Raw genomic sequence first — 144,179 nt, forward strand, 5'->3', positions numbered from 1 at the left:
ACCGAAATAAACTTCTCACATTATTTCATTCATTTATTTTATGGTTTTGTTTTCCCATAACAATATGTCATAAATGGACCACCTGAACCTGACCACTTGATGGGACACATGGCACAGAAACACCCTAACTGAAACACACAGTGGTAAAATAGCAGTAATGGCATTTTCAAAATGGAATACTTACATGCATACACTAACTTAGACATGTGTTAGCATATTAAAGTCCCAACCTATTTAACATTATGAGGGAAAAATATCCATTATCCTCTATATAATGTGGATATTCAAACTTGAGACAGGAAACTGTAATAGTGGTAATTACATATTAATATGGCATTTCTGGGTTTCCTCCCATAAGATGAAATTAGTCTATAGGCTACAACACTGCGCTTCAATCACATTTAACTTCACTGATGCACAGTCTGAGCCTCGGCTCAGGCTTTTACATTTTTCTTCATTTACATCGCCTGAAGGGCAGACATTATATTACTCCCGGGAGAAGATGCTATGATGAAAATGGACTGTCAGGCACATTAGCCGATATATAGCTCACGCAGGACTAATTTAAACACGGAGCGTAACTCAAGCCTTTATTTCATCCAGCTATTGTATGGCCTATTTTATTTTTCCCTGATTATTTCAATGATTGTTTGATTTCAACCGGAGGATTTTTATAGTCACACATAGAAATCAGAATTATGTCAAGCCTGAATTGACAGGGAAAGGTGGTAGAGAAAACCCCACATCATATATCTACAGTCTCTCATAGTCCTGAGCCATAATCCACTTCAGTCTCATTAATGATAAATTGTCTTTAAAGTATTGGCCTATATTAAGAGTGAGAATTTCTCAGAGCCTGATCCAAGCACACGTGTAGTACCAAGATTAATTTGCACAATAATTGATTCATTATTCTCTGCTACATGAGTAATGGTTACTATACCTAAATGAATAGAAAAGGTGTCTCCAATAATCTGATTTACATATTGGTAACAAAAGTGTGTTTCCATAAGCATAAAGCACCTAGCAGGAATCCACAAACCACCTCACATGCAGAAACGAACACATTCAAATCTGCAGTTGTGATGGCAGTGGAAGCAGAAGATAGCGGATATCTGCTCCGGGGCTGGGAAGACTGACTGAGTAACGGCGGTCTCGCCAGAGATCATGCTATCATCATTTCCTTTGATGTGCAGCCATAAAACATTTGGCAATGCTTCCTGTAAATGCAACTGTGAGTTGGAAGCTGTGTCTCGCATTAATAAAGTTTAAAAAAATGACAAAAAAAAACAATTTTTTTTCTACTTTACCTGCATCATAGACAACTTGGCATCATGACACAGAAGTCTAAAAGGGACTCATTTGACTTCTACAACTCATCTGCATGAAAAAGACAACTTCCTATATATGTTTGTAAGCAAACAGATCATAATGGAGACCAAGATTTTGACTGACTTGACTTTTTTTTTTGCCTAGTCATTGTTATAGAAACCCTTTTTTTTTTTTAGAACCAAGCAGTGCTGAAGGACAATAATTTAATGGCTTTTTTTTTTGTTGTTTTAACAAAGACTAATCACTTCAATTAGCAAGAAAATGCATTTTGTGTTATAGAGATTCACAAAATAATATCTCTAATTTCATAATAAATACTTTAATTTGTGATCTGGTGATACACTGATGCTTGACAAACAAAAGTGTAATTGGAAGAATAAAATGTGCTCTAAACAAGTGAAATTACAAAGAGAGTAATTGTGAATATTTTAATGGGTGCAAGCATACAGTAATGTGTGCATTCTTGCATGCTTATTCATTTACGTGTGGGCCAGTTTGCATGGATGCATAACTGAGTTTAATCTATTTTTTCAGTGCACAGAACTCAGGATGGAGAAAACAGTGGACTTTCTGCCTCAACCTGTACTACACCAGATGTCTACAGTGTCATGTGAATGCAAAAGAATGGGTCCACAGCGGTTAATAGGAAGATACCGAGAATTAAAAAGATGCAACATCTCAGCCAAAAGCAGCATGTTTACGGTCCACTAATTGAACGAAGGCTGCTGTTTGGAGGAAGAAAGCACAGGAGGGCATATGTCAAGATGACAGGTTTATTGATATGCTTAATGCATCACCTACAAGCACACACCTACACTCACAAAGACACACATCATTCATTTTGCTGGGATTCATTGTGAGTTAATATTAGCTCATTATATTTTACAATACATTGTGGACAAAGGGAAAAAATAGGACACAGACAAAACCATTTTTCAGTGTGCAGACATACTAAACTGAATGACTGTGTCTTAGCTGAAAGCAGTCTACCTTAACAATGCCTCATTTCATACGTAGAAGAAAGTCCTGGGAGGATAAATGATTTATTTAGAGCTGATTAGTGGCTGTTTATTATTTTGAAACAAAGAGAAGTGTCCTTGTGGAAGGACAACAGTAAATTCCTATTAGGGCTTTCCTTTTGGAGTGGCTATCTACAGCTGTTTTGGCCAACAGATGTTCAAATAGAATTTCATTGATCCACTGAGTAAAACAAGGCTTTGGATGAGGATAGTCCAATAATGAGTCTAAGGCAGGATCTGCGACACTGTAAAAAGGAGGGAAAAATGGTGGTGGTTTTTGTGATGTGAATACTAATGCATTGACAGTTCAGGCAGTCGTGGCAAATGCACATTGCAGGTCAAAGTTAATGCTGCATTAGGCTAATTGCTGTGTAAAGAAAAAGACCCCTCCACTCCTCTCTTTAAGCAGTAATAGGATCACCACGAGTCTGTGGGAGGAGGCTTGTTTAGCCCATGCACACATGCCATGTTACATGTCTCCTTGTAGGCATTTAGTTTTTGCTCAGTGTGGGAGAAGAATGGAAGCGTGTGAATTACCCTCACTGTGGTTTGATAAGAGGTTTCTCATATTTTTTGCATTACATTTGACAGCTAAGACAATCCAAAGTACAACTGATTTGTTTCCCTGATGGGTGAATAGATAAACGAGATTATTGAGTGAAGCTGTTCTCCTGCCACGTTGCCTGTTGTCTGCTCAAGACGGCGGGGTTATTTAGACACGGTGAATCGGTTCATGATGCCTTGTGTTTTCTCTGCTGCTGAATTTCTTGAGAGGAGAAGAAATATAGATTCTCTCTGATCATGGAGGTCTCAGGGGACCAAACACAAAAGGGTCTTCATTTATATATATATATCTATATATCTATATATCTATATATATATAGATATATATATATATTAGGGGAGCAACGATACTCGCATCGATATTGAACCGTTCGATACAGTGCTTTCGGTTCCGTACGCATATGTATCGACCAATACAGAATTTGTAATTTATTTTATCAACTTTCCTTCTGACGATGCTGTCTGTATTGAACGCTCAGTGAATCTGCATTCGACTACTCCGCCTAGGCTGCACTGTCAAGCGCAGATCCACTGAGAGCTCAACACAGACAGCATCGTCAGAAGGAAGAGCACAGGGCAAGCTAGCGAGACAGAAGTTAAGCTCTCCTTGCAACATGGCAAATTGAACCTCCCCCACCCTCATTCAGATCTGGCGTTTGGAATTATTTTGGTTTTCATATCTAGCCCCACACACAGGGGGACCAGGGGTAGCTCGTTAACGGAGATTTGCCGTGTTGTGGCGTTAACGTCATTTCAACGAGATTAACGCTGACAGCACTAGTGGGAACACAACGAATATGACTGCACGTTTACGCCGACATTATCCTAGTGCAAAGACAAGTGGAAGCAGACAAAAACAACAAGCATGTATGCTACTAACTTTACCCGAGTCATTTAGACAGTCGTTAGCACATGATTCTCCTTATGGGCACCTGATATGTTTAATATTGTGGCGAGCTCAGACAAGGTGGAGACGGAGGTGTTGTTTGGTTCCCGTGAGCTAGCCAGGGAGCACAGCCGTTTATTGACATCTGCAGAAGAACACTGCCGCTAGCTAACTGCTCAGCACGGCAACCGCACAGCAACAACAACAGCAACACACAGGGCGCCCTCTGACCCCGGAAGGACACACCGTCGCAGCGAGAGGGCGTCACCCGTCACTATGGCAACATAAACAAAACATAACTGTACAAACAGAACCCCGAACAGCCCTGACCCGCTACAATATGCTGCTGGGAATATAGCCCAGAAGAAGCGTATAGTATAGCTTTTATTTGGGAAAGAGACATTTCTCTGTAATAAACTCTCTTTTCCAAAGATGAGTGATTCCTCAATCAGATACAGGGCTCGCAAAATCGCTAGCCCGACGTCCCTGGGCTAGCGATTTTTCCAGTCGGGCTACCAAAATCTATCTCTGCCCTGCCCGTCGGGCTATTGTAGGAAGTAAAATATATGTCAATGCTTTTGCATTCTTTCGGAAATGTAGCTGGCTAATTATGTCATTGGCATCGATGAGCCACTGTCAATATATGACATATTGCTAATGGAAACATATTGCCTCAGTCTTGTATCACAGGTGCACATCATGGCATTGCTAATTACACACAAGCATATTCTGTTCTTATATGTAGTGGGGGTTTAATGTATTATGTATTAATTTGTAATGTTCTAAGTTTACATGTTTCATCACTGTCTGTTTTCTCAAGCATATAGGGTCAGAGGTGGCAGCGAGTGAAAGGGATGATTTACAAGACAACAGTGAGACATGCTATGATTTACAGTTTGGAGGCAGTGACAGGAAAAAGAGCTGGAGATGGCAGAGCTGATGATGTTAAGATTTTACTGTGAGTTACCAGGATGGCCAGGATTAGAAATGAGAGGGACTCCTCAGTTTTAGGTTTGGAGACAAAGTCAGCGAGGTAAGCCTGACAGCCTGGACACGTGCTGTAGAGTGATAGTGGATATATTGGACAAAGCATGAAGATGAAGCTGCCAGGAAGGAAGAAAAGGGGCAGACCACAGAGAAGATTCATGGATGTAATGAAAAAAGGTTGGTGTGACAGCAGAAGATGCTGGAGATAGGGGGAGATGGAGGTTGTTTATCAGCTGGGGTAACCCATTAAAAGACTGGCCAGAGGAAAAATAAAAAGAAGATAGTTTCACATTTATCATCTTGCTTTTCAATGAAATAACATTTTGGAAAGTATCAGATAAACCTTTCACATTTCATTTTGTGTCAGAATGTCTTTTACTCTACATTAAGGCCATAGTTCTCACAGTACTCTTACCAAAAGCAGTAAGATTTTGATAAAATTATAAAACCATTTGGTGTTTAAGTATTACAGTTTTTCTTGATAAATTTGGTGTAATTCTTATATCACAAACATCATTCTCACCACTCTTAAGGCACTGCTCAAGACAAGCATTTTTTCCAACACAGATTTACTTGTGCAAAAGACACTAAAACAATAAAAACCTTTTCGCACATATGTAAAAACATGGAAAGTCAGTCACTGAGTTCAACTTGGTGATCAACAAATAAAAACCCTTGCATGAGGAAACACAGTAATGCACTGGAAGAGGTTTACTTGCAACAAATAGAAATACAAACTTTTAATCTTGTTTCACAACTGCTCATCCAAATTTCCGTTTCAAGCACATCCCAAGGATGCCCTACTGGACTGAGATCTGGATACTGTGGAGTCAATCTTTTAATGTCTAATTTTGGGGAGTCAGTGCCAAATTGTGCCTTGGTTTCCTGTTCTTAGCTGACAGCTGTGGCCCCCAGTGTGGTCTTCTGTTGCTGTAGCCCACCTGCTTTTTACAGACAGATGTGTTGTGCTTTCAGAGATGCTCTTCTGCATAGCTTGTTTGTAATTAGTAATTTTTTGAGTTACTGTTGTTCTCCTATCATCTCAAAGCAATCTGGCTATTCTCGTCTGACATCAACAAGGTATTTTCACCCTGAGAACTGCTGCTCACTAGGTATTTTTCCCGTTTCAGACCATTCCATGTAAACCCTGGAGATGGTTGTGCAGTAAAATCTCAGTACATCAACAATGTCTGAAATACTCACACCAGCCCGTCTAACATCCACAACCATGCCACTTTCAATCATCTTTCATCCTTATTCTGATGCTTGGGTTGAACTTCAGCAGCCTGTCCTGACCATGTCTACATGCTGAAATGCACTGAGTTGCTGCTGATGTGAAAGGCTGATTAGATATCTGGATTACTGTGAAGAAGGGGAGAGGGAGGTCTGGGCTTCTCTGCTTAGGCTGCTGCCCCTGTGACCCGGCCCCAGATAAAGTGGATGAAGATGGATGGATGGATGGATGGATGGATGGATGGATCACTGTGAAGTGTAGGGGAAAAGGGGTACCTAATAAAGTGGTTGCTGAATGTATGTAGCATGACTTTACTGGACTATACCTTAGTTGGTTCTATGTTCTCAGACTGTGTCTATTTTCTTTGTCTGTTTTCTGATGCATAATGTTTCACGAGTATCATTTTGCTTTTTTCCATTTCATCAGTTTTTTGAAGTTTCAAAAAAATCCTTCACATTTCATTTTGTTTGTGAAAAAATGTAACTCTACATTATAGTTTTTCTCAATCAATTTGGCTCAGTTCTCACAGTAGAAAAGTCATTCTCACCACTCTTAATGCATTCTCGAAACAGATTTTTCATAACACACACTCACCTGAGCAAAACACAATCCAACAATCAAAACCTTTTTCACTATGGAGTACCACAAGAGCCACGTGCATCAAAATAAAGAATTCTGTGCTTAAATAATGAATTGTAGAATAAATTCTGCATTTGTAAATTCATTTTTGAATTCCAATTTAATAAACTGCATTTCAAGAATCTTTTTCCATTTGCACGTTAATAAATTTCATTTCAAAATCCATTTCCCTTTCCTGTTCGCTCAGGGATTAGTTGCTGGATTAGCTGCTGGATTAGCTCTTCGATTAACAACTTCCTTGCCGCTATTCAAATTAGCCACACCGTGGGATGTAAGGAGCTCTCTGATTGGTTGGACAGATACAGGCTGTCTGCCTGGATTTTTCTAGCTCATAGCTTCGCCCTGCTAAGAAGCGTGTGTGCTTGTACAAAGGCCGTTCAGCCTCAGGGTTTACACTCGGCTCGACACGGATATGTGAAGAATGAAGGGACCCTGCAGCGAAACGGAGAGCGCAACCTCTGACTGAGTGCCTGTTTTCACAGTCTGACCACCTGTTGAAGGTAACGTGCTAACATGGCTAACGCTAGCATCACCGCACGTAGCCCCGTTATTTTAAGGTGTCTTAGTTTATGAAAATTTTCGTCAGTCCAGATGTTACCACATTACTCTGTGGTACTTGGAGTTAAAACAACTGAGGCAGGCTCATTAAAATAACAGCTATCAGTTCTCTCATTCCTTATATCAATACTGGAGATCACACTACTGGTTTCAGTTCATTTAATATGTGAGTGCACAGATTCATTCTCAACTGGACATAAACGATGATCAAAGGTTGTATATGTGATGAAGTCAAATCCCAGCCTCTAACACAGTGCGCTGAATCTTAGCTTTGAATGTCCAGTATATTCTAATCAGTGCAATTTAAGCATTCACTGAACCTACAGTATCTACACCTGTGTGGTAAAGACACAGATAATGAAATTTAATTATTAATACAATATACATCACGAGAAACAAAAGCTGAAATTGATTCAGTTTAGTACTTTTCTCTGTATGCTCTGTGATTATAAAGGCCTTAAACTCTGTGATATATATATATATATATATATATATATATATACATACATACATACATACATACATACATACATACATACATACATACAGTGGGGCAAAAAAAGTATTTAGTCAGCCACCGATTGTGCAAGTTCCCCCACTTAAAATGATGACAGAGGTCAGTAATTTGCACCAGAGGTACACTTCAACTGTGAGAGACAGAATGTGAAAAAAAAATCCATGAATTCACATGGTAGGATTTGTAAAGAATTTATCCGTAAATTAGGGTGGAAAATAAGTATTTGGTCACCTCAAACAAGGAAAATCTCTGGCTCTCACAGACCTGTAACGTCTTCTGTAAGAAGCTTTTCTGTCCCCCACTCGTTACCTGTATGAATGGCACCTGTTTGAACTCATCATCTGTATAAAAGACACCTGTCCACAGCCTCAAACAGTCAGACTCCAAACTCCGCCATGGCCAAGACCAAAGAGCTTTCGAAGGACACCAGGAAAAGTATTGTAGACCTGCACCAGACTGGGAAGAGTGAATCTACAATAGGCAAGCAGCTTGGTGTGAAAAAATCAACTGTGGGAGCAATCATCAGAAAATGGAAGACATACAAGACCACTGATAATCTCCCTCGATCTGGGGCTCCACGCAAGATCTCATCCCGTGGGGTCAAAATGATCATGAGAACGGTGAGCAAAGATCCCAGAACCACACGGGGGGACCTGGTGAATGACCTGCAGAGAGCTGGGACCAAAGTAACAAAGGTCACCATCAGTAACACACTACAACGGCAGGGAATCAAATCCCGCAGTGCCAGACGTGTTCCGCTGCTGAAGCCAGTGCATGTCCAGGCCCGTCTGAAGTTTGCCAGAGAGCACATGGATGATACAGCAGAGGATTGGGAGAATGTCATGTGGTCAGATGAAACCAAAGTAGAACTTTTTGGTATAAACTCAACTCGTCGTGTTTGGAGGAAGAAGAATACTGAGTTGCATCCCAAGAACACCATACCTACTGTGAAGCATGGGGGTGGAAACATCATGCTATGGGGCTGTTTTTCTGCCAAGGGGACAGGACGACTGATCCGTGTTAAGGACAGAATGAATGGGGCCATGTATCGTGAGATTTTGAGCCAAAACCTCCTTCCATCAGTGAGAACTTTGAAGATGAAACGAGGCTGGGTCTTCCAACATGACAATGATCCAAAACACACCGCCCGGGCAACAAAGGAGTGGCTCCGTAAGAAGCATTTGAAAGTCCTGGAGTGGCCTAGCCAGTCTCCAGACCTCAACCCCATAGAAAATCTGTGGCGGGAGTTGAAAGTCCGTGTTGCTCGGCGACAGCCCCAAAACATCACTGCTCTCGAGAAGATCTGCATGGAGGAATGGGCCAAAATACCAGCTACTGTGTGTGCAAACCTGCTAAAGACCTATAGTAAACGTTTGACCTCTGTTATTGCCAACAAAGGTTATGTTACAAAGTATTGAGTTGTATTTTTGTTATTGACCAAATACTTATTTTCCACCCTGATGTACGAATAAATTCTTTACAAATCCTACCATGTGGATTCATGGATTTTTTTTTTTTTCACATTCTGTCTCTCACAGTTGAAGTGTACCTCTGGTGCAAATTACTGACCTCTGTCATCATTTTAGGTGGGGGAACTTGCACAATCGGTGGCTGACTAAATACTTTTTTGCCCCACTGTATGTATGTGTGTGTATATGTGTGTGTATATATATATATATATATATATATATATATATATATATATTAGAGCTGGGCGATATATCGAGTTTTTAAAACATATCGATATATTTTTATACGAGATATAAGATGTGACAATATCCTTTATATCGATATAGTCTATGTTACGTTATAATTATAGTTGTGGAGCCGCAAGTTTGCCTCTCTTTCGTCCACTTTTGTCTCTACGCAACGTTACTCCGCCTCGCCTTCACTGAAGACAACTCCCCCTCCTCCCCCATCGCTTCACGTGCAGGCAGCGACAAGACAGACACGGCAAATCTCCGTTAACGAGTTACTGCGCATCGCCCCATGCGTGGGGCTGGACGGCGTCAACGTGCTAACGAGCTAACCGCGCTAACGAGCTAACAGCGCTAACAGCGCTAACCCTAAAATCCTTTCATTCTCTCAAAAGTTGATAGCGCGCCTTATGTATGAATTCTGGTTGTGCTTGATGGCCGCGAACCGATTTTATGTGGTACACGGCGCTCAGCAATCTGTCAAAATGTTTGAGTACGACTTTGGTCAGCTACGGAGCTGCACCGCTTGATAGGTTGTCGGCGCATTACGGCTGCCGAGGAGCTTCGCGGAGTGATACGTACTGTGCATCAACGTAATATTACCGTATTGTGTGTGTATAAGGACCATAAATGGCACCTGTAAGAGACGTGGTTATGAAGCGGATTTCAAACTCCAGGCTGTCAGTCACACAGCAAAACTTGGGAACAGAGCAGCTGTGAAATCTGTCTTTGTTATTACGCTCAGCGTCTTTTAGTTTATATTTTGACTGCACAATTGTGAGTTCTTTGTTTAGCACAAAAACAACCTTGTTTTCTTTTATTTATGGAGCATGATTATTTAATGAATGCTCATAATTTAATTTTGAGTAATTTTTCATGTACATCTGTGCTGTATGTTAATAAAAGTGCCTGTGTGACATCTGGGACACAGCTTTGACTAAGAACTCTCTTTTTGTTCTTACTTTATGGCTTAAAAAAAAAATATCGAGATATGAATTTTGGGTCATATCGCCCAGCCCTAATATATATATATATATATATATATATATATATATATATATATATATATATATATATATATATTGTAGAGGCTAAGCCTACGCTTGAAGCCACTGAGGTGGTCGTTAACGGGGATGACGCGATGTCACTGGTATGCATGAATTAAGTTCACAGTCCGATAAATCCAGCAGTATGTATCTTGTCCTTTTTGGTCTTTATTCCGTATCGACATAGCATAACAGCACAACGGTCACAAACTGTTTGCCTTCTCAATGACACACCTGACGCCGATTACGTGCGTCTACCTTAAATACCTTTACATTACATAATCAAAACACAAAAAGGTGACCTCTAGTGACCACATAAGGTATTAACCCAAGAATGGCTCCTACATATATATGTATATATGTGTGTGTGTGTGTGTGTGTGTGTGTGTGTGTGTGTGTATATATATATATATATAACTCCAAGCCCATAGCACAAGTTACCATCAAGTGCGGGATCTACCAAGGAGATGCTCTGTCCCCACTGCTGTTCTGCATAGGCCTGAACCCCCTCAGTGAGATCATTAACAAGACTGGCTACGGATACCGACTACGGAACGGAGCAGTTGTCAGCCACCTCCTGTACATGGATGACATCAAGCTGTATGCCAAGAGTGAACGAGACATCGATTCACTGATCCACACTACCAGGCTATACAGCAATGACATTGGAATGTCGTTCGGACTGGAGAAGTGTAGTCGGATGGTAACAAAGAGAGGGAAGGTAGTCAGAACTGAGGGGATTGAACTACCAGAAGGCAACATTGCAGACATAGAGGACAGTTACAAGTACCTGGGGATCCCGCAGGCAAATGGGAACCATGAAGAGGCCGCTAGAAAGGCTGCAACCACCAAGTACCTGCAGAGGGTCAGGCAAGTCCTGAGGAGTCAGCTGAATGGTAAGAACAAGATCCGGGCCATCAACACATACGCCCTGCCCGTGATCAGGTACCCTGCTGGGGTAATAGGCTGGCCAAAGGAGGAGATAGAAGCCACTGAGATAAAGACAAGAAAGCTCCTGACCATGCATGGAGGGTTTCACCCCAAGTCCAGCACCCTGAGGCTGTACGCTAAGCGGAAGGAAGGGGGCCGGGGACTGGTGAGTGTCAGCACCACAGTCCAGGATGAGACAAGGAACATCCAAGAATACATTGGGAAGATGGCCCCAACTGACCGAGTGCTCAGTGAATACCTCAGGCAGCAGAAACCCAAGAAAGAGGAGGGAGACGAGGAACCATCATGGAAGGACAGGCCCCTGCACGGTATGTACCACCGGCAGATAGAGGAGGTGGCTGATATCCAGAAATCCTACCAGTGGCTGGACAAAGCTGGACTGAAAGACAGCACAGAGGCACTAATCATGGCAGCACAAGAACAAGCTCTGAGTACAAGATCCATAGAGGCTGGGGTCTATCACACCAGGCAAGACCCCAGGTGCAGGCTGTGTAAAGATGCCCCAGAGACAATCCAGCACATAACAGCAGGGTGCAAGATGCTAGCAGGCAAGGCATACATGGAACGCCATAACCAAGTGGCCGGCATAGTGTACAGGAACATCTGTGCCGAGTATAACCTGGAAGTCCCGAGGTCAAAATGGGAGATGCCCCCAAGGGTGGTGGAGAATGACCGAGCTAAGATCCTGTGGGACTTCCAGATACAGACGGACAAAATGGTGGTGGCTAACCAACCGGACATAGTGGTGGTAGACAAACAGAAGAAGACGGCCGTAGTGATCGATGTAGCGGTTCCGAATGACAGCAATATCAGGAAGAAGGAACACGAGAAGCTGGAGAAATACCAAGGGCTCAGAGAAGAGCTCGAGAGGATGTGGAGGGTGAAGGTAACGGTGGTCCCCGTGGTAATCGGAGCACTAGGTGCGGTGACTCCCAAGCTAGGCGAGTGGCTCCAGCAGATCCCGGGAATAACATCGGAGATCTCTGTCCAGAAGAGCGCAGTCCTGGGAACAGCTAAGATACTGCGCAGGACCCTCAAGCTCCCAGGCCTCTGGTAGAGGACCCGAGCTTGAAGGATAAACCGCCCGCAGGGGCGTGCTGGGTGTTTTTTTTTTTTTACACACATGCATATATATATATATATATATATATATATATTTCAGGTGTGTGTGTCTGAGGCCCCAAAGCTGCCTAAGAGCTGTAACACCATCAACGGCTGCAGTATGGAACAGATGTGGGTGTGTCCTCATCTCCCAGAGGAGTCCAAATCGTCATCAAACAGCCCTACAGTCACAAAAACGTGAAAATATAAACAACCAGACTATCAGCAGAGATTTAACTACTTTAAGACCTCTGTGAAAATCATTTACAGTATATATATATATCACAGAGTTTAAGGCCTTTATAATCACAGAGCATACAGAGAAAAGTACTAAACTGAATCAATTTCAGCTTTTGTTTCTCGTGATGTATATTGTATTAATAATTAAATTTCATTATCTGTGTCTTTACCACACAGGTGTAGATACTGTAGGTTCAGTGAATGCTTAAATTGCACTGATTAGAATATACTGGACATTCAAAGCTAAGATTCAGCGCACTGTGTTAGAGGCTGGGATTTGACTTCATCACATATACAACCTTTGATCATCGTTTATGTCCAGTTGAGAATGAATCTGTGCACTCACATATTAAATGAACTGAAACCAGTAGTGTGATCTCCAGTCTTGATATAAGGAATGAGAGAACTGATAGCTGTTATTTTAATGGGCCTGCCTCAGTTGTTTTAACTCCAAGTACCACAGAGTAATGTGGTAACATCTGGACTGACGAGTTTACTGTCAGCATTTTAATCGCTAGTTTAAAGGCTATAGGTTGCAGCCATTGCTCTAACACTGTATGGCCTCAGTGCTGGTTCTAATAGTCTGAGCTGCTTCCAGCTTTATGTGTGAAGAGCACAGCAGCTTACAAAACACGTAGCTAGCTCATACAGCTGCGACATAAAATTTTCATAAACTAAGATCACCTTAAAATAACGGGGCTACGTGCGGTGATGCTAGCGTTAGCCATGTTAGCACGTTACCTTCAACAGGTGGTCAGACTGTGAAAACAGGCACTCAGTCAGAGGTTGCGCTCTCCGTTTCGCTGCAGGGTCTAGTGATGGGACGTTCTGTATCGAGGCTTCGGAGCGTGTGTCGAGTAATGGAGGGGGCGTTTCCGCGAAGCGCGTATCGAGGCTTGCTTCATTTATGGGAGGAGCTGAAAATGATGACGTCCGAAGCCTCGCTGCCCGGCTGTACCACGTGACTGGTTCATGAAGTGGTTCGAACTTTGCCGCGAGATATGACAGCGATATAAACCCCTCAGACTTCATTCAAAAATGTGGGTGTTTGATGGAGAGTTGCGGTTAGTGAGAGTTTGGAGACCGTATGGAGGTTTATGAGAGTGAGGAAAGTCAGGAGAGAATGGAGCCAGCTACGAAGAGGAGGATGTCCTCCCCTGTGTGGGAACATTTTGATCTTATTCCTCCCAACAAGGTATGTAAATTTCTACAGAAGATGTATTTTCATGATACTGATGGTGCAATACAATTTATGTTGAGCTGTCTTGACTTTTGTACAAGGTGAAGTGTTTGCTATGTGCCAGGGAGCTGGGATATAACAGCAACACCTCATCCATGCTTAGGCACTACAGAGCTTTGCATGAGAATAAGGGGGACACTGATCGTGGAGCAAGACCAGGTGAGCCATCAAATGCAATGATAATATAGGATGCAGTAATGTTACTAAATGATATAACAATATTATACAACTGTTATAAGTTACGTGTGTGATATTTATATTTGTGTATTTGTGCTTTGTCTTTATTGTCTTTCCTCAGGAGAACAATCTCAAATAGATGAAGACCTGGTCAGCATGGTGATTGAGGACTCCCAGCCATTTAGCATTGTGGAGGACAAAGGATTCAAAAGATTTGTTAAATCATTAAATCCTAGCTATGTTCTCCCCACTAAAAAGGTCATAAAAGCAGTGAAAATTTAGTTTTTACAGAATAAAATGTGAACCGGCAGGACTGAGGCTCAAAGCCTCAGTGTGTAGCTGTCCATACCTCAACGTTACAAAAGCACAACCACTGTCCACACCCCAACCACACCTCACCTCACAGTAAATGATCATTTCCATTTCAAGCATTTCCAAATAATCATTTTCCATACTGCCACTATAAATATACACAGTATACTGCCATCACTACAATATACATGTTTTACACACTCCTTTTGTTGTTGACATTTACAGGCTGTGTGCAAAATGCCACACTCTTCAAATTCATGCCAGCTATTATTTTTACGTCCAGTAGGTGTCCTGCTAGAGCAAATGAAGCTTCATGAAGCTTCGCGTTGGGGTGAACCAATTGGATGAAAAGCTTCAGTGCTTCATGGGGCTTCATCTGTCCATCACTAGCAGGGTCCCTTCATTCTTCACATATCCGCGTGTGTTGTGTTGGGCTCTTGAATAAAACTCCCCGCTCAAGCGATAACGTGGAGCAACAACCATCTTTTATTTTAGCTTACTCTCGTCTGATTACATGCCATCATTTCCTGACTAAAGGGTAAGTACTGCCGCCTAGTGGCGCATGATGTACATCAATATAGATTACACCACATCCCCCTTACTAAAGTTAGGCTGGTACATTCTTTTGCTCTTCAAACAAAACATAACTGCATAATTTTTTTTTCAATACAGACATACCCCAACATTTCAGGAAACATAAACTCGGTATTTTCATAAACACTTTCTTTTCTCTTGTAACAGATGTCCAACCATTTTCCCTTTTAAACATGCTACTCTCAAAACCACAACTTAGCATTTGAAATACAACTTTTCCCTTTTCAAACAATTAGCTTCACAGATCAAGTCTTTTCGGTTTAATCACTTCCCTACCAGACCGGGTTCTAACCACACCTGGTGTATGGGGTGCGCTTGGCTCAGAAACAGTCTCTGTAGGAGTGGACAGGATCTGTTTTGCTTCGGTTTGAGTCTCTGTTTGCGGGATCGGCACAAGATGACTGTGGTTCCTTCTGATTTTCCCTTGGGGTCCACTGATGATGTACGATCGTGGAGTTGGGTGGACTGATGTCACTGTGCCCTGTGCTTTTGCATCCGTGATCCAGACTGGTTGCCCTGGCAACAATTTATCCAGTTCTCTTGTTCTATGTCTTTTGTTAAAACATTCGGTTTGTCTCAGCCGTTTCTCTCTCTCTGAACAACAAACCTGCTGAAAATCAGGCAGACGGGGCTGTAAGGTTTCAGGAAGCATTGGCAAGGTAGTACGAAGCCTGCGCCCCATGAGAAGTTGAGCCGGGCTGTAGCCATTCGCCAGTGCTGTTGTTCTGTATGCCAGCAATGCCTTGTATGGATCGCTAGCTTTTTTGAAGAGATTCTTGATGGTCTGGACGCCCCTCTCTGCCTCACCGTTGCTCTGCGGGTACCTGGGACTACTGGTGGCATGCTCAAAACAGTAGTCCTTTGCAAAGTCTCTCATTTCTTGACATGCAAATTGTGGGCCATTATCGGTAATCAGTGCTTCAGGTATTCCATGGCGTGCAAATATTGACTTTAAATGCACAATCACATTGGCTGAACGAGTTGGGCTGAGTTGAGCAATCTCGACATATCTCGAGAAATAATCTACTACCAACAGATAGTTTTTGTCTTTTAGTGTGAACAAATCAGCTCCTAAATTCTGCCATGGCCTCTCAGGTAAACGTGTGGGCATAAGAGGTTCCCTCACATTAACTCTCTCCTGTATGCACAGCCTGCACTTAAGGACAAGTTCACTGATCTGATTACTCAAGCCTGGCCACCACACTGCTTGTCGCGCACGTTCTCTACACTTAACTACCCCTTGGTGTCCCTCGTGTATTTTGTCCAAAACTGCATTTCGCATGTTTGCAGGTATGACCAACCTTGTGCCTCGCAGTAGTAGTCCATTGTGTACACTCAAAACTGCTCTTTCAGACCAGTAGTGTTTTACCACTCCCTGCAGCTGGTTCCTGTCCGGCCAGCCCTCTGCACAGAACTTCATGACTTGGGAACAGACGCTGTCAGACTGTAGCTGCTCACGGAGATCTGTAAGGTATTTGCTGCTAGTAGGAAGGCCCTGCAGCACTGCGTCAACGTAAATATCGGTGTCCTCCATAAGATCATTGTCTCTGGGAATCACGCTGCCTGCCAGCAGTAACCGTGACAGCGTGTCGGCTGTGGTGAGGCTTTTGCCTGGAATGTGCCTTATAGTGTAAGAATACCTCATTAGGCGCATGCGGAATCTCTGTATCCGCGGTGGAAGCAAATCCAGGGCTTGTCCTCCAAGTAGGCTCACAAGTGGCTTATGGTCGGTCTCAAGCTCAAAGTGTAGCCCTAGAATAAAGTCACTGAATCTTTCACAGGCCCAGGTGAGCGCCAGCGCTTCTTTTTCCAGCTGAGCATAGCGCTGCTCTGTGGCTGTCAATGATCGCGAGGCATACGCGACAGGTGACCACACGTCATTGTCTTTCTGTAGTAAGACTGCCCCCAACCCGTATGAAGAGGCATCTGCTGAGATCTTTTTGGGGTTTGTTTGGGTTGTAAAGCTGTAGTACTGGTGCAGATGACAGTTCTTGTTTTAAACTGTTAAACGCGTTTTGTTGCTCATGCCCCCAGTACCACATGTTTTTAGTTGAAAGCAAGTCTCTCAGTGGTTTGTCTTTTTCGGAGAGGTTTGGGATGAATTTCCCCAGCTGATTCACCATTCCTAAGAAGCTCCTAAGCTCACTCATGGAGCTTGGCTCTTTCATATTCTGCACTGCGCTAGTTTTGTCAGGGTCAGGACTCATGCCTTCAGATGACACAATGAATCCTAAGAATTTCACTGCTCTTTTGCCAAACTCACATTTTGACATGTTCAGGGTGACGCCCGCCTTCTCTGCACGGTCGAGGACAGCGTGAAGTCTCATGTCGTGCTCCTCTCTCGTGGATCCCCAGACCAGGATGTCGTCCATGTGGCACACGAGTCCCGTGAGGCCGGCTGTCACTTCCGTCACCATCATGTTTTGGAAATGCTCCGGTGCACTGGAAATACCAAATGGCAAACGATTGAAATGGTACCTACCAAATGGCGTAATAAATGTGGTGAGGAGAGCAGATTCTTTGGACAGCGGTATTTGCCAAAAGCCCATGTTAGCATCGAGCTTGAAGAAATACTGCGCACCTGTGAGCATGCCTAGCGTTTGGTCTACAGAGGGAAGGATATATCTTTCACAACACACTGACTCATTTAAAGGTGTCATGTCCACACAGATGCGGACTTTCTCTTTGTCCTTTTTGGGGGCTACGACCATGCCGCAACACCAGTCTGTGGGCTCTTCCACACAACTGATTACTCCCAACTGTTCCATCCTCTGCAGCTCTGTTTTGACTTTGCCCAGTAGTGGCAGCGGAACACGCCTTGGCACTTTCAGTGAATAAGGTTTAGCGTCGGGCTTCAGCTTAATCGTGTATGGTTTTTGAACAAGCCCGAGCCCATCACATAGTTTCGGGTACGCTTTCTTCACTGTCTCAAGGTCAACATTGTCCATTCGGGCAATTAGTTTCAGTCTCACAGAAGCTGTCCTGCTTAAGAGAGCTACACGCAGATTTCTGACTACATAGATTGTCTCTGTAGTGCTCCTGTCACTGTAGGAAATGTCCTCCTTTGTGGACCCAAGTACGGTCAGTGCTGCACCTCCTGGTCCATACAGTGGCTTTTCAGCTTTTTGCAAATGCTCATTTGGCTGCTTAATGTCTTTGAATGTCTCCTCTGAGATAGCTGTGACATCTGCCCCCGAGTCTAATTTAAATGTCATGCTTTTGCCTCTCACGCAGATTTTAGCAAGCCACGGGTCTTCTCCTGAATCCAGTTCTCCTAGGAAAAGTTCATCTGCACTGTCTGCCACCTCATGCACAGCTGTAGACCTACAAACTCTCCCGTAGGGTCCACGTTTCCCACAGTTGTGGCATTCTGCATTTTTAGCTGGGCACTGTGCTGCTGGGTGCATCTGTGCTTTTCCACATTTAGAACATGTTTTATTCTCTTGTTTTGTTATTCGTGGTTTTTGTGGCTTGAACTGCTTTTGCTCTCTGCTTCCGAATTTATTTGGCTGTGATTTCCTGACATGCACGGCATCCACGGCTGTTTTGCCAGTGCTGCTTTCACCTCTTAGGTCAGTTTGCTGTCTTTTTATTTCCTCAGATTGTCTCGCCATTGTGATAGCTTTGGTTAGGGTCAAATCTTTGTTGAGCTGCATTCTCTCTGACAGTGATGAATCTTTAAGACCCACAACGAGTCTATCCCTTAAAAGTTCATCGTGAAGTTCACCATATTCACAGTTTTCAGCGAGAGCATATAGAGCTGTTATGAAGGAGTCAACTGTTTCTGCTGGCTGTTGTACTCGCTTATTAAACTTTGCTCTTTCATAAATCACATTCTTTCTGGGGACAAAATGTCTATCAAATGCGTTTCTGACCGCATCGTACTGCTGGCGCTGCCCGTCTGTTAGGTCAAGTCCCCTTAGCACGTCGTCAGCCTCGTCTCCCATGCAGTAAACTAATGTGTTCACTTGGTTAGCATCTGTTGAACCGTTCAGATTACTTGCCATTCTAAAATGCTCGAAACGTCTGATCCACTTCTCCCATTCTTGGGGCTTTGCGAAGTCGAACGGTTCCGGTGGCTTGATGATGAAAGTAGCCGCTGGTGGAGCTGCCATAACCGGGCCAGTTGCCGCCGGTAGAGCTGCTGCTTGCTCCGTCGTGTTTGTCGCTAGCCGTTCGCCAAGCTGACGTTTTTTTCAATTTTCTCAGTTCACCGCTTAGAGCGAGTGCACTTCTGACACCATGTTGTGTTGGGCTCTTGAATAAAACTCCCCGCTCAAGCGATAACGTGGAGCAACAACCATCTTTTATTTTAGCTTACTCTCGTCTGATTACATGCCATCATTTCCTGACTAAAGGGTAAGTACTGCCGCCTAGTGGCACATGATGTACATCAATATAGATTACACCACAGCGTGGAGCCGAGTGTAAATCCTGAGGCTGAACGGCCTTTGTACAAGCACACACGCTTCTTAGCAGGGCGAAGCTATGAGCTAGAAAAATCCAGGCAGACAGCCTGTATCTGTCCAACCAATCAGAGAGCTCCTTACTTTCCTCGATGTGGCTAATTTGAATAGCCGCAAGGAAGTTGTTAATCGAAGAGCTAATCCAGCAGCTAATCCCTGAGCGAACAGGAAAGGGAAATGGATTTTTGAAATGCAGTTTATTAAATTGGAATTCAAAAATGAATTTACAAATGCAGAATTTATTCTACAATTCATTATTTAAGCACAGACTTCTTTATTTCGATGCGCATGGCTCTTGTGGTCCTCCATATTTCACATGTACCAAAATACTTCAATACTTCAACTCCCTGATGAATGAAAAACAGATTCACCACCTTTTAAAGTCATCAAAGTGTTTAGTTTTTTTCTCAAAACCTTACTGCCTTTGGAAAAAGTCTTAAAAATGTAGGCTGAATGAGAAGTGAACATTTTTCAGGCATAAAAATGAAATGTGAAGGATTTTTAACTAAATGAAATTTGAGAAAAGCAAAATAAAACCACCATAAAAGACAAAGAAAATAGATACAGTCTGTGAACATAGAACCAACTAAGGTATAGTCCAGTAAAGTCACAGTACAAACATTCAGCACCCACTTTATTAGGTATTAGGCACAGTAATCCAGATATCTAATCAGCCTTTCACATCAGCAGCAACTCAGTGCATTTCAGCATGTAGACATGGTCAGGACAGGCTGCTGAAGTTCAACCCAAGCATCAGAATAAGGATGAAAGATGATCGAATGTGGCATGGTTGTTGATGTCAGATGGGCTGGTGTGGGTATTTCAGACATTGTTGATGTACTGGGATTTTCCTCCACAACCATCTCCAGGGTTTACATGGAATTATCTAAAATGAGAAAACATTCAGTGACCAGCAATTCTTAGGGTGAAAATACCTTGTTGATGTCAGAAGAGAATGGGCAGATTACTTTGAGCTGATAGAAAGGGAGAAGTAACTTACATAACCACTCATTACAAACAAGTTATGCAGAAGAGCATCTCAGAAAGCGCAACAGCAACAGAAGACTGTGCTAGGTGCAACACCTGTCAGCTAAGAACGGGAAACTGAGGCTACATTTTGCACTGATTCCCCAAAATTAGACAATAAAAGATTGAAAAACACTGAACTCCAGTGGCCTCCACAGTCATCAGATCTTAGTCCAGTAAAACAGCTTAGAGGAAGGAGAAATTTGGATGAGCAGCTGACAAATCTTCTGCAGCTGTGCAATGCTATCATCTAAACATGGAGCAAAATTTCTAAGCACATTGATGAATCTATGTCACAAAGACTTGAAGTATTTCTGAAGGCAAATGACGCTCCACCTTGAGGCTTGCAAGGTGTAACTAATAAAGTAGCAAGTGAGTATATGTATAGTATATGCTTGTGTGTAATTAACAGCGCCATGACATCAACCTGTGACACAAGAGTATGTATTTCTATTTTTTTCCAATTAACCTTTTCTGAGAACATATGTTTATATTAGCTTTCAGCTGAAGATGAGGTTCCTGTAGGTCTGTCACTGTCAGTGAAAAAAGTAAAATGTTTGAAGTAAGTAATTTGAAGTAATTTGAAAATACTCTCCAACAATGCTGCAGAGTGTTAAGGAAAGTGAGAGACACAATAGCAGTGTACAGTGTAGACAGAGACCAAATAGAAAGGCTAATGTGAGTGAGGAAATGTGTTAATTAAGAGTTAGTGAAAATGAAGTTCCTGATGTGAGAACTGCACCAAAGCGATGGAGAAAAACTGTAATTAGTAAAAATCTGTACACAGTACCTTAAAAATCATTGTATTTAACCCATGGACACATTACTGGCATCATTGACATTCAGCCACAAGGATGACATTATTGATTTGCTTCATATACAGTATTTAACGTAAACATAAGACAAACAAGAATAAAGCTCTTCTGTAAGACTTCAAAGACCTTTGCAGTGGTGTGGAATGAGGTCATGACCCCCACGTGGTCAGCAGAGTCAATTCAAACAGCAGAGTTCAAGAAGGTCATTAAAGAGACAGCAACATGGTTACACTGTGCACATTTGCATGGGTGTGGCTACTGTGAAGGAGGTTGTGGCATCTGAATTGTGTTCCATCCCTTCCTCCTTCTGCACATGAGCAAATGTATACGTGCATACATGTATTGCATGTGGAGCAGGCGAAAAGAGGTAGTGATCAGGGAGTGGTAAAGGGAATATATCTCTCAAATGTGTCTGTCATCTTTTGGTCCACATCCGGAATAAATCTAGAAAGGGGACGCAACACTTTCAAAGGAGGCCTCTCCTCAATATGCACACAGAATTGCCAAATACTCTCCCAAGTCTTTGATTAGGAAAGCAGCTCAGGGCCACAACTTAACACTATAAAGTGGATTCCTCTCTATCATCTGCACTCATCTCAGTGGAGTAAATAGCTTCCTATGGGAATTCATTAGATTGCTTTCACTTTCACCAGAAAAAAAAGCATCCCCCCTTTCAGATCACATTAAGTGTAGAGAGAAGACGACTCTTCTGTTTTACTGATATCCAATCTCTTTGAATCTTTTCTGTTTCTGAGCCATTTAGATGCACCCAAGGTTTATCCGGTCTTCCCTTGGCTGCCCTTCTCTATCCATTTTACTGTTGTATTTGGCACTATTATTCTTCACTGCCAACTCAGGGACAGCCGCTCACCATGACACCAGCTTTGGTGAGGCTGATGCCACACTCCACTATCAATAGCTTCTCTGTGCTTCTTGAGGAAGGGCTCTCTTTCTCCCTCTCTCTTTGAAGGGAGCTCTAACACAAGTCCAAGACACTCCTTTTTCATCAGCAGCTGCAATCTGGTTGTTAGCAGTACAAGCATACTGCTTGCTGCTGTTGTTTATGTTGTTGGAAAGCTCTGTCTGCTTTTCAAAAAGTGCATTTTTAAATGGCATGCGTGGATGTGTTTGCGTTTAGATTTTGCTAGTTTTGCACTGTCCGAAGCAAAAGAACCCAAAGAAAACAAATGGCATGGAGTTAGGGTTGATAATGCTGGTACAGCATTATCAGAGAAATATTAATGGTTTCATATATCAGTTATACTGAATATTGTATTATAAAATAAATGGAGGCAAACACTCTCTTAGTCACCATCACTCTAACCTTTCACTGATACTGCTTATCTCACTAAAAATGCTTTAACAAAACTCTCAGCTTGTGCTCCTGCTGCCGACTGAAGAATGAATTATAAAAAGTAATGAATGACTACAAACAATAACACTTTTCATGCCCCTTTGCTGTTGTTCTCTTCTTTATCTGCACTGAGATACCTCTACTCCCTCCCCCGCAAGAGTTACTCATACTTTAGCTGCTGTGTTGCTGTCACCTGAGACCCTGTGGTTCTTAGCAAGTTTGTCTCTCTTGATCTCTGTTGGACCCGTTCTATTCATTATTCAGCACACAGACCACCCTCTGAATTGAAGATGCAAGGGTTCAACTGCTCAATTTTTTTTACATGACAAAATGTCCTTACAGGCATAGAGAACACACTTCTAAATTAAGCTCTGACTCTGTGAATGTGAGGGAGTGAATGCAAATGTGTGTGTGTGCATGTGTGTGTATGTGTGTATTAACATTATGTATACAGTAAATCCGTGCATGTGTGTGTTGGCGTGTCTGGCAGGCTCACTCCCAATCAGCATGTATTTTGGTGAAGCCCTGATGGACCAGCTAGTCCTTTGTTCCTTGTTGTTCACCCTTTGATGATCCAGTGCAGTGCCTGAGCTTTAGGGAGGGCCCCCATCTTCTTCCGCAGACTGATGGAGTCTTTCAGGGACATATCTCTCGACTGTTCTACACACACACAAAAAGCACTGGTGCAGAGCAATCTGCATGTATCTGAATGCCAGCAGAATCAATTAGTCGGATATGCTGTGAGATTATATTGACAAAGACACGTTCACAACTTTCTCCCATATTCTCCGCTTTGAAGTGAAGCTCGGTTGTTTGACGGGCAAATAGCAGCTGACGTGGATGTCTACAGGGGGATGGCTGTTTTTAGGTTTTGCTGCCAGAGGATCTCTCCACATTTCTGCTTCTTGGTTTGTGGTTTGAGACCTTCTGCTCACATAGATGGTAGCAAAAACACGTACTTAAAATTTCTTCTGTTCTTTCCACTCAATGCAGAGGACCAGTTTTTGCACGCACACAGACACACAAATAAACTAAATGAAACACTTCATTCATCAGCGTACTATTGTGAAGGCAAATAAAGATCCATAATGTCTTCTCTGATTTGAGTGGCTCTAATGTAGTGATTTGCACATTTGCCTAACAAGCAAAAGATCTGGTTTGGTTCTAGACACAGATCCCTTGGGAGGAGTGCGGACAGTGATAGATTTACTGATGGTTAGAAGAAGTGTGCTAATAATGGCAGGGAAAGAACGAACGGATGAAAAATAACATATCTATTGTAAAGTCTTTCAGCACTTCTTCACTCTATATTTGAACTACATTTAAACGTTTAACAAAATTGGTATGAGGAAACATGTTTAATATAACAGGTAATATCAATATTGGAGCAGTCCCAAAACAATCAGATTAAATTTAGGCAAAGAAAGTTACAGTGACAATGTGGCTGCATAATTTTCTTTAGATAACATTTGTGTTGGTAGCTATAGTAAAAAGTGAGCAAAACTCACTGACTATACTGCCCCGCTGATGCTGTTTTCATTTTGACCGTTCTTCTTCCTCCTGTCGGACCCTTAGTGAAACCACAATGCTGCAGTATATGATAACCAGGCTTTCTGTAATGGGTCATTTTATCCGATTGCTGTCCCAGTGTGCAGAACTTGGAAACTTTAGGTTGAGGAAACTAGAAGGTTTCAAGCAAACATCAGAGAAAACTTCTATATTATTATTATTATTATTATTATTATTATTATTATTATTATTATTATTATTATTATTATTATTATTATGACAATAACAATATAGTTGGAAGACGAAAGTTTTTCTGGACATTTTTAAGAAAAAGGGGGTGGGGGGTTCTGTGTTATGTGAATCTCTATCGTCGCTCGTGATTTAACAAAAAAGAGGCGTGGATGTGTTTGTGCGTGGGGTGAGAGAGAAAGAGAGAGAGGGAGTGAGAGAGAGAGCGGCGTCTGTGTCCTATAACAGCTGGTGTCGGGGCGTAATGACCTTTTGTCTCCAGCCGGTCAGGTACAGAGGGAGGGGGGGCGGAGATACTGAAGGAGCAGTTTCATAGCGGACTGGTCCCGGCATCCCGGAGACCAAATGGCCGTGAACCGACAGAGAGGAAGAGTGTGATCTAGGTTTTTCTTTTCTCCCAGTACTAACAGCAGTAAGAGCTGTCTCCATGCTCACATAGGTTAGAAGGGGCAGGAAGCGCTCTTCATCTCTCACGCTCAGTAGCCTACATTTTATCCGTCTGGCAGAAGAATGAGAGAGTCCTGTTGACACCACGGAGAGATACACGCTGAGACCGACTATGGCTGTGGACGGTAAGAGCGCCTACTATTCCCTTTACTAGAGCATCTTACCCATATCCACAGTGGGTATTCATACGGGGCATGAGCTGGTCTCTAACTGTGACTTTATAAGCTACTTTGGGGTTTTCTTTGACACCATATCACATTTGCACCACATCTATTGTTTTTTATAGAACATTTATGATGCTATTTTTGGTAAAGGGAAATAAAAATGCCTTTAAGTAGCAGGAAATGTTTCTATGGAGATTATTTTATATATGTTTTCTTTATTGTGGAATAGCCTCTAGATTTCAACTATCCTCAGGAAAAATAAATGAATAAGTAAATCTGCAAAGTTGTTTCTGACAGGATTTCAGGTAAGAACTTTTCAAAATAAATGTGGATTTAGTCTTCTCTGTCATGTTAAATTTACCTTTGAGAAAAAAGACTTTTAAACTTGCATGTAGTCAAAAATACCCAGCTGTAACGTCCAGTTAAGTAGCCAAAGTCTTTGTTTTACAGGAAAGAAGACTGTATTGGAGGTTCAGTGTTACCCATGGTTTCTTTGTACTTGATTGTATTTGTCCAGCGTCTGGCTCACCTGAATACATTACCAGCTGAAGAATAACAATGATGCTGTATTCTTTGTTATTCATGCTTTTGTTTTGCTGTTACACAAGTATGAAATATGACTTCATCAGTCATGTAAGCACAATAACCCACCCCCATCCTTTCAAAGCACCACCAACCCCACCCCTCACAAAACAGAATTTGTTGCTTTTAGATCTGGATTGAAAGGATGGCATACACTACAAAGAATGGCAATCCATAGCTCTCTCTTTTCTTTTAAATCTGCTGATTGATCTGATGACTGTTCTTCATTCATTAATTACTGTTTGTTTTATGAAAAGCTAGAAAAGAAACTGATAGTAAACTACAAAAGCCGTTTAGCAGCTTTGTTTTGCTTGGAAATATGACTGAAATTTAGATTTTGCGTATCAAAGTGATGTCTTTAAAAACCAAAATTCCCCTGAAAACATGTTGAAATAAATCCTACCCATTTTTTCCTTTTGTTTTTGTTATGAGGTCACATTTTACGCAGCCTCAGCTCAAAACAAATTTCTCTTTGCAGAGCTCTGATTGTCTTCCCCCCCCCACCCAGCCCACTTACCCTAGCTTCAGGGGACCAAACGAATTAGACATTAATATACTGTGCAAAAAAAGCTCTTCGGTGTTTTTTTGAATTGTTTGTACCCTTGTTTTTTGTCCTGCCACTTTCTCTTTCCCGCGCTTGGGTGGTTGGTGTTAGCTCCAGGCTAACTAACTTAAGTGAAGCCTAATCAGAGCCTCTCTTTGCTCAAGGGCAATAATGTGTGTGAGAGCGTTGGTGTAGTGCCAAGTGGGGTTTCCATCTGTCCTCTGTCTACTGAAGCAGGTTAGCTCTTCATTAGCATGATTGCAAGGTGGAGGCTCAGTCAGATATGCATACGTGCATACTGACACATTGGACAATCCATAATTAATCCATAGTTTACTTAAGCATCATTAATTTACTCAGAGCCTTGGGCGCTGATGCCACCCTGACACTGCTGTGCCACTTAAACTTTAATGAATATGGGTCCAAAAAGACTGTATCACTGCTTGAAGACATGCATGGGGATGACTATACAGCTAGGAAACGATATCAGACTTACTAACATCTGCAATAAGTTATAGGGCACGGATACTTATTTAAGAAGATTTTGTCTCTTATTTAAAACTTTTAGAAAGAAAGTTTAAGAGTCTATTTGAGGAATTTAGATAATTGTTAACCGAGTTTACATCCAATTTGTGAACTGTGATTACTTTCAGTTGGGTACGTACAGAACCAAAGCGACACTGACTGATAATGCATTGCATTGATTTTCATATGCCAGGAGACTTTAGTGTTATTGTGAGGTAGGCTCTCGGCAACCGGCCTGTGACACTATCATTTACAAGAGCTGATCTGCATTTTAAATGGTATAATAGACATTTTGCCTCATCTTCATGTAAATTGCTGAGGGAATTACATTTTTCTCCTTGCTGCCTGCTGCACAGCAAGTCAAGCTATATAATTATATTCCCCTCTACGTTAGGCAATTCCGATTGGATGAAATTCATCAGATATTTGCTTAAATCATCCAGGACATCTGGCTCTGTTGTCATATCTGAGATAAGCAGCCATACAAATGATCCAAGTGGGCCACTGTGCCGTCCAGTGCTCATTGTTTAGGATGAGCAGGATTTTTTTTTCTCCAGAGGAGAGGACAGCAGGCTTCATCCCATGTTCACATTAGCGATAGACATGGGGGCAACCCAGTGTGTGTCCTCCAAAAGGCAAGCCTGGCCAAGCCCAGCAGCAGCATATCCAAAGATTTTGGGCCAGGATAGAGCATTCCAGCATGGTTTCCATCCATCCATAATACAGCGAGACATAAGCACACACACTCAGACATACAAAAAAAAAAAGCCAAAAGCCATGCCCACACCACCAACCTGACAGGCCCACACAGAGACAAGCGCACAGCTGGATCTGAATCTATAAACAACACATTTATTTGTGTCTCTCTCTGGGCATGTTGGTAGAAAGCCTGTCAAAGAAGGGTCGATAGTGGCTGTTTGCCATGGTTCATGATGGACACCTACTGTAGGATGGGGGCTTAAACATGAGGAATGTTTGTACTGTAATTTTCTTCTAAAAGACAGACATGCTGCAGCATTATTTTCTTTTAATTACTCTGAAAATGTAGTTCTACCATAAAATAATTCATAAAAATGAACAACTATGGCCTAGTTACACGCTCCTTGAATAATCTATTGTGTTGTCCTTCCTCCAAATGATGGTTAACCCTTTCTTCAAAAGCCCCAAAGCACAAATAAGTAGCGTTTCTTCAGATCAGGTCACACCATTGTGTGCTCATTTGGTTTTAAATGAACTGCCCCTTTCCACTGAGAAGCCAAATATGCACACATGCTTTGGTCAATGCATCCATTTGTGTTTGTATGTGTGAACATGTTGATGAAGCATAAGGGAAGCTAACACCCCTCTGAGTGAGGCGCTGTGGCAGGAGGAGTGTTAGCTGTAAACAGACAAACTTTGTTGTTTTCCTGGTGTGTGCTATATCGCCTGCTAGAGAGTGCATCCATTTGGTGCTGGAGCCAAATGTGTTTGGGGCCTCTGTAGTTGGGTAATATGGTAATGGTGTGCTAACCCTCTCAGCTACAGTGGCATGGAGGGGTTATACAGCAATTTCATGTGTTTATGCTTGTCAGGGAGCGTGCAAGCTGTTAACCTCTTTGCTGTGTCCATCATCATCCCGTGCTTCCTCACAGCAGGAGGGTGTGCCACTCAATATAATGCATGGAGAATCCTCTTTAACACACGCATGCACACACACTCATGCACTCCAGTCATCCATCATCAGCTCTCTGATCCACTGCTGCCCTGCAGCTGCACCTGGTATGAGCATGTGCATTTTAGACTCGCAGAGAGAGGAATAAAGGCTAAATTGACAGAGGGATAGAGGAAACAGGGGGGATGTGTTTGTGCAATCTTGTACAGTAACTGGAATTCCAAGACCACATTAACAAGAGCCCTGAGAAGTTTCCATAAGCTGTTTTATCAGCTGAAGGATATATTATTGTTATTAGTTTCTTCATAGCTTTGGCTACCATTTTTTTCAAGTGATGATATTCTTGTAGCTCACTCAAGAGAATACTGAAATGATTATGTCTGTACATAGTAATGTATGTTTATAATAGAAAGGTTGGGCCATAATTTTGTAGTTTGTCCTTTTCCCACCTTTTTCATATATTGTAGCTAAATCGACTGGATAATATGAAGGAAATAATTATCTCATGAAACATTTGAAATGTTATTTTAAAAGAAAAGTATGATATATGATATGACATCATCATGCTATATGAGAAAAATGAGAAAGTGACCTTTTCATGAGAAAATATTGATATGAGAGTACCAATGAAGCATTTATTATTAGAAAAATATGAGATGTGTATTCAGTCTTAATTTTATTTATTTTTGTCTATAAAGGAAACCTGTAATATCTTTGCATTACTTAAATTTTAACTTTGTTTTTTAAACCAATTCAGCTGCTGATAATTTGATTAGAGATTGTAGTATGTTATTCGAGAAGCCTCAAGTGTCATCCACTATTACGCTCTCCAAAATAATGAGATATTTTTGTACAAAATAATTTTAATTCCTCAATAAGCTTCTTACCCCCTTTTTATATGTTCTTGTTCATAATGATATTTCTGCCTTTCTGGGTCTCATCACTGGTGAGAATAACTTTTGGGCAAAACCACAGACTTTGGTTTTGACTTACTCAGGTAGACTGTGGTGTTTAAATGATGCTCAGTTGGTACTAAGGGGCCCAAAGATTGCCAAGAAAATATTAAATATCCCCCACTCCATTACACCAATGATACAAGGCAGGATGGAATCATCTTTTCATGGTGTATGCACAAAATTTTGACCCTGCCATCCAAATATTGTAGCAGTAATCAAGACTCATCAGACCAGGAAACGTTTTTTATTTCAATTTTCTGTTCTCCAATTGTAGTGAGCCTGTGTGAACTGTACTTTCCTGTTCTTAGCTGACAAACAAGGCATCCAGTATGGTCTTCTGCTGGAATCTGCTGCAGTCTGTTCATTCTCCTTTCTGACACTGATTTGGCCTTTTCACTCAAAGAACTGCTGCTCACTAAATATATTTTCCCTTTTATGGACTTTTCTTTGTAAGCTTTAAAGATGTCTACACAGGAAAATCGCAGTATATCAGCAGTTTCTGAAGCACTTACTAAAAACCTTGATACTGAAAACATGTTTCTTTCCCATTCATTTGAAACTATGCCTAAATGCATTGAGTTGCAGCCACATGATTGTTGATGAGATATTTGTGTTAAAGAGCAGTTGAAGAAGTATACCCAATAAAGTATTAGGCGAGCTCTTGTACTTGTTACGTTAGTAAAGTTTTAGGTAAGTGAACTTCTCTTGGCTTACTGTTTTATAAAAAAAATGTTCAAAGCCCTAAGCCGAGCCAGGGATATATATATGTATTATCATTCAGATGATTTCCCAACATGGCTGCAGGTTGGTAAGACTTCCTTCAAGATGAACTCTGGTAAAACTAGAGAAACATGACTTAAGTTGCACAACTCACTTGGTAATTCAGGGTGAAGCCAGTCGTATTAGTAACACAATATGAAGTTTAGATCAAACTCAGGTATCCATTAGAGCAGGGGTGTCAAACTCAAATACACAGTGGGCCAAAATTCAAAACTGGAACAAAGTCGTGGGCTAACGTTAATATTTATTGAAATATATTTATTCCTCCAGATATAAGAATGAATCTTTTCTTATGGACTCAAACAGGTTTTGCTGAAAAACTGAATATGGAACAAGCAAAGCTTAATACTAAACAATATATATATATTAGCTGTATAATACCAGTAGACAAGCTCTGATAGTAATTTGGTATGGCTTCGCGGGCCAAATGTAATTAGGCTGCGGGCCAAATTTGGCCCGCGGGCCAGAGTTTGACACCTATGCATTAGAGTGTTGCTGTTGGTGGAAAACATTTTCTGAGATAATGATGTAACGGGTTTTTTTGTGGCTCCGTGAGACCAACCGCCAACTGCTTTAACCTCTGACCCGATGTGTAGGACTTAGATGGACTCAGTACGGTTCAGCGGATAAACATTTCTGCTTTAATCCTGCAGGCCTTTCGCAGATTGATGAATGAGTAAAAGAGGAGAAGCCTGTTTCGGGGTAAATAAGTCGCGGATTAACAAGAGCACAGTGCGGTGGATTTCTGAAAGATTCTGTTCTGAGGCGTCACACCTCAACTGTTTTCATTGAGTCTGCCCTGTGCCCTCATTGATACCAATGCCATGCCTGTAATACTCTGCCAGATGACAAGGCCTCACCTTTCCCAAATTCTTGTCCTGGCTCCAACTTTTCTCCCGCCTCTCCCCCCTCACTGCTTCCTTTCTCTATCCTCTTGCTGAATTAAAGTGCGCACAGGCCCATATCCAATTTCTGTATTTTAATTAGCCTTCTGCACACAGAGAAGGATCAAGGGAGAGGAACTGAAAGGGTGTAGGGACAGAAGAAAAAGAGAGATGTAATTTTTCTGAAGGATTGCACTAATTAGCTTTAATTTCATACAGTGGTTGTATCCCCCATGCATCACTCTGTTGTTACTTACAGACTTAACTCACTGTATTTTCCCTCACTCGCATACTTGATCAATTTAATTACTGAATTTTGGCTGTTGTGATAAAGCATCTGTGTAGTTTTATTTTTGACCATTATTGCGGTAGTTCAGTTGTAATGACTCGCATTATTGTTTATTTCTGCTCTCCATCATTACCATCGGTCCCCAGAAAATGAGATGGCAGCAAACGGGAGGCCATGTTCCACTAATATCTTTGTGTCCTCAGCCTCATCCTTGGCCAGATGTCTTTCAGTCTGCAGTTTCAAGGAGAGCAGTCAACCCCTTTCCCTCAGTCGCTAACTCTCCCATTAGAGTCTGCTAAACAAACAGCCTAATTAAGTGTGGCCTTGTGTGATAGGGTATGCTTGGAGCTTTTTACTCTTTTTTTTTAATAGGTTGGCCTGCTCCTCCTACCAAATGCTGGGGGTCAGTGAAGCTTGTGGAGCAGATTGCCCATTACACCAAATGGCTAATGGCTCCAGCTACACCCTAACAATGCATACCTCCTTGCATAGTCAGGAGCACAAGTCACATCCATTCATCCACTCGAAAAACAATTACATTACTCCTAATAATAACCTAGGAGCGTGTGGCAGGGTCCGTCTGCATGTGAGATGTGTCTTCTACATCGGTTTACGTGTATATATTAAGCCACTGAAGTGTGCTTGCGTGACTTTGAAATTGAACAAGTTTAAATCTCGTTCCTCCCGCACCTCTTCCAAAAATAGAAATCAATTTTGTGTTCCGTCTTCCCCTCTTATCAGTCACTTAGCTGTTCCCTCGCTTTCTCTGCTCCAGCCTATAAATCACGCTTTTTAATTGCTCTACCTCCATACGGCCAACCTTATGTTGCGCTCCTTTTTCCTTCTGTCCATATTCCACTCTTTCCCTTCCTGCTCTGTTCCCTGATGTGTATGATTACAAAGTTCCTTTGAATATACAGCAACTGGCAGGGTCTATAGCCTCCTCTGGCTGTCACGGTGCTGTTCGAATAGGCCCTCAATTTACCATGTCAATAGGCAGCCAAGTGTCAGCCGAGGTGGAGAGGAAGAGTTGTTTAAATGCAGCTCAACGCACAGTGACTCTCTTTAAGCCAAGCAGTATGCTCTCTAGTTAGCTGCATTTACCCCCACACATTTATACAGTGTTTTATTTCCTAATTTTATATGTTCTCAATATATCTTTCTCAAATGCACTTAATTTCCACTTCCTTTTCATCATCTTTAAAGAGATTTTTGGAAACATTCCTGTCTGGCTCTTCTCTCTTCCCTATGGTACCTCTCTGAAGTTACATTAAAAAGAAGCCCCTCCCCAGCCACGTCAGTTCGACAATTCTTTGCATGTTCATTGAACATGTGACATTTTCACTTCACAAACTTTTTTTTTTGTATTTCCTTTTTTCACTCCCATGCTTACCAAACCCAAGGGAAGCTCTGGCTGATGAAAAAGCCATATGGCGCTATCGAAAAGTGCCTCAGACCATGGAAAATACACATTACAGTGATTTATAACATGCTCGAAATGCACTGATAAATGTGAGTAGTTTAATATGACATTCAGGTTCCCGTTTGTGTGTACATGTGATCCGATTTTCTGCAATTAAGTCACAAATAAGAACTGACTTTAACGTCCAAGCCCAGGAGATGTCTGGAGGCTGAAAAGAAGAAATTCTGTAATTTTAGCTTGAATGTAACCCACTTTTCCTCATGTGGCCCTTCTTGACTTCTTAAGTGATTCATTCTCAAAAAGAGATTGGGGCTATTATGTCAAAGGCAATCTCTCATACGGCACATAAAGATCATGTGTTGAAAAAAAATGTTTCTATCTGCGCTTGATTCTGAAACAAAATCTTCTTAGATTCTTACCTGTCTTATATTATTTCCACTTCTAGCCCTGGTTCTCTATTAATTTGTGGTCGTTTTGATCCTTTACTTTGATCGCTGACATCACATGGTGGAAACACTGGGCTTTAGCGTGGCACTCTTTGTGTACAATACTACGCTTTTAAGTGATTGCACCCTTTTGACCTGATTTAGTTGAATCCACTGAGACATGCGGCTGTTGCAACTTATCCTTAGATTAGGATGGATGTGTCTCGTAAGAGTTATAGATAGAGGCTGCTGAAAGTGATTGCCTAAGTGCTGTATTGGTCATAATGGCTGTTAGAGCAAAAGACAAAAATCCTGTAGCTATATATAAATTTTTTTTTAAGCACATAGAACAATCTAAGACTTTTGCAGTTCTTTACAGTTGCTTAAGGGAATAAACAGCAATCAGTTTGTCAGAGTCCAATTATATCTCCCTCAAAACATTTCCTCTCATTCCACTTCATGTGCTTTTGTCCTCCGGTTGTAGTCTTATGCTTTTATAGAATTTTGCTCCAGAAATAGCTGTTATATCAAACTAGGAATGACAGACGTTAAAATGGAACCAGGACCAAACTATTGTCGTGGGAGGCAGCCGAGGTTACGGCGCTGTCAGTCAGAGTTAGTGGGGGCGGGCTCTAAGCTGTCATCCCAGTGTGTCGGTCTCGCCCTACATATCAGGTCACTGGTGCTCTGCAGGCTTTGGATCTCGGTAGAAGCAGACACACACAGAGATGCACATACACTACTTTTAGGGATATAGCTATGTGGGGTATTGTATATACAGTATTTTTTTCTTCCTTCCACTTGTGTGTGCACAGCACGTTTGCGCTGATGGGCCGAGTCACCGAGTCTGGAACAATGCTGGAAATAAAAACTGACACAAGTCAGGAATAATTCTTGTAAGAAAGTCCCTGCCTTCAGTGGATTTTCGAAATGGATGACGAGATGAAACAGATCTGACCAACAGATTTGACCAAAAAAAAAAAAAAACTGATTTAAATTTCTCTGCAATGACTGAGAGAAGAGAAAAGCACAGCCAGTAAATGTAGGGATATCATGTGAGATGGGTTTGAGGTGCACTAATTTGACAGAAAGTGATGTAATTAAGGTCTGTATAATAAAACTCTTCTCTCCCAGCCTGTCTCATCTAAAGTGAAAATGGTAGACAATCAGCCAGTGCATTAACATCAATAGATGTGATGGCACAGAGATAGGGCTGTGTGTGTATGTCTGGGAGATATAACGCAAAAGAAGCAAAATGGGTCACTCACGCTTGTGCCATTAATGCCCCAATGTTAGTGTGATGTATCTGTGGAACAACTAGTGTTTATTTGTGTGTGTGTGTGTGTGTGTGTGTGTGTGTGTGTGTGTGTGTGTGTGTGTGTGTGTGTGTGTGTGTGTGTGTGTGTGTGTGTGTGTGTGTGTGTGTGTGTGTGTGTGCATTCGTATAAGTGTCTGGCTGTGACATCTGAGTAGCTGGGTAATAATATGGAAATGGTTCAGTAAAGTACAAGAGAGCGTAGCGCTGGTTTGGCACTGCAGTTTTGGAACGCAATTACTGAAACTACTGAGACTGTAGTTTCAGTAATTGTAACACTTCTGACCAAGAAGCACTGGTGTTGGCGCTTAACAAGCATACACGCACACACGGGGGTGATTAATTGGCTGGTTTCTGAGAGGAGCCCAGAGCAGTTTCTGCTTCTCTATGAAACATCTGGCATCATTAGAAGCCAACATTAGGGAGTTATCAATAGAGAGCTGATAGTGTTTGAAAACCTGTTATTTATGGAGCTTTGTGGTGCATTAGCCACGGAAATGGGCACAAAGACAACTTACCAAGCTCGAAAAAGATATTTGTTTGAGTAAATGCTTTAAAAAAATAGCCTGAAGTGTCTAATTAGTGTAACAACATGTGTTAGTGCACCTCAATTTGACCTCTTACCGGAAGCTTTACTCTTAGTTCTAACCAATGCCCTTTCCCTCTCTCTGGAATTCAACATGTGTCCTTCTCACTTGGATTCACTTCATCTAGGCGGCTCTCCCATTTCTTTTTTTGTCTCTTGTTCCCACCTTTGATGCACTGATTTAATATTTGGGTTTGCTACCTGTCCAATTCAAGCCCAAAAATCTAGATAGGATATCTGTGACTATGAGGCAATCCACTGGCACGATCTATTCAATTCAGTTCTATGTTATTGTGCGTTTGCTTTGCCACTGAGCTGCAGCTAGCGGCAAAGCTAAGGTAGAATGGAGCTAATGACAGACAGAGAGCAGTTTGGAGGCACATCACGAAGCTACAACAATATATTTGAACTCAGCCACAGCCAAGATATCAGCATCAGACTGGACCAGGAAAAAGCTGGATCTACTTTTGTAGACACCATCAAGTCTTAGTCTAGAAAACTTTTTTTTCTTTTTGTTTTTTTGTAATTTTTTTGTAATGCTATTCTTTTTTTCTTTTTTTTTTTCATTTTAAAGTGCCTGCTCTTATAAACACTAGGCATAATTGCAACCATAGATGGATATACACTCTTAGAGAAAACAGCCATGGTTATAAAAGTGCAAAAATATCTGTGTTAGATTGCAGAGGCAAAGCAGGAGACAAACAGGAGAGACATTTTCTCTCGGTGCCGAGATGGATCAATGAACTCATCACACACTAGGACAGCTGACTGTCAGCACACAATATCCTCAACATATTTCCATTTGTTTTGCAATTTTCGAGTAGGGCCATGCTTTAGCACTATATTTTTGAATAGACGTGAGGGGTAATTTGACCTGCATATGCCTATCCACTCGATGTCATCCTCAGTCATGCTGGTTACCATGATTGTTGCAGATTCACTAAATTACTTTGAACTGAATAATTAAACTGAGCTTGCACTTCAGTAACTCACAGGCGATGTGGGTGTTTTCCATTATCACACTGTATAAATTAGTGTAACTTATAGCTGAAGTGGAATTCAGCTTAAGGGGCACAATGACTTTATTGGATGGAGCTTAAGTTTACATGACACTCATGTAACAAAAATTCTTCAGGACTATTTTTGTTTTAATCTTTTATATTTATAGCTTATAGAAACAAAAAAAACAAGTTTCTCACAATATAAATTCTGAGTTTGAATAAATTATTGTTCAAATAGTATAAATACCTTGTGTCTCTTGGTTTAGCTCAGTATGTGTAATCACAGTCATGGGAAGACAGTTGATTTGATGGTGTTGGAATTAAATAATTTTCTAGATGATAATCATGACAGTCAAAAGGAGGGTAAGACACAGAAGATCATTGCTTCGAGAACTCAGGGAAGTTTCACAAGGAGCGGTCTGATGCTGGTGTCAGAACATCAAAGGCCACCATACACTGACATCTTTGGAATAGAGGCAACGGCTTAAGCATTTTTAATGTCAAACTACACCCAAATGAACGACAATATCTTACCTGCGCTAAGGAGTAAAAGAACTCGATTGTTGGTCGCTGGTCCTCTTTACAGATAAAAGTAAATTTTGTGTTACAATTGAAAATCAAAGTCATAGAGAGACACAGAAGTCAAGGGTTTTGATGTAGTGTGTGTACGTGCTGCAATGTGATGGTGTTGCTGCAGGACTACGGTGTTTTATCAAGTCCAGAGAAACATAGCTGTCTGCCTGGAGATTTTAGAGCACTTCATGGTTCCATGTGCTGGCAAGTTTTATGGTGATGCTGACTTCCTTTTCCAGCAGGTGTTAGCGCCTGCCCTCAGTGCCAAAACCAAATTGTTTGTTGATCGTGTGTGGTTGATTGGTTGGCCAACTCGTTTGAACTGAACACCAGTGAGAATTTACTGTATGGGGTATTGTGAAGAGGAAGAGGAGACCAGCACACCTGATCAAACAGATGAGCTTGTCAGAGCTAGATATTTCTAAACAGTCAGTTCTTTATTGACGGAAATATTCAAGTAAAATGAGTTGCTCTATTGGAGGTAAGATGGCGCCGGTGAGGTCGGCTGCCGTCACGACTGCTCCGACCACTTTTTCTTTGTCTTTGTTTTTTAAGTTAGTTTTCAGCGTTTCTAAATCGGCAAAATCACCACCATTGGGTACATTAGGTATGACAGTGACACTCTTGTTTCTATTGGTTTACAATGTACTCACAATTCGAAGTTTTTAACTCCGGATCCGAGCTGGCCGAGTGAGATCTTGAGGGAGAACAAAGGGAAGCGGCGGCGGCCTAGAGGGAAGCGAGCCGGCGTCAGGAACAGGCTGAGAGCTCGTGCACACCGCACACCTCTGCCTAGCATCCTGCTCGCCAACGTCCAGTCACTGGAGAACAAGCTTGACGACCTCAGGGCCAGGGTAAAGTTCCAGAGAGACATTCGGGACTGCAATCTCCTCTGCTTCACCGAGACATGGCTGAACCCAGCGGTGCCGGACCACGCCATCCAGCCGGCCGAGTTCTTCTCGGTTCACCGCATGGACAGGACACGGGACTCGGGGAAGTCAAGGGGAGGCGGCGTGTGTTTAATGGTGAACAACAACTGGTGCAACAGTGCGAACGTTGTTCCTCTCACACGCTCCTGCACACCAAATCTGGAACTACTGTCCATCATGTGTCGTCCTTTTTATCTACCTCGGGAATTTACATCGGTCATTATAAGTGCCGTTTATATTCCATCACAAGCGGACACGGTCACCGCCTTATGCGAGCTGCATGAGGCACTCACACAGCACCAGACACAACACCGGGACGCTGCGCTTATTGTGACGGGGGACTTTAATAGCGCCAACCTCAAACGCGCAGCGCCGAACTTTTGTCAACACATCTCCTGCCCCACCAGAGGTGAAAGGACACTGGACCACTGCTACACTACGGTCAAGGACGGCTACAAGGCACAATCCCGCCCTCCTTTTGGCAAATCTGATCACGCCGCCATCTTCCTCATCCCAAAATACAAACAAAGGCTGAAACAGGAAGTTCCGGTTCAGAGGAAGGTCGCGCGCTGGACGGATCAATCGGTGGCCGTGTTACAGGACGCACTCGATGACGCAGACTGGGGCATGTTCAGAAACAGCTCCGATGATGATGTCAACGTGTTTACGGAAGCGGTTGTGGGATTCATCGGGAAACTAGCGGATGATACCGTGGAGACAAAGACTATCACAACGTTTCCCAACCAGAAGCCGTGGGTGGATAAAACCATCCGCGACGCTCTGAGATCCCGCACCGCTGACTACAACACGGGACTCATGACGGGGGACATGGACCCGTACAAAGCCGCGTCATATAACGTGCGGAGGGCGGTGAAAGAGGCGAAGCAGCGCTACGGGAGGAAACTAGAGTCACAACTCCAACAGAGTGACTCTAGGAGCCTGTGGCGGGGACTAAGGACAATAACGGACTATAAAGCACCAACAACCGGTATGACGAACGCGGCCGTGACTCTGGCAGACGAGCTGAACACTTTCTATGCTCGCTTCGAGGCTGCAGCTAAGGACTCCAACAATGCTAGTGTTAGCGGCGCTAACGGCTGCAGACAGGAAGATACTGCCAGCACCGGAAACGTGCTCGTCATCGCCAAGCATGAAGTAAGGAGAGCCTTCAAGAGAGTGAACACCAGGAAAGCAGCAGGACCAGACGGCATCCCAGGTCGTATCCTCAGAGACTGCGCATACCAGCTAGCTCCTGTGTTCACTGAGATATTCAACATCTCTCTATCTCAGTCGGTGATCCCCACATGCTTCAAAGAGTCCATCATTGTTCCTGTCCCGAAGAAACCCCACCCTGCTTCTCTCAATGACTATCGCCCTGTAGCCCTCACCTCAGTAGTGATGAAGTGCTTTGAACGCCTGGTCAGAGACTTCATCATTTCTTCACTACCAGACACACTGGACCCACTACAGTTTGCTTACCGTCCAAATCGTTCCACAGACGATGCCATCTCTCATCTCCTCCACACATCACTCACTCACTTGAACACTAGAAGGGGGAATTATGTTAAAATGCTCTTCATAGACTACAGCTCTGCATTTAACACCATAATTCCCTCCACACTCACCACCAAGCTGGAGCATCTGGGACTCAGCTCATCTATGTGTCAGTGGATCTCCAACTTCCTAACTGGCAGACCACAGGCAGTAAGGATGGGCGGACATGTCTCAGCCTCCACCACTCTCAGCACTGGCGCCCCCCAGGGGTGTGTTCTGAGCCCCCTGCTGTACTCTTTGTACACATATGACTGTGTGGCCACTACCAGCTCCACCACCATCATCAAGTTTGCTGACGACACCGTCGTGGTGGGCCTGATCTCTGATAACAACGAGACGGCCTACCTGAAGGAGATTAGGAATCTGGAGAACTGGTGCCAGAGGAACAACCTCCTTCTAAACGTCAGTAAGACAAAGGAGCTGATAGTGGACTTCAGCACTAAGCAGGAGAGGAACTACCAGACCCCCGTCATCAACGAGTGCCCAGTGGAGAGAGTGGACAGCTTCAAATACCTCGGAGTTCACATCACGCAGGACCTGTCATGGTCCTGTCACATCAACACCGTGGTGAAAAAGGCCCGTCAGCGTCTCTACCACCTCAGACGCTTGAGAGACTTCCAACTGCCCTCCAAGGTGCTCAGGAACTTTTACTCCTGCACCATAGAGAGCATCCTGACGGGAAACATCTTAACCTGGTTCGGGAACTGCACCATGCAGGACAGACGAGCTCTACAGAGGGTTGTGCGGTCAGCTGAGCGCACCATCCGCTCCGAGCTCCCTGACCTGCACTCAATCTACAGCAGGCGGTGCCGGACCAAGGCCAGGAAGATCGTGAAGGACCTCAGCCATCCCAGCAACAGACTGTTCTCTCTGTTGAAGTCAGGAAAGCGATTCCGCTCCCTGAAGACCAACACAGAGAGACTGAGGAGGAGCTTCTTCCCGCAGGCGATACGGTCTCTCAATCACACCACCACACAGTACTGACCCACACATACAGTTCTTACACACACTGGACATTCTGGACATTGTTTCACTTCATTACTTAAATCACGCTGCTGTTATTGTGTATATATTTATTTATATTTCTTCATACATTGTTATATAGTTCTATATTGTGTATTTTGTTGTACAGTTATTTTATTTTCAACTTTAATTTATATATTTTATCTTATTCTCCCAGTTAAATTTACCCTTCATTCTAATTTGTGTTGTACAGTTATTTCATTTTTAACCTTAATTTATATTTTATTCCTTCCTAGTTAAATTTACCCTTTTTAATTTTTCATATTTATTTCCTATCTTATTCATAGCCTTTTTTGTTTTCTTTAGGTCACGAGCAGTTGTCCAAGCATTTCACTACATATACTGTGTATGACTGTGTACGTGACAAATAAAATTTGAATTTGAAATTTGAATTTGGTGATTTCCATTAGTGTGATTGAAGTACTCTGGTAATATTCATATTTACCTTTCTATCTCACTTTTACATGACGCTAATTTAAAGCCACTGAAGCTATACAGCACAAGGTTTTAATCTGGTTAGTTTGTTTCAATACATGACAACTGTATGCAATAATTCAAATGATGGTGCACAATTTGGTTTGCTTTTGTCAGGATACTATGGGTATATGTTTGAGTTGCCTGGCTGCTGCTCCAGTCCTTCCTGGTTTAAGTAAAAGAGGAAGCTGAGGGCAGAGCTGGTTTAAGTGCAGAGGCCAACAAATGGACTTAACCATCTGGTGACCACACAGGAGAATGGGGTGTCCTCTTGCAATGTGTTTAGCTATTGTGTCTGTGGTTTTTCCCTTTGATGTTTAAAATGGTTTATTCAGTTACTATATAAGTTGCTAAGTATTTTTTGAGTAGAATTTTGTTTTCTTGTTTTCTTTGTTTGACATCTTTTATGGGCCCACTTAGTCCTTAAAATAGTTTGTTTCCATTACTGTAAATTTTTGTAGTAACGTCTTTTTTGGGGTATAATAAAACCCATTTTTTGAAGATTACACCTGTGCCTGTACATTCTTGGCTGATTGGTCCCTTATTTATTAGTTATATGCCATAATCAACAATTTCTTTTTTAAAAAAGAGAGAATATTTCACTTGATATGTTACTTCACTTGAATACAGAATAATTTACTGTTTTGAATGAAATTACAAAAACAGAATACATTTTTCATGATATTCTACCTCTTTGAGATGCACTAGTATGAGCTCAATGTTATAAGTGAAACAAACCAAAGGAAAATGCATCAAAAGAACCGTGCATAGTGCAGGTTGTGTAGGCAGGCAAAGGCACCCTCATCTATGGGGCAGGTGAAATGAAAAGAATACTGAATTCTAGGCAGATGTTGTGCATTACGGCCTGTACTTGGCTTGACACTGAGGCAATTCTGCAACACTAACAACACAGAGCACGACAGCAGAGAATTTGGTTTCTTCTCAAGATATTATTACTATTGTAGCTGTGGATTTCAGCCCATTCAATTACACTGCCTCTCTATGAAATGCAATATAAATATTATCCATGTGCTTCTGTTTCTCAGTTTCAGGGAGGGTGACGGTAAATGAGGATTTTCAGCACAGGCTTGAACCTTGACAGTTTTATTTCCTCCACCAATGCATATGTGATAATTGCAGTTTGAGTGTGTGTGTGTGTGTGTGTATGTGTGTGTGTGTATGTGTGTGTTTATTTGTCAGCAAGACTACATAGAACCACTAATCCAAATGCCATAAAACAGGGACTGTTTATTATGCGTTATAATACACAGTCTGAAAATTGAAGTGCAACTCCACGACTTTGCTTTTATTTTGACATTTTGGTTTTGGACCTTTTAGAGCTGCTAGTAGGAGATGGAGAGAGACATTTCCATCTACTGCCAATCTCTAGACATGACACTGATGTCAATTCATTCCTAGAAAGGAAACTAAGAGAATGCATGCAATTTCAAACTGCTGAATAATGCCCATAAGAAGAAGGGAAGGCAAGAAATGAAATAGGTACAAAGTGTGTGTTTTGGAGTAAAGGATTAAGAGGAGAGAAAGTAGAAAGGTACCCTGGGGATCTTTGGCCCCGACAAGAAACTCCTGCTGAGACTTTATTAGATTTGGTGTGTGTATTTTTCTGCATGTGTACATAGAGGTGGTGCAGAGATTAGATTCCTTTCCCCTTTTTTATTCCAAACTACCCGCTATGTATCAGCTGCTGCGGAAGCTATTTGAGTGAGCAAGAACGTGTGTGTGTGTGTGTGTGTGTGTGTGTGTGTGTGTGTGTGTGCGCGTGCGTGTGCGCGTGCGTGTGCGCGTGCGTGTGTGCGTGTGTGTGTGTAGAAGAGCAGTAATTGGCATGTCCACCTGACTGAAAGGCCTGGGCGAAGTGGCAGTGCCGGAGTGGAGCTGATAACATGGCAATTAGGCTGCGAGAGACAGACCCCCAATCAGCTCAACATGGTACAGAGACTTACAGAGACAGGTGGGACTACAAGGACCGACAGAGACCAGAGAATGGGCGAGTGCCCCCAGGTGTGAGCTAATTTGTCATGCTGCTATACTGAAATCAAGCAAGCTCCGCGAGGGCTTCTGCCAAGCTATCCGTACAGGATGGCGCAGGCAGACAGCTCACGTTCACGCAGAAGACACCTGCTGCGGCTGCTGACGAAAACCTTGGTTTTGTTGCGTCTTTTTAAAACTCAAATGGCACACTTTAAAAGGATGAAGAAAGCGGGCAAAGGTTTACATGCTCTGTGTCTCACAACTAATGCACAGATAAAAAAAGAGGAGAGTAATTTCATGGCTGTGTCTGATTGTTTTTGCCAGTGGTTGGTTGGTTCGTTCGTTCGTTCGTTCGTTCGTTCGTTCGTTCGTTCGTTCTTTCTTTCTTTCTTTCTTTCTTTCTTTCTTTCTTTCTTTCTTTCTTTCTTTCTTTCTTTCTTTCTTTCTTTCTTTCTTTCTTTCTTTCTTTCTTTCTTTCTTTCTTTCTTTCTTTCTTTCTTTCTTCTCCTCTCCTCTCCTCTCCTCTCCTCTCCTCTCCTCTCCTCTCCTCTCCTCTCCTCTCCTCTCCTCTCCTCTCCTCTCCTCTCCTCTCCTCTCCTCTCCTCTCCTCCCGGAAAGATTAGAAGAAGCCTCCTGGATCGCATCACATGAGCATTGCAACAAACTTTTAAAACTTCAAAGCGCTGAGTTATATTTCAGTTGGCAGACAGAAGTGTTAACACTATCACCGCCTCTATTGCTGAGTTTCTAATCATTCATGCTGCTTGCAAACTAACTCCCTGTCTGGAGCCTTCAGTCTCGACCCATCTATCTCAGCTCCAGATTCATTGGCACATTTTCCTTTTCGCCTCACTGTGCTCTTTTGTCTTTCTCTGTTTACCTCTTAGCTTCTGCAGAGCATTAGCTTTTATCTCTTTTTTCCCCCCCACACCAGCTCTCCACTCTTTTGATAAGCCTACTCCCCCCTCCTCTTTATCATCTTTTATCCCCTCATCCTGGCGTTTTTGTATGGATTCAGGGATGGTGTAGAGCAGATTATCAACTAATGCTCACAATGGTCATTTATTCACCTCTTTGTTTGCAAATCCTCTGGTGTTCAATAACCTTTGTGTTTATTTATGCAGAATAGTGTGTGTGTGTGTGTGAGTGGGTGTGTGTGTGTACATTGTGTGTTATTGAATGGTTATTATGGCCATGCTATGCTCCGATGTTTCCTCTCTAATATGTGGCGAAGGCTTCATGAGTGCTGACATACATAAGCAAAAGCGGGGTTTGTGTGACAGTAAAGCTTTAAGGACACTCAATAACATATTGAGTACTGAACCCAGACCGCAGTGTGAGTGCACTGCATTGATTTACAGACCACATGACAATCACAAATAAGTGCGGCTCATACTCACCACTGTAGGCCACTGTGTGTGTGTTTATGAGTGGCAGCTTGTGCACAGACTCCCTTGCATCACTCCAGGAGCTTTTAACCCTTGTGGATGATCACCACCTCCATATGGAGTTATCGTGTAATAGTATGAAGAGAGGATTTCTCTATGATCAGCAGACAAAGTTTAGCAAATTCCTGCCGGACAGCCTTTCAGGCTATCACTGAAGGTATGTGTGAACTGGGAACTACTACCATACTGCATTTTGCTTTTTCAAATTGCTTCTTTAATTTCAATTTAGAGGAAAAAACAAAACAATAATAACGAGAAAACCTATTAGTCTCATTGCTTGAACCACTTTAGAGTTCATTAGCACGCCATCTGGCTTATAGCTCTTGGTTCCAGTGATAGGCTTAAACTGCTCTTTAAATGAAAAGATAATATTTTGACATTGAGATGAATGCTGCTATTGTTTTGCGATAACCTGTTAAATGACTAATTTCCTGCTGGCTTTATCGAGGACATGGTTGTAAGTTGAGGAGGAAATTGAGTTTTTCAGAGCTTTGATATTTTGCACCCAAGCATCCATTAATCCACTCACTGAGGATGTTTTGCCACTCAGGGGAACAGCTGTAAACAAACACCGCATGTTTAAGAAGCCAATTTTGTTCTTAGCAGAGACGTTATGTCATTTCATTTCCATCATTATTTTGGATTATTTCCTGTGGCGTAGAGGAGGACGGCACGTTTGACAAACGGTCTCTCTCTGAAACATCTGAAAAAGTGAATTCTAAACATGGAATTAAATCAGCAAAGTGCACAATTCTGGATGGACAGTTCTGCATGTTTGAGTTATAATATTATAACATCTGCCTGGGGATACCACTGCCACTGTCACGAGTATTTGAAAATGTATACCACGCTTTGCTCGGTCTGAGCACCTCAAGTAAATTTTCATGCCTTGTCTAATTTCCCTTGATTAATTTCTAAGTCCTAATGAGGCTAATTTGATTACATTTGTCAAAGCTTTTCACACATTGTGAATGATAGTAGTTGTGAATAGGCAGATTGATCTGTGTTACCTCTGTAGTTCTTGTTAAATAATATTTTACAAACATGTACATAAACACTGATACTGGTTGCCGTGTGACACTTGAGGCTTTAATGGAAAATCACTGATTCATTGTAATGATTACTCTATGGATTCATTATGTAAGTGGATGCCTACTGCAGACTGCCAAAGTGTCATACAGTAAACGGTACATATATGTAGGCCGTATAGGTGAAGTAGTACTAGATCTACAATGTCTTTACTTTCAGTATTTGAAACATTCACATGGTAATGTGATTTCAGTTGCTGGGTAGTGTCCTCACATGCCAGCCAGGTCTCTGTCAGCCAGTTCTGACCAATCCACACTCACACAAGCTTGATGATGTATGAATGCTGTATACTATTAATATCACACCCTTTTGTTACTTGCCATCTGGCATTTGGTGCAAGGCGGTTAATGTACACTGAGTTTTTCACTGAAAATGGCTAATGACTCAGAGGATAATTTTCTGTAGTTAATTACTACAACCAACCCGCTTGCTACAGTCTTACTGTAGTTGCCTTTATGTTAGGATCTTTTCCATTTTATAATGTAAAGGGAACTACATATGGTCAAAGTTTGAAATAAAGAGGTCAGGCCAGGATTCAGACTGTTTCTTATTCTTGGGTTAAGTTTATTTTTCAACTCTTGGATTTGTATGATGTCAGAGAGAGTGGATATGCTGTGGGGCCACAGCATGATGATGAGCCACAGGTTTGCAGAAAGGTCAGTATCAGATAAATGAGGATTATTTTTAAAGTGTGAACGATCCAAAGCTACTGCACCACGGCGGAGTCAAGGGTAAAAATACGGGGCTTAAAATGAGACCCATACAACAAGCCCTCTTACCTCAACGACATAATACGTCATAATGTACTCTAGGGCTGCCACAAACGATTATTTTGATAGTCGACTAGTCACCGATTATTTTTGCGATTAGTCGACTAATCAGATCATCATCCATTGGACGTAAAACGTACAGCATATTGCACCAGCAGCATCTGCTCATATATAACTATCATTAGCTTACAGCTTTAAGTGTTTAAGGTATGTGCTAACTAAAAATAAAGACAAGATGATAGTTTATTAAATTTTAATGAATTTTACAGATTGTTTCGGTGAAGTTTAATAAACTCCTTGCTATCTAAAATATAACAGGACACCGGAGTAAATTCTCGAGCATCTCACACTTCTGATAATCAGCTGTCTGCTTGACGTTTATTCAGCTGTGTAAAAACTATAACTTTAATCTCAGCCAAACCGATTTACTCAGGAACAAATAAAATACAAAAAAAAGCCAAACAATAACATGTTTAAGTTATCTAAGTGACTTATGTATGTTTAACCTGAGTAGCGAAAGAAGGCGGTGGGTTTGAAAACGATTTGCCGGGAGTCCGGTGTTCTCACGGGCTCTAGTGAGCCTAGCTAGCTATCGAGCTAGTGGGTAACAGACGTCTCCGAAAACGTCGGCGCGCTTTTGAAAATATGTGGCATCTTGATAAACTGAGCAAATATTTGAGGTTTACACAGCTACGTTTATTTTGTGACCCAGAAAAGAATAATAAGAGTAATTTTAAAACTAACTAGCTGCCGCCGTTGTTGGAAATTGAGCTGGGCTGCGCTATGAATTCTGGGACGCAGCTTCTTCTTCTTCAGGGTTTAACGGCAGCTGGCATCCATGCAGTGCTGCCCTCTTCTGTTTCAGTCCGTTATTACACTCTTAAATCCTACTACTCATTCCTGCGTCTTTTGTGATCTTACAAAGCTTCAAACGACGCGTCGACTATTAAATCAGTCGTCGACGATTTTGATAGTCGACGTAATCGTGACTAGTCGACTAATCGTGGCAGCCCTAATGTACTCTCAAAGCAATAATAAAGGTGTGTTTACAGAAACAACACATGAGTGTTTGCACATTTGAAGGTGGAGGCGGTGATGATGGCACAGCAAAGATTTTTAACCAGAAACAATTAAGAGACCTGAGTTTGCAACAATGTGAAAACAGTAAAAGAATTAAAGATTCAAAATAGGCAGTTTGATGATTTTAACTACATTTCTTTATACACAGAAAACAAATTCATACACATTTGTGTTGAGTGTTGAGCTAGTTTTGACGTTATGCAGCATCCTTGTTTTCAGGCTGCTGTTTTTTGCTCCTTTCATCACTTTGCAATGAAACACACGGGTACCAGAATAGTTATGCATTGCCAAAGTCAAGTTTTAAGTTTCATTTCAGGGTGTAGTTACTATAAAATTGTTTATAACAAAGCATCTTGTCTGTTCCCTGGTTTGCTCAGCCCTGGTCACAACTCAAATTCTATTATTCAAGCTCATCTCCTCCCCCTTGTCCTTCCTCATCCTCCCTCTGCCTCTGACATTCACTCTGGATTATTGATTGTCAGTGAGATCTAATCTGTCCTCCCATGTCATCATACAGGAGCTTGGCTGTGAAGGGGAGAAAACAATAGACATGCATGACCTCCACAAACTCATCTTCTTAGCAGTTCACACCTTCATTCTTCGCCCCCCCCTTCATTTCCTGGTGCAATTAATTTTAATGCTCTTCTCTAAAGCTTCATTTTCCATCTATTCTCTTTCATTTGTAAATTGCCATTTCGCCTAGTTCCCTGACGTTCTATTTCTCCCTATACTCTGGGTTACTTTTCGTCATCCACTTAAGAGAGCATGACCGTGTCAGACCCTTATATCCTGTCTCCTCTTCCTAGTAGTCCTTCGTTTTCTTCCTCTTGTGTGAAACATGTAGGAAGTTCCTTTGAACAGGAGTGGATATGACAGCCAGTGACCTCGATTGGAGGAGTTAGGTGGTCTGTGTCTGTGCCTGTTTTATCTAAAGTGATCTGTAATTGTATGTTCTCTGAAACAGTGATGGATAATCAATAGTTCTGTCTGTCTCTGTGAGAGTGTGGTGGTGGCTAGAGTTAGAGAATAAAAGTCATTTTGTCCTTAATGCGGGACCATTACAGAGCTTTTTTTTTCTCTCTCACACCACTGCTTGCAAAGAGGAGACCAAGGTTGGCCTGGCATTTCCTATACCAGCTTTTGTTATTCTCTGTTAGGTGCTCTCAGGGTAGTGCAAGCTCTCACTGGCAAAATCATAACAGAAATGGCAACTCCAGCTGCGTTCTTAGCTGCACTGTGCACTGTAAGCCATAACTGCCCTGCAGTTTGAATCCAGAATCCAGCCTCATATATACAGCCTCTCTGCAGCTTGACTCAGATCCTCTGGCTTAAACAAATACAGACAGGGGATTGTACAGATGTGTGAATATATGAGTATGCATCCTGGCATTGTGAGGCCCATTAATGTATGTATGTGTGAGTATGCTGGCATTTACTAACACCCACAATCAGACACACAGATTAAGTTGGCATTTCTCTCGTCTGTGCCCTGATCAGAGTTGATGACGGGACTTGGAGCCTGTGTCGTGGATGTCCATTGTTTACTACCAATTCTCTGTTTGTGTGTTCCCCTGACACTGATCGCTTGTGAAAAGTAAACCTCAGCCCTAGCCTCTGTGACAATGTCTCGTGTCACAGCGGATAATAGACTGCAGTGCATCATGGGAAAAACCCTGGGGTCCTGGGTTTTAGATTTATTTTTAAAGCTGCGACCAGATTCTTCTTCTCCCCCCCCCTCCTGCTCGTTCAAATGAAGTAATTTCATGGCTCATTCCTGGGGTTAAAACTGGGTCTGGTGGAATGGATGAGATGTAAATAGCCCCATGCTTTACCTCTAACATGCTATAGGACCAGCAAATTGGGATCATCGGTAAACGTGTTGGCAGCATTGGTCTGCTGAATGCTGTATTTAGGAGTCCAAGTTTAATGTGTTATACAGGCATGAAATCACTGTGTGATAGAGTTTCACCCGCTTGAAGATTACAGAGAAATGAGGGTAACTGTGATTTTTTTTCCTTTCCTCTTTTATATAAAACTTGGACTGCAAATAGAAATTTTATCTTAGAGTTGACTAAAAGGTGTTTGGTGGGGAGGTACTCGATGCCAATATCATGCTGCTCAAATACACCGTGGCACCGTCTCTGTGATGCCTGAAATAAGGTGGATAACCGGATCACTTGCCTCATCCTCCATGCATAAGGATGAAGCAAACACATATTCAGATGCATCCTAAAGTTGAAGCCAAGGTTATGCAGAAATCAAACTTCAACAAAAAGCCTACACAGCAAAAGAGTCCACATGGACTCATTTAGATGCTCTTTTTTTAGAGTCAAATGAGCAATGTTCGGTGACGCCATGTTAATCTACTGAGGGATTTGGCTTGGAACGACCTTCCTGGGTGCTGTACCTAACAGCTTAATTACCTTTTCAAAAGGAAATACCTCTGAGAGTTAGCAGCCACTCTCACAGCAGATATGCTGCTCCGTCAAGAGGAGGTGATATGAGGTTACACTTCACTGGGCTGAGTCATATTGACCTACCTGTCCTCTACACACACACATACACAACAGACGCACACACCTGTCCGACACTTTGCCCTTGATTTTGGCACCTTCACTATACACATACCTTTTTTCTCAGTATGTGAAGCTGGAGGTACAGACTTAAATTACACTCCATCACTGTATATCTTCTTTTTCAGCTACCCACAAGACACATATCTTGCTTTTGTCTTTCCATTCTGCCTCCCACCATCCACCCTCCATCATTAGTTGTCTTCTCAACACTCCCTCGGCTGGAAGTGAAAAAAAGTCACCAGCAAGGGCAGCGAGAGATAATGCAACACTAGATAGTGACAAATAGGACAGTGGAGATAGTGCGGTTGTCGAGTCAGATCAAATTCAAGCTGAGACAGACAAGTAAAGGTGACTGATAACACCTTTTTTTTTAATGGTAAGGGTGGTAATCACCCCAGATCATAAAGATCTGAAGGGCTTTAACACAGATAGATGATAGTGCACGTGCATGGTCTTAAAGCTTTGCGTCCCTAAAAGCAAGCAGTAGAGGGATATGGTGCAATGTCATTTCAAAAGCGATGTCAGTTGAAAGGTATGGATATTTAATCATCTTTGCCTCATCTTAAATTCTCTGCAGTATCCTGTCCCAGGAGGGAGAGCCTACAAAGTCCATTAAACCACAGAATGAGCAGTTTGTCTTCATTTGTACGTAACGGAAGTGGTGAGGCCTGGCAATGTGGCAAAGGTGGGATTTCAGTGGCAGAGGGAAGTCACGATCCTGTTAAAAGTGATGTCTGCTACATCTTATACCTTGAAAGCTTGCTCTTTAACAGCTTGTAAAATTAAGTTGTTCTGTGGTCTATTAATGTGTCTCCCTGCCTTCTTCTGGAGCTCTTTCACCTTTATAAAGTTTGATCGGTTTGCATGAATCTGATGCTAATTTGCAGCTTGGCTCTCCCGCCTCACTTTGTTTTCTGTCTTGCTCTTGCTTGTGCACTTTCTCTTGCCTCTTTTTGTGAGATTGGCAGGTCTTTAGGGTTGTGAGGCACTTAGCTTCCCATGTTTCTTCCTCCTGTCTCCTCCCCCTGACTGGCAGTAATTACATCAGGTTTGGGCCTGGTTTTTCCTGACAACCCCAAAGAGCTGACAACCAGAAAGCTGAAAGAGAGTGAGTGAGAAAAAGAAAGATGGGAAACAAGGAAGATACTGCTTAAGAAGACACAAAAGTGGCAGCATACAGAAATGGGGAAAGCAGGAGTGAAGTGCAAGACAAGAGTGCAGAGGGAGAAAACCGTACACGAAGGGAGAGAAGCAGAAAAGGCTACACATCAGTGATTCCTGACAGGTCTTTCTTCTTCTTTTTCATCTCTACCCCCTTTTGTTAGTCTTCCCATCATGGCTGTGTGAATTCTGTATTCACCACTGCTCACTTCGACCGACGTGTAGGATGAAAAAAAAGTGTCCCCTCCCGACTCGGAGCTGCAACCAGCTGTTTCCCACCATTTTCAGCTGTCATACAGCAGGTCTCAGCAGGCCTTTATTTAATTCTAATATGGAAATGGAAAGATTATAATCCTTTGTTAGTTAATGAACTTTCTTTCTTTCTTTCTTTCTTTCTTTCTTTCAAGATGACCAAGTGTCAAAAGTCCCTTAAAGACAGAAAAAAATGTAGAAAATTGGTAGACTGATAGATGAACACATCAGAAAGATCAGATTCAGCCCAGTTCAGTTTCTCCCTTCTCTCTTTGGACGAATGAGGAAAAGAATTTAAGAAATCATTCACAGAAGATGGCATTTTTGTTGTTGTTCCCTCAAAGCATGTGCTTTTGTTCTTCTTTTGTAAAGAGACTTTCAGATCAATAAGTAATGAATACAACATTTATTATTCCACATTTCACTTTTACTTCTATCATCAGCAAGTCTGTCTCCATCTCACTAACGGTTTTCACATAGTCAGATAAAACTTGTGGTTTGAAGTAGAAGTGTTTGTCCACCACTACTGTCTCCAGTTGAATAGCCATCACCAGTTGTGTCTGTATCTGGAAGTCCCACAAGACCCTAGCTTGGTCATTCTTAACAACCCTATGGGTGTGTGCCATTTTGACCTTTTGTGGACTTGCAGGCCATACTCAGCACAGATGTTCCTGTATACTATGTCAGTCGCTTGATTGTGTTCCATGTATGCCCTGCCTCCTAGCATCTTGCACCTTGCTGTTATGTGCTGGATTGTCTCAGGGACATTTTTATACAGCCTGCACCTGGGGTTGTGTTTGGTGCCTCTATCGAGCTTGTGCTTAGAGCTCATACTTGTGCTGCAGCCACTTCTTCTATCTGCCGGTGGTATGTACAGTGCAGGGACCTGTCTTTCCATAATGGGTCCTGATGTTGCTCCTATTCTTTCTCATGGTATGTACTAAGCATGTGATCACTTGTGGCCATCTTTCTAATGTAGTCATGGATGTTCGTTGTCTCATCCTGGATAGTGGATCTGACACACGCTAGTCCTCGGCCTCCATCCTTCCACTTAGTTTATAGTTACAGATTGCTGCATTTGTGGTGAAACTCTTGATGTAGGTGGCTTCTATCACCTCCTTTGGCCAGCTGATTATCCCAGCAGGGTATCTGGTGAGTGGTAGGATGTAGGTATTGATTGCCCAGATCTTGTCCTTCCCATTCAGCTGATTCTTCAGGACTTGCCTTATTCCCTGCAGGTATTTGGTGGTTGCAGCAAAGATGTGGTCTCTTTTCAAGTGCTTCACATTTGTCTGTGGGATTCTCAGGTACTTGTATCTGTCCTTGATGTCTGCAGTGTTGCCTTTTGGTAGTGCATTCCCCTCAGTTCAGACTACTTTCCCTCTCTTAGTTACGATCCAGCTACACTTCTCCAGTCTAAATGGCATTTTGATGTCGTTGATCCTAGTCCTAGAATTTATATCGTTTTTAACTTATAACATACATGATGTTATCCATGTAGAGGAGGTGGTTAATGTTTACTCCATTCTGTATTCGGTACCTGTAGCCAGTCTGGCTGATGATCTGGCTAAGGGTGTTTTTTAGGCCGTTTGCCAAACAGCAGTCGTGACAGAGCATCCTGGTATATCCCACATTTGATGGTGACTTGTTCAAAAGACCATGTTGATCTTGTATAGTTATAGACATTTTAGGATCCATGTGAGCCATTGAGTCATTGGCTTTCTTCTAGTCTATCCAGGCATCAAATTCTGACTCCACCACCCAAATGTTGCAGCAGAAATTGAGAGTCACCTGACCAGACAAAATTATTCCATTGTTATTCAATTTTGGTGAGCGTGTGTGAATTATAGCCTTTCCTTTTCTTAGCTGACAGTCTACAGGTATGTGTCCATTCCTATCTGCTTCAAAGTTTGACATATGCATTCTCTGATGCTCTTCTGGATACCCTGGTAGTAACAAGTGGTTATTTGAGTTACTGTTGCCTAGCTATCAGCTCAGTCTGACCATTCTCCCCTGACCTCTGGCATCAACAAGGCATTTTCACTCAGAGAACTGCAGCTCACTGGATATCTTCTCTTTTTATGACCAGTCATTGGAAACTCTAGAGATGGTAAAGATGGGGGGGAAATCCCAGTAGCTCAGCAGTTTGTTAAATGCTCAGACCAGACATCTGTTACAAACAGTTATGTCACGTTAAAAGTCCCTTAAATCACCTTTTCTTCCCCATTCTGACACTGCCTAAATGCACCGAGCTGCAACCATGTTAGTGTCTGATTTGATGTTTGCATTCATGAGAACTTGAATAAGTGTACCACAAAATGGAAATTAAACAAATCTTACTCGACTGGCAAAGAGCTTGCAGTCAAAACGTAAATATTATTTCATTTTTGTTTGAACCAAAATAATCAAGAATGAGTGTATAAATGATTTACAGAATATCAGTGGTTGCATGTAAACAAGGTTTCTCATTTACCACTAATAAGCAGGTTTCTTATCTATCACTTTTTTTTTTAATTACCGCAAAATGACTATGTTAACCAGTTAATTGTCATCAGTTCTCTTTCTGTTTACACACCCTCTTGACCTTTTTACCCCTCTACTGCCTCCTGCCGCCTAGCCTCTTATTATTTGCATTACATCACATTAAATCAATGCTTAGGTAAACTGAGCAATGACTGCATGTCTACGCTTTGAAATAAATCCATGGCTACAGATGACTAACCGCAGTAAAATAGCTCATTCAACTTGATGTGAACTGTAGAAGATGCCCTTTGGCCTTCACAGAACTATACTCTGACCCCGCACTGACAACTTGTCTGCTTCAGTGTCTCATAGCAAGCATTTAGTCTTGACAGGGAACGGGGGTAAAGATAGAAAAAGAAAAAAAATAAAATATTCATGAAGTAGGATTTAAATAATCAAGGACTAATCTGAAAGAGAGACACAGTTCCAGAAATCATGCGGTGCCTCTGTGAATATGCACTCAGCATAATTGGAGATCACACTGTAGTTGCACTGCTGCCCACCACCATCACCAAAACAGCCATCTGTTTGTAGCTGTTATAGAATCAGAACACACAGCATGTAATCTGGGGTGAATGCTTCCTGTTAAGCTCCTAGAGGATTATCAATCATTTATTTTTGTTAGGTTTGGATGTTCTTGTTTCTTAGTCCATGGACCTTATGAAAACCCCTTTCGTAAAGAAAATACAAAGTGAGTGCTTATCAGTAGCTATTATTTCTCCTCTGCTTGTTTCCTTCTGTTTCATTTGCTGGTTCTTCTTCTTTGCTCTCTTGTCAGCGGCGTCCAGCTTCAGTTTTTGCCGTGCCTCCCTGGAGCACACGGTGTCTGCTGAGGAGCTGAGTTACCAGCTGCCGCGTCACGCCGGAGGCAGCAACCTGACCTGGCACGACGGCCGTGGCCAGAAGACAGCACACACACGCACCGTCAAACTACTGCAGCAGCCCGGCACAGAGGGCATCCAGGTATGAAGATGTCCACACACACAAACCAAAGGCAATGCGGAGGAGTGTTTTCAGTGCATGTGAATAACTCTGAAGGGTTTTTGCTTATATTTTTATTTTTATTTTTCAGAATTAAAAAGGCCAGTGGGCAATTTAGCATCTTAGAAAAACAAATTTAAGATCCCTCCCCCTCTATGTCAACACACTTTGCAGTACCCTTAGGGTCAGCGCAGTCAGTCAGTTACAGTTTACTCTTGTCAGTTCATTTTAATGACATTTTTATACAGAAATTTAAAGTTTCTCTTTCTTTGGATATAAAATAGCAATTCCTCAGTCACACATGCCTTGAGACAGGTTAGCGACCGGCAGTCACTGTTCACAAAGAAATGCCCAAGTGGTTGCTGTAGGTAACTGGTTGACACTTGTGATTGTTTGCAAAAAGAGTGCTGTACTGAAAACCTTCTTGCGATTGATTTGCTCACAGTTGTATATAGTTTGAATGAAATACTGCAAATACTCCCCATTTTACTGTGAGCGACTGAAGCACGAGAAAGTGCGACACTCTCTGGAAATAGGGAATGTTTGCTTTCAAAGCAAAAGTTGTACCCTACCACTGCAACCAACACATTTCAAGTGAAACCTTTATTTCCAGACTGCATCAGAGTTTTCAGTCATTCATCAGTGCTTGATGAGTAGTTTGCTGGTATTTGCAGCCAAGTTTATGTCTGCCATGCAAGCTACAGGCGACCCTAGCAACCTGCTAGCAATCAAAGCAATTGCAAGGATGTTTTGATGTAGCACCAAATACCCCTGTGCACTCAATTTTGCGACGGCTAACCACTCGTAACCACTCGCCAATCTGTCACAGAATACACTTGCATGCAGGTCTCTGAAAGGCTTGCATGAAGAGGGATTTGACAATCAAATTCACAGCAACTGCCACCAACCACTCGAACCACTGGTCATGAGGAAAAATGTGTATTCTCCAACCAGTGGTTGCTACATGATCGCTAACCAGCCTCTAGACCTGTGTGATTGAAGCATTTAAACATAAAGCATTCTTACTACTTACTATGCCAACTGTGGTCCATTTTTGCTGTAAATAATGTTACATGTCACTTGCATGGTGTTATATTACATTACATTATAATGAAATGCTTTAGTAAAATTATTTGGAAAAAATACATTTTCTTTGAGTATAATTTTGTTGTAACTTGGAAGTAAATAATATGTCACAAAAATGTATGTAATTTCAAAACAGTGTCTAAGCTCATGCAGAAGAGTGTGGTGCAGCGAACCTATCCACACAACGTATCATACAGCAAGATAAAGGAATGTGCACAAGCAACGGGAGCTTCACCTAAAGCGATCTAGTCTGGTGGGAAAGAGGAAGACTAATTGTTTAATTTACATAATGTTGGCTCGCCTCATCTTAGACTGTGGTGGATACCATCAGAGAAAAACTTATATAATTCAGGAGTGGCGTGAGAACTGCCTTCTGATGTAACTATTCTTGTACAGTCCAAGCAAGCACATACTGCACAGGAAATAAACTCCCAGGAGCATGCAATTTATAGTGACCTAAATGTCTCAGATCATGTTTTTTTTTTTTTTTCAGGCCCCCCTTTTTTTATGCTCAGCAAAGCTTTAGCGGAACTGACTGGTATAAAAACTACATATTGAAGTTGTTTCACTGCTGATTGATGGATGCAGAATGTGTGTCTGGCGGCTCTTAGCAGTATCATTTAAGCACAGCAACCGGAGCATCGTTTTCTTTCACACATCACTTTGTGCAAAATGAAATCCCATCTGTCCAGCACCAGAGACAGTCTAAACAAAGAGAGAGAAAAAAAAATCTATTTTAAGGCTTTCTGTCTGTGTTTACCCAAAACCAGCACATGACACAACAGCTCCTGTCCTTTCTCCTACTCCTCAAATGAAAGAGACCAGATAGGCTAGCGGAGGACATTTGCTCTGTCTCACCACTGGTTTGAAGAAAATTTGCAACCTTGAGGCCTTAAGATGTACATGTGCACGACAAAATGTGTTCAATAATTCATAAAACAGTGCCCACTCAGCTATAACGGCTATAAAAGGCCTAATGAAAGACGAGTGGGAAGCTGTTTCCATGTGATTACACAGACACCGGATAATTAAACCTCCTCTATACCATGAGAAGCAAGGCTTATCATTTCCTTGTGGCAACAAGCCTCTTAATGCATTATTCAACAAATGGGAGAGCCGTCCAGCTCTGTCTGATACGTGTGCGTGTGAGAATGAGTGCCTGCGCATTCAGAAAGTGTTTCAGAGTCCATTCGTACATCTATACATTTAAGCACTGGTGTATATTGGTGCGTTTTTACTGTCGATTGTTTTCTATGTATCCAGTTCTCTCAGGATGATTAGATTATGCTCCATTACACTGGTTGTGCACACATCAGCTGTAATGAGGAAGCCAGTTAAGTGAAACACAGCTTGTCTTCTGTATAAGGTGGGACCTGGGGAATTTCTTGATCTGTTTAACAAAGCTTATATAACACATTGTGCACTGCTATCCAAACACTCAGTCAGTGGAGACAGAAAATAGTGACAGCAGAGTGGGAGGACAGAAATCTTTGATATTTATTGGTGTTCATGCATGCACAAAAGGGGCCATTATTACAAAAGATGCCCTCAGCATTAAAATATTTTCAATGCAAAAACTATATCAAAAATGTAATTTTTTTTACCACGGTGCACTATATTCCAGTTTTTTTAATTTTATTAAAATGAAAGCAAAGGAAAGACACCAAGAAATGATTATTAAAAAGGTTGCAACGGGTAGACAATTGCACTGAAAACAGCTCAATTTATATTGTAAACAAGTTAGATATTGTCTGCACACAGTAGCAGCTGGCTCAACAGGAGTCAGCAAAAGCATATGTTGAAACAGAGGTTATATACTCCTTTGCCTTATTAAGTTTAGGCTTACAGAGATCTGTCTTCTGACTAGATTTTCCAAATAATTAGTTATTGCGTAGTTGACGTACCTTCTGTGCCATCCCTGAATTGGCTGTTTAGATAGACAGATGGGGTGAAGGGAGGGGTTTGTGGGTGGCTCATTTTGCCGTCTGACTCACAGCTTGTGGGTGAACCTTTAGATGAGACTGGGGAATAGGTGGAATAAAATGAATGCAATCTAGGAAGGTATAGAAGCCACTGTGTCTCCTTTCTCTAAAGCAGGACCAAGTGAGTTACTGGAAATGAGGCTTTTATTCACGCTATGCTAGGTGGGCAAATAAAAAAAACCCACTTAGTGAAAATTTTTACCACTATCCTTATTGAAGACAGTTTCTGACCTGAGCTGATACAAAAGAGTATATTCCCTATTCTCACATATATAATAGTGTTCACTTTTGCGCCAATAGCACCAATGTATGTTGTTTCATATGTTTCTGTATTACGTACTCACTTCTATCATGTATGAACATGTATGAGATTGCTTAGATTATCGTGGTCTGCTGTAATAAATTAAGGCACACGCAAACTACTTGTACAATGTGCATCATAGGCTCCTTTCAAAGTGCTAGGTTTTTAGACAGGATAATGGCATGGTTCTACAGATTCCACAGTTGGTCTGTCAGTCAGTTCACAGCTTGATCCAGATGAATTTCATGAAACTTTTTTCAGACATTCATGGTCTAAGGGTATGAATCCTGATGAGGTTTGTGAAATATCGAAATTCTGGCGAACCACATCTGTACTTTCTTTTCAATGGTAATTAGTTCATGTCAGTGTAGTAACATAGTAAGCCAGGATGAAAGACATGGCAATCAATTTGCCACCCTATCACCAGCATGTTAGTATTTTCATTGAGAGTTTCATCCATCTATTGAGTCCACTAAAGCTCATCTCTTCCTATATGGAAACACTGTGGCATTCCCAAGCCAACAAAGAAACATGTTATGGGCGTGCCAGAGGATCTCCTCCCAGTTGGACATGATTAAAACAAGCTCACCTGGGAGGTGGGCAGAAAGCATTTTGGACAGATGCCCGAACCTAAATTGGCTTCCTTCAGTGTGAAGGAGAATCATCTCTGCTCTGTGCACCTTCTGATCACCTGCTCTACCGGCAAAGGATACGTTAGACACTCTTAAGTGGAACCTAGTCTCTGCTGCTTGTAATTGCAGTCTTATACTTTCGGTCACTAGCCACAGCATGTGGCTATGGATGAGGGCAGGGATGTAGCTCAGCCAGTAAACCAGACCACATTGTGAGTTTCCCAATGTAAAGCATAACTTTGGAGCCCGTCGGGTGCACTGGCGTAGTGCTGATGGTGAAGGCTAGTGGTTCACACCGAAACACACAGAGATAAGTACGAGTGGCTTTGCATCGAGGCAGAAATACTGTAGACTGCATTGTCCTTGTCCTGCCACTCGGTGATGTGTTGCCCTGCCTAAGACACATGTTTGACTCATGCTAAATAGAAAGCTTTGTGAAAATCCCATCTGGCTCTTTGTCCACCCACTGAGAGACTGTTCATATTTGCATGAGTGCAAGCCATTTACGCACTCAGTGTCCTGAGGACAACCAAAGGCAGTTTCACAAAGCTGACAGAGGTTGACAGTTCGCACACTCACACAAAGTTACTTGCACAGGAACAATCAAGTAGACACTCACAAAAGCTTCTGAAACATTTTCAGAATCACAGTGACACACTCAAACACACAAATGCAAAGGGCTAGATATAGCAGTGGGAGACACAGGGGTGCTAAATGATGCAACAGAAACTGCTCTGGAAAAGGGATGGGGTTCACTGTTACTAGAAGAATGAAAGATAAGAAGTGTGAAGAGACATGAAGGAATCAGGGAAAGGATCTGTCAGGGTCTTTCGGATTGGAAAGAGAGGATAAATATGCAATTATATGATGACATTACAGCAACTTTTAGATTTGTACAGTAAATGGAAGAGAAACAGAGCTGTTCGGTCAGAGGGGAGAGCATACAGGACACGGGTTGAGTGTTTGCTGTCCTGTGATGAGATAAAGATACGGTAGGAAATGCTGCAGAGCAGAGAGGGGCAGCAGGTGATATATTTATAGTATGCATGTCATGTACAGATTATACAGTACATGACATGCATCCTATAAAACATCGATTCACTCATTCACTTACACCCACCTCCAGAGTTTTACTGCTAATTGGCGTAACGTCATTGATCAATCTCAGGCAGGGTCTGGCTGCGCAGAGACACAGGCAGTGATCGGAAGAGAGGCGTTATCGGTCACAAAGAGTGATTTTTAAGGATTCCCCACGCTCCCTTGACTTTAAGCTAATCCCCCGATTCGGCTTCACAGAGAGGCAGGGCATGCACGTACGCGCACAGATACTTGCAAGTCCACGCGCACCAAAACCCAGGCACTAATATGGACAAAAAGTAGCTCAGTGCACAGAAGTCAAAGCAGAAAAAAGATAGAAGGGAGTGAACATGTGAGAAGGAGGGGGAAGGGAGGGTGGATAAAATTTGTGAGAAGCTAGTAGAAGTGGGGAGATCAGAGACATGATAGAACAAAGTACGCTGGGAGAACAAATGCTGTGCGAGGATACAAACAGAAGGATCAATAGAGAAGTGGAGAGAGAAAGTCAGAGTATGGGTGGGTAAGAAAAAATTATGCAAAAAATGATGAACAGATAGAGACAGAACTTGTGTTGCTGAATAAATTAATGCACCTAATAGCATACTCAGTTATTAGAATTTATTATGTGCCCTTGTGGCAGTTTCTGAAAGATGAAGTCATAAAAATAAATTATAGATTAAAAGAACAGTAGTACATTTTAGGCTACTAACACAGTTACATTAAAAGGCTGATACAACTTGAAAAAAAGGTGAACATATCCCATATTTGAATGAACAACATTTCTTTGAAACAATGGCTGTTTGTTAAAAGCAATGTTCTGAAACAAGTGATGCATTAAATTTACACTTTGTTTCATAATTCAAGCAAATCTTAAAGAACAGATTAGTTATATGGAAGAAACTGAGGACACTCTTATATTTGTTATACTTTCAAATTCATAAAATTTAAATCAGATTCCAGGTGCCAATGATTAGAGATTCTTTGGGGAGTCATCATATCAAGATGTAAACAGAATTCCTATGAGTCCGGTAAGGAATATTCAAATTATTCAGTAGTTATTTGAGATTAACATACAAGACTTCAAACAACTATCCAAGATTGGTCACCCTGGAAACTTTGTCCCGAGAGCAAAACTTGTCCAATTTTCTTAGCAAGATCTGAGCCTGATTAGCGCTGTTTCCTCACAGGAAGAAGGTTCTGGTGTTAATCTACCAGCAGGCTTGGCTCCTCCCCTACACTGAGTCTGTGCAGAGTCTGCATGCTTTCCCTGTGCATTCTCTCCGGGTATCCCAGCCTCCTCCCACAGTCCAAACATATGCTTGTTAGACTAATTGGTGATTTTAAATTGGCCGTAGGTGTGAATGCTTTTCTGTCTCCCCGTGTTCGCCCTGTCCAACTTGCACCCCCTGCATGACAGCCAGGATAAGCTCCAGTCCCACTGCAATCCTGATTTGGATAAGTGGAGGAAAAGGTATAAATCTGCCACTAGACATAGCTTTTGTTGTCAAAGTACAGGTGTCTAACAAAGAGACAGCACAAATTTAATCTGCATGGACACTGTGCCAGGAAAAAGCTTGTGTGTTAAAAAAAACATTAGAGCAACACTACAGTTTAACAATAAACATGTTCACCAAAGACTTGCTCAAACAGAAGCAATGGAGGGTTATGTAAGGATTTAGTGAAAAAAGGGCAAAGTCTAAATCTCAATGATATGTTATAGAGGGATTTTAAATGCACAGTACATGCAAGATATCTGAAGTAGTTTTGCATGAAAGAATGGTCGGAAGTTTAAATAAATGTCATGGACAAGTAGCCGTCTGTGCAGTTCTTAGTTTTTCCTCAGAGGGAAACCACATGTATTAATATCTTTTTTAATGGATGAGGTGTATCAAAAATCCATTTTTTCTGGGTGCTGTAAAAAAGAGAACCAAATGTGTCCAAAAAAGTCCAGAGACAACTGTTTTACTTTTTCACATCTATGGTCTGTAGCTACACATCTGTTTGCTGCGTTTACCACACTTAGGGATTTAAATACTCTTCTTGCTAACTGCAGTGTATGATTGCATTTACAGTATACTATTTTCCGCCTTTCTGTCTCTTTCTTCCTCCTCTCCATCCTGAATTTCTCCTTACACTTGCGCTCTATATACAGTCTCCACTTTGCATATGCCTCCTCGCCAACTCCAGCTCCCTTTCCCCCCCCCCTCCTCTTCTGTATGTAACAAATGAGGGACCTCCTCCAGCTGGACAGAAGTAGGTCTCGGGAGGAGGAGGGAGGTCGTAAAAGGGGGGAACGGCGACGAGAGAGAACTGGCCAGAGGAGATACAGTCTGGATGGCCAACAAACAGAGCGAGAAGAGCAAGGGAGGAAAAGGAGAGCAAGCAGGGATGATGGGAGCGATCATTCCATTTCCCTTCTGTCTGGCTCCTTGATAATGAAGGCCATTACTCATAAGCATTTCACTCTCCTGGCTCACTGTCTTCTCTTTCTTTTCATCATTTTATTTTCCTCTTTGTTCACCCTCTCCATCTGCCTTTGCATCTATGCCTTTCGCTGTCAGTTTCAGTACTTATAATGAACAGTTAAATAAATGTCAACAAATGTGAGTCATAAAATATTCAATAACTAATTATTACAGCCGAGGCATTTATAAGCAAACAGAGACCTGTATCCGTTTCCCAGATTTGTTATTGTGCAAAACGATCCTTCATTGCATCTTAAGGGCTTATGATTTCATCTCTAATATGCCAGCACTCCTGTGGCTTAGCTAATCATTATTACAGATGGTGGGGTCATCCTTTCTGGGAACGTGGATATTCTAGTTATTAAAATGTATATTATCATATTTAATAAATATGAACTCATCAAGATTTTTGCTGTTGAAATGAAAATGGGGTAATAAGCTGTTAGAATCAGAAACCACAGTGCTATTTGTATTACCTTCACCCATTTTAGCATCTCTTTATTCATGTAGTACTCTTTATGTAGGCTACGTTAAAGCCCTGTTAGTAAAGAACAGTGCTGCATTTTGAAATTTGATCCAGAATTCATGTGGCTGTGGCATCTGTAGTCCAAGAGTTAAGTAAGTTGTCTATTAATAAGAAGGGTGGTGGTTCCATTCTCCTCCTGTCCCAAAGCATCCTCAAGAAAGACACTGAAACTAGAGTGTGAGTGTTTGAATGATAGGTTAAAAGAGCTCACCATAGAAAAAAGGCACTTGTGTGAATGGGTGAACGAGTCTTCTTCTACTAAGAAAGCACTTTGAGTGTTGCATAAAGACTGGAATAAGGGAAATAACGGAAATTTCAACCAGTCTACAGTTATATTACTTTAATGTCACTAATAAACGTGTAAAATGGTACATATCTTTGGTCTTTACTGAGTTTATTTGTTATGCTGTGTCTTTACAATGCACAACATCTAAGAAAAAAGGGGAATAGGAGTTAACAATTTTTTGAACTTGTAACAAGTGGCTTTTGAACTTCCCTCAAAAATCAAACCCCTCGCTTGTTGTGAAGACTATTAGCCCTCCAGGTCACGTGATTATGATTATGTCCTTTTTTCATCCTGAGAGAGCAAATCGTAGACCGCTGACTTAATCTTGGCAAAAAATCTATTGGTCTTGTTAAATTCACAGAAGTGATTGATAGTCCAAGCGTTCACATCCCCCAGCGACTTCGGTATTTACTCAACTATGTCAACACGAGGATAGTAAAAAATGATAGACTAATTCTGCAGGGATTTCAGCTGCAGCTTTTACTCTCTTTTGGCAACACTCAATCATCTACAAGAGTGGCCATTTCTACATGTCTCCTAACTTTATCTCAATTAATGATTGGGTCAGAGTTGTAAATTTAGGTTATTAAAATGGCTTTGGCGCTCCACTGAGTCAGAGTTGAAGTATGTGTGTGATTAGGAAACCACCAAACACATTGGAGCGGAGAAATTGAGTTGTTTTCAATTAAGGCCTACAAAGCAGAACGCACTTCGCTAGTGGACCAGCCAGAAGTTGATAGGCCTCGTTGGTGTTTAAATTGATTGAAGGAAATCTCATTACAGCGGCTGGCAAAGATGTAAATTTAGTTAGTTGTGAACAAACTCATGTCTGTCACCTTTTTTGTGCGTGAAGGCATTCTGTGAGTTGCTCTTCGTATCATTAATAAGAAAGGGGTGGGGAAAACATTAGATATGAAGCTACAAGAGCAAGCGAGTGTAAGTTGCATTTGTGCATGTGACATTTCAGCATACATAATCCCATTTAATACGGTCAGTTATGGAGTGGAACATTTGGCAGCACTTCTGTGTTTTTCTGTTGAAAATCAGCCAGAGCTTTTGTCATAGAGTTGGCTCAGACAGAGCATGAATAAATGGATTAGATATGAGAGTAAGTCAGACAACAGAGAGAGAGTTGATGGGACGAGGAAACGGTTGGGGTTTTTTTGCTTGTGAGAACTGGCTGTGGCTTTATTAATGTTCCTATTAATTCCCCGCACATGGCATTGACCTATGGGGGGGAAAAAAAAAAAAATATATATATATATATATATATATTAAAAAACACCCAGCACGCCCCTGCGGGCGGTTTATCCTTCAAGCTCGGGTCCTCTACCAGAGGCCTGGGAGCTTGAGGGTCCTGCGCAGTATCTTAGCTGTTCCCAGGACTGCGCTCTTCTGGACAGAGATCTCCGATGTTGTTCCCGGGATCTGCTGGAGCCACTCGCCTATCTTGGGAGTCACCGCACCTAGTGCTCCGATTACCACGGGGACCACCGTTACCTTCACCCTCCACATCCTCTCGAGCTCTTCTCTGAGCCCTTGGTATTTCTCCAGCTTCTCGTGTTCCTTCTTCCTGATATTGCTGTCATTCGGAACCGCTACATCGATCACTACGGCCGTCTTCTTCTGTTTGTCTACCACCACTATGTCCGGTTGGTTAGCCACCACCATTTTGTCCGTCTGTATCTGGAAGTCCCACAGGATCTTAGCTCGGTCATTCTCCACCACCCTTGGGGGCATCTCCCATTTTGACCTCGGGACTTCCAGGTTATACTCGTCACAGATGTTCCTGTACACTATGCCGGCCACTTGGTTATGGCGTTCCATGTATGCCTTGCCTGCTAGCATCTTGCACCCTGCTGTTATGTGCTGGATTGTCTCTGGGGCATCTTTACACAGCCTGCACCTAGGGTCTTGCCTGGTGTGATAGACCCCAGCCTCTATGGATCTTGTGCTCAGAGCTTGTTCTTGTGCTGCCATGATTAGTGCCTCTGTGCTGTCTTTCAGTCCAGCTTTGTCCAGCCACTGGTAGGATTTCTGGATATCAGCCACCTCCTCTATCTGCCGGTGGTACATACCGTGCAGGGCTCTGTCCTTCCATGATGGTTCCTCGTCTCCCTCCTCTTTTATTTATATATATATATATATATGCGCGCTGGGTGTTTTTATAAAAACAAAACACCCAGCACGCCCCTGCGGGCGGTTTATCCTTCAAGCTCGGGTCCTCTACCAGAGGCCTGGGAGCTTGAGGGTCCTGCGCAGTATCTTAGCTGTTCCCAGGACTGCGCTCTTCTGGACAGAGATCTCCGATGTTATTCCCAGGATCTGCTGGAGCCACTCGCCTAGCTTGGGAGTCACCGCACCTAGTGCTCCGATTACCACGGGGACCACTGTTACCTTCACCCTCCACATCCTCTCGAGCTCTTCTCTGAGCCCTTGGTATTTCTCCAGCTTCTCGTGTTCCTTCTTCCTGATATTGCTGTCATTCGGAACCGCTACATCGATCACTACGGCCGTCTTCTTCTGTTTGTCTACCACCACTATGTCCGGTTGGTTAGCCACCACCATTTTGTCCGTCTGTATCTGGAAGTCCCACAGGATCTTAGCTTGGTCATTCTCCACCACCCTTGGGGGCATCTCCCATTTTGACCTCGGGACTTCCAGGTTATACTCGGCACAGATGTTCCTGTACACTATGCCGGCCACTTGGTTATGGCGTTCCATGTATGCCTTGCCTGCTAGCATCTTGCACCCTGCTGTTATGTGCTGGATTGTCTCTGGGGCATCTTTACACAGCCTGCACCTGGGGTCTTGCCTGGTGTGATAGACCCCAGCCTCTATGGATCTTGTGCTCAGAGCTTGTTCTTGTGCTGCCATGATTAGTGCCTCTGTGTTGTCTTTCAGTCCAGCTTTGTCCAGCCACTGGTAGGATTTCTGGATATCAGCCACCTCCTCTATCTGCCGGTGGTACATACCGTGCAGGGGCCTGTCCTTCCATGATGGTTCCTCGTCTCCCTCCTCTTTCTTGGGTTTCTGCTGCCTGAGGTATTCATTGAGCACTCGGTCAGTTGGGGCCATCTTCCCGATGTATTCTTGGATGTTCGTTGTCTCATCCTGGACTGTGGTGCTGACACTCACCAGTCCCCGGCCCCCTTCCTTCCGCTTAGCGTACAGCCTCAGGGTGCTGGACTTGGGGTGAAACCCTCCATGCATGGTAAGGAGCTTTCTTGTCTTTATGTCAGTGGCTTCTATCTCCTCCTTTGGCCAGCCTGTTACCCCAGCAGGGTACCTGATCACGGGCAGGGCGTACGTGTTGATGGCCCGGATCTTGTTCTTACCATTCAGCTGACTCCTCAGGACTTGCCTGACCCTCTGCAGGTACTTGGTGGTTGCAGCTTTTCTAGCGGCCTCTTCATGCTTCCCATTCGCCTGCGGGATCCCCAGGTACTTGTAACTGTCCTCTATGTCTGCAATGTTGCCTTCTGGTAGTTCAATCCACTCAGTTCTGACTACCTTCCCTCTCTTTGTTACCATCCGACTACACTTCTCCAGTCCGAACGACATTCCAATGTCATTGCTGTATAGCCTGGTAGTGTGTAGCCAGACCTGAATGAGAGTGGGGGAGGTTCAATTTGCCATGTTGCAACGAGCTTAGCTTCTGTCTTGCTAGCTTGTGTTGCGCTCGGTGGATCTGAGCTCCACAGTGCAGTCTAGGCGGAGTAGTCGAACGCAGATCCACTGAGCTCTCAACACAGACAGCATCGTCAGAAGAAAAGTTGATAAAATAAATTTTAAAAAATTGTATTGTTCGATATTGTCTCTCACTGTCGTTCTCTAAACCTAAAAGACAATTATGGATTTGATCAACTGGTCTCTGAGTGCTATTGACACCCTTTTCTCAACGAGAAGTCGGGGCTCGGGAGAGCCTGAGTGCCCTGGAGGGACTTTCCCTGCCGGTTACACGATGGACGGGTGGCAGAACTGGAGGACCGTGTGCCTGGCGGGACTGTCGATCGAGGACGCTGAAGATATCTACCTATTCGGAACCATGATAACAGGGTTCATGCTGATCGGCGTTGGCCTAGCCCTGCTTTATCAGAGAAATAAGAGAGCGGAACCGGCTGTTCAAACCCCCACATGGCTGCCCGCTGGATTCGAAGCGCCGGGACGAGGTGCGACCTCTCACAACGAACGTAATATGGTCAACACCTTGGAGACGCTTACTGCTGCTGTGAAGGCTCAAAACAACGCCATTGAGCGTATGAGGGGAAACATCAGAGAGAGGCCTGCTCAAAATGACACCCTTGAGCGACAGCTGGAAAACATCGCGGAACGGATCACTGCAGTTGTGAAGTCTCAGAATCAAAAGACTGACAACACCTTGGAACTGAAGTTTGATACCATCATGGGGAGGCTCGCGGCTCTCCAACGCGAAGTTGAGGGACCAGTCTCAGAGTGCTAAAATTCGAGCTGCTCACAAAACAGAAATCAACAATATTCAACATTCGGACACCACGGCGCCAGCTGCAGGCCCAAGGCTGGAGCCCACCAAAACAACTCCCTGATAACGACTGTGTGATGACTATTCTTACCGTCCCATGAAGGCCACCTGGGTTGGCTGGCAGACTGTTTACTTAGCCTGATAGTGCGAAGGACACTGTCTCCGCTGAACTCTGGACACACACACACACACACTTACACTGACAAGCACTCACTCATCCCCCTCCCTTTCCAACGCCTTCGATGCTTGTGCCCTACCAGGGAAGATAGCAGTCAACTGGACCAGCGCAGATGCTGCAGGACCGGATGCGCTGTCTACGCCGGCTCTCTCATACCCTTTACCCGCCCCTGTTGCTTGTCTTGTGTTTCTATGGTGTATTGATAGTCATGTGCTTTTGTGCTGAGGTGTTTTTTCTGTTATCAAACTGTTCTCCCACCAGGAGCTCAGTCTGAGTGGAGTTTTTTTTCTCCTCCTCTTACCTCATGTAGTGTATTTTCGTTGTTTTTTCCTATCAGCCTACCTTTCTGACATGTCTCCCCAATGTGATGCTTGTGTAAAGTTGGTCAGAAGGTTCCTTTGTGAGTGCGCATGCGCCATTAGCGTGCTGCCTGCTGTAACCCCTAATTTCCCTCGGGATGAATAAAGTATTCTGATTTCTGATTTCTGACATATGCATACCAAACCGAAAGCACTGTATCAAACGGTTCAATATCGATACGAGTATCGTTGCACCCCTAATATAAATATATATATATATATATATATATATATATATATATATATATATATATATATATATATATATATATATATATATATATATATATATATACACATACACACACATACACTTTCTGGCAACTACAAGGATCATAGGAAGGTGTGTGAAGAAGAGGAAAAAAATAGAGAATGAAACAAAACGAGACATGCTTTCATGTAACTGAAAGACGACATTGACAGAATCATATTAATGCTGCGCTGACTGTATAATGAAGCACCGCTGTCAGGGAAAATTACCTTTGGAAAAAGATCCTACCAGTCACAAAAAGACACATCAACACCCATAGAAAATGTGGAATGTAATTACTCTCTCAATATGTGTTGCTGACAGATGGTTAAAATGCCACAAATGTACAAAATTAGAATAATAAAATCTGTTTGAAGCTATGTGCCAACAGAACATTTAGATGGATGGATGGATATATTTATTGATTTCACAAAGGGAATTATTAAATATCTAAATTTCAGTCACAAGGTGATGAAGTTTATTTATCCAGAAGAGCATCTGCTTACCCTTCTATGCCTGCAAGCTTTTAAACTGCTGATTTTTCTTTTGCCATTTGCACTCATGTGGACTTGATTTGTTTCGTACAATACAAAGTCATAACCCTGCTAAATTTTAAATGAGCTGCATTTTTTTTGTCTTGCATGAGAGAAGTATCACTGCAGGCTAAATAATAATGTATGGACACTTAATAAGCTTCTTTCCATTACATGATGTTATTTGCACTCGCTGGGTGGTTTACTACCAGAACTGATTTTGTAGCAGTCGTTGGCATTAGAATGCATCATCCCAGCTGAGTTCACATTAATGAGAAAATCGTGCATGCTGCATATTTAAGTAAGCTAGAGCAATTACAGAGTGTTTATTTGAAAAAGCAATAAAAAAAACAATGTTTTAAATTGCATAATATAGTAACTCAACAAATTAAAGTGCAAACATACAGGGAGTGCAGAATTACTAGGCAAATGAGTATTTTGTCCACATCATCCTCTTCATGCATGTTGTCTTACTCCAAGCTGTATAGGCTCGAAAGCCTACTACCAATTAAGCATATTAGGTGATGTGCATCTCTGTAATGAGAAGGGGTGTGGTCTAATGACATCAACACCCTATATCAGGTGTGCATAATTATTAGGCAACGTCCTTTTCTTTGGCAAAATGGGTCAAAAGAAAAGTCAAAAATAGTGAGCTATCTTGCAGAGGGATGCAGCAGTCTCAAAATTGCAAAGCTTCTGAAGCGTGATCATCGAACAATCAAGCGTTTCATTCAAAATAGTCAACAGGGTCGCAAGAAGCGTGTGGAAAAACCAAGGCGCAAAATAACTGCCCATGAACTGAGAAAAGTCAAGCGTGCAGCTGCCAAGATGCCACTTGCCACCAGTTTGGCCATATTTCAGAGCTGCAACATCACTGGAGTGCCCAAAAGCACAAGGTGTGCAATACTCAGAGACATGGCCAAGGTAAGAAAGGCTGAAAGACGACCACCACTGAACAAGACACACAAGCTGAAACGTCAAGACTGGGCCAAGAAATATCTCAAGACTGGTTTTTCTAAGGTTTTATGGACTGATGAAATGAGAGTGAGTCTTGATGGGCCAGATGGATGGGCCCGTGGCTGGATTGGTAAAGGGCAGAGAGCTCCAGTCCGACTCAGACGCCAGCAAGGTGGAGGTGGAGTACTGGTTTGGGCTGGTATCATCAAAGATGAGCTTGTGGGGCCTTTTCGGGTTGAGGATGGAGTCAAGCTCAACTCCCAGTCCTACTGCCAGTTTCTGGAAGACACCTTCTTCAAGCAGTGGTACAGGAAGAAGTCTGCATCCTTCAAGAAAAACATGATCTTCATGCAGGACAATGCTCCATCACACGCGTCCAAGTACTCCACAGCGTGGCTGGCAAGAAAGGGTATAAAAGAAGAAAAACTAATGACATGGCCACCTTGTTCACCTGATCTGAACCCCATTGAGAACCTGTGGTCCATCATCAAATGTGAGATTTACAAGGAGGGAAAACAGTACACCTCTCTGAACAGTGTCTGGGAGGCTGTGGTTGCTGCTGCACGCAATGTTGATGGTGAACAGATCAAAACACTGACAGAATCCATGGATGGCAGGCTTTTGAGTGTCCTTGCGAAGAAAGGTGGCTATATTGGTCGCTGATTTGTTTTTCTTTTGTTTTTGAATGTCAGAAATGTATATTTGTGAATGTGGAGATGTTATATTGGTTTCACTGGTAAAAATAAATAATTGAAATGGGTATATATTTGTTTTTTGTTAAGTTGCCTAATAATTATGCACAGTAATAGTCACCTGCACACACAGATATCCCCCTAAAATAGCTAAAACTAAAAACAAACTAAAAACTACTTCCAAAAACATTCAGCTTTGATATTAATGAGTTTTTTGGGTTCATTGAGAACATGGTTGTTGTTCAATAATAAAATTGTTCAATAATAAAATTATTCCTCAAAAATACAACTTGCCTAATAATTCTGCACTCCCTGTAGACTCACTGGTGTCGTCTTACTGTCTGCTCACATACATGTGCGAAAGTGTGAAGCCACAGCTGGTTTTTAAAAAATGGAAAATTGGTGCAGCAATTTACATATAAACATGGGAAATACAGCACATTTTTGTAAAATTCAACTGAGCTGTGTTTTAGAGATGGCTGTAGATACTCATTGTTAAATCTGATATCATTCATACAATATGAACTACAAACTAGAGATTTTGATTCATCACACTATAAGCTATTGTCACTGATTTTTGTGTAATTTCACATACCCCAGCCTTTTCTCCCTGTTTCCCTTCCCTTCACTCTTCCACTGAGACTGAGGCTTCAGTGAAGAGTAGATGGATCAGCTGAAGGGCCAGATGTGTCCTGTGTCAGATCTTTAAAGGATTGTTTTCCTATTTCTTAAGGACATGACTGTCAGATACTGCTCATCTGCTGTAGTTTTTTTTATGCCTGCCGCTTATTCTTTTGTTCTCCAGTTGTTCAGTTTTAAGGAAACACTGCACATCATGTAGATTCATAGATTCAACAAAAGAAATAGAAACTAATTTTATGTTTTTGTGGCATACTGCAAGTAGGAACGTGATTTATAATTGGTTCCATTGTTAGCTGTCTGGTTTCTATATACATAACACTGGTCCATCCCTGGATTTTGTTGTGTTTTTGTGCTTAAATGATTCATAGGTTAGTGTTAAGTGTCATGCTGAAGAGTGATGTAGTGAGGACCTAAAGGCAAAGGTGGAAAGAGAGAGAGCACAAACAAAAAGCAAACTGTTTAAGTAGACTGGTAAGTCCATACCAATCTGAAACAAAAAAAAATAAAACAAACACCCGACATAAATAGAAATTATGAGGAAAAAATTGCCAAACACAAGATGTAAGATTCACAAAATAAATACCAAATCACAGGCATAAAAACCTCATGTTCATGGCAGCTTAACATACAAACACAAATAACATTCCTCTAAAAATGGTCAAGCGCAAGGACTTGACTGAAAATGGGTGAAAAAGCAGCCAATCTACATAGGCAAAGTTTGAAAAAGCTTCAGAAATCCTGAGAACTACTTCTCAAAACCAGCAAAGTATAAAGAAATCCAAGACTTTTGCACACTATTGTACAATATGCACATTGACAAACTGCTTCCTGTGTGTGTTCTTCAGTTACGTCCAGGTGAAGCGTTCACTGTGTACCACACCAGTCCTACACTGTCCAGTCTGTCCAAACCAGTGGTGCTGTGGACTCAGCAGGATGTCTGCAAGTGGCTTAAAAAACACTGTCCACACAACTACCTGACCTATGTAGAGGCCTTCTCCCACCACGCCATCACAGGTACAGTGCACAACATGTGAATATGTAGCATCAGTTGTTACAGAACTTTATGTATGCTGACTGGGATTGTTGTCTTTTATTTGCAGATAACGTCAATCACTATCCCTGCTAATAGTGTAAAGTGCACAAGATCTAGTCTTCTAGAGGGTGCTGTTTGTGTTAAACTTCTCATTGACCTCTGTTCCGTTCAATAAGCATAGTAGTGATGCTCATTTGGACTAAGGCATTGCAAACCAGAGCCATAAAAGGCTTAGTAAATCTCACACAAAGTTTTATTTTTAGGTTTGTGGTTCCACAGCTTAGCTTTCTCAACTGGAAACAGGTTTACACCCAAATCTCTGCAAAGGAGATTTAAAAGGCATACATGTGAGGTAACGAAAGGAGTGCAGCCTATTTTTGCAGAAGAAAGGCAAATCTGTGGAAAAAGTGCTGTGTTATCGTGTTTGAGTTCAAACAACACGCTCTCACACATTTATTTGTTAGTACTCCCACACAAATGCATGCGAGTGCTTAGATACACAAACCAAGGTAGTAACAGACATATGAGCATGTACGTGTTGACACATCCTCGTCCTTGACAGACCAGACGGTAGAGCAGTTTCTTTTTCAGAGTCTCATAGAGAACAGATTGCTGGTCTATGCTGCAGGGTCAGCCACCACTCACTTACATTTATACACACACACACACACACACACACACACACACACACACACACACACACACACACACACACACACACACACACACACACACACACACACACACAGTGCATTGCATACACAGGCTTCAGGGTTAACAATGCTGCCACCATCATAGCTGCCGTAGCTCTGATCTGATCATTTCTATTTATGTATTCTCTAACAGAGACCGTGAGATAGAGGCTTCAGCTCAATTATCCCTGTGTATTCACTTCAAGATGTCCAGCTGGATTTTATTTTGGCTCTGTTATTAGCTGATGTATTTTTCTTGTGCAAATGAGAGTTGAATATGTGTTTGTGTTGTGGATGCATTCGGTCAGCATAAAAAATAACCTCAGAAAAGACTACATACAAATTCTTTGCCTTTTTTGAAGGATGCTGATTCTCATCAGCAGCCATGAAATGGATTCTGTGTTTGTAAAGGAAAATATTTCTCTGAGCTGCTCTCAACCACTGGAAAAAAGCTATACCTGAGAAAAATCAGTGTAGCTTTCATAGTTTCTCCTGCAGTTTGAGTTGTTGTGCATTTATCAGCACGTTTAATCTGTTTCTACTGTTTCTAGCAATAGTGAGTACACAGTATTTTGTCAGTTTTCTATATAATCTATATTCTGTAGACTACATGTGCAATTTGATTACCACGTAGTAATGAGAGTCAAACTTACGATCCCATTAATGAACAGTTTCAGGAACAGTTTGAATTGAGTACTAGAGCAGTTACAGGACAACAATAAATGCTAAAATGTGCTATAGATGTGTAAATAAGCTAATGCTAGCACTAGCTAGCTTGAATAGCTTTTTTGGAGAAAATAGTGGTTAGAGACCTCAGCAGAATCCAAATTATTGTGATGGTGTGCAATAAACTTTAAATATTTTTGCCTTTGAAACTGCTGTTTCAAAGGCAGGGACCAAGTCTGCAACTGCTGGCAGTCAACTGACATCTTCAAAGCAGATTTAGTGCATCAAGACAGCAATAAAACGGTATTAAGATGGAATCAGTCTGCTATCAGTTTACAGTTAAAGTTGGAAATTGCATGCAATCTGTTTGTGATAATGCTTTGATTAGCTGTGATAAATGACCAAAAACTGTGGTGTCTATTACAGAAATTCACATTAATTGCTTAGTCTGGCCAGAACCTCCCATATATAAAACAGAAAATAAAGACTTTCCCCCACAAATAGTGATATAGTTGCTACAGTACAGCAATTTAGCTGCAAAATAACATAGGCAACTTTGCTTTCATGTATGAATAACACCCGTCAACTATTGAGGTAAGTCTCCTATTGCAAAGAGAAGCATCGCAAACAAGTTGCACTTATAGGAGCAGGCTCTGATTGATTGCAATGTGTTGGTAAATTAGACAACAATTATTTGCAAAGCTTTGCCAATCTGTGTGGGAGTGATTATAGTTAGTCTGAGCCAGACTTTTGTTTGGAGTTTGCCTCTCTCCAGGTGACCTCTGCAATCACCTTGCAATTGAAAGTGGTCGCCCAGAGCCTGAGGGTGTTCCATGTTAAAATATAGGTGCGTGGTGGGGTACTTCCAATCAATTGTCGAATGCAAAAAGTATCAATTTTCATGGTCACAAGGAGGCTGTAGTCATATTTTTTACTCTAGTGTGCCTGAGCCATTAATAATGTGGACATGTAGATACCAAAAATGCTGAACAGTAGCCTACGTGTGAATGTTAAACAAGCCCTTGATGCACAGAATAGCCACACTCTAGAGCACACACTACTTAATTATCTGATTTACTCTTAATGGGAGTATAATTTGCAACGTGAATACTATTCTACATTCAATTAGAATAAAAACTCCAATCTGAAAACATAAACTTTGCAAAATATTTATCAAGATCATAAATCAAATGAGAAGTGGAGTCATTTTCTCAAAGTTTTCCGTACAGCAATTTTGCAGCTATTGGAGTCAGCCCCTGCAGGACAGTAGAAATACTACACGTTTAAGTAATGTCCTTCATGACTTAAATGGCTTCATCAAGCGGCAACTATACTATACTGCATGCTGCACTGCAAGTTAGAACTATGCTACCGTTCATATTAGACTAAAATAACCTCAACTCTTTTGCAAAATGAGAGGAAAACAGGGCAAATAAAACTCAAACAAGCAAAGTGTGAAAGCAAGCAAATTTCTTACTTAATGCTTTTAGAGTTGATCATGTTACATGATGTCTGTTTAAGTCAAGGATCTGAATACTTCCTCCATCAGACAGCTGTTGTTTGCAGAAGTAAATAATAGATGTGATTACACTCGATTCTAGCAGATGTGCATGTGAGTTAGTGGCAGAAAACCATTTTTGCATTGCATTAAAAAGTTGATGTGATAGATGAGATGAGTCAGACTGAGGAACAGATGAGTCACACATTCAGACCAGTTCTTTCAGTTTTGTGCACTGTCTCCTCAACATTTTGATAAGTATTTCGTAAGTACTGTACAATAGGCCAAGAGGTGTGAAGCTGATAAATTGGCACTTGCTATCCAAATCTCATGTACTGTTACTTTCTCATAACATGGCTGTATACTTCACAGACTGAAGTTTGAACACACAGAAAGCTAGACCACCTCTATATGAGGTTTTAACTAGATTGCCCCTGAAGTTGCTCCTATATTTATTTCTTATGTTAATATTCTTAGTATAATATTTTATACCAAGTATGATTAACAGATATATTCAATAGATTAGTAATATAGACAGACCACAAAGTATGTAGCCAATAAAGCAAAAGTTAAATAGTTTAAATTGTTGGTCAGTTTGATCACAGATTTAAACTAAAGGTTGCCCTTTTATAAGGAAGTCCCCCCCCCCCCCCCCCCCCCCATGCACACACACCTTGGATTGCTTTTCAGACTGTTTTAAGAGTCATTATTGTTCCAGCCAAGGCAGAACTGCTTCCCATTTGCCCAGAGGCATTGTTAATAAGCAATTTATTTTGAAGCCAAATTGAGAGAGGCGATCTCTATTGAAACAGCTTTTGTTTTTGTGTCTCTTTTCTGCCTTTGACAGCATACTTTCCCTATCTGCAGGCAATTATTAGGAGCTGTATTAAGTCTGTCTGAGGGGAATTGATTTGAGCTCCATTCATCTGCTTTGTCTCATTTGTACACATGCACACACAGACATTCACAGAGCAAGGGCAGTAGTTTTTTTTTTTCTAGGACACACTGGTCCTGCTTTTGGCAAGCGCACATGAGAGGGCTTTTGTGGGGATTGGGTAAAGAGGCCGACGAATGTGTACGAGCAGACAGAAGAGTGTGTGTGTGTGTGTGTGTGTGTGTGTGTGTGTGTGTGTGTGTGTGTGTGTGTGTGTGTAAAAGAAAGAAATACTGATATACCACACAAAATAAATGGAAAATTATTGTTGTATCCTCGAGGTAGTTGTGCTCATACAAATTGGGTAATTCGACTCTGCGTGCTCGAAACAGGGAGCACCTGGACTCGGAGGAGAAGCAAATAATCTCCCTTTAAACAAAAAGTGCATAGACACACATGCACAGCAAACACACACGATCCATTCAACCATTATAAAAGCTAACTGGTTTGTCATGGCCTTTCCTCCAAGGGAGAGCAGCCATACCCACAGAAGAGGGAACTATTGTCTATATTGTTGGAGCCCATCTGGTAGTAAGGAAAAGACAGGCTGACAGTTCTGTCCTCATTTGGCTTGGCTAGTTCCATTGAGAGCAGTATATCGTATATCAGAGAGCTGGGAAGTGTACAAAACACACATTGCTGCTATCTTATATTATATTCAGCTGTCTGTTATATAAAGTATCAATTGGCTTTAAAAGAGCATTTTTGCTGAGATAGTTCCTCACTGTTTTGCATTGTTCTAGTCTGAAATTGTATTTCAGTTTACCTCAAGAGGAAACATACCACACTCACACACACATACGTCCATAGTAGAGTATAAAAATAAGACTGGAACCAAAAGAGTAGCAGCTTTTATTTGTGAGAGTGTACTAAACGGCAAATGAGTCAGCTGAGTCATGCAGCCAAAAACATGGAAATCTGTCAAGATGCCCATGCTACACGAGCTGATGGAAACAAAAGGTTTCCTTTAGCTAAATATAGAGCTGTTGGACTCATTTGGAAAAATTACACAATCCCAGATCAGTGCTTTTATACTGGTTTTAGGTTAGATGAAGGGTTTTTGCTGTATAACTTATCTGAATTGCTGTGATTAAGATGTTAAAGAAGAATATGGTTTGGGGCATGTTACATTTTTCTTAACAGATGGTTTTAGAGGCACTCAGGCCGGGCCTGGGTCACAACAGACCTATTTCAGTGTAATGTAGCACACCATCAAATCTCTTCTCCAACATAGAGTCTGTGTTATAAAATATGACTACAGAGTCCTTTAAGGGTATTTATATTTTATGGGCTAAGAAAAAAGACAGAGGGCATGTGGGTCTAATTCTCTATCCATTTTCCCTCTTTTGATTTTATTTGCTTTTATTGTGTTCCCTTCTTTCTCCTCTGCTTTTGCACTCGTCCTACAGATTTGCTCACTGATTACTGTGGGTACATAAAGGAAAAAATTGAGGCTCAGTGTAAGTGTGACAGCAAAAGAAACAGAAAGGAAATGTGAAAGGTGTTTACAAGCTATGAAATACACACTGGTTGTACATGCAATATATAACCTGTGTGACTTTTCTTCTCCAGAACATACTTATGATGCAGGTATAGAAAAATGAAAAAAACAAAGGTACAGAAGATATGTGCAGGGCAATGAAATGGAAATGAATAGAGTGATATAGAGAGCTGCATGAGTAATGAGTCAAATTATGATTTGGGCGTCGTACAGAGCTGCTGCAGGTATGATGGATTCCTCTTCTTTCTGCGCCTGCGAAGGACGTAGCTCTCCTACTCTCAGTAAGCTCTCTGTGTGCTGCACCTCCACACATACAAGTGTTTGATATTGTGTCTGTGTTCATGGGAGTGCGGCTTGGTTGTAAAAGCTGTTTACTGTGGGTAATGGTATGTTAAATGTGAGTGTCCCCAGGGTTAACTGCCAAACTGTAGTAAAACTTAACCATAGAAAGAGTCTGCCTGTGTGAGCCAGCCTTTTTACTGTTAGCCACCAGGTGGCTGAAGTGCTGACCAGGAAAAGAAAAAACATTTCTAATTTATGTACATAAGAATGTGCATTTCATTTGCCTTTTCTTTTTTGAGATTGGGAGAAAATTCACATTGGAAACATGTGGAACCCACAGATTTCTATCAAATGTATATTTTTCTTATTTTATTTATGTCAGCGACAACACTGCAACATTTAATAGATGCTTTATAACACTCACACACACAAAGAGATGGGTCCTGATATGTTCTTGCAGCTACACTACTGTTACATTTTATCAAATGTAAATGTAGTAGTTAAATGTGTCAGTATTTTCCCATAGGGTTATATGAAACAATATTTCATTTACAAGGGCTAAATCAAAATTTTAAGCTGATAACACTGAAATATCTATTTTATGGCTACTTTCTGAATTAGTGGAGAAAACTATCCTGACGTTTCCCTTCTGTTCCTTGCAGGACGGGCATTGCTGCGTTTAAATGGGGAGAAGTTGGAGAGGATGGGCATTGTCCAGGAGACACTAAGGCAGGAGGTCCTCCAACAGGTCCTCCAGCTGCAGGTCAGAGAAGAGGTCCGCAACCTGCAGCTCCTTAGTAGAAGTAAGATCTCAAGATTTTGTGAGCGAATAACCACGCTGCTGTGCACTTCTGTTTTGTGCCTGTAATTGTGTGCTGGTGTATTGATGTGAGAGAGGGAACAATAACAAGAGACAGGGGAAGAGCAGTTGGGCTTGGTTAAATTGGGAGGTGGCAGCGTGAGACCATTGATGCCTGCTGTGACATACGTGGAGTTGGGCATTCAAGTGCAATTGTTTGTGGCTGTGTGGTTTTATTGAAGGGAGCCCTTGATTTGCTGCACTGCCTCTGAATGGTGACTTCGGTAAATTCTTTTATTTTCCAGCCATCAATAAACTTGCTCAGGCAGGCACTGCTGACCTGGATTCAGACGTTGATGTGGTTTGTGTCTTAAAAGGAGTGTTTTTCTTTTTATCTGCTGCGGTGATTGTTTTCTGTGCGCATTGAGGACTGGGTGGCATCAAAGGGAAACACGTGCACAGGCTCCTTTCTCTGTATGAGCACGATTATATGGTTATTTAAAGCTTCCAACATTTTCAGTACATTTTATATTCCAACTTTAGCAGAATTACCTCATCCAATAGGCCAAATGTAATGATGATAAGTGCCATAGTTTTTCTTGGTGTAAGAGTTTGTATTCAAAGCCGAATGCGGGGCACCTTCACTCAGTTTAAACACTATAATCTTCAAGATCATGACCTATATCAAGAAGCAGCAACATCCTAGCTGAGCACATACCTTGAATAAAAGGGATTCTGCAACATTTAAGGGGAATTGCAAGAAGCTTACAGCCTTAGTCGTTTCTAGATTGTTCAAGCTTAAAACAAAAAATGTCTCGAGGTTTCAGATTATCCTGAAGAACAAAGCTTTTTCTGCAAAATTCAAGAAAAAAAAATGCCCAGTCTCCCTTAACATGAGTGTTTTTGTCTAAAATTGATTATTTTGTTAAATCAGGCTGAGCAGTGAAGTTGTTTTTGTCATCAAGTGATCATCATCAACTGATGGCACAAGGGCTCTTATAATCACCAGTTAGATACAAACAAGTAAATGAAACACTCCTTGTACTTTGACAAGCTCTCCACTTTCAGTATCTGATCATGCATGCTGCTGAAGTTACTGTTTGGTTTTCTGCATATTCCTACTTGCTGCAGACCACTTTGGGGTAAGTGTGGGGAAAATATGTTTATGTGAATTTTAATTTTTCAGTGGCCCATACATAAAGCTGTGTACAGAGCCAGAGAGACGGAAGAGCTACACATCTGGGGCTACAGCACGAAGCTGTACAAAAATCCTGCATGGTTGTGCACTGTTGTCAAGGCATGGACAAGTTTGCCAGTTAAACATCTACAACAAACTAACAACAATAAAGATAAATCATCTTCAGTTTGAGATATAGGGAAGCAGTGAAGAGAGTTTATGTGGTTTAAAATATTATCATGTGATAGTTTGAATTTACATTCAGTAATGAAAACACTGGAGTTGTAGTTCTCTATTAATAAAAATGAATTCTTTAGAGCTTAGAAGCAAAGGTTGTGCCTGAAAGAGCAATAATGTAGATATATTCGGGGTGAGAGGTTGGGGTTGCAGAAAATGTTTGAGAGTTGCTGAATTAAGAATTGTAATTGGTATAAAACCCCTACAGTAATTAATGAATAACAAGAAACAGCACACAGGACTGAATTGGGTGACTACTAAAGACTAAATTCTAATTTGTTTCAGTAAAAGGCGCTGCACTTTCTTTGAAGTGGTAATTATACAAAATCAGTCTCAGGTTAGCACTCAGTACTGTTTGACACGGATGGACCACTCCCTCTCATCTTTTTGCCTCATTCACTTCACTTACAGATAAAGAATGTAAAAGTGCATTTGATGGCATGCGTGCCAACCAAGCATGCTGTATTAAATTAAGCTGAATTAAACTGAGACATGTGATGCAACTTACTGGTAGGCAGAATTGCTTTTGGAAACTTCTATTAACTGGAAAATGCATTGCAATGCAAATGTAATTTCCCAGTTCAGCAGCCTCTGACTTTAAGCTATAAGGCCAAGCTAATTTGGTGCACTCATAAAACACCTGAGTTTCACAGGGTTGCAGGGTATTCAAAGGTGATAAAGGCAGGTCGAGGTGTGAACCCTTGGAAGAAGCGATAATGGGGATGTTTCAGTGGCTGAAATGAAATGAGAAGTGTTATGAGGTGGTGTGATGTGATGAGGTGCTGATGAGGTGCTCATCTCAGGAAAAGGTGAAGGTCTGGACTGAAACTGGTTTAGTGTAAGATAACAATCTTGTCATTTTCTAAAAAACAAGTTAATGTTGCAATCAACTTCATGTAACCAGTGTCAAAGTCATCCACAATTTTATTGTCAGAACTTCTCAGAAGTAGAGGAGGAAGAGACACAGCTGTTTTCTAGCCTAAAGTCAAACGTCGCAGTTTATTGTCAGTGCCTCAGCCAACTTGTATCTTAACCATTCCAGTAACATGGCTGTAGAAATAAGACACCAATGGCTGTCACTTACCTGACCATTTTCATCCAAACCACTGATCCCACTGCTTTTGTATGATTTTGGTGTGCCTGTAGCTCAGGTGGTAGAGCATGTCACCTACAAATCAGAAGACTGGTCATTCAATCGCGGGGCTGCTCCAGTCTGCATGCCAAAAATCCTCGGGCAAGACACTAACCAGGTTGCTCTCCAATGCATCCATCAGAGTGTGAATGTTAGACACAAAGTGCTTGTATGAATGAGTGTGACTAGGTGAATGAGGCATGTTGTTTAAAGCATTTTGAGTGTTCAGGTAGAGTAGAGAGGCACTACATAAGAACCAGTCCATTTACCATTTGCCATAAAGCTTCATAGAGACATTTATGGCCCGCAGATTATCCTCTTATTTCCAAAAGTTCCAAAACTCTTCCTTTATCCCTACCAAAAAATATATATATTTCAATTTTTTAGTAAAATATATTTCTGATGGAATTAAGTTTCTGTGGATCAGTCACCAGGTGGGGCTGGGTTAAGACGGAAAAAATATGCTGATGTGAGGAGAAAAGGGAATGAGGCTGACGTTTTGGCTTGTGAGTCAGATGTGGAGAAGGATGCTGATGGTGAAACGGAAGATAGAGAGAAAGAAAGAAAGAAGCAGACTCACTCAGTGGTTAATGCATATTAGGATTTAGACTTGTTCATCTTTGCTCACTCCACACACACTTCTAACTATTCTCCCTGAATGATTCGCCCAATACACTTTCAATTCTGGGGTGATTTAGCAGAGCCGTCATACCAGCTGTCAGGTCTGATTCATCTCCAGTGGATTTACCAAAAATTAAATATTGATCTCACAATAACTTTAAAAAAAAAGGGGGGGTGAAAATACAGATGCAGCAGTAAAGCTGAATCTGATGGGAGCTTGTCTCTGATCTGAGCCGCGATAGCACACTTTAACGCAACCCTTACAAGGCCCTCACATTATTGATGTCAGGATTGTAGAAGGCTCTGTTCAGTAATTCTTAAGCTTTTACAAGCAGTGCAGACTTTCTCTGTCTCTCTCCAATTCATTAAAAAAGCTGAAACAGAGCTGTGATACAAAATTAAAGGGACAAATTATAGAAAAGAGCACCTAAACACCTGGAGGGTATGATTTGAATATGGAGAGGTGAAAAAGACAAGACTAGTGTGCCATAAAAAGGAGGACAGAGAGCTGAGACTGGAGGTGAAGTGTTTAACAGAGAAAAATACTGGAACTGAAATAAACAGATCACAGAGATAAAGAAATGAGACAGGTGAAGAGGTTAATAAAGGGACATTGATACTTGATCTGATTTCACTTTTATTCTCTGACTACGGGGCCCTACTTTTCTGCTTCTTGTTAATCTGCGTAAAGCAGGCTCAGTTGCTTAAAGCAATGTAATAACATTTCACACTCAGCCAAGAATGAGATTACTTTGGCTGCAAATTATGGTTGAAAATGCTCTTCTGCATGCGATACCCAGTGAAAAACAAAACTCTTGTCTGTGGATAAAAGGGAAGTTTGTCTGTTATTTGATGTCCATAAAAATTGTGGAAAGATTTTTTTTAAGATGTTCCCCATCTGTAAATTTTGATTATTAAATTAAAACATTTCATGATATTTCCATGCCCTGAGAAAATAGCAAAATAAAACTGGAGGTGCAGAAATGTAAAAATAGACTAAAACACTAGATGGGATGGTTGGAGGGGGATGTTTTGGCCTCCACTGCACCAGCTGCGAATGTTCATTTTTAAGATGTCTTTCACAAGTCACCCAACTTCATGAAAGCCCGTGACTAAACTGCTACTCTGCCCTTTAAAGGTTGGCTGTGGTGACTTCGATGATTAGGTATTTTTGGTTTCTGTAATAGCAGCCCTTCCTGTGAGCCTCGGAAGAACACATAATCTCTTAAAGTCCTCACAAGCCTTTTCTTTCCTCCCTAAACTCCTGATATTCACTTCTAAAGACTTTGCTAGATTTTTCTCATTGGCTTCTTTTTTCTTTCCTTCTACCATATAAAACATGAATGGAAACAACATAAATAAAACTGATGTTTTAGAAAACACACAGTTCATTTTCAGTCATTGCTGCAGATCCATGTAATGGATCTTGTCTTACTTACTGACCACTCAAAGCACTTTACAACTCACCTGCCTCACAGCCATAATCGATTAAGAATCACCAATTAACCTATAATTCGGGTCTTTTGATTCTAGGCTGAAGGCGGTGTACCTTGAAGAAATCTATCCTAATCAGAGAGAAAGCAAGAAAAGTCCACAAAGAAAGGCCCAAGCAGGGCAAGAGATTCAAACTAGGAACCTTAAGCAGCCTATCACTGTGCTTTAAAAATACATAACTTGTTTGGGACACTAAAAAGCCCAAGGTAAACTCTTAAGGCATACATATATATTCATGTTTGCGGGGGCAGCAGCCTAAGCAAAGAGGCCCAGACCTCCCTCTCCCCAGCCACCTCCTCCAGCTTATCCGGGGGAATACCAAGGCGTTCCCAGGCCAGCCGAGAGATATAATCTCTCCAGCGTGTCCTGGGTCTGCCCCGGGGCCTCCTCCTGGTGGGACATGCCTGGAACACCTCACCCAGGAGGCGCCCAGGGGGCATCCTTGTCAGATGCCCGAACCACCTCAGCTGGCTCCTTTCGATGTGGAGCAGCAGCTGCTCTACTCTGAGCCCCTCCCGGATGGCCGAACTTCTCACCCCATCTCTAAGGGAGAGGCCAGCCACCCTTCGGAGGAAGCTCATTTCTGCCGCTTGTATCCGCGATCTCGTTCTTTCGGTCACTACCCACAGCTCGTGGCCATAGGTGAGGGTAGGGACGTAGATCGACCAGTAAATTGAGAGCTTCGCTTTTACACTCAGCTCCCTCTTCACCACGACGGACCGGTGCAGCGTCCGCATTACTGCAGCTGCAGCCCCAATCCGTCTGTCGATCTCCGGCTCCCTTCTCCCATCACTCGCGAACAAGACCCCGAGATACTTGAACTCCTCCACTTGGGGCAGGAACTCATCCCCGACCCGGAGTGGGCACTCCACCCTTTTCCGGCTGAGAAAAAAAGAACCCTACATTAATTGGCATGTTTTCAGTTATTCTTTTGATATATGGGCATTTTTGATAACATGACATGAAATTTTTTGCTTTGCAATAGCTCATTTTGCCTCCTTCACCTAATAAGATGTGTTCATGCAGTCCAAGAGTCTTGTTGCTTCTGGTTCCCCTCCAGTGCTCTTTTGAAATTGGCCAAGTTTCTCTCAGAGGGGATGTTTGGTTTCCAAGTGCCTCTTTGCCTTATTTGGCACCATGTTCATATTAGACGACTTCTCCTGACAGATGACACGCTGAGGCTGAGGGCTGCTGACATCCGCGGTCTAGCAGAAGTCATAAGAAAGGGGGATTTTAAGATCATTCCTGATAGCTTCTTCTCCCTGTTTTCAGGGGGTCTGTGGTCACATTGTTGGTAGATGTGTTTGGTTCATGCAAGAAAATGATTCATGTTCCCCTATCTGAAATCTTGTTACGCTCTTTGCTAAACCAGGGTTTAATGTGTTACGCTATGATAATTCCTACCCTCCAGAAACAACATGAAATGACTTAGTTCAGTTTCACAGAAACCTCTTAAAAAACAGGGAATAGAATTTGCATCTGAATTGGAAAAAGGGGGCCTACAGCTATCAGATATTGGATATGTTTTATTTCGTTTTATGGCATGTAAATAATAGTCAAGTAATTGTCAGTGATGAGTAATGATCAGTCAAATGAACAATAAGGGAATTGATAGTAATCTTTTGCATATAAAATACCAATCATCTATCTAACCCATCCAACCATACAGAGGCTGATTCCAGTGAGATAAATGTGTTCTGATAGTCAGGGTCCATTTCATGGTTAAAAACAAAGTCCAGCTCACAATGATGTGACTCTTGGAGCATAACCCACCTCACTCCTTTACATATTGTTTAATATTAGACTGAAAAACTTTTGGAATTCACTGTTATAAACTTTTTATCCACTTTTTAAGTCTGCAGACAGTAAGCGTTTGAAATGCAAAACATTTGAAAGAATGTAGATTTACATCCCAGCATCAAAGCTAAATGCAAATTTATACATGAGCGCATCCGTCCTGGCAGTACTATGCAGCATACAATACTGCTCTTCATGTATACAACCCTGCTACTGTTGGTAATGGTGCGGTGCCTTATCTTTTTTTGTGTGTGTGGATCTTTTATTTGTACTTTTACACACTACATTTCAAGTGTTCTCGGTAGAATTGGTTGCTTTACTTTAGTCAGCAAGTGAAAGGTAAGGTTGATGTCTTTCAAAGCCCAGAGCCACAGCTCTCTTAGGGCAACGTAAACCATGCAGGGGTTGTAACATCTTGAATGCTTTGGGAGAGAGGATTCACATCAGAGCCCAGTGGGAGATCCACCTTCCCTCTTCCTCTTAGCCACTGGTTGCGAATAATATCTTTATAACATACTGTCAGAACCCCCCCCCCCCCCCCACCTTCTTCTTCAACATATCAATTTTTCATCAGTCATTCTGTGCATTTGTATGCAGCCATCTGCCATATTTTAGACTCTTTCCAGTAATTATCTAAAACTGATGAAGTTGCAATTAACCTCTACAAAACACCAGACACCACCCACCCCCAAATGCAAAAAGAAACCCTGTCAATAGCACTTTGGCTGCCTTACAAGACTGCCTTGGTAACCTTTTTGCTCTGAATCGATTCTGTGTGTTGCCCATCCTTGCACAGCTTTACTCGGAGCTCCCTATGGTGCCCGCCAGCTGAATTAGAATATGAATGAAACTCTGAGTGTGACAGACAGAGAAGAAGGAGGAACATGTCATTTCTCCTCAGAACAAATTTTGCTCAGTTGCGTTTCACCCCCATCCCTCCCGTCTTCCCACCCACCTCCCCTCCTCTGCTTCATCTAGGCTCTGACGACTCCATAGGGAGCTCATTTAAAAGAATTTCTATCACAGAAACTGTTTTCTCTTTGTCTGTGCAAGCCTCAAGTCATATCAGCGCCTCTCTGTCCTGTCTGCTTTTCCATTCTGTCCCTCTGTTGTTTCCTGGTCGAGGTTTACTACGGTTCTACGTTACATCTGTCTGTGTTGGCTACAAATCTACAGACAGGTATTGTCTCTTCCTTGGCAATCAGAAAAGGAGGGCTTGGAGCTGAAATGCCAACAGTCTGGGAAAGAAGTCTGCCGTTCTGCTGACACTGGTGTCATTTTAGGATGCAACAAACTGGCTAGTTGTCAGGGAAACCACCTGGTTGAATCTGTTGTTTGAAAAGACCCAAGAATAGATAATTAGAGAAAAAAAAAAGGTTTGCTAATTAAATCCCTTTTTTGTAAAGCTTTGTAGCCTTTTCTACCTCCAATTATTAATAATTTATTCATCTCCATTTTATTGTCTTTTTCACTACTTAGTACCATTATTCTACTTCTTAGTCAGTCTGCCAGTGCTTGTCCAAATGACTGTTTGTTTTGGAGACTGTTGCTCTGTGACTGAGTGCAGAGTATTACATCAACAGAGATTAATCACAAAAGTTTCACACTAGTGTAAATGTGGTTGTATATTGTACTCGGAACAACAAGCATGAATTTTATTCTGTTGTTTGGTGGTTGTCTTTTTCCCCCACTTCTTTAGTTGAACCTATGAAAAATGCAAACAACAACACAGTTTGATAGCCATGAAATAGTAGTTTTACACCAACATGGTGATTCCCAAAGAGGTATTAGTCAAGTTTAGAGCATGCTGTATCTCTATACGTTGTGCAGTCCCCCCCCAAGAAAAAAAAAAAAACCTGAGGAGACTGAACCAGGCCTGAAGACTATCCACTGCCGATGAATAGTATCTTGGGGGGGGGAAATCTGACACAGGATTATAGAGATGTGTCTGGTCCTTCCATTTATCCATCTACAGTTCACCAAAACCACAATGAAAGGTTGCTGACAATAAGGCATCCTTACTGAGACAAATGCTTGGATATTAGAGAGACTCTTAGATACATCTGTGCTCTCAGGACAGCACAGACTTGCACTGAGTGCATACAGAACAAGCATACCAAGAGAGAAATGTGTATTAACTATTTACTGAGGTCACAAAGGAGTATGATGTAAGAACAAACTAGTGCTGCACTTTCAACCTCTTTTGCATGTGAATCCTATTTATGTATTCCCCTCTCTTCTCTCCCCTCTCTGCAGCCTCCTTTGGAAATTTCTCTTAGCTCATCCCTGGATCCATTTAGTGGCCCTTTCCCTCATCCCTTGTCACAATACGTCTCTAGGAGCCATGGAAGAGCTGCTGTCTTCAAATATGTGAGCGGAGAATCAACGAGTGAAAGGGGAGAGGACGAGCCTATAGACTACATGCCAACCAGTCTGGAGGATTCTCATTCAACACGGCCAATCGGGTTTACAGACACTGAGACAGAGACAAAAACCCCGCTCTAGGCAGGGTTACCCCCTGTAACATACGATAAGATGATAAGATGAAAAGATGAAAGATTAACAATCTTTGTGATGATGTTTGCCTGGCGCGGGCATATCTTCGGTCATAGCAAATCTCCTTTTGGTTTCCTTTCTCAGCTGGAATGCACTGATTGAGTCATTTCAGCAGTAGCTATTGAAATTATATGTATTTGACATAAGTAGCGGTTATTGAATGAATTATTTTTTGACATGGTTTCACTTAGTTTGTAATAAGCATTTGGCCCAGTGGCAAAGGAAATGTGGATGTAACCATAGATTTATAGGCAGAGCTACAATTTAGACAATGGAACCTTACATTTAATCTTTATCTCCCTGTAAAGTAACAACCATGAGCGTATTCAAAGGTAATTAGAGCTTTTGTTAAAAGCATTTGACTAATGCCAGTTTAATCAACCCCTCACCCACGTGTCACACTGCATTTTCCTCTCAGGACATCGGTGTCAGAATTTGCAGGCTTGGAAGATGAACATTAACACTTCAGGCTGAATGTCATTCCCACAATAAAATTTTTGTATTGTGACTAATCTGCAGTATTTCAGTGAGAATTTAGAAATATATATTATAGGGTGTGAGCATTGTAGAGTAACATACACTTTAATGTGTGTATACTGTAACAGTTCTTTGGTCTTTTATTAATGAAATGGATCCAAGGGGCTCACAGAGTTAATGAGATTATAATTGCTTGATAAAGCAATAATGCTAGTGCTAAAAGGTGAAGAAGATGCACATCTGTAGAGATGGGATGCACCGTGTGAGTGTCTGCTGACGGAAATAAACACCTTGCCCTCTACAGTGGCAGTACTTGCAAGCCTTGTAGTTTCAGTCCTTTGTCTGTGATCATGTATACTGTATGTCACCTCTTACACACAGATACAACAAGAAGGATGGGTCTCCGTTTGTGTTCCATCTTGTTTCTCTCCCTGATGTGACGCTGTACTGTCAAATGGTCAGAAAACAAGATACGGTTGAGATTCCCACTGTGAACGAAACCAGCACCGTTGATGTCCTTCTAGGCAACAGCAGACAGCGACGATGACAATGATGCTCAAGACGGATGACTAAATCAGTGAAATGAAACGTTAAAAAAAAAAAAAAACACAACTTCCAAAACATCTGCACCAACCATCTTCCAACTGTCCTTTTACAAGGACGCTTTGAGTAATGTGAGATATCGACTGTTAAATGGGAAGAAAACACACTTTTATTTTTAGATGAAAAAATGTACTGTAAATACTGGTTTACATTGACTGATGATTTATGACCTGCAAAAGGAGAAAATGTTTCTCTGTTTTACAGATTCAACAGTGGAATGGAAAATGATGAAAGCTGTCATCATGTTTTTTGAATAAACTAACTGAGATGAATTGTTAGTTGAGTTTTTAATCAGCAGCCTTTGAAATGCATGTATTTGACAGTAAAATAACATTGGGGGGGCACAACAAATGACGCTAAAAAGAGGAGACAAGACAAAGGAAGGCATAAAAGAAAGAATGGAAAAGAAACAAAATAAAACAAGCCCCAGAACATAATCACACTTCAGCCTGATATACACCGCCAAAACCTATGAATCAGCCCTTTATTTAGTCAGTCTTACAATATAACATCCAATATTTTTCCAAGATAGAGAGATATTTTAAGTTATTTAAGTTAAAATAATTTTCAAAACTACAATTGGTTCCTCTACCCTTCTTGAAACACAGCGTCTGATTGGAAACAGATTTTTGGCAAGCAGTGCTCCCATTATCAAAATGGCTACAGAGCCAAACGATAGATTGTCCTCTCTGTTTCGACAAATCAACCCGAGTCTCTCTTGGAAAGGAAATTGGTTTGGATATTTTGAAATAAATACACCAGACACATCCAAAAATAAATGCAACGCAGTTCCATTTTTAGTTTTGAAGCTGTTAGAAAGGTTGTTTTGATAGTCAAATAATGTTTAAGACTTCTAAAAAAATGAATATGTAGCTCAAACTGTGAAATAACATTTTTATTTTCTTGCTAAACAGAGAGAAATGCAACTTGTGGGTTTCTACCTTCATTATACATAAGCAAAGATGAAAATGCATAGAAACATTTCTTTTTATTTTGTTTCACACATGGTAAAACAGTAATTCATTTCCTACACACAAACCTTTGTTTCAATTAAAATGACACTGTATCCATGCATGAAAAGAAGCAGGAAGAAGAATAAATTCTTATTAACGCCTATCTATAACCATGCAAGTAGGCACTGACAACCAAAATACACTCTGACACTATTCTACACACAACAAAACAAAACAAAACAGCAATCAGCAATGAGCAATACCACTAAATAGCAAATTAAAAAGGATAATTCTTTCTATAATTAACTCCTGTTATTTGAATCTTCTTCATATTGGTTTAACATTTTATTCTTATAGCACCTTTTAAATTGATAAACATTTGTACAACCCTTAAGATGATCATGGAGAGAATTCCACATTCTTATACCTATAACAGTTGGACTCATTTGCCTTCGAGTGGTCCGAGCAAACCTTAAAATAAAACTTCCTTCTACTATCCCCATTTTCTGAACACAATACAAATAATCTTTGTAACTTCAGAGGCAATGTTTTATTTTTTGCCCTAAACATAATTAATAATGTCTGTAATTTCACTATATCTTCTAGTTTTAATAATTTCAATTTTATAAACAAAGTATTTGTGTGTTCTCTGTATTTAACATTATGCATAATACGCAGTGCTCTCTTCTGTAATAAGTATAATGGTTTCATATTAGTCACAAACACAAACACTTGGTTTTAAAAGGTCACAAAACTTCCCCTCAGAATCAAAAAGTGCTTCTAGAAATTATAATTTGGCGTTATTACCTTAAATGAAGTGTGTTTATAATTTCAAGTGCGTAAAAATGTTCAAAAATAATTTTTTTAAGAAAAATTAACTCAATTTGAATTACAGTTACTGAATATTTGTTCCAGAAGTCACACGTGCTTCCTGAATTGTGGGTCCATCTGTGACGACTCTGACTCTGTGAATGCAAAATAGTGCTACACACGATTATTGTGTCTTGCATGCACATTCATGCACGCACACTCACAAACACACACACACACATTGGCATCCAATTACTGAGAGACATGAAGCATCTCACCTGTTAATAACAGGGCACATGTATGATAAACAGAGTCGGTGAACAGTAGCTTTCTCAAGCTTGACGGGAAAAAAAAAATCTGGCGCAGATGGTTGGATGGTGCAGTTAATTGGATGCTGTTTACTGTTAAGTGTCTTTTCTTTCTCTGTGTGGCATTTGTAGATGAATGAATTCCTTTCAGAAAGCTGCTCTTTTATGATTATTCGCTAAAATACCCCAAAGCTGACACCCTTCTACCAGATTGTTTATCGTTATCTGCTAGTGACTTTGATCAGATGGATCTTAGTCATATGACAGCACTGAAATTGAATGAAAAACACTCTGTCCCCTCTCATCAGCTATATCTGTTGACAAGCCCTTTAACGGTTGCTTGAGTGAATTTCCTCTATGGAATAAACTTAAACAGCTAGAGAATTTAATTTTTACTGGCATCCCTCAGATGTTAATACAGAAAACTAGTACAAAACACATTAGCATGAAATAGTGCATGCCTGCTCCCCAGACTTTCACTGGAAAGGTCAATAACAGTCAGCTGCTGGTTCAACTTTTCAAGAGCCTTTAAGTGCACAGACCACTCCACCTGGCCAATTTTATAAACTATTAAGTAGCCTTTTGCTCACTCAGCAGAGCAGGAGTGGGAACATTAATCACTGCCATGGTTGGAAGTCTTAATCAGGGGTCAGACTAGGCTCTGTATGAACTATTCATTAACAGCCATTAAGGAAAGCAAATTTCAGGATCAGCTGGATATTCGGTGTAGAATGGCAGAAGCCAATTGCACCCCGCAGACTTGGTTTGTCAGCTGAGTGTCCCCTCTGGCCTAACAGATCAGAGATCAACCCCAACAGTGTCTGTACCAACACGTGTCGCTGCATAAAGTCCAGTCACTATGGAAGAAATATAGTATCATCAGAATTCAACTATTTTTAGACATTGAATTTATAACACTGAATTTTTATCCTCCAAATTTCCCTGCAAAAATATTCACCTGCAAAAATTCACCTGCAAAAAATTCACCATCAAATATTATGGAAGAAATATAGTATCATCTCTGATGATACTATATTTCTTCCATAAGTCACACATTAAATAGCGACAACAATGCTGCAGGAACCCAAATATTTCTATCCAGTAATCAACAAGAACGGTTTCTAACACAAAACAGGACTGCACTGCTCCCTTGTGGAAGAATCCGGATAAACCTTGACTGAAAAGAATAATGAAACTATATGAAAGCTTTTCAGTGGTAATAACTTAATGTTATATAGTCCAATCGTGTGAAATTAGTATCTATGACTATTCCCCACATGGGTTTATCTTTTTATTGCAAAAACATGAAGCCACATAAAAACCTAACCACTTTGTATGTTAAATACCACAAAAGTGACTATCCCTCTCTCTCTCCATAGATAGATAGATAGATGGATGGATGGATGGATGGATGGATGGATGGATGGATGGATGGATGGATGGATGGATGGATAGATAGATAGATAGATAGATAGATAGATAGATAGATAGATAGATAGATAGATAGATAGATAGATAGATAGATAGATAGATAGATAGATAGATAGATAGATAGATAGATAGATAGATGGATGGATGTGTGGTGGTTAACACTGTTGCCTCACACAGTTTGACTCCACCATCTCCACTGAGGTATTTCAGTAGTTGTATTTCTTGTTCCACTAGCCCACTTCTCATGAGTTTGTCTTGGTTTCCCAGCATCTGATGTGGACTTTAGTAAACCAGGTCACATCCAAGTTGGTATAAGTGTCACGTTTTGCATATGTGTCATGCTCCAGATCTAGCCTGGGGACCCTTCCTGGACACATGCTGATAGGGACATATATACACTCACTGATCACCTTATTAGGTACACTTTGATGGTGACTGGACTGGCTGGACTGTCTTGGACCTCATATCCTTCAGAACTCTCTTATTTTTTCCTCTCAGAGGTTCATTATTATTGCAGGATCTCTGTGTTACAATATAAAGCTTTGGATAATTTTAGCCATTCTCCTCTGACCCCTGGCATCAGCTAAGCATATTTGCACAGGCGACTGCTGCTCACTGGATATTTTCTCTTTTTTAGATAATTCTTTGTAAACCCTAGAGACGGTTGTGTAGGAAAATCCCAGTAAGAGTTTCTGAAATACTCATAAAATCCCGTCTGGCAACCATGCCACATTCAAAGTCACTTAAATCACATTTTTTCCCTAGTCTGATGCTCAGTTTTAACTCCAGGAGTCCATCTTGACTCTAAGGATGTATATATGGCCATTCTGAGACACAGCAAAGGAGTTGGCAAAAATGCTGGAGACCGTGATGAGGTTAATTTTACTTTGTATTTATTATTGCTTTTTATCTTAATTCTTTTTCACTCATTTTGTTTTGAAAAGTGTCCCATTGTGCACTAATGTTTTTTTTCTCATGCTCAAGTGCATGCAGGTCTTGGGGTCATGATATTTTTCATCAAGAAAAACCTTTTTAATCGCTAAACTCGCGCCTTCTCGGAAATATTTATTAGGCATTATTGAAATACCAGTAATACTTTTACATTAGTCAAACCTGCTATAAAAATGAGGATCTACCGCCCTCCTCTGGCAATAACGATCCCACATAAATTACATCATGGTTCCTGATGATTTCCACTAATAGGAAATATCGGGTCATGATGACTGGCACCAATCAAAGACTAGCAGGGACCCTCTGTTGTTTTACTGGAAGTGAGTGACGTGGCAGTGATGCTGTGAATGATTAATTTAGAAAGAGAGAGAAGAAGAAAAAAAAGATGTGGGCTCACACCATATGTGAAGCATTTATTATTCTGTGTTAAATGGGGAAATGCCAGTCTGTTCATATAGCCCGTAACCAGCTTGCAGCTATACAGCAATTAAAGACCCAGCAGTGTTACTGACTGCAGGCCTGTGTGCTGTTAAGCTGCCATTAACATCAAAAAGGACTAATGGCTTATGTCTAAATACTGACCTTGAATTGAAAACACAGCATCAAAGACTTTTTACTCTTTACAAAACTCTGGCTTTAAATGCAAAATATTGAGCCAATTAATAATTCACTTTTTTATGTGGAGCCTTTTGCTCTTATGTATAGCCTTACTAAATTATAGGCATACTTGATATTTCAGAGGCTTTTTTTGGAGGGAGCTACTTGCAGTGACTACAGCACCGGCCTGGTATGACAGCTAGAACAGCCTGCCACAGACTGGACAAGAAGCCGTTATCGGCTACGCGGGAGGACATGGGAAGAACATTTTGGCTGCAGCTAGATTAAAATAATTCGCTAAGGGTTTGTATACGGAATTTAAGCCCTGACCCTTTTTTTTTTGTCGTCAGGAGCGAGCGCCGTTACGTCGGAAGAGTAGCACGAGCCGGTATTGCAGCGAGTTTATTAGCCAGAAAGCCCACTATTATTCAGCTCGAAAATTGATAATAATAACGCGAGAGTTTGCAAGTTGCCTCAAGACTGTAGTCGCAACTGTCAAAGGTGGAGTGGATACGCGCATGACCCAACACACATTACTGTAATACTGTACACGGCCGCCGAGATAATATCCGTATAAAAAAAACGAATAATCCCGAGGTAAGGAGCGAGGAGTGAACCAAACCCGACCGAGATTTGGCGCTTCTGCTGATTCGTTTTCGTTCGTTTTCTTTTACTCTAACCAACAGACTCACAGCCGTCGAAATTACTGCACTAAACATATTTTTGTGCCTCCCTTTAGCTCCAGCCAGCGCAAGGATTTTTTTTTTTTACTCCTCCTTCGTAATAAAGTCGCCATTTTGCTTCACTGCCTATATAAACCATCCCGTATTCTAATATTTTTTCTCAAGGAGTCGAGGGCTCTGTCTTTCCTGGCTATTTCTATTAATTTGGAGAGTTTAACGAGAAGACAAGGGTTGGAGAAGTGCCTCGTGGTATACATATTAATGCACGAAAGGAGAACGAGAGGGGGGGGCAAGGCAATTGGAAGCTGGAAATAAGGTGAAAGTATCCTGGATTTCTTTTCATGTTCAGACGAATTTATAATTTCTCATCTCCTGCACTGCTCTTTTTTACCGTCCACCTGGTCGTCGTCTGCAGACTGGGGGGGACAGGACGACGGTGACGACTGTCCGCTTCCTTTCAGGCCCCCCAAGCTCAACCTGACCGCTCCTTGACGCACAGCAGGTGTGATTGCCATGTAACTTAACGTTGGTGAAAAAAAACGCCTACTTTGGTGCCTGTCTCCTGCCCCTGACCTCCTCCTACCTCACGTGGATGACCCGGGGCCACCCGGGCTCTGGTGCTGGGTGACTGCTCGACAGTTAAGGTAGGTGTGGCCGGGGAGGAGGAAGAAAGTAGAGCACTATTTTAGTTAACCACATAAATAGGCAACTCAGACCTTGTTGTAGTTGTCAAACAGCGTGGCCGTGTGCCACGTGCGGTGTTAAAATACTTATTTCTAGGTTGGTCTCTCAGCAGATTGTGAGAGGAGATGTGAGTGGGTGTCACGGGGTTTTGTTGTGTCTAGCTAAGTATATGGTAATAAAGTTTCTGTAGCAGGTTTGTGTTTACATGTAGATTTAATCGTTTACGAAAACCCCAGCTGCAATGTATTTATTCATTTATTTATTTATTAGGAGGATGCTGTTGAAACACTGTGGCAAATCTAAAAGGGGGTTATCCTACATAATTATTACAGGGTTGCACAGTAAGACTCACCATCAATCAGCCATATCTTTCTCACCACCTGTTTATTTTAAGTAGTTATGAGCTGATCTGTAGCCCATCTCTTCATGCTCTGATACATCATACCGGAAAAGGAAGATGCCTAGTGTTAATGTGTGAAAGATTTCATCAAGTTGCACCCTGCAGCAAGTTCACCGTGCATTTTATAGTCAAAATCATCAAAACTTTACAACTACTGTGAACGCTTTATCTCTGTGGTATTCACGCAGTGAATTGCACAGCATGTAAATGGACACCGAGTGGCCCCCATTGAGTGACCCTTTGTGTGCTTTGTAATTCATTAGGAGAGTGACATGAATGTGTGCTAAGAGAAACCATGTTGGATTGTAATCAGTACCACTCACCATAATTAGCAATTGTCAGCCTCTATTCAGAAGGCTGTTCCTTCCTGATGGGGAATGATGTTTAAGCACAGAGAGTCTGAACTTGACATGTACAATATAAGCATCGGGATTGATAGATGTAATGTATCTCAATTGACCTGAACTAGAGATCGCTGGTTTTCATAGTAAAGAAAGCTTGCACAGCTGCTCAGGAGCGTAGCTTTGTATCCCCACCATCTCTTTGACTCACCTTTTGTCTAATGGGCAGAGCATGAAGTTAGTGTGCGAGTGAGAGTATTGATTTTGAAATGAAAACATGGAAGGTCACACCCTCATTATCACACGTGTGCCTGCGCTCAGATAACCTTCAGGCCAATAGCACTGATGGCCAACATAAAGAAGCTGCATTATTGAACAAGGAGACAGCATCAGCACACGCTATTGATGCAGCAGACTTTGCTAATAATGTTTTGACAAACAATGGATTCGGATTAATGAGCAGCAGAAGCATTTCCGATATTACCTTTAGCTATGTCTCCTGTGTGTTTGTACCCCCTCGTTTGTACATTGCAGGCATGGAGAGCCCAAGTGGGCCCAAGCTTGGGAAGCTGTCCTCATCAGGGCTGTCGAGGGGCCGAACGCCCAAGCATGGACATCCCCAGGAGCAAGTTAGAACCATGTCAAGCCCTGAAAACCACAGCAAACATAGTGAGTGACGAGCCGCTACATTTTGTTGAATGAATACAGTGTGTGAGTTCAGCTTTTGTTGGTATGACTCAAGTTTGCTCCTGGACTGATTCTAGGATGAAGTTCATGAAGCGATACAGTGTGAAGAGTAGGTACTGGGTGCATACAGCATGACATACTAACACATATATGACAACTGAATTTTTCGTTTTTGCATATTTGTTTCTTAGATCCAGCAGGTTTGCATTGGCTAAAGTTTTGTAATTCCAGCTAGTGCACTTTAGTGTGCTTTCTCAAGGATTTGATTAGCATACCATGCATGCAGGGGTCTCTGTAGCTGCTTTTTTTTTTTTTTTTTTTTTTTTTTTTGAATGGATTATATTTTATTAGAAATCAATGGTTTCAGGTTCAGTGTAATTCTACCCCACAGTAGAGCCTGGAAACTCCAGCAATTTCCCTGAGACTGCTTTACAGTGAGAAAAGCAAACAAACAAGAATTGCCAAGCACTGACACAAGTGAAACCCCAGGCCATCTGGATGGAAATGGAAGATTTTGGAAAGAGAGGGCCAGACTGGGGAATTATTTTTCAATCCAATAACCAGTAGATCATCATGACTTTGTTAATAGCGGTAGGCAGGCTTGGAAAAATGGGGCTGTTCTAATATGACCCAGTTGTTTTGGTTGCTACAAAATAGCCTCTCATTCCCAGACACACAGAGCACAAACACTAGACTAGGTGCTTCGGTTTATTTTCTTTTCATGTTATTATTCAGCCCTGTAGGCCAGAGTTTCATACTGTTGTGCATGCATGTGTTTCTGTGTATGTTTGCTTGTTGTGGTTATTAATGCAAAGCTTGTGTTGCAAGAAATGAGAGTTCGGCGACACATGGTACAAAAAAAGTGTGGAATCCCTTTACTAAAATCTTTCTTGTATGATCTTTCATGTATTTATGACTGTCTGCAAGATCTTCCCATAGTTAGAAATAAAACACTCTCCTCAACTTCTCATTGTGTAGGGTCTGGCAGCTGATTGGCTGTTTTTGCTGTTGAAGTACATTTGTTTTTTGAATGAAATGGTTTTCTCTGCAGCCTCTTAAAGCTTTGTGTTTTATGGGCATTTTTTTACACTTTATTACTCAGTAAATAAGAGGAGTTTATAAATCAATCAGCAGAAAGTTTGTGCTGGGCTCTGCTCTGATCGATGTTAGGCTAAAGACAAGAGATTAGATACACACTTTTGGCTTAGCTTCACTAATGAATAACTCTGATGACTGCGCGTTTTACTGTGTGCGCGCGTCTTAAAGTAATACTATAACAGGTGATGGATTGGCCCTGGTTTTTATGGGGCTTTTTCAGGTTACTTAAGATTCTGCTATTTCTGTGTGTCTATTTCATTTTCTCTTTTTACACTTGATCTGTTCGGACTTGCAATTATGTTGAGCTTCTAAGTGATACCAGTAGTATTTAGATCATGTTTGATACTGCAAGTCTGTGCTATTGTCTGTTTTAAGAATAGCTTCTGGCACAAAAGATAAGAATCTATGTTCCACTATGTCTAAGGAAGCTTAGCTGGTAACATTGCCAGCTGGTTGAGATTTATCTTCTCTAAGAACCACAAGGAGAGAGACAGATCTAATCCTGGAGCACATGTAGATTGTACTGACCAATAAGAAGATGAATATAGACATAACATACAACACGGGAAATGTATAAGAAATTCTACATTTCCATTTTAGGAATATAGTTAAATTTTGTACAGTTTGGAATATGATTCATAAACCAGTAAGATATTCATTGACTGACTGACTGTGCCAAATTGTGTTTCAAACACCAAGCAATCTTTTACAATTTTCAGTCTCCTTAACTTATTATTTAGAAATTTTATAGATGTTATGATAAGGAGAAATGCTACAGTGGTGATATAATGAACCTGGCACTGGCCTGTCTATCCCAGGGGGGATATGAACCTCAGTTTGGGGAAACAAAGGCATCAATATCTAAGGCTCCCTATGAAGGTTTTTCAGTCCATGCTCATTGCACACAGTGTGCTCTTCTGATAGCCTCATTATCTGCCCTCATCCCACTGGTTACTTCTTCATTTTTCATTTTATGTCCATGGAGAGTTTGGACTGTTATGTTGCGTTATCAGTTCTCATGTTGGCCCATAAATCTCCAGCTGGAAACTTTGCATGATGTAATAGCGGAGAAATCCCGTCTGGCTGTTGTACTGGTGGTTTCCTGAAATCACTATGTGCCTTCATATGTGACAACAAAACCTGGGTTTGTGTGCTTTCCTAGAGTGTTGTGGTTGAGCTGTCACCTTGCCACACCAGAGAAGTCACAGGAAAGAATGTGGTCCTTGAGGGTGATTTGCGCGCTGTTTCTCTCTTTTGTGCTTCAAGATGTTTCCTATTAATGTCTTGTTTGATTCTAAAGCTAAGTCATTTTTTTATTTATATAGAACTAATGCTGTTTTGCCAAGTGCTGTAGGCCCTGAAAATAGTTACCTTTCAGCAAACGTTAACCCAAGTCTAAATAAGTAAAACCTGGATGTGTGAAAGGCCGCCCCCTTCTTTACCCTCTCTGACCCCAGAACACACTATCCAGTCGGCATGTTCTGTGTAAGAGGAGATGAGCGCTCCAGATTTGTTGTTGTATGGTAACATAAGTGGGTTAGGAGGGGAGCTGAGAGCGTGATAAGTTTTATGCTTGTGGCTGTGTGTGAATGATAATGTGCTATTTGGTGCCATTTGTTTGTGTTTATGTTTATGCATCTGTTCGTGCCTGTGTTTGCCCTAGCATGTGTGTTCTCATGCTACACTTGTCTACCCTGCTGTGGGGACCTTCTTTTCAGGTCCACAGTTGCTCTCTATTGACCTGGTATATCTGCGTCAGTATCCGTCCATCAGTCTCTTGCTTTTCCTCTAAATGTGCTGCTTTTTCAAGCTTTCTCTCACTTACTTGTTGTCCAGACGTGACTGTCATTGCTCACTGTTCTGTTCTTCCTCAGCCTCCTCAACTATTTCTTGCTTATGTATTAGCAGTGACTTAACCTCACTATTCCTGCCACTTCCCATTCCTTCTTCAGCCTGTTCCCAACCGTTACCCTCACTTCTGGTCTTCACTCTAATCACATTTCATATTTGTTACATTTTCTAGGGACTTCCTCTTAATGGCTTGAGTCTATCAAATCAGTAAAATAACAAAATATCAAATCAATAAAAAGCTATAGATTGAGACTGTTTGTTTTTGGGTAGAAATTGAATTCTGGTGCTTTTCTCAGCCTGATGCTACACCTCATTTTGAGGAGAGTCCTTTGACATCTTTGTCACACCTTCACTTGGCAGACTTGTGGATGGTTGATGAGAACGAGTACAGGGAAATGGGAGAGGAGAGAGATTGAGTTGGTGAGTCACTGTCCATAAGGAGGGTATTGCAAACAGTTTGTAGCAGGCATTGTCTCTCGGCACACATATAAAGTGCTGGATGCCCTGTTGCATAGGCTTATTTTATTATTATGTTGTTGTTTTTTCAAGTGTCTGTATATGCTGTGCATCAATTGTAAACTCCCCAGTGATTGGTCAGTTCTCCATTATCCCTCAGGTTTTATCTAAAACTGTTGCGATTTGATGTCACTAAACATGGCATTGGCTGTGGGCCAAATAAGTATCAAGTAATTCATTGAGTTTCCAATAATATGAAGCATGCTGTTGATGTGGAAGGCTGTAAAATCAATACAGGTCTGAAGAAGCTGTTGAGGTACAATGAGTCACCAGATTATGTAGCAGAAATCTCAAGCCTGAGCTCTATTCTTGGCTGCTTTACGTGTGGTTTAGTGGTGGAAGTAAACTGATATTCTACCACATGTCTGTGTAGTGATCCCTGGCCTCTCAAACAAAGTGATTCCCCATACAGTAAGTCTGCGGGCAATAAAAATTGGCATTCATTAGGACATTGAAGAATCTCCCAGTGTAACTGTTTTCACTAAGACTGAGTGACTAGTGCAAGTATAGAAATAAATGTAATTATTTTATATATCCATTTTCTTACACTTGCACAATTCAGGGTCATAGTTGGAGCCTATTCCAGCTGTCCACCCAGACAGGTCACCAGTCTATTACAGAGAGGCAGATTTCCATTCAAGCTCACAATCGCACCAATGGACAATTTAGAATCACCAGTTAACCAAACGTGTTTAGGTGGTGGGAGGAAACCGTAGTGCTCTGAGAGAAGAACCCTTGCAAGCAAAGGGAGACGATGCAAATGTCACACAGAAAGACCTCCAGTCAACCAGTGGTGTCAAACCAGGAGCTTTTTGCTTTGAGGCAACAATGTTAACCACTGGACCAACAACTCTCCCTGAATAATGCAAGTGATAGCAAATGCCACAGTCTATGCCAGCACTCAGAATGGTTTAATATTAGGAAATAGGTGAAACAAATAGGAAGGTGGTGCCACTAGACAAAAATCCAAAAGTAACCTATCAGCATATTATAAATCGAGTTGTCTAAGAGGAGTTTTTACTCCTGCAACTGCTTTCGGCTCTGTTCTGCCCCATGATAGGGAAACTTTGGCCAATCTGATCTTATCTGGAAAAGAACAGTCAAATAGTGTGGCATAGTATGAAGAAAAAGTTTGGGTATAAAGCACCCCACTGTGCAGTGGGCTAAGGAGAGGGCATTCTTAGAGGAAAGCTGGATTTGATTTCTTTGTAAAGCCGTAAGTCAACATTGGCATTATTTTAATACATACCAACACATACATATCAAATTGGCAGGGTGGAATGGGGCTCAGAAGAGAGAAGGAAAAGCTGTGGAAGGCGGGACATCTACTTTCAAATTCTGGTCCTTTCCTAGATTGCTGCCAACAGGAACTCTAATTTATTTTGCAAATAAACCAGTGGAGCTCCACCTTTTATTTGTGGTTGTGTCCACTTTTCAGTTAAGGCAACCCAGAGCAAAGGTATGTTTTCTTGCAATGCTCTATAAATTATACAGATTTATAAACATTGCTACTGATGAATTGCTGTTTCCTTTCCATTAAAAAAATAATGAATTTTGACAGATTAGTTAAATGTTTGTGTCTTTCAACAAGTGGATGTATGTAAAAGATTAAGCTCAGATGGTTACACAAAGCAAGAGATAGAAAGGAGGGAGGGGAGAAAAAGACAGAGAGAGAGCGAGAGAGAGATAGAGAGAGGAAAGACTAAGATGGAAAGTGAGAGCCAGACTCACTGAGACTCTGGGGTTTTTTTTCAGTTAGCTGTATCAGGGTAGTAAGACTTGTCTGGTGTTGCTCCACCTCACTCCTTACTCACTGTCTGGAATCAGGCCTGACTGTGAGGGAATATAGGAACGTCTTCAAAAGGAGGTGTGTATATAAATGGAACAACTGTTGTGCGTGTGTGTGTGTGTGAGAGAGAGAGAGAGACAGAAAGAAAGAAGGAGGGAGGAAATGAGAGAACATAATGTAAAATAGCATATAAATATGTGCGTGTGCTTGTATAAAAGCGGTGAACTGTTGCTAAATCAAATGTGTGAAGGAAGGAAACAGTAAGCAAGAAGAAGTTAAAGCACAATAGACAAAAATTTATAGCAGAAACAGAGATGTTAGTAAAGTCCTGTGGTTGCATTCACTATAAAAGCTGCACAGCTTGCACATGCTGTACAGTCATCTGCTAGTGCGTTTGCTCTGCAATGAGTCCAGGTGTATTCGTTTATACATCTAGCGTCTGTTGAGATTGAGGAAGTACTGTGTCTTGTCTTTTTTTCATGAAGTAGCATGAGTGGTGAGTGATGTTGTTTGTGTGTTGTCTTTCTAAACTACAGCATGTCTAAAACCAACTGTGAAGGCACAGACAAAGGCTCCTGTGTGACTGTTTGTCAAGGAAAACAAATGACTGTTCTGTGTGTGTATATGTGTGTGTACATTTGTGGGTAATGTGTGAACCCTTGCACTCAGGGAGAGCAGTTGCAGGCGTAGCTAGGAGAACTCAGAGGTTATTTGAGATCATTAGACAGCTGCCAACACTCCTGGTTCTCTTCTCTTCTCTTCTCTTCTCTTCTCTTCTCTTCTCTTCTCTTCTCTTCTCTTCTCTTCTCTTCTCTTCTCTTCTCTTCTCTTCTCTTCTCTTCTCTTCTCTTCTCTTCTCTTCTGTCAGTGTTAACCATTCTCTTCGCTTCTGTGAGTGTTAACCAGTCTGCTGCAACAGTTGCAGACAGCTGGGAGCGAGTCACACTCTGACATTAGTTGAACAGCTGTTTTATCCCTATGGTCTGCGCCTGAGAACTGGGGTTTAGATTTGCCACAATAGACCTGCTTTGTTTCCTACCAAGACAATGGTTGTGATTGCCTGAATGTTTGAGCACAAGTGTGCTAGCCATAGTCATTTCAAACAAAGTAAAATGTATAAAAACATTTTGTGTGTGCACAGTTCACCCCAGAAAATCATGTTTTTTTTAAAAAAAAAAATCTTTTTGCTCTAACTTTTGCCAGCATGTGCACTGCTGTGGCTTTGCAGTGTGATTTTTGCCTGTTTGCACTATAGCCTGCTGCATGTGGGCCTAATTGTTCTGCTTGCTGTAAAGAGGCCTCTGATAATGGTAACTAAGACAAGTGGATCTTATTCCCATAGCAACAAGAACATATCTTTCCCAAGAGCAGAATTCATTAATTATGCCTTTCTTTTACAAGACCTTTATTTTCTAAGACAGGAATTAGAATGCATGCTCAATTTCCTCCTCAGCATAAGAGCTGCACCGCCGACTGCATCACCTCTCCAGCTGCTACCCAGACAGCTAATAGAGAAATGCTCTGTCGCCTGGAGAATATTAATACACTCATATCCATGCAATCACATCTCGTTCACACTCGGTAGTAATGGTTTTGTGTACTTGTTTGCGTGTCAGTGTGCCCTGATGTGTGTGTTTACACCTTGTGTCATCAACTATTCCAAAACACAGTCAGTATTGCTTTGCTACTTCTTATTACATTTTATTCAGTCTTGCTTTATTTTCAATCTACCTTATTATTGTGAGTATGAAGTAAAATGTTACATATAATCTGCCTACATATGTTTGTATCTCTGTTTCCCAACTGAGAGAGTAAAAAGAAGACAAATGAGGGAAAGGGAGAGAGCTGATACTGTGTAATAAAACACGAAGGGAAATGAGCAGGGGAGGCCATAGTAGGTTAGTCCTCGTGTGCTTCTTATACACATTAACATCCCTGGTATAGAGAGTTGTTTTTGAGGGGGTCAAAGGGTGGCTTTTGCTAACACAAGCTGTTTTTTTTTTGGGGGGGGGGGGTTTGTTTTTAAGAGAAATGATGGCATTAAGTCAATTCATTTATCTGATGAAAAATTATCCAACCATTTTGTAATCCTGGTAGGCACACAGTGTGCTCTGATCCAGTTTGGGACCTGCTGCAAATGGGCAGCACCAGGCATGTGCATGCTGCCTTGGCTTGTCAATTTGCAGGAGAAGAAAATAGTTAGCAGAAAAAAATGTTATGGTGATGTGAAAGAGATCTAAAAAAAAAGTGCATTCCACTTCACAACAAAATACCATCTTCCCTACTGTAAATAGATTTTATGTCATTGAAGCATCTCTTGAAGCGTCTTTGTTTCCTGCTTATTATTTACTTATTTTCCTACTGTTGCTGTTGGGTCTTGTCAGATTAATGCAGAGTAAGTTGAGAGAACATGTAAAGATGTCATTTTGTAGAGCAAAGTACAGCTACCTGGAGCACTATGATTCAGTGTTATGCTCAATCAGAGTTATCCACCTCTGCAATTCTCTTCTCTTCCTCAACATCCTGTGCTCTCCTCTTCTTCCTTTGTCAACCCCCCTCCCCTTCTTCCACATGCATACACTCATCTTCAGCTCTTTCCGCCTTCCCTCTCTCCTTCTTCAAGGAGCAGTGTATAGAGGGAATAGAGTGCAGGGCTGATAGTGTGGAGGTTTAATTGCACCCAAGAAGAGAGCAGTGATGAGCCAGTGGAACCGTAGAGAGACATTGGAAAGGGTGTGAGCAAAGAAAGGGAAGAAAAGTGAGAAAAGTAGACATGGGGTGAGAAAGAAGTAAAGCAGCAGCATGAGAGATGGAGGGAATTAGCAATAGAGAGCACATAGAGAGCTGAGGCAGTCGGTCTGCAGTCTGCTGTGTCAGAGGTCCATGCAGGCACTAGCGATTTATAGCTGATCTGTTTGGCTCTACATAAGGCCTTTGCCCAGGCTGCCTCATTTTTCCCTCACTTACACACACAATCGTGGACATCCATTCTGTGTCCCTCCACAGAAGAGGCTAACATTTGAACAATGGTCACAGTTAAACCTAAACACTGTATAACTTTGCATTTATTTGTTTTTCTTCAGAAGTGTTAGTGTTCATACTTATTTTGCAGTTTTTGTGAATACAAATCTATTCTTCTAAATCTCTTTGTGATATCTCAAGAGCATATCTAGACATGCCAAGTCAAATATAACTAGGCTTGTTAGGTCAATAACAAAGAAGTTCCAAATGAAACTTCAGGATTTTAGGTATTACAGAATTTTTTATTTTATGGATATGAAGTGCTGGCAGTAGATTGTTTTTAGCTCTGATGTGGCTTTCTTTCTCGCTTTGCCAGGTCCAGTGTGTGATGAGCCAGCAGAGGGGAAGCGGAAAGGTCGTCCTAAAGCAGAAATGCAGGAACTGAGAAGCATCCCTGTGAGTATTTCTCTTTGAAATGAGTGGGTACTTGAAGTGGGCTTCATTTTTCTTGCACAGTAGGCAGCTCCCCATGAATATTCACAATATACAGTGCTATATAGCAATAAATCTGGCGTGGATTCAACTCTCTCTTCCTCACCCCTGATCAGGCCCATATGATAGTACAATGGAAGGAAGAGTTTAAGCGGCACTCCAGGGTAAAATGTCCGTGTTCAGGCTGCTGGTTAGAGTTTCCCAGCATCTATGGCGTCAAGTACCACTATCAGCGCTGCCCGGGGGTGAGTCACTAGCCTCTGCTCTTTCCTGCCACAAGGCTGTTTATACCTTTATGCTTCAGAGTAGACTTGTAGCACTGGACCATTTTATAGGAGAAACCCATCCAATAGGGCACCGTTTAATAATTCCAGAGAATATATAATGGCCTTATTACAAACCTGAGCAATTATTAAGGCTTTTTCAAAAACCTAAGATAAGTCAGCTGGAGGGGGGGGGGGGGGGGGGGGGGGGGGGGAGGGGGGGGTATTTTCTTTTTTGTAACAGCTACCCACTGTCATTAGATTTTGGATAGGGAGAGAACTCACTTTGAATCTCCTCTTCGTATGTCTGCATCCAGGCCACCGTAGCTGAAAAGCTGAGTCATGGCTGTCCCTACTGTGAGGCCGTGTTTGCCACAAAGGTGCGTCTGCAGAAACACAAACTGTGGAATCACCCAGAGAGAGTCAGCATGGAAACCAAGGACGAGCAACCTAAGCTTCAAAAGACTTTTGTGAAGTCCAGCGCTAAGAAAAGGTGACTGAGATATAGCTCAAATTCCTAACCAGATTGAGTCACTTAAAGATAACTGCCTAAAACTGTCCTGTCTCATTCTGTGAATTCAGGCCCATGGAGATCAGTCCCCCCTCTCCTGTGTTCTTCAAAGTGAAAAAGACCCATGAAGTGTCCACACCCTCTCAGAATGGGGAGCTGGCCTACCAGAAAAATGAGAGGAAACAGCACAGCCACAGCCAGCCTTCACAACAAATTCACCAGACCCTGCCAGTCCAGCCTCACTCCCAGCAATCTCATTCCCAAAGCACGTCATCTGATGCAGGGGGAAGTGAAAGCGAGGGGGGCAGCCTTCCCTCTTCTTTTCCTGACGAAGACCCAGAGCGAATGAAGCACAGTAAGATTTCAACATGCCATTTGAAATGTTCTCAATTATATGCTCCAGTATATTTGTATAACCATTATGCACTGTTTTTCCTCCTGCACTAGGACGAAAGCAGAAAACACCTAAGAAATTCACTGGAGAACAGCCCTCAATATCTGGAACTTTTGGATTGAAAGGTAGATACCTTTTATTAAAAGGAAAACATGGGGGTTTTTTTAGTGAAAACTTGAGCATGACAAAGAATTTTGTGATGTAATTTCACATGCCACTGTAGGGCTGTTTGATATAACGATATATATCGGATGACGATATAAAAACATCTATTGTTTCATTTTACGCTATCGTTTGTTTCGTGGTGTTGCAAAATAAACTGTTTACGGCAATATTTTTTCATGGTTTTGATGGTCACTGTAGTGGCTATATTAATTTCTTAAAGTTCTCTCTTTCTCTTATATTTAATATAACCACACTACGGACGGACAAGCGCCTGTTTTTATGCGTTGTCGTTAGCAACAGCGACGGTAAAACCACCGCGTGTCCGCTTGTTTATTTTCCACATAAACCTTTCACAATAAAGCTCAAGGTCCTGTTGAGACTTTTCAAAATAAACTGAATCACGTGAAAGAGCAGATTATTTACGGATGAGAAGCAAAAAAGAGCCGCCAGGTGCTAAAAAATAAATCTTAGATTCAAACGTTAGAACAGGCTTTTCCCCGCAGCACGCCGTGTAATAAATACTCACAAAGAAAACGGCGGCCGTTACAACTTATGTCTAAAAATGTATAGTTTCATGCATCGATTAAAATACTCGACTCGACCAGGTACATGACGCGCAGCTGGAAACACTTCACGCAAGTCAAGCTGCCCGAGATTCACAGAATTTACAGAAAATGTTACATTTTTGTGATTTATATCGTTATCGGGACGATAGATGTCTTATATCGGGATATGAGATTCTGGTCATATTGCACAGCCCTATGTCACTGATATAATAAAAATATGAGACAGAATAGTTTTTTTTTTTTTGTATGCTGGTTGATTTACAACAGACCTTAGGAGCCCTTTGCTAATTTACTTAAATATTGAGTTCCAGAGTGGACAAATGTGCCACTGCTGGGAGGAGGGACATTATTAGTTATGTAAGTGACTGAGATTGCTCCCTGCTGCCACTGATCAATGGTGCTGTTTTTTTACACAGTGCTAATGTAGCAACTGTAGAGATGTCTCATATCTGGCTAAATTAATCAGTGACTCACACATCAAGCACACATTACATACGCATATTTTTTTCAGCCTTTCTTTGTCTCATTCACATATATGCTGAAAATGCTCAGTGACTCATATAGCATACAGAGGGCTGTAAACTACTTACTATCACTTGTCAGACAGTTCATCTGCAGCTCACAGGCGCTGTCTTTTGCTGTCTTTTAGTCTGCTTGTCATTGATTTGGTATAGCTCAAAACAACTTCCATTTTCAGCCTCCTTTTTTCAATTTATAGTCAGTATCAACTTTCTGTTTTTAGTATCGTGTTCTTGTTTGGTTTGCCCTACATCTGTCCCACTCGCATTTCTCACTTTATCTTCTATACTTTCAGTTTGAATTTTAATCACTAGCGTGACTGTCTGTGTATATGTGTGTGTCTGCGTGTGCACATGTGTGTTGTAGGTATGACTAAGGTAGAGGAGAAGCTGAAGGCAGGCCGTGTGAAGAGACCAGAGGGGAGTGGGTTCATTGAGGAGGCTCAGAGAAGACCTTCGTCAGGTCAGCCCTCTAGAAAAGACTCGGCCACAACAAGCTCTGGTGAACACCAAGATCACATTTTTTAAATTAATCATCCATCTATCTAGCCATCCACACATCCATCCATCCAGCTATACATTTTCGTATCTACCTGTCCAATTCAGGGTTTTGGGGGGCTGTCATAAGGCTAACACAGAAGGTAACACATTCATGCTCACTTCACACCTACAGCCAACCAAGTTTATTAACTAAAAACTAAAATTAGGTATGAAAAAAATTAGTTGACTAAAATAACAATAAAATGTATAAAAAAAATTAAGACTATCTTTAAAAAATAGTGAACTTGAAAAACTAATTAAAATATAAATACAGCGAAAGTAACCTTAGTTCTAGGTATAGTTTGGTATAAATGTTATTATAGCTTCCTTGATTGGGCATTGATGGACATGCTTGAACATTTAAACTAACTAAAAGAAAACCAAAACTATACATTTTCAAACAGTAAATGCTAAACTGAAATGAGAAATCCATTCTGGAAAATAACTGAAACTAGAATTGGAACTAGAAAATACACTGATCACTCTGCCACCAACTTAGAATTACCAGTTAACCAGTTAACATGCATGCCTTTGGACTACTTGAGGAAGCCAGAGTAATTGGAGAAACCCCACGTAGGTAGAAGAACATACATAGTTATTAATCAGTTAAATATAATTATTACTTTTATAAGTTGCATCATGTTTTCTTCAAAGAGCATTTCTTAAATCTTAATGAGATATGCATGCATATGACAAAAACGACAAAAAATTTATCTTCAAACTATCAAAACCCCATGGATATTCATTTCAGTCATATGAAACTGAGAAAGCAGCAATCTTTCACTTTTGGGAAGCTAAAAACGTAAGTGCTTACTGATCATCTAGATTGCTGACACATAAGGACATCATACCAGTGTAATTTCATTGGCTAAATAACAAAGCAGTACTGTGTTCTGAATGTTACTCAGGAGCTGTTCCTGACACTCAGTGGCAGCGAGCAATCTCAGAGAGAGGTGAAGTGGTGTGTCCCACTTGCTCCATCGTTACCAGGAAAACAATCCATGGCCTCAAGAAACACATGGAGATTTGTCAAAAGGTCAGTAGTCGATGCATCTGTTCATCAGAATGGGAGCGGGGTGGCTGCGCTGTCAAAACAGCTGTTAGAGCAAACTGTGAAACCAGTAAAATTGTTTTGCTGGTAGTAGCATTCAAAGACAAACTGGAGCTGTAAAGCTCAGCTTGAAGAAGCCTTGCATTGTGGTTATTGTGCACTGAATACGTTAAAACTGGGGAGCCTGGGAACCTTTTCTAGTAAAGATAATGAAAATAAGGCTATCGGATCTCCCATGAGTCTGTTGCTGATTCACCACTGTTCTTTCCTTAGACCAGTTGTGATAGATACTGACTGCTGCAGTCCAGAAACACCCCATAGGAGCTGCAGTTTTTGAAGATGTTCATAGTCATCATAATCTGGTCCTTCTCAGGCTCATTTAAATCCTTACACTTAACACATCAACTTTGAGGAAAAAATGTTCACTTGCCCCCCTAATATATCCCACCCACTAACAGGTGCCATGATAAAGAGATAATCGGTTTTATTTGCTTCATCTGCCAGTGGTCATAATGTTATGTATGATCATAAAAGGGGAAGGGAAGGGCCCTGTAAGCTACTGAAAATATAGTGTGTAATGGGCTAAAGCGTGGGGGGAAAAAAGGGTTATTTCAGTTGTATTATGTCAAGCTTGTCTAGTGGATGAATGAGGTTGAGTGTTGCAGTAGCCTCAGCCCTCAAAGACAGTGTTCCTGGAGCCTGTTTTAATGGCTCCTTAGCCCAGTGGCCTGTGTGACTCTATTAAAGTGACAGTCTGCTGTTAAGCAATGACAGAATCATCACATTACCACTGGGTCACTCACCATCAAGACACCTCTGTCTCCAAATCAATACTGAGGCGAGGAGAGAAGCTACAACAAAGTTGTGATATGTGATAAATTGGGGTGGGGGGGGGGGGGGGGGGTTTAAGGTTCCTAATGTGTCCCTTGCCTTTTACTTTGACCAGAATATGCACTAGTAACAAACTTTATTAGGTTACAGATGAAATGTTGCTATACTGATGGATTCAATAAAGAGCAAAGCCAGCAGGAGTGGGTTATTTTCCTCTCATAGAAAAATGTTATCTGAGCTTCTTCTTTGGCCTTCAACCCCTGCAGCTCCAGGATGCCCTGAAGTGCCAGCAGTGCCACAAGCAGTTCAGGTCCAAGGCCGGCCTCAACTACCACACCATGGCTGAGCACAACAGCAAGGTAATTCGCTGACGTTGTACTTTGTAAACCGGTTTCAAAGACTTTAAACTTAAAAATGACACCCTGTGACTGATTTTGCTCCTTTTTCTATGACTCATTATGAGTCCAGATGGTTTGGGTGATCAGATCATCACTGAACATGGTAATTAGTTTCAAACAACACCAAAGAACTGAAAAGTGAATGCTAATAGTTTGGTTTGTCATGACAGTATGCATGGAAATCCTACATTTATTTCTGCTAGTATCGGTTTACACAGCAGATGTCCATCTATTTATATGCATCAACGTATAGAGTAAAAAATATACTCTATCCTATAATTTTATCAGTTACAAAAGTATTGTCAGATGCTATGATGATCTCTCAAAATTTGATCTTGTGGTCTCTAAAAAATCGTGATTGTAAAGTTGAACTGGCGATTGGTATTCCTGTCAGTGAAGTGCTCACATTTCTTTCTGCAGCTGTCTTAACTCTGACAGCAGAGAGCTTCATTAAGATATTATCATGACACTCCTGCATTAGAGCAGTGGTGCCACTATGAAGTTTGCTGAATAATTTAAAGCTACCCGTTTCAAAAAGTATTATAAAAGATTAATGAATCTACACTCAGCAAACCTTGTGGCATGTGTGTTTGTGTTTTTGTGTGAATGCGTATGGTTATAGTATATGAAATACATGGTAATCTATGTGTATGTGTTTAACAGGCTTTGGCTGTGTAATGTTTGCTAGATTAAGGGCTCTGATAGATGACCGTGCCATCTGTGTCAGCCAAGTTAAACTGTTTGATGCTGCCATTTGTCTTCAGAGGGGACCTGTTGTGTCCTGACCTTATTGGCGGGATTCCAGTCCAGCCGAGCAAAAGGCATTAGTGCATTATTTTTGTGTGTGTGTGTGTGCTTGTGTGTGCGTGCGTGCGTGCGTGTTAAGAATAAAATGCTTAAAGGTTGCACAAGGTAGCCTTCCTACACATCTAAACTTCTGCTGTTTCTGTTCTTCTGATTAGATAATTACAACTTTTGTGACAGAATGAAAGCTGTTATTGTGTTAATCTCTGTTTGTGTGTTGGTGTGCTCTAGATTTGAAGTAGTTCCTTATTAAAGAAGGCTTTTTTAGCTTGTGGGTTTGACTGGTGTCACACTCTTTTTACTTTCCAATGAATTTTAAATTTCAGGAAATTGAAAGATCAGGAGGAGATAGCACATTTCTTAAAATCAGTCTTTAGAAGTATGACGTGCCCTCTTTCTGTTTAGATACAAACGTTTCCTTTGTGCTACAGTAAGACAAGTACTTTTCTACAGTATCAATCATGTTATTTATTAATGCTACAATGTATACAATGTTATACATTGTAGCGGTTTTAGAGTCATGTTTTTAAGGAAGTAGGCACTACTACAACTGTGCTTTTGGATACACTGTATATTAATAATAATAATAATAATAATGGATTGGATTTATATAGCGCTTTTCAAGGCACCCAAAGCGCTTTACAATGCCACTATTCATTCACTCTCACATTCACACACTGGTGGAGGCAAGCTACGGTTGTAGCCACAGCTGCCCTGGGGCAGACTGACAGAAGCGAGGCTGCCATATCGCGCCATCGGCCCCTCTGGCCAACACCAGTAGGCAAGTAGGGTAAAGTGTCCTGCCCAGGGACACAACGACCAGGACAGAGAGCCCAGGGATTGAACCGGCGACCTTCCGGTTACAGATACGATTCCCAACCCCCTGAGCCACGGTCGCCCGTTAAGGCATTTATTCATTCAAAAGTGTCAAAAAGACCAGTGTTTGGTGCCTTTGAATTGCAAAGCAGTTTTTTTTCATCACTCATGTGTTCCACCGACAAATCTGCAGAACTTTTGTTCATGCAAATATGTTGAACTAATGTATTTTCCAATATTTGTGAATCACTTGGTACAGTGTCCTTTAACATAGAATAGAAAAATGAGCATATAATGAAAAAAAAGCTTTTGCTCATACATTTTATTAGAGGTGTTAAGTTTACATATGTTAATTTGTCCAGCACTATTGCAATAAGTTGAATTTCTTATTAATATTTCTATATTAAACCGATTTGCACTTCAGTCTCATGTAAGCTGTGTTACTGTGTTTGGTTTCTGTATGACTTGGAGACTTCACTGACCATTGCTCTGATATTGTAAGTCTTGTCATGTGGCTTTACCCAAATGCAGTGTGGGAAAGGCAGCAGGCTGACAGAAGGACAGGGGTCACCCACTGAGATTGACCTTGGCGTTGCTACTGTGATAGTGCTGCCTCATTCTCTTACGCTTGCTCTTTTGCTCCTTCCCTGATAGAAGCATTAAGAATACAAGCTGATGTCGTTTCATTGTTGCTGGCCCTGTCATTGTATATCAAAGGCTTGCTGGTGCCTGTCCTGCTACCCTCAGGCTTTTGCAGTAGCTTTATTGAAGTACTCAAGTGGTATCTCCCTCCTACCTTTACAGAAAGCTACTGTAGTGTTGTGTGTCAGTCATCTCTGTGTGTTAACACATGAGAAAGCACATTAAATGTGTTCCGCTGGGATCCCTCAGTTAGTCTACTCTCTCTCCAGTCCCCTGCATTTCTTTTCCATCTCTGGCAGCCCTACCATCTGTTGTTCTGGTCTTGGCTGGTGTTTGGCACCAACCAACATGCGAGCGAAAACACGAGTTTGACAGTTGTCATAAACATGCCTTGAGTAACAGCCTCACCAGGAAACCATTTAATGATCCTGGCATCGTGTGAACATCAGAGATAGAAAACACATTTTGGTTGCTTTTTTTTTTTTTTAGTCATGAGGAAGTGGGGTGTGTGGTGGTATGATAGTGTATTTGTTCCCCCTCAGCCCTCAGGGAGTGAAGGCCAGACAGGCAACGAGCATGAGGAGAGGGAAAGGCTGCGCCGAGTGCTCAAACAAATGGGACGAATCAAGTGTCCCAGTGAGGTATGCACTTCTTCTTTTTACCTGGTCCTTTCCTCTTTTACTGTCTCTCATTCTATACTACTCTTGCTTTCCTGTGTCTTTCATTTTATGTCACATTTCTGTCCCTCGTCATCTGCTAGTTTTGATTTCATTTCTCTCTTGTCCTCAGGATCTTCTTTTGTGCCTTTCTCCTTTTACATCTCTCTCTCTCTCTCTCGCGCTCTCGCTCTCTCTCTCTCTCGCTCTCTCTCTCTCTCTCGCTCTCTTTCTCTCTCTCTTGTTATCTTTCTCTCTCTTCCTTCCCTCTTCCCTCTCTTTTTCCTTTATGCCTTGTTCTTGACATGTTGCCCAAAATCACATCAACACCCTGCTTCGCATTACTCACACTAGAGTGCAAAAGGCAGAGAGAGTAAGAATAGAAAGAGCTGTAAAGAATAAACTCTACAGTGACATGTCTTCACACTGAAAAATGAGCATCTTTCTCCTGTTTTCTCTGTCTTTTTAACATTAACCACAAAGTATTGACCAAATGCAGAGTTCCATTAAAACTACACTTTGTTCCACTTACCCAGTCTCTTGCTTAATGTTTGTTTTCATTCTGTCTCATTTTTGTCATTGGCGTCACTCAATCACACAAACATTTTGTGTACAAACACACACGCACACACGTACACAAATACAGGGCTGTTCAGCCCACTTTTCCAGTCTGATGGGCTACCAGTATCACCAGCAGCGTTGTGGAAGAGAGTGTTCTGACGATGCGAAGCCTGTGTTTCTGTGCCAGCACTGTGGAAAAAGCTACCGCTCCAAGGCTGGCAGAGACTACCATGTACGCACCGAACACTCCCCGGCCATCACCACCACAATGACAGCCGCAGCCACCACCAACCTCATGGATAGTATCACTGACACCAACAACAACACTGGCAAGGAGAGGGTGAGATCATCATAGACGAGGGTTGTAGTAGCAGTTATAAGAGATGAACCTTTTTTTCTTTTCATTTTATGCTGATTACAAGCACATTTTATTGAATTTTAATGAGTACCTAAAGTTTTCCTATATTTTCACTCAAAGGTCTTACTGTTCCTTCAGGTGATCTCTGAAGAATCTCCAACAGGAGGTAAGAAGGAGCAAAGCCAAACTGAAAGGAAACGGTGGCAAGAGAAAGCCCCATCCAGCCATCCTAAGGAGAAGGACAGAGGCGCTAGAGAGAAAGACAGGGAAAGGGAAAGGGAGCAGGAACAAGATCAACAAAAAGCAGCACAGATTGAGAGACAGGGGGAGGACTTTGAAAGGACCCCCAGTGGCAGGGTGAGACGGCGGTCAGCTCAGGTGGCGGTGTTCCACCTGCAAGAAATAGCTGAGGATGAGCTGGCTAAAGACTGGGGCACAAAACGCCGCATCAAGGATGACCTGGTTCCTGACAGCAAGAGGGTGAGGAATAAAATTTGGATGCATTAAGTGCACATGGTGACCACAGTAAATACAGTATATTAGCAGTCCAGGTCAAAGGCCATGCAAAGGCTCCACACAAACTCCATCAGCAGATTTAAAAAATCCTTTATGTTACATCCACTTTTTTACACTGTAGAATTATATTAATAACTTGAATACTGATAGATTAAAAAAAGTTGTCTTCTGCATAGTTAAACTACACCCGCCCTGGCCTCCCCAACTTCAGCCCAGAGCTTCTAGAGGCTTGGAAAAACCAAGTCAAGGAGAAGGGCTTCATCTGCTGCACAAACGAAGTAAGAATATACAAATACACCATGTACAAAAAATAACCTACAATATCTGAGCAAAACAAAAGGGATTTGCCTTAACGTTGAGTGTAACATAAATACGAAGTCAGTGTGTTTAATCCTTGTTTGTTTCTGCTTTGTTCTAGAACTGTGAAGCTGTCTATTCCAGCGTGTCAGGACTAAAGGCCCATCTCGCCAACTGCAGCAAGGTACAAATCCACACTACTGCAAAACTCAGTGTCTGAGAATATTACTGGATATACAGTAATATTCCAACAAACCAATACAGACATCCCAAAAATACACTCAAACTGAAAAAATTTATCTTAAGCAAAAGGAAGTGGAATCTGATGGTACAGTTCAAATAAAATTAAGACAAATAAAGATACAAAATGAAGAGAAAGCAGGAAGTATTAGAATCACAGCATGATCTTGTATAACTTGTAAAACAGGATCTATTTTGCTCATTTCCAACTCATCTCAACGATTTTTCACTCTCTACTAGAGTACCTTTGTATTATTAGCAATTTACTATGATACGTGCGGGGGGGGGGGGTATACTGGGCTTTTGTGCTGTCTCTCAGTTCATCCGCTGTATACTACAAGCCTTTTTAGATTGACTGTGCCCTGGAAAGAAAATGTTGGGAGGGGCTGCTGCGCTCATATTAAGGATATCCCTTCTCACTGACATCATACAGGGTGAAGCATAGTAAATATTTTCCGAACATTCTGAAACCTGAGTTTTTGGTTGATCGGCATTCATTGCACGTAAGTTCACCTCTGCGTTTGAAACTATGGCCCTGATCACTATCAGAATCCACCAAGATTTTGTTTTTGAGCTGTATTTTCTCAAAATATGTTTTTAAGCTTATTTAAATAAAAACTTAACTTGGAATATGTTTTTAACACCCTCCTGCTGTAAAAGGCTGACAGGGTATGGTTTTTGATGGGTTCTTAACTTGCACCTTCTGCAGCAACCTTAAACTGGTTATCTAAGCAAATATCTTATTAGTCATGAGGCAGAAAATTGGCATATGAACAGGTGGACATGGTAAAGATGGTTTGTTAAATTTTAAAAAAGAACATTTCTGTCCACATGGCAGTCAAGAATGGGCAAATAAGGCTATGGTATAGTTAGAATTTGGCATAAACAACATAGAAACATGCATCTATTCTCTTTTGTGTCAACAATTCAGGGTGTTCAGATAGTGTAATGATGTGAGGGATAATTTCTTTGCACATTTTAGTACCAGTTGAGTGTCATAAATTCCAAAGACTGAGTATTGTTGCTGACCATCTCGATCACTTTATGACCATCCCTTTGTCTTGTCCTTGTCATCTAATGACTACAGCTGGCGTAATAATGGACCAAGTAACAAAGGTCATACCATCTCATACTGGTTTGTTGAACCAAACAGTGACTTTAGTGTACTCTGGTGTCTTCCACAACTACCAGATCCAACAGAGAACCTTTGGAATGTGGTGGAGCAGGAGATACACCAGATGATGCCGTTACCCACAAATCAAGAACAAACATTTGATGATATCATGTTAACACAGACCAAAATCTCAGGGGAAAGTTTAAGTGTGTCCAACCAGGTACTAGCAACATTTCTGGTGTGTGTGTTTGTTACAGGGTGGTGGCGAAATGGGGAAGTACACCTGTCTGATCTGTCAGAAGGAGTTCAGCTCGGAGAGTGGCGTCAAATACCATATTAGCAAGACACACTCACAGGTGGGTCACTGTCAGTATAAACTTAGAGGTTGCCATTAACATGACCCACTTAGTAAATTTCATTTCTGGTAATACGTCATAAAATAATAAACAGCATTGGTTAATCTTAGATCCAGTTTATTTTATCAGACTTGTTGCCAATATGACCGAAAAGAGCACTAAGAAGCTGGTCACTGGGACTCACTGGGAATTGTTGTGGAAAAGTGTATGAAGAAGAATGTGCAGACCACATTTGGCAATAGTAGTCAACCAGTCTATAATAATTTGGTTGAGTGAACTGTAGGACAGATCGTATCTTCCTGCTGCCATGAAATTTTATGATGTTGTTATTAACACAAGATTCATGGGCAGGTTACCAACGTGGTAACAGTAATGAACTTGAATTGAACATTAAGTCCATTATGGTTATACTTTTAACAGCCAGATAGGAGGACTTTCTAACGACATGTCAATCATGTCATATCCGGTTTCAAAACACCAAGACAGTGAAGCCACACACTTTAGGCTTCATAATGAGACTTTCTAAACTAACGAGTGACATCATGGTGGCTACATCCACCTGTTATACTGTCTGTGGGTAAAACCAGCTAGGTTGCACATTAACCTTGTCATAATACTCTTGCACTCAACAAGTCTATACATATCTTCCTTGAACTAATCTTTTCTCTTCACTAACAACAACTTTAGTTACAAGATAACACATAGTTTTTTTTTTCCTTATAAAAAAGCCTCTTTGTTTTTCGGTTTTAACATCCCCATCTTGTCCCCAGTTAACATTAACCTTTGGTGTTCAGACATGGTGGTTTATACAGTTATTTAGAAAGAAAAATGTATACACATGCAGTTGTATTCTGCTTGTTTGCCTTCTTTGGATCTTGACTGGTTTACTGTTTTTTTTGTTTGTTTGTTTTTTTGTCTTAGAACTGGTTCCGTGCAGCTGCCAGTCAAGTTGTGTCCAGTAGCAAAACTAAAGTCCCAGAGAACAATGGGATAAAGGCCGAAGTGAGGAACGGAGCCACGACTGGTAAAAAGAGGGGCCGTAAACCAAAAGAGCGCCCCCCTGTGAATGTACCTCTCGAAACAAAAACTGAGGCGCTTACCACCCAAAACTCAACCCCTGCCGCGACTCTGTTCTCTGGCACAGCACAGCCCCCAACTCTGTTCCCTGACCCAACGGACAGTGATAATTCAGGCCAAAACAGACAGCCAATTCCCTCCGCCACCAGAAGAAACAAACCCAAGAGGCTGTTACTGTCCGACTAGCTCTGCTTTTGTTGACCTAGGAGCCCAAGAGGATTCTTTCTTTAAATATCTGCCAGGAAGCTTAAAGACATTTCTAGCGCTACAAGAACTTGGCACTGAGAAGAAAGCCAAAAATCAACCAATATGAAGTAAAACCCAGTCTTCAAATCTTGGTTTCGAACCCCCCGAGATAATGTGTATACTGTTGTACTCAGAACAGTAGTGTTTTATTTCCCCATTCCACTTTTGTCTCCCATTTAAGGCACATTTTTCAATTTCTGTACTCACAGCAGGGGTGTCAGTAGTAATCAAAGTCCTGACCTAAACATAGATTTTTTTTTTAAACAGAGTTAGTATTCTAAATACCAATGGAGAGTCATTTTCTCTGCAAGATTTGTGTTGTGTTTGAGAGGTTTTAAAAAGGATATTCTATTAGCATGGTGAAGTCATTTAATAATAGCTAGTGTTTTCACATTTTTTCACAGATATACTGTACTGTGTACATGAACAATATCTATATCTATATCTATATACTCAAAGCAATGATGCCATCCGTCATTTCCAAGCCTGAAACATCCAACTGGATCATAAGCGGTCAGAATTTTTTGCAGTGTGTGCTTTAGTGCAATGTTGTTTTAATATAGTTTTTTTTCTAGTTTGACTTTTATTGTTTCTTGCTTTTCATGTTTTACATAAGCAAATGTCATATAAGCTAAAATGTTTGTAAGTTGTTCATGTTTCACATTATTTTTTACAGTTGTTACTTCCAAGGATTTTTTTTTCACATGACTGTGAACAGTATCTGCTTTGACAACCATAATTAAGTGTGAAAAGATTATTTCCAGACTGGTTTTACACGGAAGTTGAGATGCAGAATACCCAGAAAAGTGACTGATATTTTCATCTGTAAGGCATACTGCAACTTAGTTGCTATTAGAAATAGAAAGACACGTTTAATTGAATTTAAAAAAAAAAAACAACCAGGAAAAAAATGTTGAAACACTCTAAAATCGGTCTAGCAAAGCTAAATGTTTGACAGGAGGAAGAATTCTGTGTGAAGCTTGTTGCACCATTGCAGCACAATCAAATGATGAGGCCACGTTTTGGCTACTGCTTTAGCTTCAATCAAAGCTGAGGAGGGAATTTTAAAAATATACTATCTTTTCTAGAGAGGTCCAGGATAATAATCTTTTATTAAACAGAAAAACTGCTAATTAAGATTCACATATAATAATGTAAATGAATGAATTCTTGAACGCTCAAAGTTATTGCCTTGCACTTTAACCTTTAACCCTTCCTGCTCCCCTCTTGTAGTTTTGCACTCCAGAACTATTCACCCTAACCTAGTGGCTGTCTGGTGCAGGAGTGGGATTTTTGTTTGTTTGTTTTTTTAAACTCTGGTGGTAAACTAGAGAAAGAGACTAAGTTTGTCATGAGCAACATGACTGACACTTTCTATATTGTATCTGAAATCCAACGCAATGGTATAATTATGATTCACCTCACAAAGCCATAACTGGTCTTATTGAAGTTTAGGGCTGCTTAGCCACTTAATGTTAGATTAGCTTAAAATATATAAATATATAAACAAAATATTAAATGACTTTTCAAAATCTAAAAGATTAGAGAATATTTTCACTTTAACATGTTGAAAGTAGATACTTGAATCCACAGTTGTATTAACAATTTGAGCAAATTAAAACTCCATGAATATTTGATTTATATTTGAAGTTTATGTCCATGAAAATAACGACTTGCTTGCTTAAAAAAATACAGATCATAAATCTATTTTATATTCTATGGTGTGTGTTACTTAGATAGCAATCTGATAGCTTTGGATAAAATTATGTGAGGATATTCTGGTGAGATAATAAGGGTGCTTTACTTGCCACTCTACCTTAAGGGCCTGATACAACTCACTCAAGTCCATATTATCCTTACTGGCAAGTCCTCTGAATTTTGCATCATAATGTCAATGTCATTAAAATCAAGCACTGATGTCAGCAGAACATTTTCAAGAAACATTGAATTTGAAATGTGTGTTTTTCCAGGTGGTTTCATTCCTACGCTGTGACTTTTTATAACGTAACGCAAAGATTCAATCTGAATTCCTCCATTGCTAATCAACTGATGGAGTTAATTCAGGTGGGGATGATTATGCACGTGTCTCTGTCATGGGGATGGACCTTTATCTTCTACCTGGGTTCAGATGACAGAGAGGATAAGATGAACAAGCACTGAGTGGTCCTCGGACCTTTTCAATATGAGTTGTCCAGACTTTGTGTGTGTGCGTGTGTGTGTGTGTGTGTGTATTAAACAGTTAGCACCTTTTTTTGTAATGACTGGATGTCAGAAATAGTAACACTTTTGAGTGTTATGCTGTGGCACAGAATCAGTTCATCAGCTGCTTGTTACTCGTTTCATTAATGACGTCACATTGACTGTGTTTACCTGACGAGCTTTGGTGTTGCAATATGATAGTTTAGCACTGCTTTTAACAGTGGGTATTTTATATTTTATCACACCCTTTACTATCTGTCTTCCTATGATGTGGAAAACACATATCTATCCCGCAGTGTGAGCTAACTGCAACATGTTTAGAGAGTACAGCAATACACCATATTTAGCTGATTTTGTTGGCTTGCTGATATTTTGATATCGATGTGTCTTCTCGAAATTGTATGGCTTTTTTTCCCACTCCCCTTCTTTTATTAATTTGCTTTAAAAAAAATGCTTTTTACATATGATGAAATCTACACAAAAAAGGTTGAGAAACTTTGTAGACCACAAACAACATTGTAGGCCTGAGTGTTGGCATACACTGTTATTTGATCCATTTTGACGATGCACATAAATTGAGCTTTTTCAGTACATGATGGCAAACGGATTGAGAGAGTCCTTTTATTATTATCTATTCAGTATGGGACAACAAGGCATATGTATGTGTGTTTGTTTCTGTATTTAGTGCACTTACTATACCATGAAATAGGCTTGAAATAGGAGTGTTGTTGGAGCTTTCTAGTTACCTGGACTGTGTGTGGTGTGACTTTTGTACCTGGGGAAACAGCAGGCTCAAGTGTCTTCCCTTTGTCAGCAATGTTATTTCCAAAACCAAGATTATTCCTTAGAAATTCCCCTAGACAGCTGAAGAAGTTTACACTTTTTATTTGGTGGTTTGTTTTGTATGCTACCTAGTTCAAAAGCAGGAAATGGCATCCAGCTCTGTTGTTGGGGTCATTGTGATGAGTTTTAAGAGATGATGTTGTAGCTCATAACTGTTTATGGTATATAGGTAACAAATTAAATGAGACTAATGATGTATTAAAGATTTCCATATCTGAAATTAAGCTGTATAGTACCTAACATTGGAGGATTCAACACCTCCTTTGAGTCTGAACTGTTACAATTTTTTCTCCCAAACTTGTTGTATTACCTGTGCATTAGTATCCCTTAACTAATTAATAAAAGTTTGTTGACTAAACATGTGTCATCTCTGTCACCTTTTAGTTACTTTTTTATAGCTATTGCAATGTACAATGTAGTTGATGGGATTGTAGATTGTGTAAAGATGATGAAGATGGTTATATACAGACAATCAGTGGAATATAATAAACTTATTAGGGTGAATATTTTGACAAACACAAGGCTGTGAAATAAGATTAATAGTCCTTTTAGCCAAGTACAGACAATAGACTATATATATTCAAACCAACATCACACATTAAAAGGAGCCCTTAGTGCATAGGTGTCAAACTCTGGCCCGCGGGCCAAGTTTGGCCCGCAGCGTAATTACATTTGGCCCGCGAAGCCATACCAAATTACTATTAGAGCTGGCCTGCTGGTATTATACAGCTAATATATATATTGTTTAGTATTAAGCTTTGCTGTTCCATATTCAGTTTTTCAGCTAAACTTGTTTGAGTCCATAAAGACTCATTCTTATATCTGGAGGAAGATTTTTTTCTTCAATAAATATTAACGTTAGCCCGCGACTTTGTTCCAGTTTTGAATTTTGGCCCACTGTGTATTTGAGTTTGACACCCCTGCCTTAGTGCATAAATGTTTTTTTAAATGCAGCTGAATAATTAGGGTTACAATTTTATCTAATACTGGCTTTTATCACACTTGTTCATAGTTTATTAAAGCTGCACTTAGTTGCCACTAATTGTGCTCATGAAAAAAAGGAAATATATATTTGTACAGTACTGTGCACAACCCCTCACTGAGCCACCCCTCACTTCTTTATATTTTGCTAGGAAACTGGAAATTTGGGGCTGAGATTTATTGAAATGTACAAAAATTCCTGGAAAATAGTGTAGGTGAAAATAACTCTAAAAAGCTTGGAATGTCCACCTTCAATCACCAACACAGCCTGAACTCTGTTAGGAAAGCTTTCTTTTAATTTCTCAAAGAAGTCAAGCCAAGCCAGTTTATTTATACTGTGCACTGAAACACAACAGACACTGAACAAAGTGCTGTCACAACACTGGTTCATTCCTTGATATAGGTGGTTTTTTGTTGTTTTGTTTGTTTGTTTTCCATTAGTAGGTCAGTGTTAAGTGGTTTAACAAACAAATAACATTCTTCTGAAAATGTTAAGGTACAAGAACTGGACTGAAAATCATTTAAAAGACTTTAAGAGAACTATTGCTCAAGACTGCTTTAAAAAATTACCAGAAAGTCTGGTTTCTTGGAAGCAAAATATAAGGACATAGGAGTGGCTCAAGACACAGCACTGTAAAGTTATTTAGATTTGGAGAGAGATTATGAAGCAAAACTAAAATTTAAAAACTGACTAAAAAGATTCATCTCCACTCCCACCTACACGTGGCCTGTAAAAGGCCCTGTAAGCTTAAAATAAAAGTACATGCTGTTTATTGTGAATAGAAAAAACGGATCACGTGCATTCTGGGGCTTGAAGTCCAAGTGCAGCCGCGAAGCTGAAAGAGATTCCACTGAAGAAATACAAGTCCCATGATGCCTCAGCTGTGACTGCGCTCTTAACACCTGATTGTCAACAGGGCAGAAATGTCTGTGGTTAGCGTGGAAGACAGGCGCTCAACGATGGACAGCGAAGCGAAAACTTCCTCTGTATCGAACAGGTATAGAGTTTGTAGATTGCTTCGGAAACCTTTGGTATTATAGTACATTATTATGACGTTACTGGATGCATTTTTTTTTTTCATCTTATCCTGGCAGTTGGGTTAAGCATCTTTACGGAAACACGACCTGTTACACTGTACGTCCCAGTGGTACAGTAATTAATATATAATACGCCTGATAAATGTAACAGCAGTCTAGAAGTTACAGTATAATTATTAGTTTATTATAAATATAATAAACCCGAGGCCTGCTTTTTGAGTCTCTCTTTTTGTCCACTCTCTCTCCCTCTCTTTGGCTTTACGATCTGTCATCTTATTTTACACGAGGTTGCCTCGTAGCTTTACTTCATTGTAATCTTCGGAAGCGAAGAAATCACATCAAACACGTCTTTACCAAGCAGTCACTGTTAACTGAAACATGCTCACCTATTTTAACGTGTAATGGGAATCGCTAGAGAGAATTGGAGAGCTAGCTTAAAGCAGAGAAAGTGGACTAAGAGAGCTTTCTTTTAGCAGAGGTGGAAAGCACGCGCCTTGGTGTTTTCTGGAGGTACTGCGGCGTGAGTAAAGCGGGTATTTCTGGCAAATGTCATCTTCCTATGGGATATATAAGGTAACGGAACAGAATAACATTTGGGTTAGGTGACTAAGACTCAAGCTGAAGCACTTGGTCCAGTTGTTTGTCAGCTGCTGGTCTGCCTTAGATGTTCAATACCTCGTTATTCCACAAGAGGGCGGTATTGTATTGGTGTGTCCGGAACAGAGAAGTTCCTGCTCTTCTAGACGTCAACCTTAGTGGCTCGCAGGCTTTAAAGTTATACTCACATTATTAAATGTATGACCGCTGATATTAATATAGTTGTATGACAGAACTCAGTTGGTCACTAAACTATAACCTAACACAGAGGCACCATAAACTGTTAATTGAGGCAGTACCGGGCCAGTCGAGAGCTCTGCAAGGCAAAGGTTCTATGCACTGCAACCTCCCTTTATCACTGAATATATTTGACTTTTTTTTTAAATTAGTAAGTAAAGTCAGCATTACATGCTGTTACTAATACGTTTAGCTTATATTATAGTGTGTTTACAGTATTAGTTTTAGGTTAAGTGTTATTGCAGCCGAGACTTTGTAAGCCTCCTGTGCATCACTGTCGCCATAGCGAGATGGCTGAATGTTTGGCATAGAAACCAGTTCAGGCTTCTTGTTTCGATGTGGCTTTCTTGCTCTGCAGCTGTCCTCTCGATGAAGATTAAAGCGACAGTGACACTACCAAACCATTACAGTTCAGATTAGAGGAGAACACTCAATTCTCTTTCCCCTGTTGGTCCCCTGTATAATATAAAAAAGTGAATAAAGAGAAATGAAGTCTGGTCAGAATCCATGTTCCAAAATATTTGGAAAAGCTTTCATGTTGCTTTGTATTATAGCTAGTAGCTTCTCTAAGCTGCTTGATTGTTTTTCTGTGCACTGAAAAGCAATTAGTCCATCTCCTCTGAACTCTGAGCATAATGATTTGTTTGTCTGTACAAGTTGTGGCTAGGGAGGAGTGGAATGGCGTGCATGTGTGTGTGTGTCTGTGTGCGTTTCCCAGGGCTGTTCCCCAGACCGTCAGCTGATAGAGCAGCAGTGGTAGTGTTGGGTTTCATCATGCTGTTTATTCCCCAGTCTTCACTGTGAGTGAAAACAGGGAGGGGACTTTGCTCTTCGGGCGTGTGTGTGTGTGTTTGCTGTGGTGCTGACATCTCTAGACTCGGTATAAGGCACACAGAGGCACTGTATGTCCCCACAGGGTAAAAGCACATCAGCTCCCCTCTACCCTTCCCCTCTGTCATCCCCGCACCCCCTTCAATTTCTCTTCACCTCCCCAACACAGCCTGAGGCGTCTCTGTTGTGAATTCAGCCAACTGCATCAACATCAGAGGAGAATAATGGCTGGCTGTGTGACTGCGCTGCACTCTTGTTATTTATTTCTGTTTTGTCTTGTTTTGGGTTGTTTTTTCCACCCTCTAGTTTGTTTCTTCTCTTGTCACTCTCTTCTGGTTCCTCTTTCACCTCCGGCCACATACTGCGACACTGACTGCCAAAGACAGATGACCCAAGCTTGGCATGTGTCTGTGTGTGTTTATATATGTGGGTGTGTGCGTGTGTGTACCAGGAGTGGTGTGGTCTGGTTCTAACCCGGTGCTATTAATACACCCTAATGAACATAATCTGGAGGGCAGGTTATCCTCTTATGTTTGTTGGCTGGGCGTCTAATGGGAGGAGCAGCGAGTTAGTGAAAGAGGAGGGAAATGCTGTGCTGTAGTTTCACACTGAGTGCGCCTCCTCTACCAAGCTGCAGTGCCTTCTCTCTCGCTCTGTTGAGAGAATGGAAGAAATAGAAAGCTAAGCAAATGTTTAAAGTTTCGTTTCTCATCCAAGCCGATTCCCATGTATATTAACCACCTTCTGTCGCCACCTCTCTGGATGTGATGCTCCAGAGAGGAGCGCTGTTAAGTGTGTGTTTGAGTGCATATGAATATGTACACTGAGTATACCGGCTGACAATAGTATAGGATTAAAACACAACTTTTGGAGTACAAACACTGGAAGCTTCCCAGTTATGAACACTCTACCAGCTTACTCAGGAGCTAGAATATCTGGCTGTTGGACGCTAAGATCTGATGGCAGGTAAGTGCATTTTATTTCCTTTAATGTACTCCTTAGGTGACCTGGGCAACTTTATTCCTGTCTGTAGTTTAAATGTCCTTAAAATGTGTACAGCTAATGCTTTTAAAAGTCTGGATAAACAGGAAAGACAACTCCAAGTTGAAGCTCACTTGTTTATACCCTCTAGGTTTTTGTCTACATACTTTAGGAAATGTGGCACCTTCTAAGTGCAAACGTGATGTGAGGAACCGTAAAGTTTTTTTTAAACTGAGAATTTTACACTGACATTACAGTAGTGTTACGTACTTGTACATACTCGTTTTTTATGAAATCTTGTTGGACAAATGAACAAGCTGATGTGAAACAGTAGTCACTTTATGCAGCTAGGTTGTGTTAATTTACTCTTTGTGTGAGCCATTGTGGAGAAAGTAAAGAAAAACATGTCGCTTTACTGACATTAGATGTGACGTTGCGTCTTGATTTGCTGCTAATATTATCCTTCAATCTGCTGCCCATAAGGCTTAGATGTCTGCTTCATAAGGGCCTTCTCAGGTACCCCACACTATAACTTCTTATCACAAAGGTGCATTCATGTAATGTTTTGAAGCACTGGGTACTGTAAGTGTAACCACAGAACAAGGACATGATTCAGCACAGTCAGCTAAGCTAATCTTTTATTGCACACTAGTTGGGTTTTAACTGATAACCATACTTCAGTGAGCTATGTCCTGCGCACGCTCTCAGCAGTCTCCCACTCTGCTCCCTGGCTCCCTCTAACCAGGTGACCCTGGTGAGATAAGATAAATCTTTGTTCTCTCTTGTTTGCTCCTCTTCTGAGCTCCTGGCAGTCCACCTGGGCAGGTATATGACCTATATAAATGTGTGGAGCCTGACAGTTGACTGGAAAACAGAGGAAGATCTAAGACTTGTTTATTACAAACGCCGCTATAGTTATGGCCGCTGGCTTTTTACAGTCTTCACTGGGTGAAGTGTGGATGGCTCGGATAATGCAGTAAGTGTTCCAACTGTTGCTCAGTTAGGCATACCGCACACAGATGTTACGTTGTATTTGTTAAACAATGAACGCAGCAGTTGTTTTCATGATGATTGTGGGCGGCAATCGTTGAGCGACTTTAGATTGCTTCGCTAATCGAGTGGCATTTTCCTAAAAAAGCAATATTTTGTTTATCAAACGTCAGCGGCACAGCAGATTCTTGAGACGCTGACAAAATAGAGTTATGTAAGAGAAGTGAGGCTGTTGTTTTAGAGGAAGTAATAGAGAGGTTGCTCACCAATCTGCTCGACCAGTTCTTTGTACCAAGTTTTTTCTCTGCTCTGAATTCCAGTTACTCACAACTGCCGAATGATTTGTAAAGGCACAACATTAAACTTAGTCATTATAGGTTAAGTAACTTACAATAGTGAAAGAGTAGCCCATATGTGCAGCTGTTTGCAGTTTAGACACAAAACTCTTGCAATGGGTATTACATAAATTTCTTTCTTAATTTCTTCTATCTTACAGAACAGATGAGAGACCATCAGGTGTAGTTTGAATAAGTCAATGCAAATTCACTCCATGCCTCGCTCGCCTAAGCACCTTGTACCTGTTTTGAATTGGCTTGTTGTCATTTGTTTATGAGGGCCTTTTTGCAGCAATCTTTTCGCTCGTAAAACTGATCACAGGACTATTCGATTAGTTGAATCAACATTTCTCCACTTCTAACATGTTCTGTAGGTGTTTTTAGGTACTGTAACCACCTGCTTTTCTAGCATGCTGTCTTTCCAGTGGCGGATACCTGATCCTTTCAATTGGTAAAATACAATGGACTATGAAAACACAATCCATCACTTTGACTCTATAATTCTCTTATGGTTATGGGGAGCTTTAGATGTAATATATTATACCATCTGTACATTAGTACCTGCAGCAGTTACACTGGACAAGACTGGACAAAGTTGACAGGTTGAAAAATTAACCAGTGACAGGAGGGAAAATGCTACACTGCTGTTTTGTTGGTAACTAACTGGGCCGCCTTTCTTTAGTCAATCTGTTCATCCATTGCATGGTTACATGCCACAAACAATGTCTGTCTCTGTGTGTCTAATGTGTCACCGGGCATTAGATACAAGGGGACAACAAGGCTATACCAAATAAGAGATTGCTATTTCAGTGGGACTGATCCTGTATATTACATTGGTATGTTATTGCCTTGATTCTGTTGTTTTACCTCGTTACCTTTCCATGAACGCTCACCGATGTTAGAAGTTGAAATCATGACACAGCACATTCGGGTTCAGTGTGTCTTACTATATACAGGTGGAGAAGATGTGATGATGGAGAATGTTGGCGTTATACTGCTACGCAAAAGGTTTTATGAAACCCAGAAAAATGCAGTGACAAGAAGGAAAGTTGCTTCCTGTGTACCAGAGAGTAATGTCATGTTTCTCATCTGCAGTGGAGGTGGCGAGGGATCACTCGACCGTCTCCTCCCCTCGGTAAGCACAGGCCTCTCGCCCAGGAAAAGGACAACCAGCCAGTGTAAGTCAGAGCCTCCTCTGCTACGCACCTCCAAACGAACAATCTACACTGCTGGTCGCCCACCCTGGTACAACGAGCATGGAACACAGTCCAAAGAGGCATTTGTCATTGGTAAGAAGAATGACTTTCTGTGTTTGACATTTAGACATCATAAAGATCTATGACCTGTCAGAGCCCCAGCTTAGATTAAGCGGTGAGTTTTCATCTAAAGTATTATAAATATGTTCGGATTGTACCTTTAAATTTAGGAAACTAATGAATAATTGTTTATAAACTAACCTTATACTTTGTATAAGTGAAAATTTTTAATGTTTAGAAAACTCAGGGAATGCACACATTAGCATAATTTCTTCCCATATAGTTGTGGCACAAAGTTGTCATTACCTTATTTAAGGTAAGGTAAGGCATTTTCTTGGCGTATTTGACCATTTTATGAAGAAGAAAGCTTGAGAAACCTAAGCCCAGTTAGAGATGCACTGGTTAAAATTAGTTGTTTTTCACAAACTGGAGAGTTTCCTCTTTGGCAGAGTGTTTTTAAATACAGGAAAGCCCTGCTATACTAGTGATAAAGGGCATTAACTCACAATTTCTCACTGGATGGAGCAAAGCAGATCCATCCAAGTATGTTAAAGATGGGTGTGCCCTGCTATCAGGAAGTGCTGAACTAATGTGTGAGAGACTTTGTGAAAAATAGGAATAAAGAGAACGTTTATGTTGAAGAATGTTATTGGCTCTGTTTCTGCATGCCTTTTTAAAATAGCCTAAAGCAACCTCACAATGCACTCAAACAAGTCTTGCCAAACTAGTCAAACTACTGATAGCATGTTTGCACCAAGTGAAGGTACACTTACCAAACACTTTATTAGGGCCACCTTGCTGGTACCAGGTTGGATCTCCTTTGGCCTTCAGAACAGCCTTAATTCATGACATAGATTGAAAAAAGTACTGGAAACATTGCTCAGAGATTTTTGTCCACATTGACATGGACTGATTCTTATATAGCGCTATTTTACCTCAGCACTCAAAGCGCTTGTTTTTTTTATTGACATGACAGCATGACACAGTTACTGCAGATTTGTTGGCTGCACATCTCAAAGGTGTTTTCTCACTTGCATTGATCTGTGACTGTGGAGGCCATTTGAGTAACTCCTTGTCATGCTTAAGGATCCACTTTGAGATGAGTTGAGATTTGTAACACGGCACATTTTCCTGCTGGAAAATGTGACCACATGAACATGGTCAGTAACAATACTTGGACTGTGGCATTTAAACATTGCTCAAGTCGCTACTAAGGAGTCCAAAGTTTGTCAAGAAAATATCCGCCACATCATTACACCGCCCTGAAGGCAGGGTGGTTAGATTAGATTAGCCTCTATTGTCCTCTGGGGACAAATTTACCTTGGACAAGCGAGGGAAACACATCATGTAAAATAACACACATATGCAAACACTCACAGAGAAAATGTAACTCCAACTCACAGTTTTGTACCTTTTTCCTGAAGACATCAACTCATAATCATTATAAAGGATGTCATTTTTGTCCGTAGTAATTTTAACTATCTTTGAATCAGATTTTGAATTTGGGATCTGAGCTTGACAGAAAGGTTTTCAAACCATGTAGTGATACCATAACAGATAATAGATTCAACAGTTCCCCTAACATCACGCATTTATTCACTCCAAGGTAGCCTTAAGCTCTGAAAACCTCTGACTCTGCCATCTGAACGTCACAGCAGACGTTTTTCCAATTTCCTTTTTTCCAGTTTTGTTGACCCCTGGAAACTGTAGCATCAGATTTTCTATTTTTGGGTCATCCTCTGTAAAATCTAGAGATGGTTGTGTGGGAAAATCCCAGTAGATAAGCAGTTTGTGAAATAATTACAGTAAAACCATACCTATTAGTCATTTCAACTTTCTTCCCAATTCTGATGAACTTTTTAAACGTCTGCAGATCATCTTGACCATGTCAACTTGCCTAAATTCTTTTGTTTTTGTAATTTAACTGGAAGGAAGTTATTACTCAATGGCTGTTTGTCAATTTTTAATTTCAGGCCTGTGTGGTGGCAGCGCTTCAGGAAAGACAACTGTAGCAAGGAAAATCATAGAAGCTTTAGATGTACCCTGGGTTGTACTACTCTCAATGGACTCTTTTTACAAGGTATTTCTGTGGTGTCTACAAAACCGTATATGTCCTTTTGCATGCAGTGATACATTTGTCACTGTATCTGTGAAGTTGTTAAAAGTTATCTGAATTTTTAAATGTTGCTGCATGTCTAAATAAGTGTTTAGAGTTATAAATAAGACATGTGATAGGTCCAAGAAACTCTGTTCTTATCACTTTTGTCTTGAATGGCTGTTAACCACCCAGGGGCCTAAAGGAAGGCTAAAGAAAAGCGAGCCTGAGTGCAGGAAACAGGGTGAAAGAGAAAAGGAAACATTTCCTTTGGATCCCAGAGGGAAAATGAGAAAAAGAGGTTTTGATTAGAGAGAGAGAAGAAACAGAGTAGATAAAATATAAGGAGGCAGTGCTGAAAACAAGGATGAAAACACAGTGATGGGTGTTAGGGGGAGAGAAAAAGAGATGTAGTGAACAGTGTAGCAAGAGCCATCATTCTTGCCCCCTCTACACCTCCACCCACTCTCTAGTTGTGTAATCCTGTCAAAATCTGACAGCGGCAGATCAGACTGTGCAGAGTTGGAGGGATTTACCAGTGACCAGTGCCGCTGTAGCCCTCAGCAAGTGGTGGTCTGCTCACCACATTTTACAAAAGATTGCCATTTATTTTCAGTTAATCTATGCATTTTTATATTTTGCTTTTTTTTCCAGTATAACATTGGTTTATTACATAAATATGTTACCAGTTCATTTGAGAAGGGAGTGTTGCTGTTCATTAACTGCCAAATACCAGGACTGGGTTTTTAATGTTCAACCACCCAAAGGACAGATACGTGCGTGCACATACCACCTCGTACGGACGTCACTGTGGCACATGATGTCCTCCTAAATTTAGGTCCCCAAACTTCTCTGCTCTCGATCAGCGATCTGTGCCAAAATGTTTTTGCGTTATTATTTGTGAATGCATCATTTGTTGTACTGCAAAACACGTGTGTAATGTTAGTTGACTAAGAGATTTTTCTTTTGATATGCAAATATTATTATGTGTTCATGCCATTTTCTCAGGAAATCTTGTAGCATTGAAAGGCAGCATGCAGTGGTGACATACTCTAACTTCAGTATCATGGCAATCCTCAGGTCCTGTCCCCAGAGCAGCAGGCAATGGCTGCCAGTAACGACTATAACTTTGACCACCCAGATGCCTTTGACTTTGATTTGCTGACACACACCTTGCGCAAACTCAAACAGGGCAAGAGCGTGAAAATCCCTGTGTATGACTTTACAACTCACGGGAGACAAAAGGACTGGGTAAGGATGAATGCACAGACCCAAACATTTGGCTTTGTATTTTTAAGTTATTAAGTAGCGTGTCATTTTTGCATATAATCCCTCCTTTTTGTTTACCGAAGAAGGTTTTAATCCTCTTTTCTATAGATTTAGCTGCATTGTAAAGCTGTACATCTCCAGATGGTCTCCGACAGATCGCTATTGTGATATCTGTCTACTTCTCTTTATCCTATCACACACAGACATTCACACATTAGTGAGGCAAGTCAGTTTGAGAGCTTACAACGATTGTTGGAATACATGCACACTTAATGTGTAGTGCTTTAATGCCCTCGTTCTCATTTTTGGTATGTAAATTGTATTGTGTTATTACATGTACATGTCTCTGCCCCAGAAAACAGTTTATGGAGCCAGTGTTATCATCTTTGAGGGAATCATGGCCTTTGCAGATAAAGAACTGTTGCAGGTAAGAGAAGGTCATTAGCCCTGAACAAACCAATACAAGGTCCTACTGTCAGCTTTGTTGTCAAAAATATGTATTACCTAATAAAAAAAAACACTCTTAGAAAACACATACAAGTGGTGTAAGAGGTCTTTATTAAACAAGAGGTAGCTGTTTATTTTTCCCATGTTGTGTACATAGACAAGATTTGCAGGTTTTTAAAATAGATTCAGCATATGCATGATAGCCCAAGATAAGTAAATAGATTGAAAAGCCTGATATGTTTGTATGCACTGTGTGTCAGCTAATATGTGCAGAGAAGTGAATATTGATTTAAAGATAAGAAAAAAATATCTGCAGTACATAGTTTGTCCACTTGAGGGCGCTGACAGGTTTGTTTTTCAACTGTTAAGTGTCATCGATTTAAAAGACGTAATGGTTCTGAATAACTGCAGTATCAACTGCAACACAGTAAAGTTAATGAGTTTTTTCCTTTAAAGGTCTGTTAAAATCAGAAGTCATTGTAAGCAAAAGAGAAGCAAACATTTTCATTAGTTATCTAATATTCATTCATTTTTCATCTATACTTACATTGACGTTGCAGGAAATATTTTTTGCTTTCAGATCTTTCATTCATTCATTCAATTTTTTTCTAGAATTTCTTGCAGGCTTTCACAATAACCCTTTAAAAATACAAATTTGAATACAGTTTGGTATTTTAAGCTCGCTATTTTCATGTCATCTGTTTGTGAATGTGTCTTATATTACTTTGTGTTGATCTAATCAACTTGTTTTTCCAGTTGCTGGACATGAAGATCTTTGTGGACACAGACTCTGACATCCGCCTGGTGCGCCGATTGAGGAGGGACATTACAGAAAGGGGCCGAGATATCGAGGGGGTCATCAAGCAGTATAACAAGTTTGTTAAGCCAGCTTTTGAACAATACATTGAGCCTACCATGCGACTGGCTGATATCGTGGTGCCACGTGGTGAGTATATACCAACATACTTTCATGTACATGTTCAGTATAGCAGCAACAATCCTAAAAAGATTTAAAATTAAAGCCTCATTTTTATGCTTTCTTTTTTTTCCGGTCAGGAGGTGGCAACATGGTGGCAATCGACTTGATCGTACAGCATGTTCACAGTCAGTTGGAGGAGGTAAGTGAGGTCATGCTTACAGACATAAATATAAATACACACGCAGAAAATCTGTCATGCCACTTAAATAGTTAATTTGGGGGGAGAATTATAACCTTTCATTTGTCCTTTTTCTTGATGGCCTCCGGGTCAGTACATCTAGTTATGTTATTGCATTCATAAGAGGGTGTATGTGCAGGCTCCCCTTCAGTATGTGCCTGTAATTTCAAGGCAGATCACCCCCTCTAGTGGAAAGAAACTTTACTGAGGCTGAATGTCTGTAAGTGCTTTGGGGAAAGGTTTAATCATTAATTATTAGTCATTTTCTGAATCTACTGCCAAAGCACTTAAAGCAAGAAGGCTAAATGATGTTTTCTTTAATGTGCTCTATGAAAACAGGGCTTCTGTTTCTGTTTTCTTATCATTTCATACTTGAGAAGAAGAATGAATATGAATATAGCCCTTTAAATATGGCATATATGTGTGGTTTAGTGATTTACACAAACAAACAATCCCTGGTTAGACCCTTGGAGGAGACTCAAATCCCTTTGGGGAAGGACATCCGGCTAATGCAGAGCTCCCCACTGTGGTGACCCCTTGTGAATAAGGGAGCAGCTGAAAGTAGCTTCCTCAAATAAAGAAAATATGTCAGATGGAGCTTGCTGACAGAAATAGGTTTCAGTGTTTTAACCATATTAACCTCTTGCTGTGGTTATTTGTCCTGCATTAATTCAAACCAAACTAATCTCCAGGCATTTAGTTTAGGAATAAATGTAATCACAGTGGAAACATTACATCCTAATACATAATTATGCAGCATTAGTCACACAGCCTTATAAGACACCCTATCTTCATACTTGTCATACACAATGTCGATTGATGGCCTGTTAGACGCACTTTGGGATTAGCTGTGCAACATGCACTAATCACTGGTCACCAAAGGCACGCTCTTGGCTGTCGGAGCACTTTGCCCTACTGTGCAGTTTGCTTTGTTCCCTCACAACATACACACACTGAAACACATATGCTGCTGATGGACTGCTCTCTCACTCTCTCCCCCTCATCACCAAATCCCTCCATTGCTTGCAGCGGGAACTCAGCGTCAGGTAGAGTGGCCTTTATCCTTTATATCGTTCTCTCCTCAACATCTGCCCAGTTCCCCTGCTGCACCAGCTTTTTTACTGGGAGAGCGAGAATAAATGTCAAATCAGAAGAGAGCAAAACCAACCTCTACCTTCCACCGACGTGCTGGCTGCCATGACACGTCACCAGGCGGCATTCTTGTATCTTGTAGCTAACCAAATATGGCTAATTAGTGCTCTGTCAGTGGGGACATAATACACGGTTAAGACTCGGTCCACACCACCTCAGAATAAGAAGAAGTGGATCAAAATGTGCGAAAACTGCTGTCAACATTTAAAAGCTGCACTCTGATAAGAAGTTTGAAAGTGGTGTAGTGCAGCCAGCATTCAGTGTAAAGGTGTTGGTTTTCCTTCTCTCTACCTTTTAAAGAAATGACAACTCACACTCTTCCTGCCTTCTGTGTCTAAAAATACACCAATGAGTCAAGTCACTGACCCCTCCTTTCAGCAGCAGCAAGAATAAGAGAGAGAGTGACTACAACTGAAAACGAGAGAGAGAGGAAGCTCTTGCTACAGCTATTGTTGACTATCGCATACCTCAGCCACAGAAAAAGTTTCCAATACCCTACTACAAAGCGCTGAGTTTTTCCATTGAATGTCGGCCACAGTATCTGAGACAGAGAGAGAGAGGAAGTGAGCTTGGTGTCTGTCTTTAGACACAGGATGTGCTGGGGCCTGTGAGCTGAAATACCAACTTCTACTGTTCTACACAGTGTAAGAGTGACAGCCACACGATAGTTTGTGCACCTCCCACGCATACACGCAAGGGATGCATGGGTACAGATATCAAAATCGGAGCTAACACTTGGTTGGTTTCTTTTTCTCATTGCATTATTATTATTATTATTATTATTATTATTATTATTATTATTACTATTAAATTTTGATGTCATTTAGTTCAAGGACTTTTGACATTTGCAATTCTGGCTGTCACACTTTTCACTGTTCTCGATAATCTTTTCATCCACCTGATTTTATGTCTTTTCTCATTTTTCTTCCTCTTATCTGTTGTTGTTTTTTTTTTGGTTTGTTTTTTTGTTTATCTGTGTCCCTCCCCATAGAGGAAACTTCGCTGGGATATGTGAGCAGACATGCTATGATTTCTCTTTTCTTTGCATCTGGCTAATGTGTATCTCAGTGGCATTGCAGTCAGTCTAGTGTGAACAACACTGCATCACTGAGAATTTGTAAAAGCGTGTCTATTCCCCTCAAGTCCAAGGTAGAGCGAGGCTAACAAGGCATTCAGAACTAATATTTATTCATGCAAACATGGGGAAATATTAGAAGTGCAGCCCTACCATGGGAAACTAATTATGCATGTGTTTATATTGCACATTTAAATCTTTTATTTGTATCTGTATAATTATAATTTTCAAATTAATCTATTTTTCCATTATCACGGTCTCTGTGGTGTTGTTATTTTCCACTGAAATACTCAAAACTGGCCCTGTGTGCGCTGCAATTTTGTGTGTGTGTTTCTTCCCAAGCACTCCCATTACTGTGGGTACACTGCCATTATCAACTTTACTCTAACTGCTATTGAAAAATTATTTGTGTGGGGTTTTTTTGTGTTATTTATTTATCTGTTTTTGCATGCACACACAGGTCTGTGTGTGTGTGTTAAAGTGTGTATGTGCACGTGTGTGTGTGTGTATGACCTTGCACATACTGTACACATGCGTGCAGAGCAGTCTTAATTGCACTGGCTTTCACGTGTTGCACTCATGCGTCTGTCCATCTTTTCTCTTTTCCGCTGCTCTCGGCGTGTACCACCCCCGCGCTACTATTTGTTGCCGTGGTTACAGGGCAGCCCTGGCTTCTGCACACCAGGCCCAACCCCTCCCCCAGACCCTCAGCGTTCTGGAGAGCACACCTCAAGTCAGGGGCATGCACACCATCATCAGGTAAAAGCTAAGAAAGCACATTGTTGTTCCGTTAATAACTGCATTTGTTTTCATGGAAACCTGGACGGTTGAAAGCTGCCGAATAAACCTTCGATCCTTCTTTTCTCGACCATCACATCTAGAAACAAGGAGACCAGTCGCGATGAGTTCATCTTTTACTCTAAGAGGTTGATGCGGCTGCTGATTGAGCGAGCCCTCTCCTTCCTCCCCTCACAGGTCCCAAACACAAACACAAAACGGTTCAATTCAAGTATTGTATTACACTCTTTCTTAATTAAGTTACGTTCTTTATACCAAGGAGGGCATTTAAACAATTGGAAAACTACCACAGATAGAGAGAGGTGTAGGAGAAAGAAAGCATGAGATAACCACTCAATAGAAAGATGCTGACAAGTCACACACGGAGACTGTGCTACAGTGTGTGGCCCTGAAATGGGGAAAAATCTGAAAAGGCACTGATAAATGGAAAAAAGAATCTCCCCATCTGTCTTCTACAAAGAAAATCAGATAGACATAGTGTATTGGCCTGCCACATGAGTATGGAAACTTATCAAGTCACCACAGTGGAAAGTTTCCATATCTTTATCGCAACATTCAGTGTGCATTTCACAAATGCACGTGACCGACAATTCAGCATTCACTGTAGCTTGTCACAGTATATTTTCCTTACTGTGGTAGACTATAGCATCGTTCTAAAGCTCTTATGATTTTTAATATTACCTCAGGTCCACATAGTGCAGACCCCCCAGGGAGAGGATTACGAAGGCAAGACTTTCCACGGAAAGAGGGTGAGTGAACTCCATTTGCTTCCTGCTATATTCTCTGTGCGTTATTTTTAATTGAGAAAAAAAGAAAAACATTCTGAAGAGTTTTGTCTCGAAACTAAATTGATGCAATTAACCTCTGCTTAATTTTTGTACCCCTCTTTGTTTTGCTTTAGATCACAGGGGTGTCCATCCTGAGAGCCGGGGAGACCATGGAGCCGGCTCTGAGGGCCGTATGCAAAGACGTCCGCATCGGCAAGATCCTCATCCAGACCAACCAGGACACTGGAGAGCCAGAGGTAATAAACCACATTAATGTCACATGCTGTCAAAAACCTATAACCAAAAACAATTTTGGTTATATGAGTTTTTACATTTACACATTTTCACAGTAACCTCCTTTGGCCTAGTTTGCCATGAAGCAGTTGTTTGTAATATTAGAGGTTTTCTATATGTATATATATAGCTGTAGGTCATATGTGTCACATTTTAGCGTGAACCCACATCCTGTCTGTGCACAATTTTAGCTCCATTATCTTCGTCTACCGAAAGACATCAGTGAGGACCACGTGATTCTAATGGACTGCACTGTGTCCACTGGAGCTGCTGCCATGATGGCCGTGCGAGTCCTGCTGGTGGGTGCACCCAGTTGTTCACAACAATGCCAATGCCTCCTGTGCAAATGAATTGCACATGTAGATCATTTTTCACAGTTGTGTTTTCAATTTCAGGATCATGATGTTCAAGAGGACAAGATCCTGCTGGTTTCTTTGCTCATGGCTGAAATGGGAGTCCATTCTGTTGCTTACGCGTTCCCGCAGGTCAAAATCATCACCACGGCTGTCGACAAGAAAGTCAACGATCTCTTTCACATCATACCTGGAATAGGTGAGCAATGCTGAGGAAGCAGGAAGGACAGGACAGTTTTAAAGTCATTGAAATGTAAAAATAAGCATTGTAGCACTGTATTTATATTTTTTATCGATGTCGTTTATTGTTGTTTTTTAGGAAACTTTGGAGATCGGTATTTTGGAACAGACGCACCGCCTGACTGGAGTGATGAAGACATGGATGAGCCCAGTTACTAAATCAATTGCTGTCAGTTGACTTACTTTTTGAGAGTCAGGGCTGTGCTCCTGGACGATATGAAGACATACCATTTGCCCCCGTATGGCTGCTGTTGAAAAAAAAAAGACTAAAGAGAAGAAAAATGTTGCTTATTTGTATCTGTTTGGTTTTTTTAAATAATGTTATTTAAATTTGTGTTAAATATATTTTTATTTGTACAGAATGTAATAAGGTCAGAGCGTTTTAGCACTTAAATTGTGACAATCTCTATCGATTTCTGCAGAAATGTTCTGAAAAGATTTTTCTAGCCTTAAACCATGTACTGTGGACGACACAACTGAATGTGAAATTGCATGCGACATAAAAGGAAAAGAAAGAAAAAAAGAAGTAAACTTTTTAAGGTTATTTTTTACCACGCACCTTCCTCACAACTTTCACAAAAGTAAAATCAGAACATGAACTCATGTTGCTCAACTTCCATCGCCATGAGCACTTTCTGAAGGACCATTCAATCGGAAAATGTGTAGGTGTATTTTTTTTTGTCTCTCTCTTTTTTTTTTTAGCTCACTGGTTCACTCTTTTCCTTCTCTGTGGATGCTGACCTAACCAGTTGAAAAGGATGTTGAAAAGCATTTTTCATTATACGGCTTTAAGTGCGTACTTGTGGTGCGTATTTATGCAGAATGTCGCTCATTTGCATATTTTTTTACTATGGATAGTCCTGACCAGTCAGCGAGCAACTCGTACGTCTTTTTGTTGCAGTGAAAATGGGTCATCTTCATTTATGTGAAGTGTTTATTTTAGTCCCTCAGATCCCAATTTATCCCTCCATTATTTCATTTTTTTCAGCAGCCCATCAGATTGTTTGTTCAAAAACGGCTTTTGTGGACATATGAACTCAAAATATCCAAAGGTCACAAAGAGTCCTGATAGTGCCTCATCTTTAAACTGTCACGCTAAAAATGAATGAGATCTGTCAATGCCGTTGCCTGTTTAACATTTCCTTACTGTTTGCTGAAAATGATGCTTTAGTTTGCCAAACACGAGGCGCTTCGCTTCATCCTTGCGGGTATACGAGTCCGGGATATTTGAGGAAAGTTGTCTATAAACTTCTGATATTATAAACCGGGCCATAATTACCATTACACAGTGTTCAGTTTAACAACATTTTCTATTTTTTCACAGTTATTTGCTTTTTTCAGGAAAGGATTCATAAAACGACAAAGGAAAAAACAAAAACATTGCACTGAAACTGTAAATCTGTTCTGTCACATACGCAGCAAGTTCACCTTTAAATATTAATTGTGTGTTAATGTACATTAAATGTGCACGGGTATGAACCGATTGTGTTATGTAGCCTCATTGGGTTTTACTCATCTGCATGTTTTGATTTTAATTCTTTTTGGGACTTTGTTTGGTTTTGTTTTGCTTTTTTAAAATATTGAATAAAAGTGCAATACAACTTTTAAACTGCTCACAGTTTATTTATGCGAAATGTGAATTTCAGAATCTAGTATTCTGCCAGCTCCCACGACTTATCTGAAAATATTCTCCACTCTGGCTGATTAAAATACACCTGCAAAAAACATAAAGCAGGGTGAATATTTCTACCTTTATCAACACATTTCGAGAACGAGAGACACATTACCTACACTCAATGAACAGGAAGGATATTGTGGTTGTCCTCTTCTCATGGAAAGTAACCTTGATATCTTCCATCACTTTCCATAATTATCACTCTGACAGCTGTCAAGATGTCAGCCGCAGTAAAGTGTGATTGACGTGCATTTCATGAGGCTGATGGACAATTACAAATCAGCAGCCTCTTGGGCAGATATCAACACACATGAAGCATCGTGTTTTCTTTCTTTCTTTTTTTTAGAAGGCAGGAGGACAGTCAAAAGACATGCAAGAGATACAAATATCAAGAAGCTGAGCAGCAACATTTGTATACTTGTTTGGTTCTTCAAAATATCAGCCGATTTTAAAGGTTTTCAGCAAAGGTTAAGTAGGCTCTGAAATGAGCTAATGTGCTAAACTGGTTTAAATTTGAAACAATCTGGTCCTTTCTGCTGCTTGATCATGATGATGACAAGTGTATTTTAAAAAATCGGCACAGATGTGTTTTATTCCACGTGACTAAATGCTTGAAAACTTCAGATTGGTCCTCTGAATGAAGATGTCAGTGGAAAGTTTACCACCAGCACTGACAAACAGGAAGGTAGTGTGTCTATGTGTGCGTCTGTGCGTGTGTGAGTTGCATCTCCATTGGTAGTACAGAGCATGATGAGGTCACAGCTTGGTAGAGACAGCAGGGGTGGCCGTTAAAACTCAGCGACCTGTGTTTCTTTTTCATCCTCATGTCACCAGCTTCTAACTCCAGGTTGCTGTGCTCTCTTCCTGTGTGCCTTCTTTTGGTCTTGACTTTGAATGAAGATGAAGCTTGCCTCCCTGTCTTGCTTGACTGGGTCTGAGGAGTCTGCCATGTGGGTAAGGACTGCACAGAGGAGACTATGAAAGCTCTTCCACACAATGAGACTTTCCAAAGTTGTTGTAATTACGCTTGAGAAATCGTGGAAAGGAACCGTGTTTTTTTCATGGTTGTTATTTGTTTGGTTAAAGTGTTATCTGGCAGAGAGTGCGTCTGGGTTGTAAATGTTGAAGAGATGGTGTGAGTAGGCCAGCACAGAGCAGTAGCTTAATGCGGAGAGTAGAGGATGAATAATTCAGACGATGAAGTATTTCTGAATCATGTGAAGAGGGTTTAGATTAGTCTGTTGAAGAGGGTAAAGTATTGTCTTTCCCTTTCGCTCCCTCCTTCTCCTTTCACTCTCTCGCTCTGTGTGTGTGTGTCTTCCCCTCCACTCTCCATCTGCATAGTTTATCATGAGAGTAAAAATTCTAAGAGACTGGACTGTCCTCATAAAGTCAGGCCAGGGTGATTTAGTTGTTTTTAGTATGAGTTTTAGTTTGTGCATTAAGCTCCGTTGCCTGAGTGTTTAATTGCTCTCTGAGTGGTTTTAGTGCAAGTTAGCTAACAACAGGGGCCAGATGTGGTGTTAATCTATGGCTGGAGTTTCTGACTGAGAAAAATGGCACAAATGTGAGGCAGATATGTTGTTTGAATGCTTTTCACTGTGGCAGTGTTTGCCATCAGGTTAAAAACTTGTATTCTACCGAAATGAGCTATGATGAATCGCTGTATGCGTCGCTGCTTTAAACACAATAACATATATAGATCACAAGAACAGGAATTAAATTGTGTAACCTCAATAAACTTAATGTGACGCTGTTTCCATTAATAGCTTTTCAAGCGTTTTTTAATTTCTCAGTTTTAGTCTCGCTGGGTGGTTGCCTGTGGCGCCAAAATCACACCCTTTAACTATACAGGTGGCTAACAAATGATTTACTTTTTAGATTTTCAATTAGATCTTTGTTTGGTTTTGCTTTTGGAGTTGCTTTTTGATTTTATTTCATATGTATTTAATAATCCTGCAGGAAATAAGAACAACACCACAAAATGGAATCCAATCAATAAACCTGCTGTACGGAAATTCTTATGTTTAGCTTTAGAAAAAAAAAACTACCTTTGGGTGATATTTAGTTCAGAGCAATTAGAAATGTTGGTGGTCAAAATATTATTGCTGCAAAATATGATTTCAGCTCTCCACCACGAGGTCATACAGTAGATATTTGTGCCTCCGAATTATGGAAAAACAGCTCACTAGAATATCCATCAACAGGTGTATATTTCCAGATGTGTAATCACATGTGGAGTGTTATCATAGACACATTCTCATCTTTTCTTTGTCAAGTAATTTTATTTTTGTACACATTTGCCTTCAGCGTGGACTCTGCATGCGGCGGCTCGCAGAGCGGCCTGAACAACACATCCGGTCCCGCTTTAAATCTTGAGTAGTCCTTTCAAGGACTGTCCAACCTGAGAATGGTGATTATAGGCTCAATCTCAGGTTCGTCAGCCCATGAAATGCTAACTCGCCTCAGCAAAGTATGAGAAGGAACACCAAAAAGAGCCCAAACCTTCCTGGACCGTGCTGGAATTTGGTTCCCGCATCAAGATTTTGAATTACCTGCTGAGGACGCTGACAATCACAAGCTTTATGTCTCTTTATTGCATGGCTAAAAACTGAAAAACACAAAGATCCTTCGTGTTTTCTTAACTCAACGGGAATATTGCAATCTGACAGCAAAGAAACCCCTTACTAAGTTCATTATGAGCTATATTAAAGATGGTTTGACAGGTCACTTTTCCTCAAACAGAAATATATTGTCATAATATTTAATGTTGAGTTACAGAATACAACAGCTTCTTTCAGTAATTATTAACCAGTAGAGGGAGCAATGTACACAGTAACCAAAAACCAGAGGCTGTTGCTTCTTGTGGAAATTGTATTAAGAATGATAATTTTAATCAAATCTAAATGTTCCTATTCAGTAATTCTGTTTTAATGTCTTCATGAAGTAGTTGTTGCTCTTTAAATGTTGAGGACAAACACTTTTTTCAAATATGGTCAAATAGCATTAGACCCAAAGTAAAATATACTCTCAGCATGTTTTATTATTAATAATGTAAGCGCATGTGCTTTCTCTTCTAAAATACTGAAGAAAAATCCACCTCTGATGATCCAGAATGATCTAGAATCTTGTTTGCTCCGATAAAGCAAAAAATCTTCCTCTTGTTCGACGACTTGACATCTCTGTTAACGTTCAAGTTGTCTCCGATTTTTTTAAAGAGAATGCAAGGCTGAGAAATGTAAAAGATGCTTTAAAAAACTTGAGAATTATATTCAAAGTGTAAGTGATGCCTGCATATTGTAAATGGGTTGCACAAGCTCATAAAAAAAAATTAGGCCGCACTTACCTTTTTTGCATTATTAATATTTTTTGTCATCAATTCTGTAGAAAAACATTAAAAACACTTTGAATCTGTAACTAAAGTAGAATTATATTTATTACTGTTTTACAAAAAATATCTAACTGTTCCCTTTTCTTTGATTTTGATTTATATAATCGATACAGTGAGTAAAGTGGCTAATATCCCTGAAGACAAATCAGTGCACCAACTCAATAGTTTATTTGCCTGTTTGGCACACAAATGTAGTTCAGCACGTTCTGAATCATCTTGCTTAAAGCAGAATCTTAACCGAAACGGTAATCGATCAACAATATAAAAAAAATATTGTAATATTTTAAACTAAACATGCCCAAATAAAATGAATTAGTTGTAACTGGACTTGGAAACTGTCAGTGAAATATGTAAGTCTTTAAAAAGGATTTATTTCTCTTAAATTAGTTAAGATATTTACTCACTGTATCATTTCCAGCGTGTTTACTACAGATGTAGTACCCCAATTTAATAATCTATAATTCAATAAACCCCCCAATTTTTTAGATCGTTCTCCACTCAGCTTGTAAGATTGCTCCCTTGAGATGTCTCATTTGTTTTTTTGCACATTTCTAAAACTTTGAATAAAATAAGATTTCTTAAAAATATTTTAATGGGAAATTGCACTGAGGATATTTTAGACGCAGGACACACATCTTTTAAAAATGACCACATTAAATGTATTTCTTGTGAGTTATGTACAGTACCATGTACTCGCCTTCATAGTTTTATAATCTTCTGATTTACTGAAATGAATAAGTAATTTGATCTAAAACCTATAGGGAAAAAAACCTATAATTGAAATCAGAATACAAGCGTGAAAAATTCCTCACGTACAATGATGTATTAAAATTGATGTGCCTTTTTAAAATCTGTATTTTTGGCAATTTTACTTTCATTAAAGAGCAGCAGAATTCTTTTGTTTTTCGGGGCTTCTCATGATTTTTGCGAGGAGGTGGTTTTAAAATCTTATTTAACGCAAACTGCCAATAAATTGGCGGGATAGGAGAGAAGAGTTTTGCAGTAAATGTATCTGGACAATATGCAAAATGCAAGATTTTATTATCCCTGAATACTGATTCTGCAAGCATCCCTTCAGAGGCAAATGGTCATGTACAAAATGGACTGGAGGAGTGTGTGACCTCACTGACATTCCTTTCATCCGGGTTAAGGGTCAGATTGGGATAGAAGTCTCTGGGGAGATTAAATGCGGTCACCAAGGTAACGCTATGAACACTGGTGATGACAAGG

The 144,179-nt window shown here is 41.0% G+C and overlaps 3 protein-coding genes across 17 annotated transcripts; all 3 read left to right on the top strand.

Moving 5' to 3' along the window:
- Positions 1-24,715: 24,715 nt before the first annotated feature.
- samd10b (sterile alpha motif domain containing 10b) lies at positions 24,716-88,748 on the top strand. 2 transcript variants are annotated; one of them, XM_076878302.1, is made up of 5 exons: positions 24,716-25,085; positions 54,308-54,492; positions 71,823-71,991; positions 78,246-78,386; positions 87,097-88,748. In XM_076878302.1, exons 1-5 carry the CDS (start codon positions 25,073-25,075, stop codon positions 87,117-87,119), a joined length of 531 nt encoding a protein of 176 aa, XP_076734417.1. In that variant the 5' UTR covers positions 24,716-25,072; the 3' UTR covers positions 87,120-88,748. The 2 variants fall into 2 exon arrangements, with proteins under 2 accessions (XP_076734417.1, XP_004546043.1); XM_004545986.2 differs by lacking the exon at positions 24,716-25,085 and adding an exon at positions 44,065-44,235.
- Positions 88,749-93,837: 5,089 nt separating this feature from the next.
- On the top strand, positions 93,838-121,348 carry znf512b (zinc finger protein 512B). Of its 10 annotated transcripts, none has more exons than XM_076877946.1 (18): positions 93,838-94,525; positions 94,625-94,853; positions 96,169-96,303; positions 104,913-104,992; positions 105,145-105,273; positions 105,609-105,784; positions 105,874-106,157; positions 106,250-106,321; positions 107,813-107,947; positions 108,894-109,021; positions 110,134-110,226; positions 113,070-113,168; positions 113,830-114,084; positions 114,223-114,582; positions 114,795-114,896; positions 115,037-115,099; positions 116,527-116,625; positions 117,547-121,348. In XM_076877946.1, exons 3-18 carry the CDS (start codon positions 96,171-96,173, stop codon positions 117,886-117,888), a joined length of 2,550 nt encoding a protein of 849 aa, XP_076734061.1. In that variant the 5' UTR covers positions 93,838-94,525; positions 94,625-94,853; positions 96,169-96,170; the 3' UTR covers positions 117,889-121,348. The 10 variants fall into 10 exon arrangements, with proteins under 10 accessions (XP_076734061.1, XP_076734062.1, XP_076734060.1 ...); XM_076877947.1 differs by having other exon boundaries at positions 94,671-94,853; XM_076877945.1 differs by having other exon boundaries at positions 93,838-94,853.
- A 1,485-nt stretch (positions 121,349-122,833) lies between these two features.
- Positions 122,834-139,492, top strand: uckl1b (uridine-cytidine kinase 1-like 1b). 5 transcript variants are annotated; one of them, XM_004546002.5, is made up of 15 exons: positions 122,834-122,969; positions 128,076-128,269; positions 130,210-130,316; positions 131,412-131,582; positions 131,956-132,027; positions 132,804-132,993; positions 133,104-133,165; positions 134,234-134,250; positions 136,092-136,190; positions 136,313-136,406; positions 136,916-136,978; positions 137,131-137,253; positions 137,482-137,589; positions 137,686-137,842; positions 137,963-139,492. In XM_004546002.5, exons 1-15 carry the CDS (start codon positions 122,896-122,898, stop codon positions 138,040-138,042), a joined length of 1,611 nt encoding a protein of 536 aa, XP_004546059.1. In that variant the 5' UTR covers positions 122,834-122,895; the 3' UTR covers positions 138,043-139,492. The 5 variants fall into 5 exon arrangements, with proteins under 5 accessions (XP_004546059.1, XP_004546058.1, XP_004546060.1 ...); XM_004546001.5 differs by lacking the exon at positions 134,234-134,250 and adding an exon at positions 135,348-135,367; XM_004546003.6 differs by lacking the exons at positions 122,834-122,969; positions 134,234-134,250 and adding exons at positions 123,022-125,640; positions 135,348-135,367.
- Positions 139,493-144,179: the final 4,687 nt, after the last annotated feature.

The sequence above is a fragment of the Maylandia zebra genome, linkage group LG20, assembly GCF_041146795.1.
Source record: "Maylandia zebra isolate NMK-2024a linkage group LG20, Mzebra_GT3a, whole genome shotgun sequence".
Lineage (NCBI taxonomy): Eukaryota > Metazoa > Chordata > Actinopteri > Cichliformes > Cichlidae > Maylandia > Maylandia zebra.

Excerpts from the sequence above, each read along its gene's own strand:
- znf512b (XM_076877945.1), top strand. The coding sequence starts at position 96,171 with ATGGAGAGCCCAAGTGGGCCCAAGCTTGGGAAGCTGTCCTCATCAGGG. Across the intron at positions 107,948-108,893 it reads CTCGGCCACAACAAGCTCTG|GAGCTGTTCCTGACACTCAG; the intron begins GTGAACACCAAG and ends AATGTTACTCAG. Across the intron at positions 116,626-117,546 it reads TTAGCAAGACACACTCACAG|AACTGGTTCCGTGCAGCTGC; the intron begins GTGGGTCACTGT and ends TTTTTGTCTTAG.
- samd10b (XM_004545986.2), top strand. The coding sequence starts at position 44,175 with ATGATCAGCAGACAAAGTTTAGCAAATTCCTGCCGGACAGCCTTTCAG. Across the intron at positions 54,493-71,822 it reads CCGGCACAGAGGGCATCCAG|TTACGTCCAGGTGAAGCGTT; the intron begins GTATGAAGATGT and ends TGTGTTCTTCAG. Across the intron at positions 78,387-87,096 it reads CCTGCAGCTCCTTAGTAGAA|CCTCCTTTGGAAATTTCTCT; the intron begins GTAAGATCTCAA and ends CCCTCTCTGCAG.
- uckl1b (XM_004546001.5), top strand. The coding sequence starts at position 122,896 with ATGTCTGTGGTTAGCGTGGAAGACAGGCGCTCAACGATGGACAGCGAA. Across the intron at positions 135,368-136,091 it reads AGGAAACTTCGCTGGGATAT|GGCAGCCCTGGCTTCTGCAC; the intron begins GTGAGCAGACAT and ends CCGTGGTTACAG. Across the intron at positions 136,979-137,130 it reads AGACTTTCCACGGAAAGAGG|ATCACAGGGGTGTCCATCCT; the intron begins GTGAGTGAACTC and ends GTTTTGCTTTAG.